Source organism: Mixophyes fleayi, chromosome 9, assembly GCF_038048845.1.
Source record: "Mixophyes fleayi isolate aMixFle1 chromosome 9, aMixFle1.hap1, whole genome shotgun sequence".
NCBI lineage: Eukaryota > Metazoa > Chordata > Amphibia > Anura > Limnodynastidae > Mixophyes > Mixophyes fleayi.
Window position 1 is genome coordinate 18,468,080 of NC_134410.1, and position 144,179 is coordinate 18,612,258.

The window sequence follows — 144,179 nt, forward strand, 5'->3', positions numbered from 1 at the left end:
TTGTGCACATGGGAAAAAACTTTATGGTAAACAAATTAATTTGGGATAATTCTAAAATAGTTCGGTTGCTCGGAAACAACTGACATTTTATGGATCGTTAGTAAAAATTCTACAAATGTGGACTCAGATTCTGTAGTTATTCGGCATTTAATAAAGGATTTTACTGTAAATTTCTTAAGTAAATGAGAATGGAATTTCACAGTGAAATAAACAAGAATAAAAATAGAGAAATAAATAATTACAATAAGAATAATAACTTTAGGCAAAAGGCGGATGGCACAGATTATACAGAATCCGAGAATTCTGAAGGTGATGATTCTTGCGGTGAATCAGAAGAGCCTTCCAAAATTGTTGAAGGTGACAATGGAGGGAAACCTTATGCTTGTTCATCGTGTCTTCTGTTCATACATTCATCAGAATTTATCGTTTCCATATCTTTGCTTCAAAAGACGTAAGTTTTGGATCAACAATCCCTTTTCAGAGTATATAATCTTTTGGTCTTGATATAAGGACGATAGTTTGTTCCTGTGGAAGGGAGTTCAAGAACAAGTCAAGAAAAAAAGGAATTTCTACATTTAGTTATAGAGAAAGAAGATCACACTTTACGTAGTAAACCCTTCATGAAGCCAGTAGACTGTAAACAATTATATTCCTGCCCACAGCAGCCACCAAAAGAGTTGGATCCGAAATATGCCTGGTGGGTATTTAAACATCATCTGAGAAAATGTGGGAAATATGGTATAAACCTAGTCCAGGAAGTACTGGACAAAGTATATAAAAACGGAATGTAAAGACCTTCTCACTATTAATAAAGCTTAACATTGGCATAGTCTAGCATTTATTTGCTAGTTTTTACAGTACATGACTTATTGGTTCAACAATTATTTCATTTTGTGTTTTTTATTATTTCGCTAATTAACGTGATACCTAATAAAGATTTAAGAATATAAACATTTTTATATGCTTTTTGCCCTCAGATTGCCCTAGTACTGTCACGAGCCGCGGCGGTACTCACAGCCGCCGCGGCTCGCTTCTGGCTCCCTCTGGCGTCCCGGCCGTCACCTTGACGACCGGGACGTCATTTCCTCCCTCTGCCCGGCCGTCGCCAAGGCAACGGCCAGACACTACCACACAAGCGCTGCGTCCCGGCGGTGCTGGTAGCCGGGCGCATGCGCAGAGCAGGCAGCCGGTGGGCAGATTTCATTAGCATTAACAGGCATTAGCCTGCAACTGTGTAGGTCAGGGGCAAGCCTTGATTGGCTCTGCTAGATACTAGGAAATTAACCTGCAGGAGTGTGTTCAACTGCTGATTGGTCTGTGTCTGTATTTAAGGCAATGAGGTCTGCTGCCTCATTGCCGGTTATAGCTTCTGTGCTCCAGTCTGCTGACCTGCTTGTTCCAGTTCCTGTATCTACGTTTTGACTTCCTGTGTATGACCCTTGGCTTCGTATTGGACTTCGCTTGTGTTTCCTGTGACCCTGATCCTTGGCTTGTTTACCCGTTCTGCTACTTTGCCTGTGACCTCTGACCTCAGCTTGTTCATTGTTACTGTTACCTGCTGCCGGCCTTTGACCTCTGCGTGGACCTGACTCTTCTTGCCTGGGTTCTCCCCAGCCGGTACACACTTCACGACCCTCTGTCAGTCTGCAGCCCAGTCTGTCCCCACCATCAGGGGCTCCACTGAACACCTGACTGGCAGAGTAGACTCCGGGTTGTGTTGTGCCGGCTGGAGTGGTTCCTAACAAGTACACATATTCTTTCTCTCTTTTTGTAAATATAGCAATTAATGTGTGGGTGCACCTATCCTAGTTCTAAGCAGTCTGCAACTATTTGATTTAATTAGTGTCTCATCGTTAGCACATGATATCGATGGAGATAATATGAAGTCATTTAATATTTCTTACTAGGATATAGGGCTTACCCAGTGCAGTACACTTACAGTTCAACATGTGATACATACGTTCGACAGTTACATGATCAACATTTAAATGGTGGACACCATAATATAGACAGTTGTAAAGTCGACAATGATGACATCGATAGTATTATTAGGTCAACAATTGAAATGTAGACAGTATTATTAAGTTGACAATTTGAATGTAGACAGTATTAGGTTGACAATTCGAATGTAGACCGAATTATTAGGTCGACAATAATTTCCCTAACTCTATAATACTGTCTACATTTGAATTGTGGTCCTAATAATACTCTCTACATTTGAATTGTCGACCATGTGAATTGTTGACCAAAAAATACTGTCGACATTTGAATTGTCTTTCTAATGTTGTCAACTTTCTGAATGTCAACCAAATGTATGTTTAGCTGTCGACCGCATTCCTTTGGAAATGCAAGGATGATTAGTAATGATGATGATTTAGACATAGAAATTGAGAATTCTACTTTGGAACTTGCTAATGTGTAGCAGGATGAGGGGGATAATGGTGGATCTGAAAATGTTACAATGTGTTGTACTTGAACAAAATAATGAGGAGAATGATGAACTTGTCCTAGTAAGTCAGTCACAAGCGGTTATCATGCTTGGGTAAAAGATCAAAAAATCCACCTCCTGCTGTGGAAATATTTTTATCCCAACCCAGACAACATTTGTCAAGGTGTCTATAGCCTTTGTGACGCCACAATAAGGAGATAGGCACAACCTCCCTTCATCATCTTCATTTATTTATATAGCGACAGCAAATAACGTATATATTTACAATTGGGAACAAACACAGTAATAAAACAATACTGGGTAATACAGACAGACAGAGAAGTAAGGCCCTGCTCGCAAGATTACAATCTACCTGTTAAACGTTATTTGCCGCACATTTATTCAAGTAGTTTATCAAAAAATGGAAAATCATGTATAGTAACAAGAAGTCCAGCTCTAGATACACTATATGGACAAAAGTATTTGGCCACACCTGTTGATTATTGATTTGAGGTGTCTCAATCACATCCGTCGCCAAAGGTGTATAAAATCAAGCACCTAGCCCTGCAATCTCCATTTGCAAGCATTTGTGATAGAAAATGGGTCGTTCGGAAGAGCTCATTGACTTCACGCGTGGTACTGTGATAGGACGCCTCCTTTACAATAAGACGGTTCGTGAAATTTCATCCCTGCTGGATAGTCCAAGGTCACCTGTAAGTGATATTATTAGAAAGTGGAAGCATTTAGAAACAACAGCAACTCAGCCACGAAGTGGAAGACCACGTAAAATTACAGAGCGTGGTCAACGACTGCATAATGTGCATGGTGCCTAAAAGTCACCAACACTCTTCTGATTCCATAGCTGAAGATTTCCAAACTTCCACTGGCATTAACAAAAGCACAAAAACTGTGCGGCGGGAGCTTAATGCAATGGGTTTCCATGGGTGAGCAGCTGCATGCAAGCCTCACATCACCAAGACCAATGCCAAGCATCGGATGGAGTGGTGTAAAGCACACTGACACTGGACTGTGGAGCAGTGGAAACGTGTTCTGTGGAGTGACGAATCACGCTTCTCTGTTTGGCAGTCAAATGGGCGAGTCTGAGTTTGGTGGATGCCGGGATAACGTTACCTGCCTGACTGCATTATGCCAACTGAGAAGTTTGGTGGAGGAGGGATAATGGTATGGGGCTGTTTTTCAGGGTTTGGTATTGGTCCCTTATCTCCAGTGAAGGACAACCTTAATGCTTCAGCATACCAAGTCATTTTGGACAATACTATGCTTACAACTTATGGAAACAGTTTGGGGAAGGCCCTTTTCTATTCCAACATGACTGTGCCCCAGTGCACAAAGCAAGGACTACAAAGACATGGTTTGATGAGTTTGGTGCGGAAGAATTTTATTGGACGGCACAGAGCCCTGACTTCAACCACATCGAACACCTTTGGGATGGACTGGAACGGAGATAGCGAGCCAGGTCTTCTTGCCCAACATCAGTGCCTGACCTCATAAATGCTTTACAGAATGAATGGGCAAAAATTCCCACAGAAACACTCCAACATCTTGTGGAAAACCTTCCAAGAAGAGTGGAATCTGTTATCGCTGCAAAAGGGGGACCGACTCCATATTAAAGTATATGTATTTGAATACAATGTTATTACAGTCCCTGTTGGTGTATGTCAGGTGCTGCCTTCGCACTGACACTTTGTGCAGGAGACGGACACCTGCACCTTCTCGTCAGTCGCGTCCCGTTGCCTAGCAGCAGGATGCTATCTCCGCTCACCTGTCAGTGGTCAGACCACCAAGTCTTCATCATCCAATCAGGATGCACCTTATGGTATATAGAGCACCCTCTGACACATGTTGGGTGCCAGAGTATTGGTTCACTCCTGCTCCAACGCTTCCTGAACTTCTGATCCAGTGTTCTTCTCGGACTGAACTTCCTGTTACTATTCTCCTGTTTCATTTTGGTACCTCGCTGCCCGGCTAGTTTGACTATTTGGCTTGACCTGACCTCTCTGGAACCTCCCTGTGTACCGCACTGCTCGTTTGGCTTTGACCTGGACTGCCTGACTACGTCTGTCTTTTACTGTCGCTACATCGGTGACTGTCTTGGAGAACTGTGACCTGCGTACACTCTGCAGTTAAGCCCAAAGTCCCTTGCGGGGGTCCCTGGTGAATACCGGGGGTATGTTAGACTCCGCGTCTCCCTGTTCAGTTGCGCTAATGCCAGTTAGCGGCCATCTCTGAAATTCCGTGACATTGTAATGGTCAAGCGTCCAAATTCGTTTGTCCATATAGTGTAGCAGCAGAATGAACAGACACCTCATGCAATCTTCACCGTCAACACCATCATCAACCTGCTCATTATTAGTACGTAGTCCAGCATCCAATTTTCAAAGGCAAACTGACTCCCTTAATGCAATCTGTGTTTCCCAAAAGGCATTCTTGCTCACTATGGCTGCTGCTGAGGTTGAAACTTTTATTCAGAAGGGGACGCAGAAGAGTAAGCATAGTTTTAAACAACCATTGTTTGTGAAGCAAGCATTTGCAAGAGGAACGAAATATGACAGCCAGCATCCTGTTTCAGAGCGGATCACTAACACCATGACAGCTAATTTAGCATTGGATGTACATCCAATTTCAGCCACCAATGCATCAGTTTGCAGCAGATAAGTTGAGATCATGTGTCCATGCTACCAAATTCCATCTTAAGTCCATTTCTCTTGAACAATTTCTCACCTGGACCAGGAAGTTAAACAAAAGGTAATTCAGTCCCTAGAAAATGTCATTGTACCGACTATACACTTAATTTTGCATATGTGGACAAGCGGTAGTGGTTAAACAAAAGACTACATGACTGTAACAGCCTAATGGGTAAGTGTATCGCCTCCCTATTCAGCAGCTACTGTAGCATCATCATCATCCTCCTCATCCCTTCAGCATAGTAGTGCTAGCACACAATGCCAGGTCACACATTCACAGCAGCCTGTCTTTTGGCCGCTTACAAGTACGGATGTGATACTGCCTCTCACACAATTGCCGTCACAGTTATACAGTTTATTTTAGAAGCAAGAAATATATATATATATATATATATAAATGTATAAGTTCATATGTATGGCCCAAATATATGGGACTCTCAGTTTAGAGTTAGCAAATGCGCCGTGGAGTGTCGGGTGGCTTTAACATACATTTGCAAATGTGTGCAACTAAAACTTTTGCATTTTTATCTGCAGTAGAAATGGCAGGTCTTTTGCTGGCTATAGCAGTGTGCTGGGGGAATTTTATGTATGATAGAAACGTGTCAACACACAGTGCATCCCAGCTTGCTGTGTATGAGGCTGTGTAGCCGCAGACCAGTCAGAGTGCCCATGCTGACCTGTATCCACCGCCAAAAACACCTAAAATGGGCATGCGAGCGCCAGAACTGGACCATGGAGCAATGGAAGAGTGTGACCTGGTTTGATGAATCACGTTTTTCATGTGTATGGCCTAATGCGTATTCGTCATTTACCTAGTAAAGAGATGGCACCAAGATGCACTATGGGAAGAATGCAAGCTGGCAGAGGCAGTGTGATGCTCTGGGCAATGTTCTGCTGGAAAACCTTGGGTCCTGGCATTCATGTTGATGTTACTTTGACACGTACCACCTACGAAAACATTGTTGCAGACCAAGAACACCCCTTCATGGCAACGGTATTTCCTGACGGCAGTGGTCTCTTTCAGCAGGATAATGTGCCCTGCCACACTGCAAAAATTATTCAGGAATGGTTTGAGGAACATGACAAAGCGTGCAAGGTGTTGACTTTGGCCTCCATGTTCCCCAGATCTCAATCTGATCGAGCATCTGCTGGGATGTGCTTGAAAAACAAGTCCGAGCCATGGAGGCTCCACCTCGCAATTTACAGGACTTAAAGGATCTGCTGCTACCGTCTTGGTGCCAGATACCACGGGACACCTTCAGAGGGCTTATGGAGTCCATGCCTCGAGGGGTCAGAGCTGATTTGGAGGCACGATAGGGACCTACACAATATTTGGCAGGTGGTTTTAGTGTTGTGGCTGATAGTATATATAATTTATATAGTAACTTTATAAAGTGTTTATAGTAATGTAATGAGTTTATCACAAAACTATTTCCACTCTCCTCCTTATCGATTTACTGATGTATCATCTATGAACCCCTGTATACAAACAGCTAATACCTAGATGTACAGACCCTATACTCCACTTCTCCAGCCTTCAGGGCTCTCTTTAATACAGAACTACAATTCCCAGCGTGCTCTACTGTGACTGAGAATGATAATCTCGGCGTTTTAGCTCTGCTGTTTGGGGGGGGGGGAGAAACTACAACTCCCAGGGTGCAGTGTGATCTTGTCCTGACATCTCCCCAGACTAGTCAGAAATTGTGGTTCAATAGGTTTATAAGAGCTGACTGTGTAGCTGGATAGAAAAGTGAGACATGCCTGAGTCCTGCCGCAGTACTCCTGCGGAGAGCAGAGCCCACACAACGGTGAATGGGATTCTGGGAGTTGTAGTTTCGTTTTTTAAGGTGTCGGTATAAATTACATAAATGACATTAGGACCAGGCTGAGGCCATGCATGGGTCTCCAAAATGAGCTGGGAAGCTACAGCATGCCTCAGGTCTGCATTAGATTATACAGACGACATGTAACCACGGTAACTTTACAGTACAGTCGCGTCGGCACCGACCAATCATCTCAGAGAAGCATGTAAAGTAACAAGCAGCAATGTGATTGGCTAATGGTGCCATTTCCTCTGGTTAATTCTGATTGGCCGAAGGAAGTTACTGTCTGCAAAGCAGCCAATCGGAGCGCAGGTATCTGTAACCATGACCTGATGCGACTCCTCTGTAAGTGTAGAGGCAGCAGAGGGCTGGTGAGTAATAATGGTCCTGGGACTGTTCTGCTGCATTTATATATTGGCCACAGGAGTGCACCATATCCAGGTGTGGGGGTTACATACTGGTTATAGGAGTGCACTGTACACAGCTGGTAGGACTCTATGCTGATCATGGGGCTTACATACATAGGATCACATACAACCAATGGGACACATTAAATGTTGATTATGATGCTGCACTATATATAGGTTTTTAGGGTAATGGGGATACATTACACACAGGTGTGTTGCTTATATACTGGTCACGGTGCTTCACTATATGCAGATTGTGGGGTTTATGTACTTTGTTTGGGCCATATATATATATATATATATATATATATATATATATATATATATATATATATATATATATATATATATATATATGCAGCACGGTGGCTTAGTGGTTAGCACTTCTGCTTTACAGCACTGGGGTCATGAGTTCAATTCCCGGCCATGGCCTTATCTGTGAGGAGTTTGTATGTTCTCCCCGTGTTTGCGTTGGTTTCCTCTGGGTGCTCCGGTTTCCTCCCACACTCCAAAAACATACTGGTAGGTTAATTGGCTGCTAACAAATTGACTCTAGTGTGTGTGTGTGTGTGTGTGTGTGTGTGTGTGTGTTAGGGAATTTAGAGTGTAGGCTCCAATGGGGCAGGGACTGATGTGAATGAGTTCTCTGTACAGCGCTGCAGAATTAGATGATGATGAGATATATATATGTATATATATATATTACACAGGCATAGTTGCCAACCATTTAATATCCAGGGAATATATGGAAAATTCCAAATCCTTCAACTGAGACGCTTATGCCTATAATAAAACAAAAAGTGAGACCTGGTCCAATAACAATTCCTGGTTAGCGAGCATACCGATATATTGAGGTAATTGGTTAACATCACAGCTACAAATTTGGGGATCCCGACACCCTAGCTATTTTTCATGTTTTTCAACAAGATAGCACATATTAAATACCACATATTAAGAACACCACATATTAAAGTTGTGGCTGTATCAAATCCCTCAAGGTTTTTGGAGACCTTGATGCCTTTGCACAGAAAATATAAGAAGGAAGGAGAGCTTACCATCTATGAGATGCTCCATGCTGAAAATCTAATTATTTATTCTTTTGTGCCTAACCCACAAAACTTAATTTGCTCTGCACCATAAACTTGCCACTCTCTTCTGCACCCAGCACCAGGCCTCTTCTTGGGCTAATGCTCACTGGACCACTGGCCTTAACTAGGATGAAAGCTCTGGCCATGTCACACGCCGGTCCCATAGTCAGGTAACGGCGCTGTTACCTTCCTCTTGTAAGCGGAAAGCTACTAACCTTCATTATTGAGACATCACTGGTAGTTTCTGTTGCGCATGTGCTACCTGTTACCTTTGCTTATGACCTCCCACCTGTTCCTATTGGTTCTGAGCACTTTTTAAACCTCCCATGGTTTCCATCCTTTACCTGTTCTTCGAGTTACCAACTGTTAGTAAGATTTGGCTTTCTCCGGTCTGTCTCACCTGTTGTCCGTTGAAACGTCTGGAGTCAGCTATTTTCCTCGCTGCTGCTGCTGCCGTCTATGAGCTGATCATTACACCTGGACCCAGCGCTCCTGTTCGGAATCATCACCTCCCGTCCAGCTATATCTAACGCCTCCATTACCTTGTCCTTGGGACCGCTGCTGTTTTACTCTGCTTGAATCAACATGCACGGACCAGCTAAGTTCTACTCCTCCGTTGCCTCCACACATTGAACCATTATTAACAAACTGCTTGTACACCTGTACGCATCGCTGCTGCTCAGAATTACCATCTGTGGATCAACAAGTTCAACGCCTTTGCTTTACATTGGAACTACCGCTATGCCAGTAACACACTTGCTATTTTGAATCACCATTCACGGATCAGCTAAGTTCTATTTCTTCGTTAACTGTTTCATTGAACTGCCGCTGTACCAGTAACTCATTTGTTGCTTTGAATCATCATCTTCGGATCAGCTAAGTTCCATGCTATTATTGCCATTGTTTGAACTGTCGCTGTGCCAATGATTCTATTGCTATGTCTGAGTTATTATCTACGGATCAGCCCAAGTTCTAATTTACCACTACCTCTGTCTGAACTATCTCTGTATCAGTGATTCATCTATTGTGATTTGAGTTACCATTTCCGGTCTAGGTAAAGTTCTAAGCTCCATTATTACCAGTGTTGAACTGTTGCTCTATATATTCCTTGCAGTCCCCATGAGTTACCAAGTGTGGAGTAGCGTGTTGTGATTCATCACTTCTATTTGATCAGTTGCCATGTTAGTATTGTCTGCCGTTGCCCTGAGTTACTTCTTTCATTCAACTGCATCAGTGTCTATTTGCAATTATCCTGACGCATTATCTATACTGCTGTGATTACATTTCTACATTGCTATTACTTGTGTTACAACTGAGCCAATAACTATTTGCTCCTGTATCCAGATTCTCTCTGACCATCTGTATCCATCTACTGTGTTTAAAGCGCCCTTATTGCTCTGCCAGCTCTCATTTGGGAGACCGCGACCTGCGGGATAGGAGCAGCGAAAACCATACCCTCTTGCGGAGGTCACTGGCGAAAACCTTCTATCCGTTAGACTCCTCACTCCTGAGTGAGCTCCATCGTGGCAGAGACCAGGCATCCACTAAAATATTATTCAGAGCCGTGACAGGCCATCAGCACATACGTGCTTTTTAGTAGAATGTGCACAACTACAAGCAGTAATTAAGACTTTTGGCCCAAGCCCACAGCTTGTAAAATATACTTCCCACATAACCAACACCTGTGTCTCCATCCTAGACTCTATTCTAGAGATCTGAGCACATATGTCTATGAAAACATGTCCTGCATGTAGCAATCCTTAATAACAGTTATTGAGTAGAGAAATGCAGATCACTTTAACGCTTTACTCCTACACTCCATTATATCACAGACAAAGTGCAAAATATAATTCAGTACCATGTTGATACCGAAATCCTGTTTCAAAGTTTTTCTGGGGCTGGATATTGTGTGAAAAAGTTTAAATTATTTACAATAACCTTTAATCATATGCCCCTTAATAAAGCTATTGTCCACTTCTGTGGCTCTAATTTTTAAAACCTCAATTCAAAACTTGCTACAGGTCTCATATTAATTGGAAATATTTTAGCAAATGGGTATAGGGCATCCCAACAAATGGAATTACATGGAAACAGTATGTTATTATATAAAACAAAATAGGACATCCTCTGATATCATAAAGCGTTACATCATTGTAGAAGGTGTAAGGGAGCTCACTTGTTGTGGGTGTTGGGACAGGCAACATTTACATCCCATCCTATATGGCAGTTACAATCCTGTTCTCTTAATTGATAATGTAGCTGTAAGAATTCTATCCAAATCTCCTTTAGATTGTAAGTTCTGATGAGTATGAGTCTTTTAACCCTTTCTGATCGGTTTGTTTTTAGTATCCGTTTATCTTACAAATTGCACAGTGCTACATAAATGTTTAGTTCTTATAAATATTGGATGATGACTATAATATACAATATATGTGTGCTTATATCCAGCAGACTCTGGCTTATTAAGAAAATAAAACAAAGAATCGATTTGATCATCCCATCAGATCACCGAAATCAAAAGTTCCTTTAACTGTTTTGTAAGACAGAAAATGCATAGAACCCACTAAATAAGCCTCATCTTGTAAACTACAAGAAAAATCTATTTATTCACCATACTCCCATGTTGACAGTGGTTGATGGACCGATAAGAAGCATTTGTCCAAGGTTTTCCATGAAATGGGATCTAACAGCAATGGAGATTTTGGAAGGACTGGAAAATTAGATAAAGACCATTTAGATTCTAGTTGGAGCGATGTCGAATGTAGTAATAGGGGATGTTCAAATACAGAAATTGATAGTGAGATCTATACAGAAGACCAATCATCAATATCCCCAAAGATTATCAGTATCACAGAGGAAGAGCAGGAGGAGAAAAAGGTGTTATGTAAACCAAGAAAGCACCAGATGACATCAAAAAGAGATTGTTGTGTAGGTGAGGAAAACGAAAAGCATTCAAATTGCACCGTAGAAACCCAAACCCAAAAGGCTAAAACTCATTCTTGTGTATGTGGGAAAAATTACACCAGCAGCTCACATCTATATAGACACCAGAAAACCCACATAGGTGAAAACCAGCCAATCATTGGGCACGGTGATGGGGTACCCTGGGAGGATAAGACGTCAAAGGTGAAATCTTATATCTGCGTCTGTGGGAAAAGCTACACCATCAGCTCCCATCTGTATAGACACCAGAAAACCTGCAGGAGATTGCTGGATGATAGTGGAGAGGGTTGCGTTACATATCTTGGTGTAGAAGAACAGGAAAGGAAATTAAAACCATATGTCTGCGCTTGTGGGAAGAGTTACACAAGTAGCTCTCATCTTTATAGACATCAGAGATCCCAGTTAGAAGCAAAGACTGAAAGTGAAAAGAGATATATATGTGACTGTGGAAAAGCGTACAGCAGTAGCTCACATCTGTACAGGCATCAGAGGACACATACAGAGGAGAAGTTTTTAGTAGAAGAACACGGAGATGATTCTGTGGAAGACACTGAGATATAGAATCGGGAAATCATCATTTATTTATATAGCGCCACTGATTCCGCAGCACTGTACAGAGAACTCATTCACATCAGTCCCTGCTCCATTGGGGCTTACAGTCTAAATTCCCTAATATATACACACACATACACACACAGACAGACTTGGGTCAATTTGATAGCAGCCAATTAACCTACCAGTATGTTTTTGGAGTGTAGGAGGAAACCAGAGCACCCGGAGAAAACCCACGCAAACACGGGGAGAACATACAAACTCCACACAGATAAGGCCATGGTCGGGAATTGAACTCATGACCCCAGTGCTGTGAGGCAGAAGTGCTAACCACTTGATAATACCAAATGTATGTGTGAGTGCTAAATGCTATGTTAGTACTCATTTTTATAGACATCAAAAAACTCACCAAGAAGAGAAGTTCTGTGACTGAGGTTGGGCTCTCAAACAATTACTCAAACATTATATTACAGTTTATTATTGTGCAGAGAGTATAAAATGTGAATGCCACATAGGATATATTTTTTGGGATTGGCCCTCCTTAAACCATTTAAAATTGACAGGGGCAGGCAATGGGATTGAGTAATGTGTTAGACTAGGGCAGTCAGATTGCTGCGGTGATGGCCGCTTTTCTATGGTAGAAATATCTTTGACGTACAGAACTGGAAAGACCTCTTGGTGTAATTGTGGTTAAAACTATTAGTGAGGCTTTGGTGTCTTATACATAATCCAGATATTTTTTCCATCTGTTTGGCATTTGTGGTCAGACAAAAATGGTCATTTATGAACAGCATAATTTGCGTACCAGCAGCGCTTGTGCACTTACCTGTCCGCCAAGCACATATCATTGCGCATGCCTTCTTCACAGTCTTGGGAAACACCCTCTTAAATTCAACATATGACTAATGTTGTGGGTTGGTGAATGGGAAAATGTTCTTGGTGGAATCAGTAAAAACATGGCCACTACCGCTCCATTCATTAAATTAAATATTTCCATTTTCTACCTAAAATACTGCCATTTAGCTTCATTTTATGTTGTTAAGTAATCATGAGTGAGAGGACATCGTGACTGTTTTTATTATTTATCATAATTTAGTGAGTTTGAAGCTTTTTTATTATATTGGTTGAAGAAATGTGGGTTTTCCCACAGAATTGCCACTGAAAAGTGCACAATGCATTCCACTATAAGTAAGGGGCGAGATCCGATTTCCAGGACTTCAGAGATGGTGCAGTATTCAGTTCCTTTTGCAGTGAGGTAAAGGCTGCGTGCCCTGCAACAAAACAAAAAAGGAAGCAGATCCGCAGAGTTAGGACTTATCTCATCCTTACAATTGTATCCATATTGTGGTTTAGGGTGATAGGGTGCTCTTCAAACTGATAATCAGAAGACCAAAGGACAAGCGTTAGTGCTATAGGAAGGCTAGAGTCCCATGCAGGAAGGAATTTTTTATTTATTAAAAAAGTTATCTTTATTATTTAAGAGAAAGCTCTATTTGGTGAAACGTACGTCGGGCAACAAGACGTAATCTGTGATGTCACAACCCAGAAGGGGGGCAGCGAGCAGCGGTGCCGTAAAGCTCCCAAATGCAATATTGGGTCATTCAACATCAAATCACAATTTTACAAAAAATTCTATCTTACCTTCTCTAACTGCAATTAAATTGCAATTAGAGAAGGGTGTATTGGGTGTACATAAACCCCCCCCCAAATCTTAGGCTGATATGTACACTGGTTTTGAAGTTATATGCCTTTAAATTTGCACTTTTTTTTAACAGAAACAACAACTTGCTTTTAACGTTATTTTAAATTGCATTTGTAGCTCACCTGATTGAGCTAGAGAGATGGGCAAGTTCTCATTTTAAACCACTTTTTATGGGCTTTCATGTGATATATATATAACACAGCACCATATTTCACTAAAACATTTTCAAAATCAAAGTTTTGATTTTCTCAAAAAGCCATATTTTTTAATTTTTGAAAAGCATCTCAAAAATTGTTTACACAAAGTTTTTGTTACATTTTTACTTTTTATTGAAACACGCTGCTGTGTTATATATCATATGAAAGCCCATAAAAAGAGGTTTGAAATGAGACCTTGCTCAACTCTCCAGCTCAATCAGGTGAGCTACAAATGCAGTTGAAACATATGTTAAAAGCAAGTTTTTCGTTAAAAAAGTGCAACTTTAAAGGCATATAGCTTCAAAACCAGTGTACATATCAGCCTAAGATTTGGTTTTTTTTCACACACATGACAGCATTTATTATACCAAATTTCATTACAATCTGAAACGGTCAGTTTAAAACCCTGTGTTGATTTGATGTGGAATGAACCTATTACAATATATTATTTATATACGGCTGCTGCAAATGACTCTAACCAATATGAAATAAGTAGCATTTGAACAGTTTTAGGATACATATTAATGGATTAAAGAACAATTATTGGGCAGATATTAACTATTGGATGATAAATTCTGTGAAGGATGCACTGGTATAAGATAATAGGAGAATCCGAGACAATCCCAGATAAATGTAAGAGAGATCTAATATCTTACATATATGGTCCTGTTGGTATTGTAAATATATACATATGTGTTTGAAATCTATAAATAAACATATAAGATGTGCGGTGAATAAAAAATACACACTAATATGAAATTATTTCAACACTTTATTAATACAATATTACTGTCATAAAAAGAAAATTAGTTAGTTAAACCCTATTCAGCTGGCTCCACCTAGGGGTTGAAGAGAAAATATTTTAATTCACACATTTCTATCTATTTTATTCACTTTCTTTATATTTTAATAATATTTCACCATTATGGATTAGGGTTATGTAAAATGGCCTAGGATAGTTGTCCAGATATTTTGTATTCTAACTGAGAAACAAGAATACGTTTTTAATAAATAAAAAAATCCTTCCTGCATGGGACTGGAGTACCTTCCTATAGTACTAACTCTTGTCTTTTGTTTTTTTGCCTGTAAATATGCCTTATCTACCCATTTACCGCCGCCTCTCCTCCACTCTTCTCACCTCTTCCCACTCCAGAATCCAAGATTTTTCCCGTGCAGCCGCCCTTCTCTGGAACGACCTCCCTCGTTCCATCCGTCTCTCTCCTACTCTGTGCTCCTTTAAACGTGCACTCAAAACTCACCTCTTCCTCAAAGCCTACCAACCATCTACTTAACCCCCATCTCCTCCCTTCGGCTCGTCCTTCCTTCTCTCCCCTTGCCTCAACTGGCTCCTCTTGTGCCTGGTCTGTTTACCCTCCCTTAGGATGTAAGCTCGCATGAGCAGGGCCCTCCTGTCTCCTCACCCATTCTTCTGCTCCGTTGTAGCCTGCCTGGAGTTTCTGAAGTATTGGTACTTTGTTCATTGTTCTGTATGGTTTCACCCTGTATAGTCTACTGTTCGTACTGTGTGTGGCGCTGCGGATACCTTGTGGCGCCTAACAAATAAATTATAATAATAATAATTTACCCAATTTAATTAATCCTGTCCCACAAAATTGAAACTTGTTTCCAAACTTCAGTGCAAAGTAGGCTTGGTCAATCTGCCCTACTTCTTCCATTGGTCAGTGCAGATTCGACCATCTTGGACGGCAAATCAATATACTTCTCTGTAAATCAAGGTGTAATCGTGCAAAAGCAGTGTGGCGCCACAAAAGAGCATTTGCAATGCAGGATTGTGCTTTCGGGTTTCATATGTGACCATTGATGTTACCACTCGTGTTTACCTACCATAAAATGTATTAAGTGCCTTATTACCATAAAGCTCAATCTGAATGTGTAGGGTTGTATGCCTTGTTTTTGTACTGTTTACTTACATAGTTTCATAATCCGTCAGGTAATTCAAGTTTGAGCTATGTTGATCCAGAGGAAGGCCATATAAAAACTCCAGTGAGGCAATTGACGATTTAACCTCACATTGGGGAAAGATCCATTATATGGTTATTGCCAGTGGCTCGTAAAGCGCCACAGTGCACTACTGTGACAGACGGAGAAAAAGTGCCATTTATTTTCTTAGATATTCAACTGAGGGCATAGTGACAGTTTTAAGGGGAGTTCCTTTTTGTTCATTTACCCATGTAGTCTAGGTGTGCCTTCCATAAATAGGATTTTGTCTTTTCTTGTACACATTCTCAGGAGAATTGCTTATACTCGCCTTGCACGCTTTCCTTATACAACCTATTGGATCCTCTTCAGTCAGGCTTTCGTTCTCAACACTCCACAGAGACTACGTTGACTAAGGTTGTCAAAGATTTGATCACTGCTAAAGGCCATTACTCTCTTCTAATTCACATGCATCTCTCTGCGCATTTTACACTGTTGACCACTCTCTTCGCATACAAACACTACAATCCCTGATCTTCAAGACACTGTCCTATCCTGGTTCTCATCCTACCTAATCACTTTTTTTAATGTTAATTTCTCTGGCTCCACCATTCATCATCATTATCATCAACATTTATTTATATAACGTCGGCAAAATCCGTAGCGCTTTACAATTGGGAACAAACATTAATAAAATAATACTGGGTAACACATACAGACAGAGGTAAGAGAACCCTGCTCGCAAGCTTACAATTTATAGGACAATGGGAGTTTGAAACACAAGGGCATGTGCTACATCATATTGCACACTGGACCAGCTAGAATGGAGAGGTAAAAGTATTGAGTGGGCTGTGTGTGTAGCAATGTTGGTCAGAGGGTTGTTGTCTTGTGTTAGCTGTGTAGAGGGTGGTAATAGGGTAACCTAGGGAGATTAAGATGATGGTTGAGGAATATCATAAGCTTGTCTGAAGAGGTGGGTTTTCAGAGAATGCTTGAAGGTTTGAAGACTAGAGGAAAGTCTTACTGTGCGAGAGAGGGAATTCCACAAAGTGGGTACAGCCCGAAAAAAGTCCTGTAATCGAGAATGGGAGGATGTAATGAGAGTGGAAGAGAGATGCAGATTTTGTGCAGAACGGAGGTGTCGAGTAGGGAGATATTTTGAGACAAGTGAGGACATGTATGTTGGTGCAATTTTGTTGACGGTCTTGTATGTTAGTAGAAGAATTTTAAATTGGATTCGTTGAAATACAGGCAACCAATGTAGAGACTGACAGAGTGGCTCAGCAGAGGAAGAACGGTTTGCAAGGAAAATCAATCTAGCCGCTGCATGCAAAATATATTGTAGGGGTTCAAGTCTGACTTTGGGAAAACCAGTAAGGAGGGAATTGTAATAGTCACCATTGCTCCGCTTCCTTTATCAGATGAGTACCACAAAGCTCAGTCCTTGGTTCTCTACTCTTCTCTATCTATTACACTTCTCTTGGAAAACTAATAAAACTCATTTGGATTTCAGTATCATCTGTATGTGGATGATTCCTACATTTATCTATCTTCTCCTGATCTCTCACCATCTGTGCTGGCTCGCATATCTGACTGTCTCTCTGCCATTTCATCTTGGATTTAATAATATTCCTACACGCAGAAGTTACCTACCTGACATTTCTATTTCTGCTAACAGCATGACAATAAATCCCACCCCGCAAGCTAGTCCCTGTGATCATCCTACAGATTCACATAAACAGCCCTACATTTAGTTCATATATGCAGAAATATGGTGATACTGTATCTACAGAGAAGAGTTGATGATCTTAATAGAGGTTTGATGTAACACTATTTGTGCCTTATTGCTTTACTTGCTAAGAGTTTTTCACTTTAATATTACATTTAGCAACCATCCCTCACCCCTTTTTCTGTATGTAGCAGTTTCCCTGCACTTACATAAAGTCAAGACCTCAGCCAAATGCCTTAAGGTGCTCCTCCAATCAGCAGTCATTTCAAGAGTGCTGCCTCTGATCTCTCCTGTTCTAGATTGGCCATGAACCAAAGCTGTCTTTTGACACTAATTACCTAGGATAGATTGTAATGCAGGGGCATTAAGTGATGTAGAGACCAGCAATGGACACCTCCATTGCTTTCAAACATCTCCAGGATAATCGCTGTCAATACCAGCAATTTGTGTCTACTGCACTGTGAGTGTGCAATCCCTATAAGGGGCATTGCCAGAAACATGGTAAAGTAGTTTCTGTCCTGTTAGTTTACCTTTTGCGTCACTTTGTAAATTTGTAATCTCTACAATTATATAGGACTGTGGGATGTGATTGTGGCTTTATAAATAAATGGTAATAATAAAGTAATAACAATCTTCACTAAGCATCATCAAGGTTGGACAAATTGTAGGCAACACATCCCATGCATGGTACTAATGTAGGATAATTGATTGTATACATATGTTCTCTTTGTAGAAAGTGCAAAAGAGGATTTTTTTACTTATATTAAATCCATTTTCTGATTCCATCTCAGGCACACAGCTACCATGGGGTATAGAGCTGGTTCACAGAAGCAGGGTACTTAGGGTTAACCAATTCAAAGTCTGAATCTCCTCCCCTCTATAACCCCTCCTCACCAGGTCTCCAGTTTATAGCAACACAAGGAGCAGTAGAAAACTACCATTCAGAAACTGAACCAATGAGCATAAAGGGTGGGAACACAGTGCCTCCCAGATGGCATCAAGGAAATGGATTTAACGTAAGTACAAAAACCCTCTTCTCTATATCCTATGTGGTGGACACTGCTACCCTGGGGTGCAAAGCTGCCCCTAGGGGAGGGTACGCTCAGATAAAGCAATGCCCAACACTTTTCATCCAAAGCTATCCTTTTTGGGCTACATAGCTAGTTGGCCTCATGCCGCAACGCTTTAGAAGCATTCGCTCATCTGGTAGCGTGAGCGGATATATTTTCTGGAACCAGCTTCCCAAAATTAGTATAAGTCTGGTGAATAGTAGCCCTGATCCACACAGTAATAGTCTGCTTAATTGGAGGCCAACCTCTCTAATGCGCATCATATAGAACCAATATATAATCTGTCTTCTGTAAATTTCAAGACCTGTCCAAGTAAATCCTTAGAGAACTGACCTCATCCAGCAAGAACAGCTGGTCCTGATCACCCAAAGATCCAGATTTCTTCAGGGATGGGATAATTATATCCTGGTTAAGGTGGAAACCAGACACCACTTTAGGTTATGCCCAGTCCTCATAAAATATTAACTGACCTACAGGAAAGTGCTCCCAACTCTGAGACCCATCTAGCTGAAGAGATAGCAAGTAGGAACACTATTTTCCACATTCAAATTTAAGCTTGATGGTTTCCAAGGGCTCAAATAATGGGAGTTGCAGCACTGAAAGGACCAGATTAAGGTCCCATGGAACTGTTGGAGGGACATATAGTGGTTGAACATGTGAAACTCCTTGAAAATGTAAATATACAGAAACAAAGTACATATAGGCAGTCTTCAAATATAGTCCAACTCCTTGGGCACTCATACCACTTTCACACTGCCCCCTCGGCAATATCCCGGGTATATGAAACCGGGATATTGCTGGGATACAGAGCCGCCAACCAGTCGACCGGGTTCACACTGAACCCGCAACTGCCTGGGTCTCCCTGGCAACATCACAAGAGGAGCTTTGATTGGCTTCTTTTGTGATGTAAGTTTTTTTTTTTTCTCTTTTCAATAGCTTTCAGTGAGACCCAGGTTGAAAAACCCAGGTTTCACTGTTCAGACTGAAGGCTACCCGGGTAGGACCCAGGAATAACCCTCCAAAAGACCTGGGTCTAATTCCGCCAATAATCCGAGTTTTTCAGGCAGTGTGAACGGGGTATTAGTGGAAACTGTAGACCTGGCAAGGAAGGGTTATAGAGGGGAGGAGCTTCAGACTTCGCATTGGTTAACCCCAAAGTACTCAGCTCCTGTGAACCTGCTCTATACCCGATAGTAGTCCCCCAGATAGGAAGAAAAATACTATTTTTCATGCATTGTCCCAAATCTTCGCCCTTAATTGTAAGTGATTAGGTATTTCTACCCAAAAAGTGTATATTTTACCATTTAGCCTATGAGGGGCAGCTGTGTAATATATAATTGCCAGCTGACAAACTCAAACTCATCTGTGGCATGTCCCATAATTCTATTTGCAGGAGTTATAGCTGCCACGAATAGTAACCATTGCTTCTGTCCACGACAGGATCACCACAGCAAAGAGGAATGGGAAGATTCCGACACAGCTGTTCCCGCCCATGCTGAATAATAGAATATACTTTTAGAGATACCTTTAATATCAGGCGGACCTTCAGGACCAGTAGTATTACCTGTATTTAGGAGAACACTCCTTTCTGAGTGGCGCTTCTCACGCAAAGGTTTTGAACAGGAGAGACTTTAAATGAGTGAAGATCTCCGATCATAGAAAATGCAAAATTCCTAATTCTTAAGTAGGAGAAAATGGTATGAGCCAAGTTATATTTGCAAAATAAATCTAAATGCAATTATAAATTAGGAGTACATAGGTGCAGAATATCTACAAAGCAAACAAATCAATTGTTTACTATGCATCAGGGAATGGTGAAAAGATTAGTATAATAGGCTTAAATGCAAATTATGTCATTTTTACTTAGAAGTAAGTGACGCAATGTTTCCAAATGGTATGTGTATATTTAACAGTAAGGTACTTCCATAAATAAGTTGCCTTCATACTGAGACCACAGTAAAAATTGAAGGTAGACTGGGGCTAGGAGGAGGTTCTTAATTTCTTTCCATGTTATTATAAGACCAGAGGGTAGTTGGTGATGGGATTTGGCGACGGTATGGACCATATTAATATGTAGCAATGCCCGTTGCAGCCATGCCTCCAAGAAGTAGTCATGCACTGTAAATCTCCATTTAAATTGGATAAATTGCATAAACCTAGATTATAACCTTTTAAGACATGCCAGTGGAATATCGAACATAAGGTTTCAAAACAATATATCAATTTAGGAAATGCTGAAATCATATTGCTTAATGAGATTTCATTCATTATTCATTTTACTAAAGGTGATATCTCAGGAAAACATAGAAAAGATATATCAATATGCTGTGGAAATATGGACATGCAAGATATTTCATATAGAGTTAAAATTCATCAATTTAAATTTAGGTGTTTTATAGCCTGATAATTACCATATATCACATGGCCTTATCTCTGTGGAGTTTGTATGTTCTCCCCGTGTTTGCGTGGGTTTCCTCCAGGTGCTCCGGTTTCCTTCCACACTCCAAAAACATACTGGTAGGTTAATTTGTTGCTATTAAATTGACCTAAGCCTCTCTCGATCTGTCTGTGTGTGTGTATATTAGGGAATTTAGACTGTAAGCTCCAATAGGGCAAGGACTGATGTCAGTGAGTTCTTTGTAGAGCGCTGCGCAATTAGTAGCGCTATATAAATAGATGATGATGATGATGATAGGTTAAGAAAATACATTAATTATATTTAAAAGCACGTTGTAAGGGCTAAAAACAAATGGTCAAGATAAAATCCAGTGTTTTGCTTAACTGGGGTACACCATACACCTGATCCGCTGGTGTCCTTTGGTCTTTAATAGTCCATCACTGCTCTGATACAACGTTCAAGTTTAAAATTCCCAAATTATTTTTTTTCAGATTAAGTACAAAAGTCTTACAGACCAAGATGTTCGTGTTTTCTGATTGGAGAAGCTGAGAAATCAGGACGTTCCTTAGTGTGGATTAGGCACCTGAATGTGGGCAGTTAAAAAATATTGAAGGCTCTTGTTTATGAGTGAGACAGAGATGTAGTGTAATTCTAATTATTGCCTGATTGAAATTACATTTTTTTCTCTTACATTGTTTTATTCTGTAATGTGTACTTTGTGTCTCCTGCTCCTTAATAAAATGTTGATGATGAAAAACAGACTTAGCAAGTTCTTTATTTCAAACAAGAACAGCAGAGAAGAGTTATTGAAAAACATAAATTGGGCAGTGCCCCATTTTTCATTTATAGAAAATCTTGCATATATATGACAATTACAAGACTATGTTCAGATTGAATTATCTGTTAGTTAAGGGGAATCGCATAATAGTTCTATAATCTCAGAACATGAACGTGATACAGGTTGTCATATGTTCACAAAAATCATTAGAATTTAGACTAGCAACATGGAGTAAATAGCACAAAGATGGAATGAAAACATCATTGATAGCCATGGGAGACCTTAGATATTACAGTAAATAGAACAAGAATGTGCATAGGACCAAAACAATCTGTATGTCTAAAGGAAAATACATATTCTGAAATGCATTATAACTCTGAATTAAAGTGCTCTATTCTGCATAAAGTTAGGTTAAAGTATTTTCTGCAACATTTTCAACCGAGTGTACCGACTGGTGTTTGACCAGTTGATACGTCTGGGCAAAACGTTCCCCGCACATCACACAAGAATATGGTTTCTCCCCGGTGTGAATTCTTTGATGTTTAATTATACCGGAATAATCTGAAAATCTGTTCCCACACTCCTTGCAAAAAAATGGCTTCTCCCCGGTGTGTGTTCTCTTGTGCGTGCTGAGGGAAGACATCCACGAAAAGCTTCTCCCGCATTCTGAGCAGGTGTAAGGTTTCTCACCAGTGTGTATTCTCCGGTGTCTCATGAGATAGGCGTTACACGAGAACAACTTTCCACACTCGGGACATGACACAACCTTTGATGACCTCCCACAGGACCGAGATCTCGCAGCACCTTGCAAAGTGCCATTCTGAAAGCGGCGTGCCGGTTTCTTGGCAAAATGCTGGTAACCTAAATGAGTAGATGGTTCATTTTTTATTTGAGTTAGCCGAGGAATGTCTGCATGAGGGTTTGGGGAGCAGTTTAAGGAGGGACTGTTCACCAGAGCTGGGGAATCTTTATGAAGACTTAGCATGGCATCATTGACCTCTACCATCATGTTTTGGTGATCTCCCTCGGTGTCAGAGCACTCGCTGTTGGTTAGTTCTTTTTTTATGCGAGTTTCTAGGAATATACCTGTAAAAGGATCATAATTTAAGGTGTGATTATTTAGCAAAGCTGTCACATCTTTATTATGACCCAACACGGTGTCCTTCGGTTCTATGGTCATACTTTCGGGGCTCTCTTCTACACCTGAGCACTCTCTGTTGGGTGTCAATGCTTTTCCCCCAGCTTCTGTTACAGCAGAGGTGATGTTCCAAGCCATGTCTTTATTCTTCTCCATATTTTCAAGCCCAGAGGGGCCTCCTAGGTATTTGTTTATGCTTTTTTGTCCTTGGTCTTGGTCGAACTTAGAGAACTGCGAATGATGGCCATCACGTAGATTACCCATGCAGGACCCATCTGCTGTAAATAAAGACATTGTTTTAAGTGGGTTGGGTACCTTTTAACGGTGATTGAAACCCCAACAGCAGTATGACCGACCAAAGTATAATTGCGACTGTTAAAACAAAAAATGTTGTTTCATAACAGCGACAGCATGGTGGCTAAGTGGTTAGCACTTCTGCCTCACAGCACTGGGGTCATGAGTTCAATTCCCAACCATGGCCTTATCTGTGTGGAGTTTGTATGTTCTCCCTGTGTTTGCGTGGGTTTCCTCCAGGTGCTCTGGTTTCCTCCCACACTCCAAAAACATACTGGTAGGTTAATTGGCTGCTATCAAAATTGACCCTAGTGTGTGTGTGTGTGTGTGTGTGTGTGTGTGTTAGGGAATTTAGACTGTAAGCTCCAATGGGGCAGGGACTGATGTGAATTAGTTCTCTGTACAACGCTGCAGAATCTGTGACACTATATAAATAAATGGTGATGACTATGCGAGATCCCGGTACTAGTAAATGATGTCACTGTAAAACGTGACACTACTATGACTGCTGTTAAGGGGGTATAGAAGAAAGCTCCGGCTGTACAATGTAGAAGTGTTTCTAAAAAAACATTGTACAGCGGACGCTTTTCTATACCCCCTTAACAGCAGTAACAGTACTGTCACGTTTTACAGTGAAGTCATTTACTAGTACCGGGATCTCGCACAGTCGCTGTTATGAAACGTCATTTTTTAAAACAGTCGCAATTATACTTCGGTCGGGCATACTACTGTCTGGGCTTCAATCATCGTGATAGTGATACCACAGATGTCATATAAATGCAAATACACAAAAAAAGTAGGATTTAATAATATACATAATGACATGTAGTCATCCTGTGGCGGTATTTTATGAAACAAAAGAGTGACAAACCATATTTAGACACTTATAAAAAAAAATAATTAAAAACCATTGGAAAGGTGGCGTGCCTTTAAAGGTATCAATGTGATTTAGCAGAACAGCCTTCTCTCAAATAGATAGATGCAAATAATCAGTGAAATAAGCAGAACATGTTTATATGTCTTACTGAACATTTAAATATAAAAAAAAAGAAAAGAAACCCTTTGTTGACCTTTAGAGTACCAAAATCTGATGGTCATGTTCTCTGGAAGCAGGGCTATTTTCTGTCTTCACGAAAAAAGACAGATTTTTTTTTTTTTAAAACCCCCCACCATGATTTTAAAGTCCCTACATAAAAGCTATCAGAGATTTATTCATCTCAATATCTATGTCACAAAATGTGGTATTATTAGTGTAATGCCCAGATAACTAGACGCATGATGAATTTTCCCATCCTATCATGGCACCAAATTGGTTATCACAGCTTAATGCAAAGGATCTATAGATGTATGATTTTAATTTGCTGTCAAGTGTATCTCTATATCCACCAGTATCCAGAGACTGCCGTTAAACATAGGTAAAAAAGTACTCACTGCTTATAGACTGGACTCTAACACTATTTTGGATGTATATATATCTTGTTAAGCTACTTACTTCTCTGATAGAAGCTTCAATCTGGCGAGTGGTATAAATCCAGTTAGTAAAGGCCTCCAGTACCATCTCTACGTTGCCCCAATATCAAAATCTACCCCTCCCTTCTCTCCCTTTGTCTGCTATCTCATGTGACCAACCGACTTTCTACAATTTCCACATCTTTACCTAAAACTCCACATGTCCAAATCAAAGTTCATCATCGTCCCTCAACCCCCCCCCGCACTTCTTCGACAACACCACAATTTTCTCAAGCCTGCTGCTTTGGTGTCACCTTGGACTCTGCAATGATCTACTCCTCATATCTCGTCTCTCCCGCAATCCTGGCGCCTTCTCCTTCAAAGCTCCGATAAAATATGCCACTTTCTTACCAACATGCACCAAGAACCGTTATGCCTTCCATCATTATCTCCTGTTCCGACTACTGCAACCTCCTCTTATGTGGCTTTCCCCTCACCCACCTGTCCTTGCTTCAATCTGACTGTGGCAATACTGATCTTCCTCTCTCGCTGCTGTTTTCCCTACTATCTGGTGTGGCCGAGCACCATGGGCCTTAAAAAAAAATAAAAATCAAGGCAAGAATAATAATAAGAACTCTTCATAATGATTTAAAAAGTACACTTACCTGCAAGTGTATGTTCCTCCTTCACACATGTTGTTACATCAGGGCTAGCGTTCAGCTGAGGTAGCTCAGGAGAAGGATTTGAAGAACAGATGTTTGTAGTAAATCTGTTCAGAACAAATTTATTAGTGTCTACATCACATTTGCTGAGACAACTCAACATCAGGTTGGTTGCATTGCTTTTGCCTATTGAGCAGAGATGTGTGTTTATTGTTCCTGGGGTCCTAACTTTTGTATCTGGATAGTTCTCGTCTCCATTCCAGTACTCTGTATGTCCTTGGTTTAGGCTATTTTGTGAGCAAACTGGGCCTTGAGCTCCATTTTGTGAGAAAAGTAAGGTTTGAGCTCCATATTGTGAGACAAATGGGTTTTGAGGACCATACTTTGAGCCGAGTGGGTTTTGAGGACGAACCTGTGAGCCGAGTGGGTTTTGAGGTCCAAACTGTGAGCAGAGTGGGTTTTGAGAACCAAACTGTGAGCCGAGTGGGTTTTGAGGACCATACTGTGAGCCGAGTGGGTTTTGAGGACCATACTGTGAGCCGAGTGGGTTTTGAGGACCATACTGTGAGCCGAGTGGGTTTTGAGGACCAAACTGTGAACCGAGTGGGTTTTGAGGACCAAACTGTGAACCGAGTGGGTTTTGAGGACCATACTGTGAGCCGAGTGGGTTTTGAGGACCATACTGTGAGCCGAGTGGGTTTTGAGGACCATACTGTGAGCCGAGTGGGTTTTGGGGAGCATACTGTGAGCCGAGTGGATTTTGAGGACCATACTGTGAGCCGAGTGAATTTTGAGGACCATACTGTGAGCTCAGTGGGATTTTAGGACCATACTGGGAGACTAGTGGGTTTTGAGGACCATACTGGGATCCGAATGGGGTTTGAGGACCATCCTGGGAGCCGAGTGGGGTTTGAGGACCATCCTGGGAGCCGAGTGGGGTTTGAGGACCATCCTGGGAGCCGAGTGAGGTTTGAGGACCATCCTGGGTGCCGAGTGGGGTTAGAGGACCACCCTGGGAGCCGAGTGGGGTTTGAGGACCATACCGTGACAAAATTGGTGTTTGACCTCCACTTTGTGAGTTGAGTGGACTTTGAGTTTCACCTTGTGAGCTGTGTGGGGTTTGAGCTCCATATTGTGATCCAAGTGGGTTTTGAGCTCCACCCTGTGAGTACAGTGGGGTTTGAGGTCCATATTGTGATCCAAGTAGGGATTGAGCTTCACCTTGTGACTTGAGTGGTGTTTGAGTTCCACCTTGTGGTCCGAGAGAAGTTTGAGCTTCATCTTGTGAGTTGAGTGGGGTTTTACCTTCACCTTGTGAACAGAGTGGAGTATAACTTCGATCTAAAATATGCGCGTTATGAAGTAGATTTGCTGGAATAAACAGTACACTCATTAGAATGCTTAACTGATATATGATGGAATCTTCTATTAACAATGCATTTTTGTGAGAATTTTTTTTTTTTTTTTAACATGAGTACTTTCTTATGTAAACTTTTCTAATTAAACTTGATTAGCTATGTTTGTAACATGCTGTCCACTATGGCTAACCCATTCACTGTAGATTTATTGCCTTCATGAAACAGTTCAGTGTGAGTCCCCATTGGGATTTCAACCATTACCAAAATCTTTGCCATTTAGAAGATAGAAAAGACACTGCAGGGCTGGAGGAATCTATGGTCAGAAGATGCAATTTGTTCTATGGATGACGTGTGAGTGAATGCAACCTTTGATTGGTTGGCTGTGGCATCTACATCTGCACTATTGTCCATAGAAGTTTAAATCCCCTCAGCGGTATAGCCTACTAAGTCTGTCTTCTCTCCTGCCGTGGAGATGATGAGATACGTCACCGATTCTTATGTAATGGTAAGTATGCAATAAATGAGACTTCCATCAAATTGCTAGATTGATAAGTGTGCAAATAAAGGACTCAGCAATTTTTACGGTTCATCAATGAGACTTAATGCCTGACAGAATTATTATATCAATATGCTTTATTTAATTATTGCAGATCCATCTTGGGGATTTTGTGCCCTGCTAGAGCAGAAAAGTGGCTAAAGGCAGAGAGCCACCCCCCCCCCCCATTCTGCTGTGTTAGTTTGAGTCCCATAGCAAAATTGGATATTGGACATTTAAATGCCCACAATTAGTATTATCAGTGATCAAGTGTAAGATTAAGATTTTAACACTGAGTAGTTAGTGAGCATTCACGCACCCAAAGATTACATCATTAATATTGCACTGGCCAACGTTGTCTGGAGAGAACTGATAGGTAAGCAGTTTAGCATTTTTATTATTACCATTTTATTTGTTTCATTTAGATTAATGAACAGGATTAGATTAAATTAGGGGACCATTACATGACTTTTACAAATAATTATTATTACTTGTTTTACTACATTGTGCTGTAAATACTGTACATACTGAAGCTGTTTTCATACGTCTGTTTGTCTGCATTAGAATCCAGCTGACCCTTAGTTTTTTTGGCTTTCCCATCCTCCCCACTTTCCTCTAGCTGTGACTCAGAGCACGGGGTGACAGCAGCTGACGTAACTACCAATACATTATTGATACAGCAAGTTTGCCACAGATGGAGATGTGGTCATTTTCAACCAAACTGGCCTGCTAAGTGATAGTTTTGTACAATCAGAACAAATATGGCTCTGAAGAACGGAAAGCTGGTTGGCCAATGATCCCCTCTGGCATCCATTCATGTTCGGCCACCAGGGAAGATGAATGGGATCTTTGTATTGGGGTAGTTTGGTCCAACTCCTGAACAATGGGATCTGTGCAATTTGCTATCCCACATATAGGACCAAATCGATCACAAATCCTGTCTTTCGGCAATCGGGCTAAACAACCAGATCTGCATATGTATGGTCAATCTTAGTGCTACAGAGAAGCTTGTGAAAAAAAACAACTATTATTGCAAAATGTGAGCTACAAATTGACAAAAAAAAAAAAAAAGTATTAATTACAAATATAATATAACAAATGTTATTTAGAAACTTTCTATACATTGTTTAGCTTGTTTGCATATTTTTTTTAAGGCTATAAAAAAAAATTATCCTTGTGCATTTTGTCAGATACTGGAGAATTTTTACTTCTCAACATATAATCCTATTTTATTTTATTTATTTTATTATTTTAAATGTGACTTACCCACAGAGCTATCTGAACCCACTGTGCTCTGAAGACCAACTGTGTCAGGTGTCAAGGCAATATCCAATATATTATTTCCATCAGAACTATCTGTTTAGATCAACAGAGGAAAAAAAAGACATTATTTTATAACCATGTCAATGACATATTTATTTCCACTGTTGTTTAATTGGGAAGTCTGCCTTCAAAAAATGTTATTGTCCAGGCAGATGTGTTTGTTTTCATTTCCTGTATAAGACAATGAATAAACTCAAGTCTGCACATTGGATACAGCTACATAGATCTGTTGTCGAATCTAAGATCAATAAAACTATCGCCTCGCCCCCCCCCCCCCCTCCCCCCTCCCCCTTCCCAGGCCTATAATCTGCCAGCCAGCTCCAGGCTTGTATCCTATCCCAGCACTGGCCTGTGGTATGGTCTGAATGCCAAATGAGTGAAACATTGACTGCAAAGGCCATCACTTAAAATGAATAGGTATACGTATGTTCTTCAGAAATAGAGCAGCTTATATGTGCAATCCTCACAAGGAAGTTGCTTAAATTTTAATATGTAAAATAACTTATTTTAAACCTAAAATAGTAACCAAAGAAAAACTATATAATTATCATCATCATCTATTTATGTAGCGCCACTAATTTTGCAGCGCTGTACAGAGGTCTCACTGACATAACTTCCTACTCCATTGGAGCTTACAGTCTAAATTCCCTAAGTCTCACAGAGAGAGAGAGAGAGAGAGAGAGAAAGAGAGAGAGAGAGAGAGAGAGACACACTAAGGTCAATTTTGATAGCAGCCAATTAACTTACTTGTATGTTTTTGGAGTATGGGAGGAAACCCACGCAAACACGGGGAGAACATACAAACTCCTCACAGATAAATCCATCGAACTCATGGCTTCGTGTAACAAGCTGTAACTAAAACATCACACCAAGTAACACAAAGAGAGTTAAATAAAGTGCAGGAGCTACTCATCTGAGCCAGTAATTGATGCTACGCTTGAAATAGCAACTTTGACATAATCTCCACTTTTTCAAACCTTCAGTTTAGTAAATATACCCCTTAGCGTTGAGCTGCGTACACTACCAATGTTATGTGAAAGAGAAGCAAAGTCTTGCAAAAATAAATCAAGATCTAACAGCTTGGGTTCAGATCACTACACTTACCATGAAGAGGCTGTTTATTTACGGTCGTGCCTTTAAATTGCTCTTTGTGTTTTTCTAAATAATCCCATTCCTCCACCGACAAATACATCGCAATATCATCACACTTTATCTGTACCTGGGACACAAATAATTAGAACATAGTGTTATACCATGGCTTTACACTGCAGCTTTGTTAAAAACGAAAGTTTAGTTAAGTGTTTTCTACCCCTACAGCCCTCATATTTTTTTTTTTTTTTTTTTAAACAATCGCCAAGAGGTTGCTGAAAGGCCCCTCTTCAGTTAGAAAACCAACCCCACTTATCTATCCCCAGTAATAAACTCACATGTCCACCTCCTGTAGACGACTGGAAGACTGAATCTAGAAACTTATTCTCCACATTTCTAGTAAGTCCGTGGTTGAGTTGGTTAGAAGGGTATGAGCCACTATTTCCTCGGAGATGAATTGGTGAATCGGTTGGAATCTCGACAATGGAATTCCTGGTCTGACACAAGTCTCCCGACACTTGAGGGATCAATTTATAGGGGACTGGTTTCTTCACAATCATATATTCCTATACAACATGGGGAGAGTTGCCACATAGCTGTTATCATATAGGTATGCTGGTAAAAATGGTAAAAACAGTGCCATAAAGTGTATTTAGTAGCAGGTATATAAACAAGGCTCAGAGTATTACAATGCACTCCTTGCCGTAATATTGGCTTAGGTAGTTCTCACCTCTCCAGTCATCAGGTAGATTATCTCCAGAATATGGTTGATGACCTTCTCAGTCTGCATAGTGCACCTACTCATCTCCCGCTCACCATGGCACGAAGAGCTTCACGGCTTGTGAACGAAAATTGCACTTGTCCTTGTGTGACCTTGAGCTGACCTGGATTAACCATGTATATGGTACTCTCAATATGATGGATCTTCATTTGACACCAAATTAAGCTGTCAAAGGGAATGTACTGCAGCTTAAACATATAGATATTACGAACATAATGTGCAATCACACTAGTCGTTCAAGAATGTCAGGGAAGGCCGGAGAACACGCGCCGTAAAACGGAAGCATAACAGCTTACATTAAGAATATGTCTGTGATCAATAGCACATACAAGTTAGGTATGGTTAGTCATTATTATTATAATTAACATTATTTATAAGACTACAAAAAAATCTGCAACGTAATGCAATTGGGAAAAAAGGAGCATGTGCAGTAAAAGAATATGTAACACAGAACTTGAAAAAAAGAAGGACATACTGGGTGAATAGCGACATAGGACAAACTAAAAGCTGTAGCATGGGCGCAAAGCACTGGGCATAAGGCGTATTAATAGGTGACATAGCGAACATGGACGCACAAGTGGACAAGATTAGACCAGGTAAGAATACAAGAAGTACTATGCTTGTGAGAGATTATAATCTAAAGGGGAGGGGCAGACACAAGAGAGGGTGACAGGGATGAAGGTGTAGGGAGGGCGGCCCATGGAGAGGAGTTAGGAGGTGGACTGGTAGGCTTTGATGAACAGGTGCGTTTTTAAGGAGCGTTTGAATGATTGGATGCTGTCAGATAGTCTGATTGGTTGTGGTAGTGAGTTTCATAGGTGTTGAGCAGCTTGCGAATGTGTTGGAGGAGATAGAGTGAGAAGGTTATTAGTGGGGAGCTGTAGCGACGGTCATTTGCAGAGCAGAGACAGTGTGGAGGGAGACGAGGCTGGAGATGCACAGGGGGAGGGGGAGAAGCTGAGAGTGATTAGTTTGAACTGGGCTCTAGAAGGGATGGGGAGTCAGTGCAGCGACTGGCAGAGGGGGGAGGCAAAAGCTTATGAAAAATGGGTTGCCAGCTGCCTCTGACAATCCAATGTTTTAAAGATTTGCCAGGGGTTTTTCACAATACAATTAATCTTTTTCTGTATGATAAATGCCATTCTTACCATCTGTCCTTATTCTCTGGAACTTATGAATTAAGACGTATTGAAGATCTGTACTAAAATAAAATAGTGCATTACAATCAAGTTCTGTGACAAGACATGATGGGAACTGTAGAGACATTACTGTGTGTGATATGCTTACATGTATGGGTTCTGCAGCAAAGTTTCCCTAAAAATGATTAGATAATGTTAACATGCTAGTGCCCTTTGTATTTTTGCCTAATATCTAGCACTCTATTTTTGCAGTTTTTCTGTGCAACTATTGCTGTAACCATTTTTGCAATAGTGTCAACTGCACTATTTAATTGCAACCATGACAGTCTGTGTATTCCCTGCATGGCCAGGGTTTAAATGGCTGCTCTGATCCTGCTTACAGCTCTCGAAGCTTACAAAGGTCACTTATGCCCAGTTCATTAACCATGATTGCAGTTCAATACTAATCCCCAACAACAACATTCTCAGCCCATACCTGCTCCACAGCGTTATCTCCTCTCGCAGCTCATTGGCTGCCGTCTGGCATCTGATTAGCCCAGAGCCTCGGGCGCTGCTGGGGGATGTAGTCCATCAATCGCATTGTCCTAACAGACACCGAGCAGCATAAAACTACATATCCCGGCATGCCTATAGAGTGTTTAACTGACAGCAGCCAATTAGAGCATTGAGGGCAGAGGGGGTTGTTGGGAATTGTAGTGCGTAGTTAAGCCGTGTCTATGAATGTTTACTTTAGAAGGACTACGTCTCCCATAATGCTTTAAGAGGCTTTCAAATGCGAGCCAATAGGAGCTCAGCGTTTACAGGCCCGCCCTCTCACATGGTCGGATCAGGTAGGATCTTTGTTTGGGCTCTAAGGGAAATATTTATATTTCTCTCTTCTGCACGTATGTTGCAGTGTATGTTATAGCGCAGACATGGGTGGTAAATCATGTGTGTGCCGTGTTTATACTGATGTTCTGTGCATTAACCACATCTTATAAGCTCGCACCCACTTGTATTATGCGCACGCAGGTTCATATTGGAAACCTCATATGTTTATAGTCCCTTTAAATGTCTTCAGTATGTGTTTTTATATTGTGTTATTTTTATTCTGCACTTTGGTTGATAGGGAAAATATAATATATATTTGGAGGAAATCCAATGCAGTGCATTTAAATCAGATGCTTGATGTGTGGATGAAGTTGATACAATGGGGACCTGCTGCCTGTATTTAAAACAAGTTTAAAGCCTGTGTGTTTCATGGGCATAGCTTTAAAGGGCAAATATGGAACATTACTGCTGTCTATTGTAATGCTTCTGCACAGGTTTCTGGTAAGTTAATTGGCTGCATTCTCATTAATATTGCTTGAGCACACAAAATGGCTGCCTCCACTGTGTGCTGGTGATAGGTACTATTTAAATATTTTTAGTGGTTTTATTATTATTTTAATATATTTTTTATTGAACTTTTTTCAGCAAAATTATCTAAAGGTTCAGAATGAAAAGCGGAGGATGGTTGGGTGGGGGTAAAGTTTACAGTTCAACAATACAGTACAATAAAATATATATTTTTAACAAGTGTTCAGTAAGCCAGCAAACTAGGTGCAGCATAAAATAAGGTTGAACTCATTAGAGAGAGTATTCAGCCCCCTTCGGAAGTGTTGGGAAAGTGGAAAGTGGGGTCAATTCTTCCATCTCATTTATCCCGTAATCCTCCAATCCAGTTAAGGATAAAGGTGGGATTCTATTAAATAATTTTATTTTGCAGTAATTGGAAGTAAACAGCCTCATGAGTTGAAATAGCATTAAAATTAATTTAAATTTCCAACTTGATTCAGTGAAACAGGAGCTTTTCTTAAATTGTACTTGTGGTTTGACTGTATGTTGGTCTGTTTGCTCATTTCTTCCCAACCTGATCAAGATTCTATCAGATTAAGTATGGCCACAAAAAATGGATTGATTAATGTATGCAACTGTGGGATTATTGTTATAAACCGGAAATGCAGGAACCTATGTTGGTATTCTCATCCAATTATTGAGTGTGACACCTCAACAACAATGTCACTAATTTGGCCAGCCATGTTTGTGATCAAATTGATCCCTGATCATCATCATCTATTTATTTATCTAGTGCCACTAATTCCGCAGCGCTGTACAGAGAATTCGCTCGCATCAGTCCCTGCCCCATTGGAGCTTACAGTCTAAATTTCCTAACATACACACCGACAAAGACTAAGGGCAATTTAATAGCAGCCAATTAACCTACCAGTATGTTTTTGGAGTGTGGGAGAAAACCGGAGCACCCGGAGGAAACACACGCAAACATGGGGAGAACATACAAACTCCACACACATAAGGCCATGGTCGGGAATCGAACTCATGACCCCAGTGCTGGGAGGCAGAAGTGCTAACCACTAAGCCACCGTGCTGCCCTGATTCAGGTATACAAACAATCAGATCATATGTGACTTTTATTATACACACATGGTATGTTTTCAAGAAGTTTTACAATCGTAATTATTTCTTTAAAAGAGGATATATTACCTACATATTTTTTTTAATTTTATTATAAAGTAAACTGTTACTTAAAAAAAAAAAAAAAAGAAAAAAAAAAGAATTGTCTTATCTTCCTCATTCACCCAGGAGTGAGTCCTAAGGTGACCAGAACCAGGATGCTAATTAGTACATTGGGAGCCTCTTGTGTTACCAGTGCTACTTTGCATAAGGCACTTTACCATTTGTGACAGGTAGAAGTATCATCCTAATTGTGGTGATTAGTTGTCTTCTGCTTGTTTCTAGGGTGGTGAACAAGTTTGGTAAAGGATCCACGCCTATTCCAAGAGAGGCTACCTTACTTTCCAACGATGGCCATGGAAAAGAAACAGATGGCAGAGGCCATATTAAATCATACCTTGGAGATCATCAGTTTGTTGACTGTAGAGGTGAGGCTTGATTCTCACATCTTCTTATCTAGATAAAACCTGTTTAAAGACCCCATAGGATGTGAGATACTTTGTAAACCATCTCCTGAGATTTGAATTACTCATCCAGTCAAGTCCTCAGTCGCTGACAGCCGCATTCTTTCCCTGTTTGACAGCTCTTAGCGGGTAATCCAAGTGGAGTGACCCCATAAATTGCCAATTAGGGAAGTCAGAAACTAGAAGGGGGTTTTCCCAAATTAGACAGTCGCTTTAAGTGAAAACTGATTCTTATAGAGGTGCAAGTATCTCCTCTTGATTAACTGGAGACGAATTGTAGCATTTTGTCACACGTGTTAAAGCGATGCAGGATGACAGTTTTTTCTGCAGTGTTTTTTCTGCAGCCCCTCTCCCATTATCTATGGAAAGCTAAGCCGGCTCATTAATCTATAAGTAGTAGGATATGTTGCCTATAATACTAACATACCTCATTCAGGTTGGACTAAAGTTGTTTGCTTGGCATTCTCTCTGCAGGACTATATGGTTGTGAAGAGACACACTGATGACAGCCAATGCACCTTTAGCATTACTGCCACAGGAACCCACGTCGTCCAGGGCTCTTCTATGAGGCATCCAAATATCTCATTTACACTCCTGGGAATGGAGGACAGGAACCAAAACAAGATCTTGGAGTTGGCCAACAAGATCATCCAGATATTGACTAGTGAGGTAGAAAATTAGATTGGATGTCAGTCATGTTTATACCTTGTATTTTGAGTCTACACATAAATACATTGCCTAGACTTGGAGAAAGGAAATTACGTGACCAATCGAGGCTGCTGACATTTGGAAAATAATTGTATATGGGTAAGAGGTTCCCGGGGTACTCCCTGGCTTTTCCCCACTGTGCCACAGAACATGAGTAAACTGTGACCTGCACTTATACATTGCATGCAGTTATAGTCACTTTATCAAAGTAGGGTGGTAGAGCAACAAGTATGACCTGATCACAAGTGTCTCTCTATTCACTACACGCCCAGCTGCTACTGTAACGTTTCTCTATTCTACCCATCTGTCCTCCTATTGTATGAAATACCTCCTATTGTTATTTCAGGTACCTGTGAAGTGTGAGGATGTTGCCGTCTACCTATCCATGGATGAATGGGAATATCTAGAGGGACATAAAGAACAGTATAACCATAACGAGATCAGCAGGCCAAATGGTAATAAAATGTACATATTTATTCAGCAGTGCTATAGAGACGTTTTTTCTTATTTGGCCCACTGACGGCGGCCACAGCTTACCGATGGGATTAAGCGCTACGGAATTTGCTGTCGCTATTATAAATAAATGATGATGAAGTCTGAGACTTAGGAGGCAGATCACTTTCAGAAAGAAAGTTCTGACTCCTTCCCTTCTACTTAACTCCCATTTGGTATAATTTTTCATCTCATATCCATATTTCTTAGGCCTACTGGATTTTTTCTTTGGTTGGACATTGTAGTCTGATACTCTTGTCTCAAGGTGCAGAGATACCAATTGTTTTCAGATTGTTCACAATTTTATGTTTGTGGCCTGGTCTGTATGTGCCGGGATCGTGCATCTTTTGCTGCATCTATTTTTCTTGACAGTCTCGAGAGAGCAAAATATTCATAGCCATTGTGGACCGGTTACAGATTGTCTTGCATGATTCATGCAATAGTGACCTATGGTTTCATTATGGTCATGTCAGGATAGATCCTTTTATAAGTAAAACGTGTGACAACTGAAAGACACTACATGGCCAAAAGTATGTGTGGTTATTTTAGCCACAACCCTTGTTAACAGGTGTATACAATCAAGCATACAGCCATGCAATGTCCATAGTCAGACATTAGCAGTAGAATGGGTCATACCGAAGAGCTCAGTGACTTTCAACATGGCACTGTTACAGGATGCCACCTTTCCAACCAGTCAGTTTTTAATTTTATGCCATGGTCAACTGTAAATACTGTTATTGTGAAGCGGAGACGTCTAGGAGCAACAACAGCTCAGCTTCACGGACTGGGTTTCCAAGGCTGATCAACGGCACACAAGCCTCAGATCACCATGTGCAATGCCAAACGTCGACTGGAGTGCTGTACATAATGCATACCGCCATTGGACTCTGGAGCAATGGAAACGTGTGCTCTGGTGTGACCAATCACACGTCACCATCCGGCAGCCTGACCAACGAGTCTGGGTTTGGTGGAGGCCACGAGAACGCTTCTTACCCGAATGTAAAGTTTGGTGGAGGAGGAATAATGGGCTGCAGCTGGTTTTCATGGATTGCCCTGGGCCCCTTCGTTTCAGTGAAGAAGAAATCTTAATGCTTCAGCATACAAAGGCGTTCTAGAGATTTATGTGCTGGATGCCATGTTCCAAAATCTAGTGAAAAGCCTTCCCGGAAGAGGGGAGCCTATTATAGCAGCAAAGGGGACCTAACTCCATATTAATGCCCATGAATGAGATGTTCAGCAAGATCAAATGAATGTGATGATCGGGTTTTCACATACTTTTGGCCATGTAGTGTATATCCAACATCTATGTGTATATCTATATGTGAGATCGTGGCTGTGAGGCTGAATTACTATCCTTACTAAGTCACTCGGAGTCCTGATATAACAGAGGCAAATTCTTTACCCTAAAATGCTCATTTTTATTTTTTACATTTGTAAACTCGCAAATATATTCATGAATTAAATGCTGTCTTCTAAAATTTACAGTGGTATTTACACAAACTAAACTAAATTATTATTTTTTATTTATTTTTACTCGAATCCTCCAGCCATCCACCTCTCTTCCTCCTCAAGTTACAGGTACCAATGAGTACAACCTAAACTATTTTCAAGCTCATGAGCGGTACCTTTCCAGTTGTGATATCTCTCCCTGACTGACGCTTCATCCCTGATGTCAGGAGATTCAAACTGCCGCACACCGGCAGCAAAAATATAGATTCACGCTGACATGCGGACAGTGGAGGGGAGAAGCTCATATACCAGACTTCGAGAAAGAGAACTACAAGAGTTGTTGGTTTTCTGTAACAACCAAGCAGACAATTTAAATAAATTTACGGCTACCTGTTATCTGTTACTTGAGGAATTAGCTGAGGTGGGATTGGGGGTCTTCCGTTTCAATTGGGAAAGTTGTTGGGTTGGAGGGGGGTAGTATATAAGTATAGTAACAGTGTATACCAAAAGTTCGAGATGAATGGAATTCTTTGGTTTACCACAGAACCACCTGTGATTTCGAGCCACGAGAGCACAGAGCCCATTAGCTATATCCAGCGCCGTATTAAAGAGGAGCCAGACAGTGGAGAGTACACTGGTATGGGTAAGTACTAAACAAATGATCAGTTTAGAGAGAATGGAGATACACAATAAGTATTAGTGTGTGTCCATGTAACCCCTGTCTATGCTGTAAATGAAAACTGAACATTACTCATTCACGTATTTATTAGATGAGACTCTTAACTGGCCTTCATCAGATGACAACACTGAAAATCTACAAACAAAACCTCACCCACTGGCCTCGGATCTTCATTCACCTTCGTCAGAAGCTCAGCTTGCAATGAATTTTGGCTGCATTTCCCCATGTTATGTTAAGTTGGAGCCCATAGGAGATTATGATGAGAACACCATGGATAATATCAGTGCAGGTAAGTAAAGATTTGCCCAACTTAGTTGCAAACAGTTAGGGAAACCTTTACTCTATTCCCTCGGGACAATATCACATCAAGATGTTCCTATTCAGTAGAATGTACTTCTGGGTAATGTCATTTACATGGGTAGTTCTTTGAGTCAATGCATTACCCACTTATACACAGCCTGTTTGGTCCATATCAGTGCAGGGTATCATTTTCTGATTAGCATGTAATGGGCTATAGAGGTGGCCTTTGATACTACGGTTTGTAGTATGGGTATATTTTATCTACTCAATGGAGTTAGTATGCAAATAGGATGCTCCGATTCAAGACCGTAGACTACAAATTTATCATGCTCTTAACAACTTGGTGGGTAAAGCGTTAACTCGGGTAAAGCGTTAACTCGGCTGCCTAGCTAATGGTAATCCTCAGAAATCTTTTCTCTTGTGTAGGAATAGCTTATTATAAGCAGATACTTAAGATAGAACTATACACAAAACAATTAAATGTATATTTTATTTCTCTGTGCAGAGGAATATATTTGTGTGGGTAAAGTGATAGCCGTGTATACTTCCCACTGTTTCATATTTTTCCAGCTAGCTAGGCAGTACCACAGTGCTGGTCTGTTTTCTTCTATAATACAGAACGCAATGGCATGTACGAGAACAGACATACTTATCTTATTACATTTTTTTTAAAGTGTGACATGTTAAGAGGTAAAGACATCTACATTACTATTGAGTTGCATTCATCTCTAACATTACTATTAATCCAACTTATACAGATATATGGCAGCATCCGTTAAGCAATATCTGAATGCTTTTCTGATCTGATGGTGTTCTGACATTTAGGGAAAGGCAAGACGGGTCAGACCACCCTCATCTACCATGTATCACATTTGTTCATGTTCCAATGTGACTTATCTACCAAGTATTTATAGACCGTGCACCTGCTAAATTAGTATTTATCCATCTGCCTGAAATCCTACGTGAGATGTATAGAACATTTTTTATTAAGCTCCGTTGACTATTGGTTCTCAAAGCTGCCATCAGGTGTCGCCAATAATCAGTGTCTCCAAAAAGCTGATCTATTTGCCTGTGCTCCAGAATGGTCATTTGTTGCTAAGCATGCACTGTTGGTGAAACCACACTGCCTTAGACTAATGACTACTAATGAAAGCCAACATTCTAAAGGGTTACAATACATGCACCATGTTGTTAATGGAAAACTAAATCTGGATAAAATATTTTGATACGTTGTACGGAGGTAATCTATGAAATGCATCGGATGATGTTCACTGCGTGCCGATGAGTGCTGACGTTTTTCTGTGGCATTCTGTCTCGCATCCTCAGGGGTAAATGTATCGAGCTGTGAGCTTCCGGCGGGATTGGAGGAGATATTGCCTATAGCAACCAATCAGATTCTAGCTGTCACATTGTAGAATGTACTAAATAAATTTTAACTAGTACAGGCAACATCTCCACTTTTCAAATCCGCCAGAAAATCCCAGCTTGATACATTTACTCTATAGTCTCAATGAATGGACAGCGCTGCTGAAAAGCCATTGCTTGGGGAAACTCCTCACTCCAGAAGTGTACTCACCACTGTTCTTACCTCATTCTTCCCTATTATTATTAATGTTCGGTACCAGAACAATAGAAAATCATTTCCTCTCTGGCATTAAATCAATTAACCCAAGCAGCAGCAATTGGAGACTGCGAAACTCACAATGAAACCAAAATAAAAAAAAATGGATAGAACAGCCAATTATACAAGTATTTAATCATAAAAAAATAAACACACAATGTTAAAAACAACAGCTGGTTTCACAATATATAAGGTAAAACGTCAATGTTACAATAACGCTGTTCACTTCAACTACAGGGCTTTTATATAGTGTCTTCTCCAAGTGCACTGAGGTTGGTACATTTCCCTCCTTAGTCGGTATCCCCCCATTGGCTTTAGAGAAAAGAATTTATAGTTAGTGGAAAAGCATTTGCTCAGTAACGTATGTATTGTGTGTATATTTCTCCAGGGTCTTCTCAGTTTCTTCCTTCTGATACCGAACATGTTTACGATATGAGTAGGCATATTAAGGAAGAACCCGATGAAAGCAACGATTCCCAAGACTCTGCATTGGATGAACATATTGTTACAGGTAAGAAATAATCCCTTTTGATGGCAAAGTTAAATTCGCAACCTTTTCTGTTTAGTTTAAAAAATATATACATACGGTATATCGTTAGTGATTTATTTTCAATTGAATTTCATGCCTAAAATCTGCTTGAATATATTTATTATCTACCCCTCTTTTGCCTCATATTGTATATCTCACTTTCATACTCATCATAATCACCATTTATTTATATAGCGCCACTAATTCCGCAGCGCTGTACAGAGAACTCACTTACACAGTCCTTGCCTCATTGGAGCTTGCAGTCTAAATTCCCTAACACACACACACACACACACACATTTTGTTAGCATTCAATTAACTTACCAGTATGTTTTTGGGATGTGGGAGGAAACCGGAGCACCCGGAGGAAACCCACGCAAACACGGGGAGAACGTACAAACTTCTCACAGATAAGGCCATGGTTGGGAATTGAACTCATGACCCCAGTGCTGTAAGGCAGAAGTACTAGCTACTACGCCACTGTTAACTGTTAGTTTACTTTTTATTTTCCCCTTTCTGGCATTTTACACTTTCTGGATAAAAGTCCTCCATCCCACTACCTGTATTCTGTATATTTTCATTGAGGAGCTGTTTCAGTTTAAGTGCTCAAGTACTGCTTTAAATTTGTGACAATCGAACCTGTACCTTTTTATATAGATATTTAAAACAAAATTGCAAAAAATAAATAAATTGAAGTATATATTCACTTTCCAGTCTGTTTAATGGGTCTGTGCATAGCTGTACACGATATAAAGCTATTCTGTTATTCCTTTTCACCTTGTTACTACAACATCTGGAAAGGCAAAATAATCTGTAACATTCTAAAAACTTTGCAGTCCAGGGGGTAAATGTATCAAGCTGAGCGTTTTCCGGCAGGTTTGAAAAGTGGAGATGTTGCCTATAGCAACCAATAAGATTCTGTCATTTTGTAGAATGCACTAAATAAATGATAGCTAGAATCTGATTGGTTTTTCAAACCCGCCGGAAAACTCTCAGCTTGATACATTTACCCCCAGATGAGGAAAGCAACATTTCGCCATAATCTGTAATTAAGTAGTTTCATGGATTGTTTAAATTGAGAGAAATTAAGTAGACTGTACTTACATAGGGAGATTAAGCGTGTGCCTTGTTATAGGGAAAATGTGCAGAAATTTTAATTGTGATGTTTTGGTGTTTAAAGTAGGCCATGGACTCATGAATGGGGACGAGGAGGTGAAGGCGGAAATTGTCTACAAATTGACTGGTAGCAGTAAGAGACGTCGAAAGTCAGAATCGGGAGAACGGTCGAGTCCCTGCGACATGTGTGGGAAAAAATTCGGCAGCAAGTCGTCTCTCGCCAGACATGTGAAAACCCATACGGGAGACAGACCGTTCCCTTGTCCAGTGTGCGGTAAACGGTTTTCTTGTAAGAATCATGTGGCGACCCATGAGAGGATCCACACCGGGGAAAGACCGTTCACCTGCGATGTGTGTGGTCGAAAATTCATCAACAACTCTCACCTCGTTCTCCATCAGGTGGTCCACACCAGAGAAAAACCTTTCTCGTGTCCTGATTGTGGCAAAGGCTTCACTCGGCAATCGAGCGTGAACAAGCACTCTGGCATTCATGCAGAAAAGAAGCCGCATGTGTGCAAAGAGTGCGGCAAGAGCTACTGCCAGTATGCCAACCTGGTGGTTCACCAGCGGTTGCACTCTGGGGAGAAACCTTATTCCTGCAGGCACTGTGGGAGAGGCTTTATATGTAAAGCAACTATGCAGAGACATGAAATGACTCACACCAAGGAGAGGCCGTTTGCCTGCCCCGATTGCAGTAAATGTTTCAGGGACAACTCCACTCTCATGAAGCATAAACGTAAAGCTCATGACAAGGACTGACGGTAGAAATGAGTAGACCATCTACTATGTTCCTCCAAGGGATATCTGGCTTTAACAGAAGAATGTCCTCGTCATGGAGGTATATTAAAATAGATGTCCTGTTTCAGATTCTGGAAGACCAAAACTAGTAGCTTCTTGTTTGGGGAATGAACTTAGAAAACCTACAGGTGATGACTTTTTGGTAGACTAGACTAGATTATTACGTCTGGATACAAAGAACACTAATGCTTTATCCACAAATATAGAAACCTTGATTTTTGTATCTTTTCCGCAAAGGAGAACTTCTACAGTAGTGGTGGGTAACGGGCACTAGAATGTAGTCTTTGAAGAGGGCACATGTGACCCTCCTAATTTCTCCAGTTTGGATCTCTCGTGGTTCTGTGAGTGGACACATTCTATCTAGCAGATTTGAATGTTACTGGATGATGGTCTCTTCTCACCAGATCTACTTTAACCACCTCAGCTTGTGCTCTGGTCTCATCATGTGATCCGAAAACTGTGATCCAAGGACCACATGTGAAGCCGTAGATAAAATAACCAGTTGCTCACCACTGCTTTACAGTGTTCTGTTTCTAGCCTTACATATTGATGCTGTTAAAAATGTATCAAATAAAGCTTGTTATAGATGTTAATGTTTTATATTATGGTAAATTATGAATAATTTAGATCCGGATTTTATTTGCTTCTATTTGCAAACCTAATCCATTTGCAGAACTAATCCAACCTTTTTAACAACCAAAACGGTTTTATGGGAGGAGGGCTGTGCAACATTTTTCTGGTTTTGTTTTTTTACCGAAGCTTTTGAGCGATGCTGTTTTTTGTACATGCACATTTGTGTACCAAGCTTGTTTGATACCAATGTATCAAATATTAATGTTTAGAACATACAAGATGGAAAGCTGTTACAGTCTCAGGGAATCATCCAAACCCTTCACTGAATCTGGAAAGTGTCTGGTCTCTTCCATAATCTTTTCCTGGTTTCCCATATTTGTGAATACTATATGGGAATAAACTGGTCTCTGTTCTAGTACCAAATCAATAAGGGGGAATGGCTGACAGTCCTCAAAAAGTTATAGTCCATAATTAATACGTCCTAACGTGTTTTGTTGCCTATACTTGGCAACATATTTAGAGAAATTACCTTGATCCACACTTCTGGTTCGAGGTAGACAATCATTGTGGCCAAAAGTCCCACATCTGATAGTGGTTTGTACCGGTGAATCCCTTGGATAAGGGGAGTTCTGTATCAATCTCTGTGATAATTGGGCCTGGCTGATCATAGTTCTCTTAAGGATATAAGGAGCTAAAAAACAATAAATATTTGTCATGTGTTGCATTATAAGAATACCTAGGGCTAGTATCACTGGAAATTTTTGTACAAGGCAGAAATATGTACTGTCTGTGTGTTTACTGGCAGACCCTTATCTAAACCATCTTGTAGAAACTCTAGAATGTGACTGATAGTTGGTGGTGTTTCTCAGGACACGCCATTTACTGAACGTTTCCCAAATAGTATAATACTTAATAGAAGTAGACTTTTTTGTGACTTTCAATAAAGTTGAAAAACCTTGATGTCGCAGCAGTCTTATTTCAGTGGCCATTTAATCCGTTTCCAGGATTCTGCTCTCTGATGCCATATTTGTTTTTGATGTACAATAGAAGATTTGGGTGTACAGGAAGATACCATGGCTGTGTTATTGCTAAGTAAATCACTTCTGAAACCATGACCAAAAGGGGTAAGGACTGCCTTTACCTTTACTCTGTATTTTCTTTTATCATTCTTAGGAATCTGGGAAAGATGGTTGTTGGAGGGAAAAACATGCCAGATTGATCTTCCATCTTATTAAGCATTTACTGGTTTTGCTCTCTTGTCCACATACTGTGAATAAAAACTGTATACTGTGGACGTCTTTGCTATTGCCATGAGGTCTGTTTGTGGATTGCCCCATTTATTCACAATTTCCTTGAAAATTATTTTGTTTACAGTCCATTCTCCTGGGTGCAGCGGGAGAGAAAATCTGCTCTATAGTGTTTAAGCCGGCTCTGTCATTTCCAGATAGATCCCCTGTGATGCTTTCTGCCCTCATTATAAATTGGCTTTGTCTTACCTTGATAACTGATCTGTGCCACTACTGCTCGGAATTCATTTGGATATGACAACCTGCAATGGTTTCCTGAATGTGGAGGAAGGCTTTGAATACTGCCAACATTTCTCTGACGTTTGATGGCAGCCTAGCGTTGTCCCACAGTCCTTAAACTGACATACGACCATAGTTGTCAACCTATCCAATCTTCATCATCATCATCATCTATTTATATAGCGCCACTGATTCCGCAGCGCTGTACAGAGAACTCATTCACATCAGTCCCTGCCCCATTGGGGCTTAGTCTAAATTCCCTAACACATACATACACAGACAGACAGAGAGAGGGAGACTAGGGTCAATTTTTGATAGGAGCCAATTAACCTACCAGTATGTTTTTTGAAGTGTGGGAGGAAACCGGAGCACCCGGAGGAAACCCACGCAAACACGGGGAGAACATACAAACTCCACACAGATAAGGCCATGGTCGGGAATTGAACTCATGACCCCAGTGCTGTGAGGCAGAAGTGCTAACCACTAAGCCACCGTACTGCCCCAATCTTGCTTACATTTGTAGTAATCATTACCCATTTCTGGTCTGCAAAATATTTTCCTAAAGTTATTGTGCTGTCCTTTGACCATCAGGGCAGATCCTGTCTTGCTTCTCTTAACAACATAATTAGTTCATACAAATTCCAACATCTCTGTTCCAGGTTGCAATAAAACAGTTTTGCAGACCTTACATATGAAATCTTGCTGTCAGGCGCCGCTCGGCGGCCGCCCGCCCATCCATACAAGAACGTCTGGTTGCCTAGCAACCAGACGCGTCATTTCCCCTTCCTCCCGGCCGGCCAGCCCAGACCCAGAAGCGTCTCCGTTGCTAGGCAACGGGACGCTGCAGACAGAGAGCGCTACGGCGCTGCCCTATGACTAGCGCTACAGCTATTACAGCACCACTAGTGCTGAGGGCATTGGTTAGCAGCCCTATTTAAGTGCCTCTGACCTCACCTCCTGTGCCAGAGTTTCAGGTCCTTTCCTGTCCTCCAGCGTTCCAGTGTCTATCTGTTTCCTGACCCTTGCCTTCCTCCAGTTTATTGCCGTTTGCCTGTCACCATTGTGACCCGGATTGCCTTGACTACCCCTTTGGATCTCCCTTTGTACCTCGCTGTCAGAACGTTATCGACCCGGCTTGACTCACACCCCGTTTGAATCCTCCTTGTGTACCTGCATTACCCGCATCATTGCTGAACCCGCCTGTCTGATATCCCTCTCGTGCTTCGCTATCTGACTCGTGGAAGGACCGCGACCTGCGTGTTTCCTGCAGCCAAGTCCATACCTCCTTGCGGGGGTCCCTGGTGAACACCAGGGGCGCGTTAGACTCCGCGCCTTCCTCCGAGTAGTGCCAACGATAGCAGGTACGCTATACTAGTCGTGACACTTGCTCAGTTAACCCTTTCCATGGCTGTAGCCATAGACATGGTAGCTGTGTGCTCACAAAGTAACAATCTGAATCAACTTCTGCAGTGGCAAAAAGGCTTTCCTTTGTTACATGTCTAAACAAATTCCTAGAAATGTATCTTCTGGGATGGACGTCATTGACTCTCTTCCTTGTTGATAATACAACCATGTTGTTCTGATACTTGTAAGACCCTTGAAGTAGCTTGGGCAGAGTTTTGTCTGGGTCTTGCCATTATTAGAATATTGTCTAGAAAAGAACATGGCAAAATCCCTTCCTGTCTTAAATTAATTATTGTGACTACTCCCACCAGGAACTTTGTGAATGAATTGATAATCAGGAACCAGAGGCATTTTTCATCATAATCATGTATTTATATAGCGCCACTAATTTTGCAGCACTGTACAGAGAATATTTGTCACTTCCCTAGTATACACACACACACACACACACACACACACACACACGTCAATCTGATAGCAGCCAATTAACCTACTAGTATGTTTTTGAAGTGTGGGAGGAAACCGGTGCGCCCAGAGGAAACCCACGCAAACACGGGGAGAACATACAAACTCCTCACAGATAAATTTATGGTGAAGAATCCAACTCGTGACCCAGTGCGGAGAAGCAGAAGTGCTAACCACTAAGCCACCGTGCTGCCCATTGAAGGTATGCATCTTTGAGGTTGACTGAAGTGATAAAATCTCCCACTAATGATGGATCACAGGGATCCGATCTTGGATTATATATATATATATATATATATATATATCTATATATAATTTTGTTGAGTTGTTAGTCCCATTGTGTTTTCCTACAATGTATTGTAGTAAAAACTTTTTCTTTGATTAGGGACAATAATTATCTGGTATAATATAAGGCTGTCCTACATAGTCTAGCTTTCTCCTTGAATCCTTGGAGGTGTGCATCTCTCAAAAATGTTACCTGGTGGATGTTTCATGAATTGCAAAATATACCCTCTGCTGATGGTTATCAAGACCTATGTGACTGTAGCTAACGTCCATTCTCTTGAAAAGTTGGTCTGTCTGCTTTCCACCTGGCTAGCGACACATGTTGGCTGTCTATTGACTTCAGGGCCATCTTTTACATTGGGCACGATGGGCAGATGCCCGGGGGCCCCACGGACAAGGGGGCCCCATAGGCAGGGCTCTTAATTAGAATAAATAATCCTGGAAAAAAAAAACCTGCAAAAAAAACCTTTCAGGGGTCACTGAGCAAGTACATCTATCTATCTATACCTCTATATATCTATATCTGTATCATATATATATATATATATATATATATATATATATATGGGCCCCGGTGCACTGCTTTGCCCGGGGGCCCATAATGTTGTTAAGATGGCCCTGATTGACTTAGCTGTACAATGCTGGGTGAGTGTCATTGCTGCACTCAAAAGTGAAGCCAATGAATGGAATAACATCACAGCCGAATGTTTAAGCAATTGTATGAGTACATACAATTTCGGAGCTTCACTTACGATGCTTTCAGACGTGCCGCCTCTTTTGTCTAAATTGTGTAAAGTTTGACAAAGGCAAGATGTTAGTTTAGAAGAAATAGATCCGATCTTAGAAGCCACAGAACTAGGCCTTATAGAATTGAAATACATCCCTGCAAATCATGTTTAAAAACTCCCATCTACATTTTGCAGCTGAATGGTCAGACCTTCATATTGTTCAGATGCTGCTATCCCCTTTTAAGACAATAATCTATGATAAATACGTTGACACAGTTATTAACCACCTAGAAGCAAGATTTCCAGATATGTCAATCATTTTCTGTTTTCAGTCCAGAGAGCAATGATCAAGATAAACCTTGTGGAATTCTTCTGGAGCATTATTCTAAAACTTGAAGTCCTGCAAAGTTAAACTATGAAAATGGTAAACTAGAATGTAATATTGTTTAAAATGCAGTCCTGCAAAAATCTATATTCATCACAGATAGTGCTTTAATTTTCAACAACATCTGAGCTCAAAGACTCTTTTCCAAATTTAGCTGCTATTGGGCTGGGCTGACTATATCTGCAAGCACAACTGAATGTGGAAGAGGAAATTAAGCTAAAATTAATTAAAACCTGTTTAAGGAATCGCCTGACGCAGAGCACACTAAGAAATCTGAAGCTGATTACACTAGAGGGATCAGATTCAACCGATTTTCATTATCAAAGAGTTGCAGACAACTGGAACTCTAAAGAAGACAAGAATTAATATGTAAAATGTTAATCTCAAGTTTAAATCACTATATAGATTACATTTTTCACTATAATGTGAACTATTACATTGCCCTCCACGACTACTTCTTAGTGCCACCCGGCTGGCAACATTTCCTGAGAGTTGTGAATGGGGTCTTTTGGCCAGCTCCTTCCACTTATATAGCCATTGGGCGGCTGTGTCACAAATGCTCCCTATGTGATGAAATAGCATAAGGTTGGTGGAAGTGTGGAGTGTGACATGACTGGGTAAATGTAGTGTTGACAAAGGTAATGTATTATATGGGTGAATTCCCCACATGAGCCCTTTACTACCAGTGGTAGAGCAATACAGTCATTGACCAGCCTCATCAGAACCTTTAATGTCTATATAAGCACTTGTCAGATGTCCTTGTGTGATCTTTCATTGCTGAAGAGACTTTGTATAATTACTCTCAACCTTCATCATAATCAGCTATTTATATAGTACTACTAATTCTGCAGCGCTGTACAGAGAACACACTCACGATAGTCCCTGCCCCATTGGAGCTTACAGTCTAAATTCCCTAACATATACAGACAGAGAGACTAGGGTCAATTTGATAGCAGCCAATTAACCTACCAGTATGTTTTTTTTGGAGTGTGGGAGGAAACCGGAGCACCCGGAGGAAACCCACGCAAACACGGAGAGAACATCCAAACGCCACACAGATAAGACCATGGTCGGGAATCGAACTCATGACCCCAGTGATGTGAGGCAGAAGTGCTAACCATTAAGCCACCGTGCTGACCTTGTGTGTGTATTCAGTTCCTCTGATTTAATACCAAGTCAGAAGGGTGAGACCTAAAAATCTACAACCGTTGACTGTGTGACACAGTGTACTATATTTTAAACAGCAATAAATGGAAATCCTACGTTCACCAAATTATGGCCATGATTTGCCAGCTTGTGGCTATAGTATTACACAGCCTATGAAAATTGCTATTTCAAAGAGATATGACCACAAACTGTACAAAGCAGCCCCATCCGACCAGTATACAATACAGAGCGTCATCGTTACCAGCAGTTGGTTATACATTCTTCTGCCTCTGCTTGTATGTCAATTAAAAGTAACCAACATTTTAATTTAAGTCTAACTTTTTCCAAGTCCAGTAGCCAATCATAGCTCCTTGAAGTTGTGTGAACTTGGATTTACAGCAAATAACAAAGCTAGTTTATTCCCTTCTCCTCTACACAATTATTAGCAGATCAAGGTCTTTTCTTCTCCCGCAGTTGGAAGACGACAGCTATTGTGTGTACACATGAATCGGCACGCTGATCGGTACTTTTTTATTATCCATTGGTAAAATCGCTAAAGATATCATCGCATCTGGAGAAATTTTCTGTCGCGTGTACCCAGCAAGTGTTCACCCCTGCACCTATTTCCTGAATGCTCCACCCGGCTGTATTTACTTACCACCCGGCTCTTGGAATCCAAGAGTCCTATTGTAATAGAATCGACTTCTGCTCCACGGGAGGTTTCTGTCCTCCCTGAGCTCGCCTTAGGACACCTGCGTTACGGTTTGACAGGTGTACCGCCCCAGTCAAACTCCTACAGACAGTATGGGAGCACTATAGCCAGCAGTGTGTATCAGACTGCTGACCACCAGTCTGACCAGTCCTGGCAGGTGTGGGCAACTTCCAACATTATTGCAAGTTTATAAAATGAAACTGTAATCAGACCCTCCTCAGCCTTCTAGAGCTGATGAAAGAACAATAGCACAAATGACGATGCCATATGTTGTGTTACATTGCACTGCGCATGCCCTGAAATGGACTATAAGCCCGTGAACACAAGAGTATGCAATTCATCTACGAGCAGAAAAGGACACTTACGACAGGTGCCGATTTCATGGGCGGAAGGGGCAGATGCACAGTCAATGTACAGTAAGAGCATACCAAGATCTAGTGCACGTAGCAGCATCTAATTCAAGCTTTGTGTATCGCTCAGGTTTGTGTTTTTCAGTTGTAGCACTTACACCAGCTACAGGTCAGGTGTAAGTGCAGAGTGATAGTGATGACGGCCTTGTGTGCATGCTACAACATGTGTTTGCAATCAGAATTGTATTTTATGTACAGTAGACATTAATAACATCATGGTAAATGTATTTAATTGGGAAAAAAATGTTTTGTCCATTAATTAAAGTTTCTTCCGATCTGTTTCTAGTTGAATACAGATGTGCACATGCCCGAATTGTGTTTGGTTTTTTTTTTAAACCGCTTACTATACACGTTTTGCGTGCCTTAATGAATCAGGCCCACAATGGGAAATATCTCCAGCTCTGACACAGTATGCGAACCTTTACCTAATTCTGTGAATATTATAAGTAGCTCTTTTATATCAGACAAGTTATACTTGAAACACCATTAACCTTAAGACACAATCGTATATTATAGTACGAAAAACACATTTTTTTTTTCTTTAAACAAGTTTTTTATACATTTACAAAAACCGATGTTAAGTTGGCCACAGTACCACATTCTTAACATTTTCTTCAAACATTAACTATTAAAATAAAAAATTTCAATTAACCAATCTTTCTTCCACCTCCCCATTGGTGCAATGATACAATAAAATGAAATAAATCAGTTTCTCTCCCAAAAAACCTATTGAGGCGTTAATGTACAAAACACAACACTGGTCTAAACAAACAAACACCTGTTATTTAATATAACTGGCAAATAACGAGTTGAAAGATTAAAGAAAATAATACATCCTACTGTAATTGTGTACCTCTGCTCATACAATTTAACCTGTTGTTATAGGTGTATATTCCTACAAATTTCTCTCATGTGTATTGGGGACACTAACATCCCATTTACAAGAAAAGGTTTAGTTAATAACTTGGAAGCATTAACAGCCCTAACAATGGCCAATATATGCCTGGATAGACAAGCTAGTGAAATTGGATCACTATCCAATCACAGACTACTGCATACACTTTGTGAATGCACTGTGCTCACATTGATCAAAAGTGCAAGTAACAGAACCTATAAGGACCACACGTACCTTGTGCCCCCCCAGCTGTTAGTTGCTGAATACTCATCTATGGAAACATCTGGGATTGACTGCTGTAGCTTACAGCGAATGTATGCCTATTTCACTGTGTTATTAAATAAACCTGCTGCCCTCTACACTGCCATTGTAGAAGGACGTTACTCAGATAGGAAAATCAAATGACTACACGGGTTACGGATGAGCAAAAACAAGTACAGGTAGACTATACAACCCAGCAAGAACCCAGCCATTAAATACAGGAATGGCTAAAAATGTGCCATTCTCATTAAAAACAAATAATACCACACAGCTTCAATGTGTGAAGTATAGGACACCAATGTAGTTATCCATTATAAACACAGTAACAAATATTAAACTCTTTCCAGTACCAACATAAAAAACTGCGGTATCTTTGTTCAGTGGTCGGATTCCTCCAAATTGGACCCCATGTTTAAAAAAGCTCCGTTCTGCTCCCAACCACAACTAAAGCACTACTCTCAACGCACCCAGTAAAACGAATGATGACGATAGCTCACTATTTAACAACGGGACCCTCATTCGGTTTAATCGTTTATAATAGAGCTTGTTCTTAAAACGGTTTAATGTCACAAGTAGGGGGGTCCTGATTGTTTAGTACATTAAATGAATCAGAAGGATCATGCAATACAATATTTGTTTGATCATCCCAACAACGCCTGAGGTTTTTGCTGGGGTTGCACTTGTGCACAACAAATTTGAATTTAGTGGAAAATCTCCTGCCACACTCATTGCACTGGTGAGGTTTTACCCCATGTATTACAGTGTAATGTCTTGTTGCACTGGATTTGTACTTAAACAGCTGTCCGCACGCAATGCACCGGAACGGCTTTTCTTCTATCGGTGTCGGGTTCAGAGCTGGAAATGAAGATTGCTGGGAATATAATCCGCCTCCTGGAGGTTTCATGGCTGGGCGACTGTAGGATCGGTTGCTGCTGCCACACACAATCCTCTCGCTTATGCTCCAGATGTTTTGATCCCATCGGTAAAGTGGGGAGCTGACTTTACCCAATATGGATGTATTGTTGGTGAGGCCTCCTAGCATATGGTCTTCTGGTATCTCGTCTGGTATCTCGACCTTTATTGCCCCGTGCAATAAAGGGGTTGCAGTGTGACGCTCCCCCATTGTGTTCAACTTTGTAGTTTCAGCTGCAGACATAGCTAGCAAGGAAGTAACCAATATTAAAAAATGTGGGGTCAAAAGGAGAGAATAAGATGCAAGCATCAGTCAATGAATGCAATAATTATACACATAAAACTGAACTGACATTTTTAAAAGATAATTCAACTTTTTAAAAATGACCCACTATCTGTACCTCAATAGCAGGAGTTTTGTCTGGGAACCCCCCCTCCTCTCTGTCCCAGGGACCCCTAATGGAATGAGTAAAGCAGAAATAGAGCTTGCTGTAGCTTTCCAATGTTATTACGTCAGCTGAGTGAACCAGTAGCACAACATAGGCTCTGCCTGATCCTCCTATGTAGAGGCCCAATTTAAATCAGGATCTATGGGGGCAGGGGTTCCAGAGTAGGCATCCCCACTACTACCTGACTCCTCCGCTCCTACTCAGTTTACTACTAATCCGGCAAGGAGGCAAGAACAATAGGAGTAGGGAACACAATCTGAACACTCCTGCTAGCCTGTGAGAAAAGGATTTAACCAGAAGTACAAAAATAAATATTCTTTCTCCTTTAGAAGAGGAAGGAGACAGTGTAATGTCCCAAGGCAGCACTGTGGCTTAGTGGTTAGCACTTCTGCCTCACAGCACTGGGGTATTGAGTTCAATTCCTGCCCATGGCCTTATCTGTGTGGAGCTTGTATGTTCTCCCCGTGTTTGCGTGGATTTCCTCCAGTTTCCTCCCACACTCCAAAAAATATATGGGTAGAATTGGTTGCTATTCAAATTGCCCTTAGTCTCTCTTGGTCTGTGTGTGTGTTAGCGGATTTAGATTCTAAGCTCCAATGTGGAAGGGACTGATGTGAGCGAGTTGTCTGTGCAGCGCTGCGGAATTAGTGGCGCTATATAAATAGATGATGATGAAGGCCTCCCTGAATAGGAGAGAGGAAGGCCCAAGAATGAATTAACATCCAGGGATCTTCCTCCTAAAGCGGACCTCCGCAGATGTGGCAACGTCCACCTTGTAGAACTTGGAAACAGTCTGTAGGGAAAGACCAAGTGGACAGAGCAAGCAGTACTCTTGTTGCAGAATAGGCTCTCCGAATTGCCAATGAAAATCCATCAGGGGATGGAAGAAGAGGAGACGTCTTATTCCTTCTTATGAAGAAAAATAAGACAACAAAGACATCACCTCCTCTGATTAAATGGAGAAGAACATCGGTAGGCAGCGCACCACATCCAAATGTAAAGTGCCTTTATGAAAAACTAAATACAGGTATGGATGAGAAAGAGCGCTGACTGCTTGGCGACATGCCTAGGACATGCCTAGCATAGGTGATAGCCAAGTAGGGAAGCTGAACCAAGGGGCTCAAAGGGAACAGCTAGAATGAGCCTTCAGAACGAGGTTAAGGTTCTTGGGAGAAAGGGTGACCAGACATGGCCTCCTCTGAAGAGAAGAATAAGCACCAATTGGTGCTGGAAGAAAACAGAGAGCAGACACATGGATAATCTTAAGAATTTAGGGACAAACACTCTTCCAGGTCCCCCAAAAGAAGTAGACAGGAAATAAAGATCTGTGGTTCTCACACGCGTTCCTCACGCCAGATTTAGATGCCCAGTCTCTGTGATAGATGCGAGAGGAAGAAGCTTTTCATGTCCGGAATATAGTATCAATCACAGAGTCTGTGAGACTCTTCTGCTTAAGAATCATGGCCAAAACAACCTGGGCAAAAAGACCGGCTCCATCAGCTCTGAATAAAAAAAAGGAGCCCTAACAAATAAGAATTGGCAACAAAGGAAGACCCTGAGGCTAGTATACCAGGACTGTGTAGAGCGCCTGAAATTCCACAGAATGGCTGACCACAAGTGTAGAGATGGAATACTGTGATGTACAGTTACACACCCTATATAATATGTATTTAAAACTTATGTGAAGGAGAAATTTATATTGTTTTAGGAAATATGCCAATTCTGTTTATGTGCTGAATTTTAATTTTTATTGAGAAGTGGTGTGTCATGCATGTTACACCATTAAGGTGGCTGAATTAGCATTCTGTGTAAAGTTCAATAATAGCCAAACTGTACAATTGCTAGTTTTAGATAAGAGAGAACGTTGGGAAGAACAGACCAACTTTATACATCATTGTAAGCCTGTATTCTGCTCTATATGCCATGCTGTCACTGTCTATTTCTGCTCACAAAAGTCTGCAGAATGACGTGTCACTGTGTTATTCAGTCACTACGTTGGAGGTCGTAAAAAAAGGCCTAGTGTTGCATCACTATTTTCCCCATTCTTGCAAAACCTGGATTACCGACTGAAGATAATCTATCTTGAACCAATCTGATGGAAGGAACTTGTCGAGGCCTTGTTAAGGTACAGTATGGAACAAAAGGAATTGCCCCTTTTGGGCACCAGAAATAAAGGCCTTCCTGCACTCTGGGACCATGGGGAACCTGTTCATGGGGTGCTCAGAGAAGGAAATCTGGTATCACCCCCACGGTGAGCTCAGCAGGTAGTCGGGCAGACTTTCCCTGTCTGAGGACTTTACGCATGTCCTCTTTAAAGAGTAGAAGAACTTTTGCATTGAGATCCCTGAAGCGCCCATGTGAAATTTTGCAAGCTGTTCCTGGATGGTTTACCACCCGAGGGACAAAAGCTGCACTTGTGTTAAAAATTGGTTGGCTTAGCCCTATTCTGTGGAAAGAACTGTTCCCTTGTATTTCATGATCCTTTCCCAATAAAGATCTATCCATAAAAGGGAATGGAAGACAAGTACTTTGTGATGGGTTGTAAGCTGACCAGGATGTTAGCAAGAGGATTCTGCGTACCACCATAGCATTGACTGTTCTGACAGAATCCAGGGTTGTGTCCTCTGAGTAGGAAGATGCATTCAGAGTGTGTGGCCATATGTATCATTTCTGCTCTAGCTGTGCAATTTTGCAACACCTCGATGAGTTGCTCTGCTCACCAATACATTACCTCTACCACCCAAGTGGCAAGAAAAGCCAGAGACAGATTGGATTGAGGCATGTTCCAAGATGGAAATGGAGATGTACAAAGCGAACCAAGGACTGCTCTGAGGTCCAGGCCCGTTTGAACTTGCTTAGTTCTCATTGCCCATGAAACTGCAGTCTCTGGCACTGGAGAACCAGTGAAGGTACAAGGGTCACAGCAATAAAGATCCAACGATCCAGGGTCCAAATCACAATGTTTGGGTGATGGAGGAGCAAGGCAACAGGAGAGTTATAATGCAGAGTACGGGTTTTCATAGGGCACCATTGCACCCCTATCTTTGTTCTCCTATTGCTCAAGGAAGAAGTAGAATTAGTCTTCAAAGTTAACACACAGTGGAGGCAGCAATTTATTATAATTATTGTTTATTATAATTTGTGTAACAAAAACATGACACATGGGCAGTTTTATTGATATTAATTAATGGTGCCTGGTGCACTTTTAAGATCTTCCCAGTGGAAGATTTTAGGCATCCTAATCATACTTCTTTAGGTGAATTCTCCTAGTGTGTCACACATTATATCTCTATACTAATAACTAAGACATTACTAGTTGCCAATTATTACTAATTATGACATTTATGCATGCTACCGACAATTATTATGTTATTTACCTGCAGAGGTCTCCAGGTTATTGTCTTTCAGTTCATGTTTGTCTTTTCCCATCTCGTATTGTAATTTACCATCAATGGACACACAATCTAAATCTTGATTATGGAGGTCTGGTAATTCTGAAGGAGAGTTAAAGGGATATTATATTGAAACATTACTTCTATTAAAAAGCATGTATGTTGTCTAGACTGTGTCTTATTAACTACAATAGTATTTCTCTCATTTTATAGATTTTTGTATTGCATAAAAAGGGCCAAGCAAGTATGCAAACATTTCCCTTGGTCATCTGCCCACTAAGGGTGCATTGAACTCTTTTTAGTGGATTTAAAATTTCAGCTGGGTCAAGAAAGTACAATGGCAGAGTCTGCTCAAGTTAATGAATGCAAATATGCAGAGTAATTGGGTTAATATTCATCTATATGTGTCACTGAATGATATATGAAAAATAAATTACTACTAATTATTTATATGTTCTCTCTAGAGTAATGCTGCCTATGCACAGTGTAGGTAATTTAGGAATGCACCCATTTTGCACTGGCGAGTCTAGATCCGTAATGGGCAACATGACCGACCTAGAGGGCCGCTCAAGCGTTCAAATGGGCCACAAGGAGTAAAGGAAGGAGGGAGTGCACAGTGACTCCCTCCTCCTCCGGGAAGGCCGCATGACCTCACTGCACTTTGCAGAGGAGGCCACGTGACGCGAAGGTCGGATGCCCCTGCTCTAATCAGATCGGGAGCAGCCGGCTGGGGGGCTGCCTGTTGGTGGTCTAGATCAGAGGTGTCCCAAGTTCAATCCTAAAGGGCATTAACTGTTCATAGCTCTCGAGGACTAAACTTGGACACCTCTGGTCTAGATGGTCCCCCCCCAGCCCACTTCAAGGTGCATGGCTATACTCTGCCCTTTGTATTCGCCACCCCATACTTCACCTAGGTTTGTGGGTCATCTGCACAGCCATACAAATAGCAGAGTCACGAATAAAAATATGCCACAAAATTAGCAGGTTCACAGTTTAAGGTGCATCTTGGTCATACGCCACAGTACAAGCACTCACTATTCATTTGTGTTTACAATGGCTAGCCCCCAGTACACTTATACACCAGAGCAGACATGCACATGTTGAAAACGTTTAATTTCCATTTTAAGGGGGGGTTGCAGTTATTTATTTGGAGACTGTTGTCTTTATTTTAGTACATGTGTAAATGTGTAAAAGCGTTGTAAAACATTGGATCTGGTTCAAATTGATTTCACAAACCTACGTTAAAACCTTTGCGTTTCTTCACTTTATTAAATTAACCATACAAGACAATAAGAAAAAAATAGTGGTAAACGCCCATAAGCTAAAATATAGCTCAACCTGTGTTAGAAAGAAGCAAAATGGGTCCAACACTGCAAATTTTATTTTACAATAAATATGTACAAGACTGTTGACGTATCAACATTTTTTAGAGATGACAACAGTTATTTTGGGTACGAAATTGCAGTTCAATAACCATTTACAAATATATAAGTTACATTTTGTTAAGTCATGTTCACATAGTAAAGAGTCTTATGTTGCTGTGGCTATGTTAACAAAACTATTTCTTAATATGTCTTGACATTTATCATATTTACACACTGGTTTTAACGTTACAAATATATAGCATCTATTACATATGCTGCTTCATATTACGGAACGTGCGTCATTGGTTCATGAATTCAAACTCTCAGCATAATGTATATTACATTTCTGTACGTTTTTTCCCCTCTGGATGAATGTAGATCAATACCAAATTAATAAATATACCGTATATACTCGAGTATAAGCCGAGTTTTTCAGCACATTTTTTGTGCTGAAAAAGCCCCCCCTCGGCTTATACTCGAGTGATGCTCCAGGACTCCCAGCACCGGTTACCGCGCATGCGCGGGTTGCAGCAGCAGGACATCCGGCAACAGAGCCAGACACGGAGCGCACAGCGCTTACACAGGGGAATACCACCACATGATCAGGATTTACAGCAGCCACACAGTGGTCCCGAGCACATCCATAGCTGCCCTAAACATCGCGTTAACCGTCGACACGCTCCACCATGTCACTGCCAACAGAGGACAAAGGTGCGCATAAGGACACTGAAACCAGATCTGGGAGCTGCAGCATTCTCGATTATGGCAGTTAAAGCTCATTAACTACCATACCAAGGTAATTGCACAATATCGCTGTACCCATACAGAGGACAACAAGAGCAGCATCCATAATCATATTTCCTTCTGACATCCACCAGTGACTGCTTTGTGTATTAAGACATTACAGCTAACTGTCTGCCTACATACAGACTATTGATGATCTATACTGCTATAGATGACACTATAGATGACTATTGATGACACTATACTGCTCTATCTGCCTATCATTATTGCTATTACTGTGATTGTTTTTGTCGCATGTACTTTGAAATTTACCAGTAGCTGCTGCATTTCCCACCCCAGGCTTATACTCGAGTCAATACGTTTTCCCAGATTTTTGTGGTAAAATTAGGTGCCTCGGCTTATATTCGGGTCGACTTATACTCGAGTATATACGGTATGTTTATTATGTTGGAAATACAAAATTAATTATACCATTTATTTATTAAAAATGTAAAAATAAATTTAGCAAATAAGATATATAACATACCTGAGACGCAGGGGTCTCACAGCTACAACTTGATCCCCCTCCTTCTCATAAGGCAATCTTTTCACTGATGGCTGCAGGTCCCTGGGCAATTTCAGTCCCTTGCCCCCTTGTGGTAGCAAAGCAGAATACAACCAAAGTAGATAATCCGGCACACATTCACAGGGCTGTACTTTAATGCACCCCCTGTCTTGTCCAAACATTGCCAGCGTTGTTTTGAGTGCAGCAAATGTACCTTATCATATTGCGGGTGTCTGTGTGCTCTTTGTTGTAGCAAACTTCTGCCCTATCCCTGGCCCTACAAAATGGGGTCAAAGCCGTGGCTTCATCGGATATCCTGTGTCGCCTGAACAGTTTCACAAAAAATAAAAAACCCTCACAAACAAACATTATTATTTTACTCCAACATAAAAAGATCAAACTGCACATTTTGTTACATTCATCCAGGTTAGCATTTTTTTGTAACACTTACCAAGCAACAATCCATCACCAAATATCTCCTTAAACCGCTCATACCATCCCTACAGGCGCAATATACACAAGGTCAAGCACAAAGTCTGGAAACTTAGCAAGAACATTCAGGTTGTACATTTTCACGTCAGAGACCACCTAAAAACAGATTCCTCCAATTAAAAAGGTGCACACTTCTAATAAGTACAACCTAAATATCTAAATGACAATAGGAAAAACAAAACCAACACTAACTATAAACAGTATAACATATTAAAAAACACACAAAAAAAAACCATTGCAATAACGACACATTACATTAAAAATGCATTCACGCACTGAGTATTTACATATGTAATCAACAACACTACTGCGTACAAACAAAGGATGTACAAACGTCACCACGGGCAGGTGACGTGTTTAATATTGTGCACCTCATGATACAACAAATAACACGTTGTTTCCAAAATGTAAACATACAACTCACACTGGACCACAATGCAAGAATAACAACGCTTTTATTTTTATTCCCCCCACACCCCAAAAAAAAAATAAAAAAAAAAATACACTTACACTCTACGTTTTATATACCTGACCATGGAATTTTGCAAAATACATACTTGAACATATATGGAGGCAAACACATTTGATTTTGTGCAGGATACAGTTTACATGGTGGTATGATCTCATGCAACAACATTATGAGGAAAACCATTATTTTCATTACATTAGAGTCCTCTATCTGTGCTATGTTGGCCAGGATTCCTAGAGTGTGGACGCCCAGCTGATCGGAGTAGGTTCAAGTTCCACACGCGTTTCGCACATCAAGTGCTTCAAATGCATAAAATAAGTTATACTTGACTAAAATGATTATCTACATATGTTTTTATTGTAGATTTCATTGTTTAGAACATAGACAGGCTTCTCAGTACTGGACTCAGAGTCCAAGTCAGCTTCCCCTCCATGTATTAGTGGTTCAGCTCTTCCTCATCTTTGCCTTCTCTGGAAGGAGACCTATTGCAAGGTCTGAAGAGATGGAGCCTGCATCCATCCAGGCTCTAGACTTTCATCAGCAGCATCAACTTCAAGATCCGCAGCAGGCAACACAGAAGTAGCAGCAGATTGGACACCAAGCTGGCAACCGGAAGGCACGCCAACATTAAATCCAGCTGCTGGTAGCTCATCAGCAGAAATAGGAGTTACCTTCTCCAGTGGTCCTCGTTGCCACCATCAAATATCATGAAAACTCTGACCCTTATAACGCAGTTGCACCTCATAACCATAACAACAGGTGATTTATCATGAAGGCAGATGCGCTTCAATAACTAATATAGATTATACCCAGTTTTGAATAGGTGTACATGTGTCTGAACTAAAACACACCTGTTGTTAATGGTTAAAGTCATAAACTACTAAGTAGATGCACATGCATTTATTCTTTTACAATGTATTTCGATTTAAAAAAAATGTGATGTAATTAATGTGATTGCTTCTGACATTGTATTCATAGGTACATGACCTGTATATGAATAAAGATGTCCCTATGTACGTAAGAAGTGACAGCTTTGTCCTGACGGCCCATTACCTATGTAAGCTGGGCTATGACGAGATGAGCCAAGCCGATCCCACTCAAGCATTGCTTGAAAAGCATCAATTTAGACCCAGGGCTAATGCCTGAGCTTGTGCAGGGGTGCAGGTAACGGAAAGAGGGCTGGTTTTAAATTGTGTTATTTAGTAGTGTATGTGTCATAGGTGAAAAGTGGAATAAAGCAAACAAGGTTGACACAATAAGGTATATGTTGCCTATAGCAACCAATCAGATTCTAGTCATTTTGTAGAATGTACTAAACCCGCAGTTTAGTAAATATACAACAATGTGTTAGCTCCATGAGTAATCCTGTGTTTTATGGAAGTGTGGCCAATGTGTATAGAAGTGCAGTGGTGAGACCCATGAAGACAACAAATATAATATATACATAACATTATACAAGGGGCATGCAGCGTTATCCTTATCCTCCTCATCAGCATTTATTTATATTGCGCCACCAAATTCCATGGCGCTGTACAACTGGGGATATGTGATAAAGAATATTTGATAAACTACACAAAAGTCACACCACACAATCTGTGCCTAGTTCTACCAGCAGCACATGGTGGAAAGCTTGTAAACGTCACATCAATGTCCAAGCACATTAGAATTATACCTTTCATAAAATTATACTTTTCAAGTGTTCTCCGAAATTACCACTCAGTTTAGCCCAGGGTTTCCCAAACCCAGTCCTCAGGGCTCCCCAACAGTGCAGGTTTTCTGGATCACATGTGACATAATTAGGACCACCTGTGGATCTGTTACAATGTGTCAGTCAGTAATGAATGCACCTGTGCTCCAGCAAGGAGATATGGAAAACATGTACTGTTGGGGAGCCCTGAGGACTGGGTTTTGGAAACCCTGGTTTAGCCTAACACTGATTTTATTACATGTGTCACTTTTGTGGGTGCAAAGATTTTTATTACCATGCACCTAGAAATGGACTAATGTGCAACAAGAAATTTAGTTGCACAATGCATCCAAACATTTTATGGACTGACTGAATAATGCAGCCTGTACATTAGGCACTGTATTATAATTTATTTTTAAAGTTCATGAAAGGACTGCAAAACATTAAAGAAACAAAAATGAAAAAGTTAAAATAAAAGTGAGCTTTTATATGGTGTAATGAGCGACCAAAGGGTAAATGTATTAAGTAACGGTTTCTGCAAGTCGCCGGATATTGATGACTTTGCAGAGGAAATTTAAAACGACAATCGTTTTCAAGGCCATTCCTGCTTTAAATGTCTCCTGAAAAGTTACCGATATCTGGCGACTTGCAGAAACCGCTACTTAATACATTTACCCCTTGGTCTCTCGTTAACCCCGATCCATTCCCTCTGCACTGTTCTATACTGGAAATATAGTGGTGAAGAGGTGTGCCTGAGGTAGCCAGCAGTGTCATTGACACATGTCTGTTCCTTGTTCTGCTCTGAACTCTGTCAGACTCCAGTGCAGGATATGAAACCAGAAGTCCAGTCTCCCAGCATGTATTCCTGTTCTCTTCTTCGCCTCTCCATAAAGTAAGTGGAAGTCCCAAGGGTGAGCTGAATACACTACATAGAGAAGCAGCTGATCCTTTAACTTTTCAAGTTTTGAAGACAGTACTATCTCCCAATTACAGCAGGTGCACATATAAAACAAAAATATTACAAAGAAAATAAAATATACATTATGTAGCAGGAGAGTGGGGAGACGGGAAAGCTCTCAGCTTTGTGTGCTAATGTCACTGCATAGTCACTGGGAGCTTCACATAGTGGGACAGTCAGTTAGTAGAGAGGGGAGGTGCCCCCGTAGAATCTATGTGGTGAGGCACATCAAGGGTTAAGAGTGTGAGCCAAGTACAATACATGTGCTGTAACCCATAGCAACCAGATATTAGCTTTCATTAGATACAGTGACGTTTGATTTGTCAACCTTCAACACGCCAGTGCTCCTTGCATTATGTCATTAAATAGATCTCATTATGATTCATCTAACAATGTGGCGTGTATTGCTGTGATCCATTAAACAGGCCAAGCAGACGTGACCTTACTAGTGTATCTTGCACTACATGGATCAAAAGTAGCGTCTACTGCTAATGCATTACGTTAAGTCAGATTGTTTTTGTAAAGTAACTTTTTAAATATATATTTTTTAAAAAATAAATTCTTGAAATGTTCTTATTTGCTGCTGTGACTGCCAAAAGTCAACTTCTAAGAACAAAGAAAACAATCAGATGTTTGTTTTCTTGCTGTGAACTGTAGTAATAAAATTACAGGTAGAATCTGATCGGCTACTACGGGCAACGCCATCTTTCTACAGTGTCACTTGTAGAACAGTTTTCACAAGCATCCTCCAGCATATTACCTAGGTCTAAATGTTTGCTTATCTCCATGGTGTTGCTGACAGAGTCCGTCTCCATGATCACATCCTGGTATTGTTGCTTGTGTCCTTTAATATAGTCCCACTCTTCCATAGAGAAATACACAGCAATGTCGTCGCATTTTACAGGTACCTAGAAAACAATACGGATTATGTGACAGCATAGTATTAAAATGAAGTCTTGAAATGCCAAGAAGACACAGGGACATTAATGAAAGCTGGTGTACGGGGAATAAGGTGCTGTCACCTGTCCCAACCAATCAGAATCTAATTTTCATTTTTCTAGTACAGTTTACAAAATAAAATAAAAAAAAGTCTGGTTCCTCAAGTTTATAGCAAATTCTTCTGATCACACACCAAAAAATGAAAAAAATAAATAAATAAAATGAAAATTTGCTGTGCAATCTATATAAAAAGAAAATTCATGCTCACCGCTCCAGATTGTGTATGACTACAGCAGTGTGGAGATTTCTTCTTGACAATGACATATTTCTACAAGAAAGGAATGTACAAAGTCAGGATTTGTAGAGGGGGGTTTCCACACCACGCCGTCAGTGGGCGTGACCAGCATGCATGGGGGCGTGGCTATAATTTTAGACAGTGCTTGGCTGCTCTCCAACTCTTCCTATCCGAATAATATACATGGGCAATGCTGCCTGCACTACTGTTAGGTGCACGCAGCTCTCCCTTTTCAAGCAGAGCCGTGTGAAGCGGGAGTAGGGTCCAGCCACCTCAATTATACAGTGCCCCAGGCTTGGAGGGGGGTTTCCAGGCTCTAGGAAACCCCTCCTCGGTTTGCCTATGAAAGTGGTAATTGGAGTACAGAAGGAACTGTTACATCAATAGGCATTATGTTGGAATATGGGGGCGGTGTAGAAGTCCGTGCCAAGTCTGCACACGGTAGAGAGATTTTTGAGGCAGGAAAAAAAGAACATTTACCATACACTAGCATCAGAGGCCCTTGTACCTGTATAGCTCTGTTAGGCTAGAGATGCACCAAATACATTTTTTTGCTTGAATACTGAAACATTTAAAAAATATTCTGCTGAATGCCAAATGGAATGTAGACCTAAATCTGCATTTTAAAATCAAGCTCCAAATGTCTAAACGATTTTGCTGAATCCTGAAATTAATCCGCGTGGCTGTTAGGATTTGAGATTGTATCTTTGCAATACAGTTCAAGTAGTAACTAACACACTATTCAAGCAGGATGCTTGGGGAAACAGACAGGAGGTTCCAACCCCATCCCTGCTAGAAGTGACAGGGTTAACATGCCTGGGATGTAAAATTATAAAATTAATCATTTACTACTTGTAGGAATGTCATACAAAGCCACTAAAAGCAACTGTGCAGTATAAATAACTATCCTAAAGGGCGGCCTCTCATATCCGCTCTCACCTCTCCTGTCAGCAGGTAGATGATCTCCAGGGCGTGATTCAGGATCTTCTCAGATATCTGTTCCTTTGTGTTACTCATCTTCATTACAGAGGAAGCAATATGCTCCAGCATTACCACCTAAGAGATCAATCAAGAGAATAGAACATTGTGAAAGTTCTGTTAGTAAAGCCTTCTGTGCAGGTTAATATGACTAAGACATCATGGCTTATGGCTTGCAGTCTGCAGAGAAAAAAGGCCGAGACTGGTTACTAGTGGATTATGTCTCAGTAATAAACCACCAGTGACACAGTGCCACCTTCAGTAAATAAAAAGATACTGCAAGCCATAAAGTAAAACGTGTTAAAGAATAATGAAATCTTTGATTAATTAATTTGTTCCTGCCAAAGACACGAGGATCCATCTACATTGTTCAAGAAAAACATTACTATAACGTTTACATTTCTTATGCTGGTAATATTTTGTAGCATTGAGTGTTGTTTACAAACTTAGTTGAGGGAATTTTTTTAAATAGGGAATTTTTTTAAATAGGGGCAGCACAGTGGCCTAGTGGTTAGCACTTCTGCCTCACAGCACTGGGGTCATGAGTTCGATTCCCAACCATGGCCTTATCTGTGTGGAGTTTGTATGTTCTCCCTGTGTTTGCGTGGGTTTCCTCCGGGTGCTCCGGTTTCCTCCCACACTCCAAAAACATACTGATAGGTTAATTGGCTGCAATCAAAAATTGACCCTAGTGTCTCCCTGTCTGTCTTTGTGTGAGTGTGTCTATATTAGGGAATTTAGACTGTAAGCTCCAATGGGGCAGGGACTGATGTGAATGAGTTCTCTGTACAGCGCTGCGGAATTAGTGGCGCTATATAAATAAATGATGATGATGATGATGATGATGAAATAGTGAATCTCTGGCTCCCTCTCTGCACCCAAAAATGTGATCCTTCGGGGAAAGTAGCAACAATTGGACTTTAAAAATGTAGATTCTGAGAATAACATCACATACACAAGGTAAAGGTTCCCCAAAGAGGCCAATCCTGCCAGTTTACCCAAGAGTCAGGATCGTATTTAAATGTATACACATATGTTGAGGACTAAACCAGACCAAAGAGCCGTCTGTTAGGTCAAAGCCTGGATCACTTCCGACTCCCTTGAGAAGAGTTAGTACAGTCTGAGGATGACTGCTCAGGCTGACAGTCGTCCTCTTTACACCACATTTCCGATTTATTTTTTTAATGCGCAGTGAAGTTATGCAATAAGCTATCAGGGAATGTGGTTAAGTTTATTACACCAGATACTGTAGGTTTAAAATAGGTCTTTCTGGGAGCTTTTATTTTTAGCAAATAAAATATATTTGTGGCTGATTCAATGGAATTGATTACTGTTCAATGCATTTTTCCCCCCCTTCTTTTATTGACATTATTGGGAATGCAAAAGCATGATATAAATGAACATATATTGTATTCCAGCTTAATGGCATTTGGGGACATGTAAGTATTGTAAAATGTACTGTGCAGTTGTACAGTAATAACAATAGAGACATAAAAGCTCATTTAATAGCACTTACACATATCAGAGCATAAAGGAAATTCATATCTGCATCAGCCAATCAGCAATTAGCTTTTATCCTTCTATTGCAATTTAGGCAATGAAAGCAAGTGTCTGATTGGCTGCTGTTGTGTTGCACCTAAATGCAATGTTATAGAAACAGAGCCCAAATGCCAGAGACAGACCTTTAAATCCTGAGGCCTCCTCGGATATTAGGACCAGATGGTAATTTATACATGATTAGATACTGAGCAATTTCCCTATATGCCCATTAATTAAGATAAATGCGCAGGTACTGGCCAATCACAAGCACCACAGACAGTAAAGGAATCATTACATCAAAGCTCAGCTTCTGCAGTTATGGATTTACAAGTCCTGACAGGGCATGCTGGGTCTTGTAGTCCTACAACAGCTGGAGAGTGACCTGCTTCATACAGTGCATTGCTCAGTGCACTCTGTGTTATTTCTGGAGGTTGTCATTTTATTTCAGAGTCTTACAGACAAAAACACATAAATAACCAGACTCTTACCTTGGCTTAGAAACGGTCTCTGCACTGATTGGCTGCTGTCTCGTCACGTGACCTTAGAGGCAAGGGCTGCTGGCAGTTGTAGTAGGTAGAGGGATTGAAGTGACGTTCCAGGCATATTATCCAATCAGCGCACAGAGCGGCTCAATCCAATAGGATCTTCAGCTCCTGTGTTGATACCCATAAGTCCGGCCCTTTAGAGCACGTTCCAATCAGCGCTGCGGGTTCTGAGTCTCTCTTCATTCATTAAGTGACGTAGCTAAGTAAACCTCCCCCCCCCCCTGTTTTCTCTGACCAATCAGCGCCGAGGTTCCCCGCACTGAGTGACAGGAGCCGCTGAGCAGCGCTCTGGCGGTTGGAGCCGGGTTTAGCGCGAGTTTTGAACTGCGGATGTCAGAGGGGATCACCCAGGACCGGGCGCATCCCGGCGTCCTCCCCCTTCCCTCTCACCCCTCGCCGAGCTGCCGCAAGTCCTCCCGAGGCAACATGGGGACGGCCAGTACCGGGAAGAGTACTAGACAGGTCAGGGCTGGCAAGTCTGCATATAGGGCTCATGTATTGGGGTGCAGATGAAGAAGGGGCGGAGAGTAAAAGGCTAAGGTATTGGGGTGGCTTGAAAATTTTTAGGACACAAAGGAAAAAAGTTACTTTGGGGGGAGAATGGGTGACAATGCAGTATGGGCTCAGCCACCCCTTATCAGGGCCATCTTTTCCATTGGGCACGATGGGCAGGTGCCCGGGGGGCCCCACGGCACATAGGCAGGGCTCTTAATTAGAATAAATAATCGTGCAAAAGAAAAAACCTGCAAAAAAACCCTTCAAGGGTCACTGAGCAAGTACATCTCTCTCTCTCTCTCTCTCTCTCTCTCTCTCTCTCTCTCTCTCTCTCTCTCTCTCTCTCTCTCTCTCGGGGCCCCGGTGCACTGCTGTGCCCGGGGGCCCATAATGTTGTTAAGATTGCCCTGCCCCTTATTGTCCATTTGCCATACATGCATTTATTTCCATTAAAATAGTCTGCTGAATCGAATCTTGCCAGCCCTCCCCTGTGCGGAAGCCACCCACAGCACGCAGAGTGGGCTCATATGATTTGGGGTACAATGTGGTGGGGAGGGTGATAACTCAGGAGGGCAGCGGATCCCAAACTTTCTCAGTTTGAGTAACTCACAGGGTCCCCATATTTTTTTTCAAGTTACCCCCTAAGCCAAAATAATTGCCAAGTAGTCCTCCCCCACCTTCCTTACCACCCACCCTGGCCACGGCACTCTTGTGAGATCGCTGGTGCACAGTTTGGGAACAGCTGCATTAGGGTGTAGTGGAACAGAAGACCTGACATTGGGAAAGAGAGTAACAGTAGTGTGGGGGAGGTGCAAATTAAAATTGGAGTACTCATGCTTGTGCATGGGCTAATGCAGAAGATTAACTATGCAGGGAAGAATAAAATGAGATTGAAAGGTTGAAAAGGATTGAGGAACTTATATTTGCGGTGTGGTTAAAGGTTGGGAGATTAGTACATTGAGGTTCAATTTATAATGGGTATTGTTTTGATCTGTCTGCAGCAGATTTACCTGAAACTTCCCAAAGTCCTTCTTATTGAATTGTAAAACTAGAAGTAATTTGGGTAATAGCAGCCAAGAAATTGAAGTGTGAATCTGCATTAAGCTAGAGCATATATACTGATATGCTATACCACATAACATTTAAAAAAAGTCATAAAATAAAATGACTATACTACTTTAAAAAAATTATCTTTCTTTGCAGGTGGAGTTGGAGAAAATTTTGGGAATAACCGTATCCAATAACAGCAGTTTAACATGTGACCCAAACACTGGACTGATTGCTTATCCAGCAGGGTAACAATGTACCCAGTTTACACTACAATGTCTCATCTTTCTTTATACAGTGTAAAATATATGCATAGTGGCAACGGGAAAAATTATTTAATTTTTACTACCTATGTGATCTGTCTTACTAAGCTTCTTTACCCAAGCTGGAGCACTGGGAGCTGCACCTGTTTCCTCTGGCTTTATAGATTTGCAATAATTCCTGCTTGTATAAGGCCTAAGGAAAAAAAAAAAGCAAATTGATTAATGTTTTTCTAAAATTGAAAGGTACCATAGAACAGAATCAAATTAAATGATCTCCTGTTCTGCTCTTCTAATCAGCTTTTTTGTATTTTGTAAACATGTCCCATCACTTGAATCATTTTTAAATCCTCCCAATGATAATTGTCATACTGAAGCATTAACTATGAAACAGTTGTCTAGAAATTGTCTACGGACCCTTCTGTCTCAGACAGAGAGAGATTAAGGACTTTGTAATTGATTTTTCTTATTCCCCCCCCTCCCAGATGTGTCATTGTTCTTTTATGTCCAAGAAACAACAAACAAGCTCACATATTTAATACATCCTGGTGAGTTATGTAAAATGCTAATTTTATTTATGTGAAAATGTTTTAATATTCCAGACCTCTGATATAAATAAAACAAATGTTTCTGGAATAACAGGCTTATGTCCGTAAGACGTCCATGACCAGTCCCCTACTTCCTAGTGCTAATTTTGTGTTCTCTCTAGCAAACAGCTGAGTGCTCTGTCGTTCTCCCCTGATGGGAAATATATTGTCGCTGGAGAAGTAAGCGGAATTTATTATTATTTAGTCCATTTTTCTAATGTAATTTTTTTTTTCCCATGGTGGTTACACCACTGTTGCTTACATGAATAATTGTCTGCTTTCAGAGTGGGCACAAACCGGCTGTACGGATCTGGGATGTGGCTGAGAAAGTCCAGGTTATGGAGATGCTTGGCCACAAATATGGTGTATCCTGTGTGTGCTTCTCCCCCAACATGAAGTATGTTGTGTCTGTGGGCTATCAACATGACATGGTGGTCAATGTGTGGGACTGGAAGGTAAAGAGTTTGTTGAACACTTGGGTGGACATCTATGATGGTCTCTGGTCAAGACTGTGCATGGAGCAGAGGCAATTTAAATGTGACTGACTCTTAAATTGTTATGACCGCTCTCCTGAACCTCCATAAGTTGGTCTAAGAGGAGTTTTATATAGGGGGGGATTGTTTTAGGTGAAGTTCTCATTTCACACCATGCATGATCCTCACATAGGCTTCTTTTAGAACTAATGGGGTTTCCACATGTCATTTTGATGTCTTCACAGAACAATAACATAGTAGCGACGAACAAAGTCTCTAGTAAGGTCAGTGCGGTGTCGTTTTCTGAGGACAGCAGCTACTTTGTGACCACTGGCCAGCGTCATGTCAAGTTTTGGTATCTGGAGAGTTCTAAAAAATCTCAGGTACATCTCCATGGGGGAGGCAGGGAGTGCACTGCGGGAGCACAAGAGAAATAATTATTTTGACTGGTTTAAATTTGAAATGCTTGTTTCTACCAGACTTTGTATTAGTGTGTGTGTAAAGGCTAACATGCAAATGTGTGGTCTATAAACTGTATTAACACATTAAGGCAATCTCTTCTCTCTAGATGAATGGGACAGTTCCTCTGGTGGGCCGGTCTGGACTACTAGGTGACCTTCAGAATAACACATTTTGTGGAGTAGCATGTGGCAAGGGCAGGAATGCTGGAAGTGTGTTTTGTGTATCTTATTCTGGTGTCCTTTGTAAGTTTAACGAAAAGAGATTTTTGGAAAAATGGCTAAAATTAAAGGTGAGACGTATGTTCCTTTTCAGCAGTCTTTTGGTGTATCATTATGAAAGGGCCACACTTCTGAAATTCACAGAAGCCTCACTTTTTGTTTGTCTGTGTGGCTCATTTATTTTTAGTGCTATTGGGTACATACATGGGTACAATCTTTGGCAGTTCAAATGCTTGTGGCGTGTTACATGTCGCTGTGTTCACGAGAGGTGAACGTAACAGCAGTATTTGCCAAAATAGAAATCAATAGATCACTGTGATCAGGTGTGGCAAAACAATGTAGAGTTCAGGAGCCAGTTCATGAATACTGGGAAGATTTGCATCAACAGACATCGGCATAGTTGAGTTCCAAAAGGTAGGCGTCAGTAATAATATTTTAGGCATATGGGGAAAATTCAGTTAGCTGCAAAGTGTCTCCGGAAAGTACGTGAGACACTTCGGCAAAGATTTCTATGAATTCTAGGCTCATTTTTCCTTGAACCCCATAGAGGGAGATTTTTACCATAATTGCCTGCAATGTCCGCTCACCACATGGTCGGCAATTGAATTCCTCCCCATGGACTTCCTGGCACCTAGGATTTGTCCAGCCTGACTACAAGCGCGGTTACTACACTCATGTTAGGTTTATCCGCCGCTGGATGGACCATTTACGTAGCATACTGCTTCCATAATCTGTCTGCCATTAAAACTGCTCTGTATTTAAGTAAGGCCTTATGTACAAATAAATCCTTATTTTAAGTGTTGATACAAGGTCTTGTTTACTAACATTGAATTTAGGTTAAAATTTGAACTAAACAACTAATTAGACACTTGATTTAATTGTCTCACTTGCACTTCTCAGATAAGAGCTATTTGCTGATTGGTTGTTATGGTTCAGTGCAAATTTTACACCTTAATGCAATGTTAGTAATTGAGCCCTACTGAGTTCACCTTCTGATGCATGCAGTGCAGGGCAATGTACTACAGGGGGATATTATAATACCTGTGAACATGTTCCCATTGTGTCCTGTTCTGCAGTGTAGTGTTTTACTGAGACTGGTGTTGGCTGGTTTTATGTGTTAAACGCTGTTTGTGCTCTGTATATTTCATTCAGGTATCCTCTTCATACGGTCTGTGTGTCACAGAGGACTTTGTGTTTTGTGGCTGCGAGGATGGAGTAATTAGGATGTTTAACGCCCAAAACCTCCAGTATGTGACTGATTTACCCAAACCTCACCACTTGGGTGTAGATGTCGCTCTGGGACTAGATCCAAGGTAATCACTCTTGAGGATCTTGACTAATGTCTGTATTGTCAGTGTGGTCTAACAGGGATGAAAATTCCGTTATCTGATGGTACAGATTGGCTCCAGACCTGTGGGACTGAATAGGAGTCCTGAGTAGATAAAGCTATATAAACATATATATAAAAAAAAAAAGAAACAAACTAGGAGTGGAACCACAATTGTATAAATAAAATATAACCTTTTGGGACACCAAATAGTCAATCAACTTGTTAAATCCAGTAGGCACATCGGGAATCCTGTAACAGGTATCAATTCAAATATAGCACTATTTTATTGTGGTTCATAGGTGGGAAATCAATTCCACGTATAATGAAGAATGACCTGTGAAGGCACTCCGGCAATGTGTCTTCCACAGGTTTTCCTCACCCCATAGAGGTGCACAGGAAAATCAGTTATGTTGAGAGTACTGTTGTAGTACACAGAAATAAGGGCATCAATGCATTGTTTGAGGTTCCTAGGGAATTCCCCAGCCCCCATAGAGTCCAGAAAGTTGGATTTCTGAATCCGGCCCTTAGAATGGTTAGAACAGAAAAGTTAGAGCCAACTGCACAAAGAGGATTTTCACTCACTGTAAAATCCGTTTCTATGACTCAATTGGGGGGCACTGAGAAATTGGGGTATAGTATGGCAGAGTCGGAGTAGAGGCATTTTAAGCATAGCTCTTTGAGAGTACACTCTTCCCCTTACTATGCCTCTAACTGGAAGCAACCTCAGTTTTTGTATAACCAAGCATAGAAGAGGGGGCCAACAAGGCGCAAAAAGAAACCTCTTAACCGTTAACAGCAACATGAAACTTTTTTTTCTCTTTCTTGCCATTGGTGGATACTGAGACATAGTGGCAGCTTTGGTATGTCCCCAAATGGAGCGATTGCTCTGGAACAGTTGCGCGAAACACCTTGTGCCCAAAGCTAGCATCCTGAGTTCCAAGCCCCTGCAACTTGTAGAATTTTGAGAAAGTGTGGCAGATGACCATGTCGCAGCCCGGCACAACTGCTTAGTTGAAGCCCTGTGACACGCAGCCCATGAAGCAACAGCAGCCCTGGTGCAATGAGCCTTCAACCCCACCGGCACAGGCTGAGCCGTCTGGGCATAAGCCAAGGGAATGGTGGACGTAATCCAGTGAGCAATTGATTGCTTAGATGCATGCCAACCGCGCTTGTGAGCATAGCACCGAAGGGCCCGGACCACATCCAAAAGAGGCAAAGGGCTAGATTTACTAAACTGCGGGTTTGAAGAAGTGGAGATGTTGCCTATAGCAACCAATCAGATTCTAGCTGTCATTTTGTAGAGTGCACTAAATAAATGACAGCTAGAATCTGATTGCTATAGGCAACATCTCCACTTTTTCAAACCCGCAGTTTAGTATATCTAGTCCCTAGTCCCTTGTCCAAACCCACCTGCAGGAAGGGAAGCAGACAGGAAAGACTGAAACTGGAAGTGCGAAAAGGATGTAGGTCTTCCATATGCAATAATAATTTGCAGAGGAAGAAGTCTTCCTCTTATTAATGATTGTCCTCACCACTGCACATGAAACCCCAGGCCTGAAGAAATAGGGTGTCCATATCCACACTTTCAAAGCCAGAGGATCTAAAGAGTGGCAGCGACGAGGACCTTGAATCAGAAGGTCTGGACAAAGAGGCAACCGGAACAATGGATTTATCGCCATCTTAATGGACCTACTGCCATCCCTATAACGTCCGAGTTCCACGGTCTGAAGCCACCAGAATGGTGGGAACCGGTACTCTTGAGTCTTTTGAGCACCCACAGGTACATGGGAAATGGAGGGAACAGTTATAACAGACAAAACTGCCATGGAATGCTCATTGCATCCGTGTACCCTGCTTTAGGATACCTGGACTTCAAGCAGAATGGAGGAACCCTAAAATTCAGATGTGGCGCCATGAGGTCGCTCTCTGGCTGATCCCAACGCTAAACCAGAAGGACAAAAACTTTCTCGTGAAGGGACTATTCCCTGGGGTGGATCCTGTTTTGGCTAAGGTAATTGACCTCCCAGTTTTCCATCCCTGGGATGAAGATGACCAAAATCACCAGACCATGATGTTCACCCCAGGTCATGATCCTCGCCATCTCTCGCATTTCCATGGCACTTTGCGTTTCCCCCTGATGGTACAGGTAGGTTACTTCCGTCGCATTGCCGGATTGAACCTTCAGTCGCCTTCTGGCCAGAAACTCTTGACCATGAAGCAATGCTTTGCTGAGTTCCAGCACATTGATGTAAGGTGACTAGAAGCCCTGGAATCAGAGAAGACTGATTACCACGTCCCACCTGGACAAACTGGCGTCTGTGGTAACCAATGTCCAAGCCAAGTGCTGGAAGGGCTGGCTTTTTTCCAGATTTGTTCTAGTTAACCATCACGAGAGGGATAGACGCGTGGTCTTGGACAGCGCAATGATCTACTTGTCTCAATGCAGAGGGGACCTGGACCATTTCCAGAGAAGCTCTCTCAGAAGTGGTCAAGAGTGAAACTGCGAAGTGCACAGCCTCGAAAACCGAAACCATGGATCCCAGCAGTGTCATGCAGTGGAGAAAAGACACTTTTTCTGTTTCGCAGAAGAGACCTGGGGGTATATTTACTAAACTACGGGTTTGAAAAAGTGGAGATGTTGCCTATAGCAACCAATCAGATTCCAGCTGTAATTTTGTAGAATGTACTAAATAAATGAAAGCTAGAATCTGATTGGTTGCTATAGGCAACATCTCCACTTTTCCAAACCCGCAGTTTAGTAAATCTAGCCCTTGGTCTTGTGAAGAAGAGAGAGAACCTTGTTTTCCTGGAGGTGCACCTTCTGCTCCACCGTAATGAAATGGAGGCCCAGAAAATGAATCTGGGCCGGAATCAAGGAGGCCTGGTAAGTTCAGCACCCAGCTCCCAGAAACTGAATCGTTCACTGAGTGTGCTTCAGAAGAAGTAATTCGGACGGTGCCTTCAACAGATAGGGCACAATAGTAACTCTGAGTACTTGGGAGCCCTGCCATGCAGGCCATTACCTTGGTGAATGCCCGCGGAGCGAAAGCAAAACCAAAGGGCAAGGCTCTGAACTAAAAATGATCGTGACTAACTGCAAAGCGGAGACATTGAAGCCCCTCCCATATGGGAACATGTAGGTAGGCATCCTTTGTCGATTGATGCCAGGAATTCCCTGTGTTCCATGCCTGCAATCACAGAACGCAACGATTCCACCCGTCTCTCTTGTGAGTTTTGAGATTAAAGATCAACGGAACTATCCATCTGGTTTTTTGGCCTAGAAAGAGGTTAAAGTAAAACCACAAACCTTGTTCTGACAGTGGGATTGGGACAAACGCGCTGGAAATGTGAAGCTTCAGGTTAGCCTCCTGGAGCGCCAAACTCCTGAGAGCATCCACAGGCAGACGTGGTGAAGAACCTGTATGGAGGGAATTTTACCAGGTCGATCAGATAGCAATGTGCCACAGTCCCCAGCACCTAGTACCTAACTTTGAGGCCCCCTTTGAAGAAAAGGACTGTCCACTGTAGGGAACTCCCCTTGACCTTTCAAAGTGATGAAGGGACCGAAACCTCGGCCGCTTTGGTTTAGCAGAGCTGACGGGCAGAAAACAGCTCTTGCTGCCAGTGGCTACCTGAATGATCTGATCTTTTCCAGCTCTGAACCAACAGAGTAACCCCATCAAATGTCAGTGATTCTAGGGTACACTTGGAGTCCGCATCAGATAACCTGTCCCCACAATAAGAGAGGGTGATATCCAGGAAATTCACTCCGTGATAATCAAATGTATGTGTAAACTTGAGATTATAAGTGTTTTGATTAAAAAAAAGAAGCAAATTCAAGTGCCAAATTATTGCCCCCATTCCAAGTAATAAAAAGATTGTCAATAAAGCGGCCATAGAGGACCAGGTTCGCGCCGAAGGGGCCATTCCAGATATATTGTCCTCAAATTCCCCCATATACAAGTTTGCAAATCTTGGCGCGAACCTGGTCCCCTTCGCTGTTCCCAAAATCTGTAAATAAAGAGAGGAGGAAGTCTGTGCCAGACCCTGCTAGAGATTCCTGCAAACCTGTCTTAGCTTGGGAGGCCCCACTAACTGGAGGTATCGACTGTGAGGGCAGAATGTGTGGTGCATATAAAGAATAAGAAGGTTCACCTACCACTGTGGACTGAGACATCACCCTAGCGAGTTCGGCTATGGCTGTCACCAGTGACCTAGCCCAAGCCGGTTCCTCCAGGGGCATGCGCTGATCACGGAACTATGCCTCGCACGTTGCACACAGGGCGTCCGGGTCAGACTGTCCACAAGATCATTTGAGATTACATTTGGCACAGGTATAATGTTGCACATACTTTCCTGCAGGTCCTTAAGCCTTTCTTAGACATAATTCTGCAAATTTTTATTTATTATTTACTGCCTACAGTAATGGCCAACTCTGATTCACAGCTAACAGCCTACTATGTCCCCACTGCAGACCGATGCCTTAGAGGTGCACAGTAAGGTCCGTAGCCCCAGGAACCACAGTGATGTTCACTCTTGGTGGAGTACTTTCACATGGCTGTTCCGTACTACTTGTATCCAGGGAGGTGTGTGTATATATACAGACTGGCAAACAAGATTGGTGGGAAAGAAATGATGAATAAAAGGTTGTATGGGCTCATGCATATACAAGATAGGAGTAGTCTACTCGTAAAGAGTTATGTTTAAAAGTGCCTATACTCCTAGTCTGCCTACTATACCCCAATGTCTCGCAGTGTCTTTCAATGGCAGGAAAGAGGAGAAAACTGCTGCAAAATATATCCAAGAAACAAGGTTTATACATGTAGCTTCTTGTGGGTTTTGTTTTTTTATTTTTTTCTATTTATCAAGATCATGGCTCACTTACTTTTAGTCTTTTTGATTTTTAGATTTTTTTTTTTTTTTGTAAATCTCTTTTTTATTGAAAGATTGAACAGCTTTTACAAACATATCTATTTTGCATAGAACAATGCATTAAGGATATTCAAAAATATTACGTAAAGACACATATACATGAACACGATTCAACAGTAGTTCAGCATAAAAATAAAGTACCATTTAGTATTCAATAATACATCATGTAGGGATGGGGGAAAGACAAAGAGGGATAGAGAGAGGGAGAGAAAGGTAGAGCGGGAGGGGGGGGAGAGAGTAAGGGGGGTTCATTTATTCCACTGAGAATAAAGTGGTGAATCCTTGAATTCGAGCCACTCAAACCATATGTAATGATATTCCCTGTATTTGTCCTTTGAGGAATAGAGTATGTCGTCCATTATTCTATAGGATTCTATTCGGGCAAACCACTCTCTAATGGTAGGGATATTCGGGGATCTCCAATGTACTGGAATCACGGCCTTTGCCGCGTTGCTAAGGTTTTTAATTGTTGATTTTTTGTATTTAGAGATTGTCATTTTATTATAATTCAATAACCAGTATTTGGGGCAATTAGGTGGCTCAACGCCCGTAATTTCTTTAGTAATTAGAAGGACTGCATCCCAAAAAGTTCTAAGAGCTATGCATTCCCACCATACATGTAACGGAGTGCCCGGCGCCGACATACATCGCCAGCACACGTTCGACATCCCAGGAACCATCCTAGCCAGCAAGCTAGGACATCTATACCATCTAGTCATCACCTTATACTGTGTTTCCACCACCCGTATACTGACCGAGCTCGACTGGGTGCGTAAGAAGATATCTTTCCAATCTTGTTCAGATATCGAGCAAGTCAGCTCCCTCTCCCAGTGTCGTATGAAGGTGGGTTGTTTATTAAAGGTGTATTCAATGAGATTACTATAGATGAGAGATAGAGTATGTCTAGGATATAGCGGAGAGGTACATAAAGATTCAAACTGTGTAAGCGGCCGCCCCACAGACTCCCGTACCTCCAAGGATCCGAGAAAATGGCGGAGCTGTATGTATCTCCAAATCTCCGCATTCGGAAGTTTCCATTTAGATTGGAGATCGGTGAAAGGTAAGACCCCAGACGCGTCCACCAGCTGGCCAACCCTGCGGAGCCCCGCCCCAATCCAATGTCTGAACGTCTGTCTAGCAAGTCCTGGGGGAAACCCCGGGTTGTCAAATATCGGGGTCAAAGGCGAGTGTCGTGAGGAAATGTGGGGAACCGAGCGCAATCTGGCCCATCTAGCCAGAGTTGGTGTAACAGTCGGGTGAATGACTTTAGGGAGTGGGTGCAGCCATGTTGAAAATTGAAGTGCCTTGCCTGCAACGTAGCTCTCGATCCAGACCGACTGTTTGTCCAGTCTCTGTCTCGTCCAGTCCATCACCCTATTTAACATAGCCGCATCGTAATATAATGCAAAGTTGGGGAGTTGTAGTCCCCCAGCGTGCTTGCGCATATAAAGTGTATCATGTTTAAACCGGGGGCGTCTACCCTTCCACACAAAATCCCTGACTGCTTTATGTAGCGTCTTAAACCAATAAGTGGGGAGGTGTATGGGGAGCGTTTGAAGCAAGTAGAGGATCCGTGGTAATACATTCATTTTAACCACATTGACTCTGCCTATCAGGGAAAAGCCTTTTGGGCACCAGTTTCTCAAGTCCCTACAAATTGAGCTTGTGATAGGAGTAAAATTGTCTTCAAAAATCTTTGTGTTGTCTTTGTTGATAAACACCCCCAAATATTTGAGTCGTGATGGATGACACGTGAATGAGAATGCTGGCTTCAGGCCTTCAACTACTGCCTCGGGCGCAGAGATGTTGAGAGCTACCGATTTTGAGTAGTTAATTTTAAAGCCAGATAGCTCACCATATTGCTGAAATTCTGATAGTAAATTAGGGATCGAAACCACAGGGTTAGTGAGGATTGCCAGGAGGTCATCCGCGAAGAGGGCCAATTTAAAGCTTTTGTCCTCCATCTGTAGACCAGAGATATCAGGGTTTGCCCGGATAGAGCGGGCCAAAGCTTCCATACACAAGATAAAGATCAGAGGAGACAGAGGGCATCCCTGTCTGGTACCGTTAGATATGATAATGGGTTCTGATAGTTCCCCATTTACTCTGACCCTTGCAGTTGGCTGCGTATACAAGGCGGCAATTCGAGCCATACTCCGAGGGCCTAAGCCCATGTGACTAAGTACCCCTTTCATAAATTCCCAATCTACTCTGTCAAATGCCTTTTCGGCATCTGTGGATAGTAGAACTGTTGGGATATTGGCAGTATGCGCATATTGTACTAAATTGATTATCTTAGTGGTGTTGTCCCTCGCCTCCCTCCCTGGAACAAACCCCACCTGGTCAGAGTGGATGATTTGGGTCAAATATGGTTTTAATCTATTTGCTATCAGCTTAGCGTAAAGCTTAATGTCCCCATTAAGTAGGGAGATGGGCCTATAACTAGCACATGAAGCTGGATCTTTCCCTTCTTTTGGCAATACGGTAATCTGAGCAGCTAGCGTTTGAGGGGAAAAGTGTTTCTGGGTAGAAATAGAGTTAAAGGCCTGTAGCAAGAGAGGGGCTAGCTGTGCTTTGAAAGTTTTGTAGTAAAGAATGGTGAAACCATCCGGCCCCGGGCTTTTCCCTGATGGTGTCGTCTTGATCGCCTCTTCCAGTTCCTCGATCTTAAAGGGTTCTTCTAATAATTGTACGGCATCCTCATCTAATGTGGGAAAATCTATGCGCTTAAGGTATTCTGCTATGCGAGCCTGTTTGGTCGGGTGGTTAGCTGTGTTCAGCGTGTCGAACAAATTGTAAAGCTTAGTGTAATAGGTCTGGAATGCCCCAGCAATATCAGTGGTGTGAACTAGTGTGGACCCTGCGTCTGTCTTAATCTGAGGAATATATAGTTGGGCTCTCTGTTTGCGCAGAGCACGAGCCAGAAGCTTCCCTGGTTTATCTCCCCACTGATAAAACTGGTTCTGACATCTACGTAGGTCATGTTTGATTTTATCTGACATTAATTGGTTCAGAGTCTTCCTGGTTTCTGTCAATTCTGTCATAACAGAGGGATCTAAGAAAGATTTGTGTCGCATTTCTAGTGTCTTGATTTTTTCTAGGAGTGAGTCCCTATATGCTATTCTTTCTCGCTTTCTGATCGCACCCATTTGGATAAGTTTACCTCGTATAACGCATTTATGAGCTTCCCATAAAGATATCTTCGAAATGTCAGGGGTGTCATTAGTCTGGACATAGTCCGTAATGGCCTCTTCTATCACTGTCTTGTTATGCGCTTCCTGGATTAAGAGCTCGTTTAGTCTCCAGGTGAAAGGTCTACTACCTGTTCTGATTTTTAGATTTTAATTATAATTTCTCTCTTGTAGTTCCCTGTTTACGAAACAGAGTGACTCCAGCTATCCGGACACCTGCGCTCTGGTATATGACAGGTGTAACCAGTGGCTCTGCTGTGTGTACAATGACCATAGTGTGTACGTATGGGATGTTCGTAACACCAGGAAGGTTGGGAAGGTGTATTCAGCTCTGTACCACAGCTCCTACGTGTGGAATATAGAGGTAAGTGCTTTAACTTTAATAAAGGTCTATTAACTGATCAGAGGAAGCTACAAAAACGTACCCTCCTCGATAGCTCTCAAAATATAGCTATATTGTTGTAATCATCTTTAACCACAGTCTGCAAATCCTAACATCACACTTTTATGGTTAGGAAAACGTAAATGATTATTGTATACGGCGTTTTTTTTCACAGTAATACGGCCAATTGAATTGCCCCCTTTCAATTCCTTTTGCCCACCCAAACCCCATCTTACCATCCACCCCAACCAAAATCATGTTTTGCCATCTTCCTTCTCTCAATTTGCATGGGAATTCTGACTAATGTCCACACTGTTCTCCTGCCTCGATAAATGAGTATTGGCGTTTTGGTACTGGCTGACTAATTGGTTTCACACATCGAATGTTGAGTGTCTGGTCGTTCATTTGGATTGTCCACCACATGGAAGGGCTCCTACTCCTTGGGAGAACATTGATTACAACGCAGGGTGTCCAAGTGAAGCTCTTGGTGGTGGAACGAAAGGGCAGATGTTTTGGGATAACTGGGTCTGTTCTACAAATTTAAAGTTTGTCTTCATGGTTTGGATCTGTGATCATTAGAGTACTCCTGGTTTTTCAAATTTTGTTACAGTAACACCTCGTTTTGTCGCTTAGGTACCTCTGGAAGTTGAACAGAAGCCGTGTTTAACCCATGGCTCATTTTTCACATGTTCTTCCGACAACACCATCCGTTTATGGAATCTGGAGAGGAGCTCAAACAATGGCCTGAAGAAGAATATCTACAGCAATGTAATAACCTGTACTTACATAAGATATTTGTTTCTTAAAGGGACATTCCCCCCCCCCCCCACACTTTATAAATTCTGTTGATATGTAATGTAACATTTATTGTACATAGTATGTAGTGTACTGGACTACTCCCCTTATTTCTCGCCTGTGCAGAATCCGAATAGTTGTTGTTGTTGTTATTATATTTTTTTTAAACCTGTATATATTATAACCTGTAGGGCAAAGGATGAGTTTGCATGAGGGACGTAATGGTGACATTACTTTGTCACTATGCTCCCCTCCTATCGCTCAGATATCAATGGGCTCGGCATAGAAAACCTGGTTAAGTGAATCTATTGAAAGTGCAGATGATTTGTTTTCTGCTCCATAATTACAGGTTTCTGCAAAACGAAATTACATTCTTTGCAGGATTCGGTGACTGTATAACACAAAGCACCTCTGCGGATAGGAAATGCTATATCTATAAGTCTTCCCCTGCTGCTCAATATTATATGCTTCTCCTCGGCTCCCTTGTCTGCACTTCAGTCCAGAGTGAAGTACTCTGCTGGTCTATTATGCGAGACAAATACAAGGGGAGCAATTAATTTATGGGACCCACGATGCTCACCGCGTCTGGAATAAGGCCTAATTACGCAAATTTTTGCTGGTTCCTGCAGGAGATATGAGTAAAAATTAGCGTAACCAAGCCCTATTTCCAGGCATGATGAGCATTGCGGGTCCTGGAATTTAATTGGTCCCCCGGCATCCAGAGCGTATAATTGGTGAGAGAGGCGCTTCTCTCAGAATTGTGAATTCCACCCCTAGGAGTGTTTCTGTGTGTTTCTAATATAGTCCTTAGTTTAGCGGTCATGTTCCTTTAACTTAGTTTAAAAAGCAAAAAAATATATATTTATGTGTTGCTGTAATACTTATTTGACAGTTAATTCTTTTTTGTTTTTCAAGGATCTACATAAAGTGATTTATGTCGATGACAATATGTTACATCTAAAGGACACCTCGGGCACCGTTGAAAAGCCTGAGTCCAAAGACTCAAAAAGTGGAATACGCGTAGTGAAAATTCGACATGATGGTCGTCAGCTAGCGTCCGGAGACCGAACAGGAAACATACGGTAGTTATGTATATTATATCTAATAGGAAATACACTTTTCTGTACATGTTTTAAAAGTGGAATTTTACAAAGAGCCCATTGGATGTCTTGAAATGTGTAATGTTGCTTTTTGTTTTTATTTATTTAAATCTGTGAATAGTTTATATGCTAATAAAGAGAAAATAAGTCAGGGACTCTATGCCAACAGAATATATTTACAATTACAGCATCTTATACAGAGCTCTTGATAAGTATGGTAAAGTATATCACAGCTGGAGGGGTTTGAAATACCATCACTCTAAAGAGATACAAATAAGCCCTAATGAGAGATATAATTGGGCAGGGAACCAATAAAGATCTTGATATGTTTGCTATTCAAATAGTATGGGCTATTTCTTCTTCTCTGTGATGACTCTATTTGGATTGGTGAAGCATGTCCAGCGACTATTAATAAAAATGTGTTGTACTTCTGTTGGTATAAAAAGGGCATATTCTCTGCTCTTTGGTTCTGAAATCTCCTTTCATCCCCTTTAGAATATACGATCTGGAGAATTTTGAGGAGCTGCTGACAATAGAAGCCCATGACGGAGAGGTTTTATGTCTTGAATACTCCAGACCCTTGACTGGTATGTTTGGCCGAGCTGTCCGATCAGGGGATACAGCAGTTACATCTATCTTCTGGCGTACGAAAGACGTCAGATTAATCTTTCAGGCACAAAATTGATGCAAGAGGGCAGCCTGTACCCCTCTATTTAGTGGCCAAATTCACATAATTAATGTTGTGTTCTTACAGTTTATTTTTTGTTGCCATTCCTCAGGCTGTATACGTACGTACGTTCCTTCTGCTGTAGCCATTCTCTCCATGGAGGAGATCTGCTGTGGTGTGTTCCCTGCTCGAGCAGTGCTCAAAATATGAAAAGCTGCTCTTTGCTAATGGGGGACTAATTAAGCTCCTCTGTCACTGAAGTACAGCAGCTTGATTTAGAGGCATGGTGAAATGCCTGAAAAATATTTAGATACATACATACGTGTGTGTGTGTGTATATGTGTGTGTGTGTGTGTGTGTGTATATATATATATATATATATATATATATATATATATATATATATATATATATATATATATATATATATATATATATATATATATATATATATATATATATATATTATAGAGAGAGAGATTTTTATATTTAATACAGGACTATTGACCCTAAAGAAAAAAACGTCCTACTAAGGGCACTTAGCTAAAACTGAGGCTGGCTCGGTTTGGTGCAGCGTAGTAGGGAAGGAGCTTTCTTTTAACAGATTTAATGTGCCCCTCATCAGCCTCATCAACATTTATTTCTATCGAGCCATCAAATTCCGTAGCGCTTTACAATTGTGGCTCCAAGTCCACTCACCATACTCCATTGGCATAGTGTCCCCCAATGAACTGTGAGAAATGGGTTTAAAATCTTTGTCATTTTTGAGAACCTCACACTTGGACTTCTTCTCTCCTGCAGGTGTGACTCTATTGGCCTCTGCAAGCAGAGATCGTTTAATACACATTCTCAATGTAAACCGTGATTACAGCTTGCTGCAGACACTGGATGATCACTCCTCTTCTATAACAGCGGTGAAGTTTGCAGGTATAGTATATTGTCCGGTGTTATCTCCTCACTGTTAGAGAGCAAGTAAACACACTATTGGCCATTGACTGAAGGTTGCAGCATGTTTGATAAAGTGAGAAATACTTCACCACATCTTATATCAATGAAAGCAGCAGAGAAAGTCACTTTTTGAGTTGAGTTAAGATAAGTCTGAAACATGGCTGCTATCAGATTTGTACTTTTTACAGTACCATATCATGGTTCCTCACCATCACTCGGCTTAACATTTGTTTAAGGTCTCTGAGTTCAATTGATACTTTTTTTTTTTTTTCTTTTTTTTTTTGCACGTGTACATTCGAGCGTGCCTTTACTTGGATCAAAGTTTTGCATTGTTACATCCATTTTTTTGCAATTTGGGTAAACTGTGATATAGTTGCTAAAAAATCCAAATATATATATATATATATATATATATATATATATATATATATATATATATATATATATATATATATATATATATAATATAGGTTTCTTTATATAATTCTGAACCCAGAGTGTAATTTTCGACCACTCTTTCTTTAAGGTGACGGACACCAAATGCACATGATTAGCTGTGGAGCAGATAAAAGCCTATATTTCCGTCCAGCCCAGTTGGTAAGAATTTTCTCCATTATTTAACGTGTATCGGTCACCAGCTATTCACAATGTCAGACATGTTTTAGCGCAACATAAAGGGGTAGATTTGCTAAAACTTCTAAAAAGGAAAATTGGAGGTGTTGCTCATAGCAACCATTCAGATTCTAGCTATCGTTTATCTAGTACGTTATAGGAAATGTCTAGACTGGTTGCTATGGGCAACACCTCCGCGTTCTAATAAATCTACCCTCATGTGTTGCCTGTGTGTGGGATGTCTGCTATGTAAATCAAGGGATCCTTCAGGGTCCACCCACCTGTGCATGTTGCTGCTGAACAGGGAGAGGGTGGAAGTGAGTCACTGTACAGTACTGTGATACTGATAGGATACAGCTTTATCATACAGGTAGAGAGAAGAACATTCAGAGCCAGCTCCCAACAGACACAGGATAAATGTATTTGGCAAAGACGTACTTACTGTTATGGTAATATACTATGTGGAGGTGTCACAGGCTGTGGGGAACGGCTATCTGTATTACTCATACAGTTCTTTCAGCTGCTTACTATATTTTTTTAGTAACTTTATAAACTGTACAACTGCTCAGTAACTTGGCATTGTCAAAAGTTGAAGCCCCTCAAGAACCAATTTTTGTATTTCTTGTTTTTTTTTGTTTGGAAATGTACTTAAAAAACATTTGCACAGCTTACGGTGATATTTGTTCTGTTTTCGTATGTAGCTTCCAGATGGGATTCATTTTGTTCGTTTGCACCATGTTGTGGAGAAAACCACCTTGTATGACCTGGATGTTGATGTGACCCAGAGGACTGCGGCTGTCGCCTGCCAAGATAAAACGGTTAGGTAAATACCTGCATCTATTGGACTGCACTGACTTTGTCAGGCCGGCTCAGAAACAGTGTGGTACAAAACTCTGTTGTTACCTGCTTCCACCTTGAGTTGTCTGTCGTATAAACCTGATGATCAAATACTAAATGAACACTATAGTAAGTTTTTTTTTTTCCTTTTACAGGTTGTACAGTGTTTTATCTGGGAAACAAGAGAAGGCTCTTAAGAGTTCCCCAAGTGGAGGAGCATTGTTGAAGGTATGTGGATATACCAGTAGGATGTTACTGCTTGTATTTCTTGTCCCTTTTTCACGTATGTAGCTACTCCCATATGGTGTTCTTCCAATAAATTGTGCATGCTTAATCTGTCTATGATGTTTATTTAATGTATCCAAGAAAAAGCCTAGTCCACGGTCATGAGATCTCTCGCTGAATGGTGTTCTACAGTGGGAAGTACAGTCAAAATCATTAAGGTTAAATACACCAAACTATGAGAAGCTTCTTATAAAATAAAATAAATAAATTTGTTCATAAATTATCTGCTTGGAACAAGGTTTCTGTTGTCATGGAAACCACCTTTCTCTCACAATACTTTATTGGTACTTTATAAAGCTATAATAGACCATTGGTGCATGTGCAGACTGATGAGGTCATTGCACAGCTCTGTTCAGGTGAAATCCACTCTATTCACTTTAGTATAATAGAAATATAATTACGTCTTTCAATATTGGCAAGCTGCTAATGTTTCTGGAATCTTCATTGACAGGTGCAGATGGATCCATCTGGGAGATTCTTGGCAACAAGCTGCTCTAATAAAAATATCTCCCTCTTCGACTTGCAAACTGGGGATTGTGTAGCCGTGATGTATGGACACAGTGGTTAGTTTCACGAACACTACACTTATTTTTATATCATTATTGTAGCCAATATAGTGTGTAGTGATGTGTCATATTCTGTAACCTTTAAAAGAGCAATCCCCACCATTGGGAGGTATAAGTCCCATAGAATTACCCTAGGCAAGTTGTATTTATGTAAAGGCTGTTGTCCTGGTAAGTCCAGTTCTACAACACTTGCCTCTATATGGCCCTTGCAGTTTATACACCCCAACAGGGCAGCCCTCCTTCTGTGTCCAAGTTTGGGCTCTAGCCCTGGTTTAGTCTCTTATCGCCATGTTTTCCCTTGTAAGTTTTGCAGACAGACCCCTTGAGGTTCATGGTCACCACTTTCTAATTCTGTATACACATCAGTTGACTCTGGGGGGGGGGGTGAGAAATGTCCATCCACCTGACTAGCAACTCCCATACCTTTGGAAACTGTCATTGGGGATGTGACACGGGAGAAGACCCTTCAGAAGTGCATATGGAATTGACCTAAGTAGCCCACTTCCATGGTAGCCACCATCAATCCAGTTGGGCATAACAATGTGTAGTTGGTGAAGAGTTCTCTAATAGGAAGGAGACAAGGGTCTGTAGCCCCTGAATCTTCTCTTGGGGGAGGAACACTCAGTGCAGAGAGGTGTCAATCTGGAGTCTGATTCGGGCTGTGTGTATGTGGTTTATCAGAGATAACTTTGTGACGTTTGATATCTAGCAGTGGTGCTTGAATATAACAATGTGGCCCGCTCTAGGGCTTCTCAGACACTCTTACACACAACACTGCGGGTTCAAAACCTGTTTCCACTGCATGCGAGACACATATATTTGGTGATGTGTTTACCACCACTTCCCAAATGTCACCTTCCATCTACCTGGGTTACAGGGAAGGCTTTTACTCGGGCTGTACTAGTAGTTTTTCTCTTCTTTTGTTTTCAAAATAGCATGACAAATACACTTTAAAAAATTCTATTACCATACGTATTAAAATATATATAATAATATACTACTTGTTCCCCAGATATTGTAACAGACATGAAGTTTACGCATGACTGCAAGAGATTGATCACTGTCTCCGGAGACAGGTTTGTTGCTTCGAGTTTGCCTGTTACAATGTTAATTTTAACCTTATCATTTTTTTTCTTTTATATACTTTTAGTAAAAATTGATGTTAAATCATAATTCTTTTGTGGGGTTGTGATTATTTTTTTTTGACAAAAATAAGTTTATTTAACAGAGGAGCTTTCTGAACAAGAGTAACAGAAGTTGAAATACTGTACTTTTTGAAGTTTTATATTTGGACTGGAATTGTTTAGAGTATGGTTAGTGACTGATGATGTTGTATGTCATGCTTCTTATCAAATGTATATGCTTATAAAGTGAAAATATCTCCCCTAACTGATTTATGCTCTATTGAGATAATTGTTTGGCATTGTTCAGATGTATCGCCTTTTGATTGTTGCATGACAAATCTACATTGAATTGTTAAAAAACACTGCAAGTGTCTGTAGATATTATGCATTTAACGTATTGTAATGTTTTCTTTAGTTGTATATTCATCTGGCAGCTGAACCCGCTTATGACCACTTATATGAAGCAGCACCTGGATGAGATGTCTCTAGCCGACAAACCCAACATAATACAGGATGCAAAGTCTCCTGTTACTACCAGGTAACAAATGAATCTATCCCATCACCTTCAGTTGAAATCCCCATAGCTGATAAAGTAGGAGGACGGTGCCTTCTCCTAGATTTTCCCCTTAATAAAGGTTGCTCCACAGGTTCTAGGGGAATCCATTAGAGCTGTCTCGATTATTCCTGAGTTGTAAACTCCCCACATTCATTCTCCAGCCCCACTTTTACTCCTCTGCAGCTTGTAACCACTCAATTTGACTAAAGAGTAAATGATAATTTCCTATAAGAATTGTTTAGATGGGATGCTAGCAGTGTTCATAGCACCTATGCTGGTTACCCTATGCTTGTTGGCCTTTACAACATGAGCCAAATTGTCACTGTTGGCGCACCCACCTCTTGCAAGTGTCCTTTATTTAAATAGAGTTGTATAAAACTGCTTCTGTGGAGACTACTAAATTGAAATACAAATAAATAGAAGTTCACAATCATAAGTGAAAAAAGGGTAATTGGAGAAAATACATTTAAAAATTACATTATAGGATTATAATGTTCAATTTGTAGGACAGTTTTAACAGTTTTAACAAACAGGCCAAATATAAAACGTGTGTAATGGAAAATTGATGAAAAACAAAGTAAAAAAATATTTATTATAATCCATTATTATTGACTTCTACTTTAGGTGGAAACTGTTGCATGTAACGAATCACTATGCTTACAACTGTTTAAGTGCTTTTTATATTATGTTACTCATGAGTGTTCTTCAACAATAAATATTTCTAGGAGAGAAACATTCATAGTTGACATCCTGGACGAGAGTTCCCACGATGACCTGTTCTTTGATAAAAGTAGCGATGTTGATGAGCCCTCGACAAACACCCCTTCCAAAGATTGCCCCGAACCAGGTATACGGCGCGTTTTGTAGATTCTCTTGGAGTGGTACCTGATGGAAGAGTCGGCAAGCATAGAGTGCAGGGTGGCTTGAGGTCACGGGCTTGATTCTAGATGTTGGTGAGGCAGATGTGCGTTACTCAGTTTCCCCCCAATACTGGACTCGTCTCTACAGCTGTGTGAATGTGTGAGCTGCCTTCCCCCAAAAACTTATTTGTGTGTAAAGAGCTTTGTCAAAGCCTATTAAATGTGCTTTGTAACTGTTAGTCCAAAACAATGCAAGCTGAGTGGACCTATAAACACACACTGTTTGACCAGGGTTTGCTTTGCCTTACTCTGGGTCACGTCGTTTTCACCATTGCCTGCAGCATTCCGAAGCAATAATTTGCTATAGAAATACAACTGAATACTATAGGAACACTTCTTTAAGTATGCAGTACACTATGCTGCAGGGAAGCGTTAAGGCGTGTTTTTCAGTACTAATGCACAAGCCTTTGGTATAAGGTAAATGTTTGTTTTGTTATAGAGTACCCAAACCTGCAGACTAATGGGAGAATGCCGCTATGGGTGAAGAAACTGGTAAGCCCAAAATGTTTTTCTTTCATCATTTGGCCTCTACTGTATATCCTTTTATGTACTGTGATAGATTATAATATAATAAGTGTATATCAGCCAGAAGTAGTGGGTATCTACAGTCATTCTAAGCTCCTTTTCTCATTTAGCAGTAGGGGGACACAGATGGTGGGATGAGGTTTTCCTATAGTAGTCTGGGGACTGCAAAACAAGAACTTCCTTCTCCCTATAACCCCCCCCCCCTCTTGTTTTGTTTTCTTGCTCCTTTATTGGTTAATTTTCCAGGGCCTGACCAAAGTACTTGCCCTTATTTGTTAGACCCTCAAAATTCTGGGGCAGAGCTTTGTACCAATTGGATTTTGAGGAATTCAGGATTTGGCAAAATTGGTTACTGAAGCTATTGGCACAATATCCCAGACTGACTGTATGGCCTATAACTTAATAAATGTACTGGTGTCCAAACTTCAGCGGCAATGTCTAACCCATTGATGATTGTATATCCCATTCTTATACATGACAAGTAACAGACATGGCACATTATGTAAATACTCTTATCCTAATTTTTAGGCTTTTTAGCTTTGCAACTATTTCAGAATGTCCCTTTCTGCTTTCCCCCCATTTAACAGGACAGAGACAAGAATGAACCTCTGGTTGTCCTTTCTCAAAATCATTACAGGCCACAAGGGCGCTGGGCCAAACCCAAAAGCCCTTTTATGATTCAGAATTTTTTGGATGGCAAAGATCTAAGTTACTGCGGCACCCCAAATCTTGACCAAGTCCAGGGTTCTTTTCTAGATGAGACCACAGAGATTGAATGTATTGAGCCAAAGAATCTACAACAGCTGTTAGAGGTGAGTGACACAGGACAGCTGGTATTACAGTGATGATAATACTGAAGCAAAGAATAAAAGTGAAAAAAAAACACAATCAGACCCGTTGAGATATATAGTATGTACATTTTGCTGTCTTTCATTGATGAGCAGCAAGTTGCCATCGTTACAATAATGTGCTGCGTGAATTGGTAGAGTGACAGCATCAGTGATGTCACAGCAGCTCAAATGACTGCTTTCTCTGCTTTTGACCTACATAAACATGTGGGAGGAGTTTCAGCTCTGTGTAAAGGAGCACGGAGGTAATACTTACAGATTCAGTAGAACCAAGTGGTATGTTAGGTTTTTCTTCTTGCCTCCAATAATGACCATAATAATAGGTTATAATAATATAATACAAATGTAAGTGAAATACAACTGTATCTGATATGCAACCTCTTAATATAAAGACAGCACTAGTAAGGCTTTGTAGATAAAGAGAACTGGTGGGAAGCCGGGCAATGTTGAAAACTAAGATCTGCTCTTACTTGAGGTTGTAGTATCCAATAAGTTGTGTTTTTGTTTTTTACAGTACCTGAAAACACTACATTTTAGCTGTATATAATAGTGTATTATTTGTTTGACCCATCCCATTTTTAAACTCTCAGCAGTTGGAGCAAGGAAATGATGACTATCTTGTCAATGGGACATTGATCACTGAGATGTCTACAGCTTTAGAAGATACAGATATGAAGTCCCAGTCATTAGAATCATATGGTATATTTTATCCTTCGTCTCTGCAAATGTCCCAGCAGGAGGAAAGGTAATCTAACTTGTCCCCTGAAATCCCTGGTTAACCTAACCAAAAGCATTCTAGTAAAATCGTGGCAATGCATTCAGTGTGGAACAGACCTTATATGGTATATAGCCACTATTCTCCTTCCTGAATGCAGAAGATAAATTTAGAGCAACACAGTCTCCAAATATTGGGCCTGATTCCTGGACAAAACCATGTTGGATGCAAAATAGAAAACTAATTTACACCCCTTGCATTGTAACATGGTTTGGTTTTGTCCAGACTATTCACTCAATTTTTTTTACTTGACTTTCCATCTCAAACTTTCTCTTCTTTCAAAGTGACTTTACCATTGAAGAACGCATTTTTGACAAGGGCCATGACCCACTCGCCAATGGCCTGTTATCCAGCTGTGACCCAGGTAACCATCCATGCCGTTCCCATCATTACACTGTCATTGATGCCTTCTCATCTGTCAATGGATTTAACAATTATCGAGTCTAGCATTGTACGCTTGTTTTGAGATCTCAAAAGGAAGACAGAGATCGTCTTTTTGACATTTACATGGGTTCCAGAGTTTTTCTATTTTTTCCACTTTTCTTAGAAAGTATGGAGTGGAAGATGATCTTTATTAGTGTTTGTTATTCAGAATATAAAATAACGATAATGAAATTAAGCTAGACTAGAACTCCAATCTGTAGCAATCCGAGCATTAGAACATTAACGGGGTTGGACCAACCCTATAGCCAATTACAACCTTAGAACGCTCAGAGTTAGATCAAGTCATAGCAGCAGAATGTTTGCAACGCAAACTTTATCAGCTCCGACTACAATAGAAGCAGCACTAAAATATGTTTTAATCCCACCTTTATATGAAGGATACATACACACACTGACTTTTCCACATGTGAGATTTGCATTTGCTTTTTTTTTTTTCCTGGGGGAAGGGGAGGTTATTTTGCCCAAAAAATAACCATTATTCTACATGCTAATAATCCAATAGAAACTGATCGCTTCACTATTGGGCATGTTGGTAGATGATGGCTGATCATAACTATCGGACTGTTTTCTGACCGCACTAGCAGACCCCAGCCATGCTGGAAGTGATAAGGCCAGAGGTACTGGCTGGTTTGATCTCGTGCAGTTTGGCCAGTATGCTCATGCCAAGTTGCAGGGCTGGTCCGTGTGTTTCTAGCTTAAGTCGGCACCAATTACACCTAAAGTTGTTGTTCTCCTTTATTCCTAAAGCCCTAACATATTATGTAGCACCGTACATTGAGGTGATCATGATACAAATCAATAACTCTCAAAAACCTGAAACAAGATAAACAGGTCCGTGCCAAAACAGCTTACATCTGAGAGTTGTGCTGTATGTGAAGAAGATAGCTTTGTCATAGTCTATTATAACCCGAGATATGGATAAGATTTCAGTTCTGAGCCATCCTAAAAAATCTGTCTGTAAATACCTTGTGTGTTGTTGTTTTTATTTTGTTTTTTTCCCCTCCAATCTTTATTGGCAGATGAAGATTCATTGACGTCCGACATCTGTTCTGAAGCCGACTTGGATGATGATGTAGAGCATAACTGTCGCTCAGAAACTCCCGAGCAGGAGAAGTTCTTGAGAAAACATTTTGACACCTTATCAGATATATTTGCTGAAGGTGATTATGTGCCAAATTCTTGCATGTGAAACCACCTGATGAACGGAGGAGGGTAGATGGTTTCGTTTCTTGGCTCCCTTGTAACCAAGCCTCTAAAGGTGTGCTGTCTTAATGTGAAGGCACATAGATATGCAGCACTTTATGATTTTGTATCTTTCTCATCCTCTTGCCAGGGACAATATTAGATTTTACGGTGTAATTGCTGCATTATAAGGCATTTCATCTTTAAATTGTTCTCCTTAATTGCAAGTGGAATTGGCTTTTCTTCTGAGCCTGGCAGCAACACCCCCCTAGTAACAGCTGAAAAGATTAATACATCCACCCTTAGTATGGAGTAACAAGGCTAATGCATTAGAGTTTGGTTATTGTATGTTACTTCCAGCACTGTGGTCGGGAGAATACTGCTTACTGCACATCTCTATGTCCTCATATGACCATTCTCTGTTCATGCCAAGCCCTGAGAACTGCACAACAATAATGTAATGGAATAATACAGTTCTGTTTTTATTCACACAGAGAAATTTGACAACTCATTGAAAGATCTGAAGCCTGACGAGGATGACAATGATTTCATTCTAAACCAACGGCTGAGCTTCTCTTCTAGATTTTTATGTCTGAGCCACAGGAGCAACCGGTAAAGTATCATTTTATAGTTGGTTTCTGCCATTTAATGTTTTCCGCAGCCAGAAAATTCAGAGTTAAAATGCCATGTATAACAACTAGCACTTTGCATATAGTGGTCATTGAAATTTATAAAAGTGCAGTCCTTCCAGGCACTCGGCTGACTTTCCACCCTGTGTTGCTGTGGCATGAACAGGGGCTTCTCTTTGCCTAATTGCCCACAAATTTGAGACTAAGCTAGCCCCAGGGGTGTGATAAAGAGGTAGGTATCACAGATATATTGACCTCCACAAAAAGAATGTTGTATGCTTCTCCAACATCCTACCTGGAGGACACTGCAACCTTTGGAATTGTGGCGAGGGTGCAGGAGCTGGGCACTAATATTGAAGCTGACGCTCCTCTCCTTTCCCAACCCCACTCATCATCAGTTTAATATTGGTGCTCAGTTTGACAGATTTTTCATTGGTTGCCAACAGAAGCCTGATTTTATAGTTGCAATTATTTATTTTACTAGGCCACAAGTGCAGTTTACTAGCACATACTCCCATGTGGGGCATGCTGAGTTAGGTGAAGGAGGTGTTGCAGTTCTTGTGTTACAGCTTTCTCCTGTCCCTACCATGGGTATCAAGCTGCAGGGGGAAGGATATTCCTTGCTGCAGTGGTAGTTATGCACCAGCAAGGACCCAGTCAGCTGTAAAGCACCAGCGTTTCCAAGATTCACACCGGAGCCGGCACATACAGTCAATCCTCCAATCTCAGGGGCGTTCAGGGGGGTGTTTGGTGTGGCGTAAGTCCTATACTTTTTTTTGGATTTACATTTTCACACATCACTCAGGTCACGACAGCTTCCGCGGCTGTGGCTCAGGATGAACCAGCATGGGCCAAGACTTTGGAAGGATCAGTTTCTGGATTGGCATGAGTGTCTACTTCAGTGGACAGACTCCTTAAAGTTCACAATGTTCGCAGACTGCGTAAATGTCAGAAGTTACTCAGGCTCTCCTAGGTGTGAAAATTCGGATTTTCCACAGAAAGTGGAGCTTCTGGGGCACTCACCCAGAAGACCCAGTTGGTTACGAGGGCGAAACCATTTGGAAGCCAGGGCATTGACAAAATGGTTATGGCAGTGAATCAGGTGTGGATTTGTTAGAAATGGATGATTCTCCTGCTGCTGACATTCAAGAGGGCCCTTCATGTTCAGTTTTCAGCCCTTTCTGTATACTTTCAGAAGAAGTTGGCCCTGATTGCAGAGGTTAAGAACTTCTTGCAGTGTTTTTTTTCAAATCCGGCTTATGTCCCTCCAATGGCATCATGGGATCTTAACTTGGTTGTTCCTGCTCTGCATCTTCCTCCATTTGAACCTTTTGGAGTTAAAATATTTGCATGAAGTTGATAGGGAGGATGGTCTCCACCACTGCAATATACCAGGTTCCACTCTCGGACCGATTGTTGCACCTTCGCTTGCAGGATCATGGCGGTACCAGGGAACGTCAGGGTGGTCTATCTCTTCCTGCCAATTCCGATGCTCATCATGTCCTCAAGAGGGAGGGAGATCCAGTAATTCTCATGGCTCCGGATTGACCACCAAAAGATTGGTGCGCCGAGATTCTAATGATGTCGGGCCCACACTGAATACTTTCTCTGTGGGACAATCTTCCTTCACCAGGACCTTCGTCATCTGGCTTTAAGGGCATATTGAAGCCAGGATTTTGAGAGCCAAAGGTTTGTCCGAGAAAGTGATGCAGACTATACTGAAGGCCCCGTGTCTGCACACTATTATCGTAGGGTTTGGAAGACTTTCACATTTTCTTTCGTCCATCTTGGGAACACCATGTTCCCTCCTTTTGCGGATCTGTGTGTTGTTTGGACTGTGTGTTTAGCTACTTTCTTGTTACCCTTTAAACTGAAGAGCATTTGGAGATGAGCAAAGCGTCAGTTCATTTTACAAAGTTAACCCATAAGCGCACACAACCCCAACGAAACAGTGTCCCCCATATGGATTTGGAGAAATGGATTTAACGTCAAGTACAAAAATCCTCTTTTCTTTCCAAATGATTTAATACCTCAGTGAGTTAGTCTGCATTCTTACAAATATTAGTTGTTACAAAATGGCTGATTCCATTACCTGTCAACAATGGATTCATAGAGTTTTGCTTGTCTCCATTACTCCAGCGTAATCAGTGTGTGTTCTGCTAAAATAGTGTCTCGGACTATTAATACAGTTGTCAAAGAATACATGTGTGTAGCCCCATGCCATATTTTTTTCTGTTCATATATATTCACCTTTTCTCCAGGCTAGGAATTGTCTTATTGCCTCGTGACCAGCAGATGGTGACTGCTACGAATACTGAGCTGAAAGTGGAATCTGATCGACCAAAATCTTCCAGGAGAGTTTCTGATGTAAGAGAACTAATACAGTCTAGGATCTTCTCTGTTTCTTATTCATCCAGTCTGGGCAACACTTCTAACATGGGGTTGTATGAGGGGACTCAGGAGTTGAAACGTAAATAGTTAACTAATTGTTTAAATGTAACTGTTGACAGAACCCCTCCCCTCTGCTAGACCAGTAGCTCCTCTGTGTTTTTTTTAAGTGCCCAAGGAGTTGGGCTTATTTTTGTTGTTTGATTTAATTTTTTTTTATTTTGTTGATTTCTTTACTTTTAGGTTTTATATGTGCTGCTTTGCTCTCCTTTAATAGACAGGTCTGTTGTGGGAGTTTGCTCCCAGTAAGAGATCCCGGTGTATGAAATGTGAGAGCTCTATGTACAGCTCTACTGTTCATCTCTAGATTAATTTGATTGTTCAATTCATTTGTCTGCTTATCTGTTCTCATGCAGATGTTAGGTTATAGTAGACAGAATATATTGAAGTGCTTGAGTGAATGCAGATTTATGTTAATCTGCTGTCAAGTTAGCTTTGCTGTGTATTAAACTTGGATATTGATCGGTCCTCTATATAGCATGGAAAATAAAATGAGAATAAAAATTGGATTTTCAATCGAGAACTCTGATTATAGGTGAACAGTAAAATTCAATAGGGAAAACTTTCTGGGAAACAAATTATGATATTTTCTCACTTGTTTCATTGTGGGACACAACACCATGAAGTAAAGATATGATCTAAGCTAAATCCGCTTACCATATTGTCTAGGAGGTAAAGTGGGAGTATATTTTTCTCTTTTGTTTTGTCTTTATCCTATGGTAGGCCAGTGGAAGATGCTGGTAGTAGACAGAAGTAATGAAATGGGCTTCGAAAAGATCCCGGCAGTCTGTATGGGCATAGTGGTGGGAAGAGCTTGGACCTCTATACATAGTGTCCACCATGGATGGAAAAAGCAAATTACTGAAATGGTTCAATGGTCTAAGCGATTTTGTAATATAGAAAGCACCATTTATATCTGTGTAAAATGATTATACATAATACCATTATTGCCACAGTCTTTGGTCACTGGCCTACCATAGAAAAAATGATTCCTTCACCCAGAAGACTTCCAGCAGATACTGGACAGGTGGGGTCGCCAACATGTTGACTTGATGGAATCTCTTTTGAACTACAAGGTTTAGTGCGTCTGCTCTAGGTTAAGGGATCCAAAGGCGTTATTGGTAGATGCCATGTTGGTACCTTGGGACTTCCATCTGATTTACCTGTTCCCCTGTAGTACTTGCGGAAGCATTACTACACAGATGGTAAATAAAGAGGGCTTGAGGTGATTCTGGTGGCATTGGACTGGCCAAGAAGGTTTTTGTACGCAGACATTCTCAGCATGGCGAAGGGCCTTTCGTGGTGTCTGCCTCTAAGACCAGACCTACTAAGTCATGGACCATTGCATCATCAAAGTTTGCCTTGGCTGGCTTTAACAGCTTGGATGTTGAAGCTTTGGGCTTCCAGGACAGCATTATTCAGGCAATGTTCAAGCTCGGATAGCCGGTTTCTGGCATTGCTAGGTGTATTGCTTCGATAGACTCATGTTGGGACACAGGGCAACCTGTTCCCGAAAATGTGAAGGCACATTCTACCAGATCGGTGGGTGCCTTTTAGGTGATGTTGCTCAAGGCTTCGGCTGAGCATTTGTTCCTGGTGGTCCCCTGGTCTCCATCACATACATTCAAAATTGTACAGAGTCAACATTTAACCAAAGTATTTTTAAATCACATTTTAGTAATGTAATTATATTTTACTTTTATTTAAACTTGTTTCTGTAATTACAACATTTTATTGGTTTACATCTTTTAACATCCTCCGTAACGGATTAATTACTGTTTATTTTTTTCTTATTGAAGAAACAAGCAGAAAAGGCAGCGGATGTACAAGAAAGGAGGTTATCTGAGAAGAATGCAGGTAAATTATTCACTATATAAATTATGGAATTTCAAAAGAAAATTTGTTTTGAATGAAAGGTTAATAGCAGTTATGATTCTTTGCTGAAAAAGTTTGTCTCCTTAAGGAATTATACCATGTTTTTCTTCTCAATGGAGAAGATTAGTTATATAATAAAACAATTTATTAAGAATATATTTTAAAGAGCTCTACAAACGTTTGAAGTAACTCATATCTGCTTGAGTGAGCATCTAATTATTCGGCGACTTATTTTGGATTAGAGGACCTTTATCTGTCATATTCATTAAGAGGATATCTTCCTTTAAAACACTTTAATAGATATGTATGTATATAGGTACATTTTCCCCATGCCTCATAGGGTTAGGTGAGTAACTATAAAAATGGACAACGTTAATTTATATTTTCGAAAGTGATAAAAACAAATCTAAAGCATTTAAATATTTCATTTAAACACTTAAACGTTCAATTTTGTGCACTTTATTTTGCATTACTCATTTGCATACCTTAAATATTTTTTGCACAGATTTCTCATTCCCAGTGCCCAGTTTGCAGAAAGTTGAGGTCAACGAGACGGCAGCATCTCGATCCTCTTACCCTGGATACAACCCAAAAAAGACAAAGTGCAACAAAGGGCGATCTTACATGGAAGCAACGTCTAGCTCCAAGGCAAAAATATTCCGTAGCGTTTCCATGGGAGACGGCATTAATGTCTCCCAAGCTGAAGACCAGAGAAGACTATCTGATACGCCTCGACCCCTTTCCAGCATGGAGTTGTTCTCCATAGAACAAAATAAGTGTCATCTTGCAGAGGACAAGTCCTGTAAACCACTTTCATCCTCCACATCCTATGAGCACATGTCTTCTGGACAACACGAGAGGACAAAATCTGTAGTCAACTCCTCAAACAACACATTATCTGATGATATGTTAATGCCGCCTCCTGCAACATGTGGAGTTATTCAACGTTCAAGGAAAAAAGCTAAATCCGTTAATAACCTCTCCAAGCTGAAGCCAAAGGAGGAACTAAATGACACTATTGTGAAGCCCAAGGATGAAGGAGATGCTCTGAAGAACAGAGTTGCAATCGATACACAGAATAAGAGAACATCTTCATCTGTCAAAACTAAAACACAAGATGTCCACGACTTCTTCCCCAGAAGAGCATCTATAGCAGAGATTCCAACTTATACAGCTCCAATTATCCATCCAAACAACAATCCTGTTGAAGGAAGTATTGTCTCACGTGTTACCGGCATTAGCCTGTCTACTTCATCATCACCTTTCTCTAGCAGTTTTGGAGAACCCAGTAAGTAACTGTATACCTGACTTAGGCGATGTTTTTCACTGTCTCCGAAAGGTCATGCTGGAATCGGAGAGTAGATTTCATGTACAATGTACAATGCTGTGGGGCTAATTCTGTACTCACAGGGACCTGATCTGCTGACAGAATGCATTGCCATGCATTTAATGTACATACACTGGAAAAAAGCCCAGTGAGTTCTGTGCATTCCTCCTAGGGATCTAGTTGGAAGTCTTTTTGAGATTCCACTGGGAATGCAGAAAAGGCTAAATATCAGGGGCTTATGTTAAACAGCCTGTGAGTAAATGCCTCAATTTAGAATGTGGCCAATTATGCCAATATAATCATTAATCGTTTCAAGCACTTTATGAAACAAGGGATCCATTACTGTGATTAGAACTTCTCCCGTTTCATGCCATTCCTTGTATACCCACTCCCAACCCTTAGAACCAAATGCAACTTGGTCAGTCTAGTGTAAGTTTAAATTAATGAAAACTAATGTGATTGACTGCTTTAGGTTACAGACCATTTGTACTACAGTATTTGACCCAAATTATTAAACACATTTTTATTTAGTATCCTACGGCAGTGTCACTACTTTTAATTTAATGGTACAATCCAGTCCTGTGTCCCATTTCTTGGAGGTTTGGATTTATCACTGTCTGTCTTCTCCAGATGTGAAAGGTCTATTGCATAGATGTGAGAATGTGATTGAAGAACTTCACAGCACCTTTCAAAAGACACTGGAGACCTATAAAGAGGTAAATTATGTTTAAGATTTACAGTATAAAATAAGTGCTTCAAACTAATTAGAGGTCTATGTCCAATGAGGTATATGAGAGGGCCATGGACAGAAAGAAGAGGACTTCAAAGATTTGCCGCACAGGTTCCTTATTTGTTTTGTTTGATTTCTCAAGACGTGGATGGCCAGCCTCTAAGCAATCTATTGCTAGATGGCTTACTTTGACTATTACGCAGGCTTATATCAGTGCTAACAGCCCTGTGCCAGATCGTATTGTTGCCCATTCTACTCGTTCTGTTGGGGTGTCTTGGGCTGCACGAAATTGGGCTTCAGCGGATCGGTTATGCAGAGCACCTGGTCCTCGGTCCATACGTTTACAACATTTTACCAATTCAATGTCTTTGCGTCGGCAGACGCCAGCTTTGGTCGTAGTGCTCTACGTGCCGAGTTATCAGAGCGGTCCCTCCCTTCAAGGGGGCTGGTTTAGAAAGTCCCCATGGTAGCATTGTCTCCCAGATGGATGAAAGAGAAAAAAAGAATTTATATACTTATGATAAATCTGTTTCTCTGATTCCTTCTGGGGGACACTGCGTTCCCTCCCTTCTGCTCTTCTTCTGTGTGTGTGCTTGGTTAATAGGCCTATCTTCTTTGGGGCTTTATAATTAAACTGAGGACTCAGGGTTGGCAGAGGGAGGGGTCTGTTGGGAGCTAAAAGTTAGCTAGTTATGTGCCAACTTTAACTCCCCCTCACTTAACCCCATGGTAGCAGTGTCCCCCAGAAGCAATCGGAGAAACAGATTTATCGTAAGTATATAAATCCTTTTTTTTTTGTTAATGTACCAAAGCCAATGAAAGGCATAAACATCACAAGATTGAAAATTAAACTCCACCAACTTTAAAGAATAAACATCATCCACCACTAACCTCAAATTAGGAGATACCAGTAGCACCATTCCCACACCTCTTAACACACTTAGCTGTTATGGAAAAGTTGCAACATGAGTGAGTATATTGCAGGAGGGGGAGGGCTCCTCTGTGTAGCAGCCATCAGAAAATTGTCAATTCTTATTCTTCCCTGAGTCACCTGCTTTATCTTGGAGCCCAGGAGAAGTCAGACCCACCTTTTAAACTCTGGGTGGAATTCAATTAGCCACAATGTTCTTCAGAACATGGCAGCTGCACATTCTTGCCGTTACTACAGTAAAATATCTGCTCCTTTTTCCTCGCACCTCTGTGGGGCGCAAGAAAAGAACAGCAGAGATTTTTGAGGAACATTGCGGCTAATTGAATCTGGCCCCCTAAGGCAAATACCATCTACTATATAAATGCCTAGTGGCGTGTGTGAAAAAAAAAAAAACCAAGCTGCAGCGCCACCTGCTGGGCAGAGTTATACACTGACCTATATATTTCTTGAAGGAGAATTGACAGTTGGGAGTGGTTGGTGGTTCCCGGGGGGGACAGTGGGGAGTTTTTAACACCTTAAGTAGCTTGATGAAGGATGTGGCGATGAAGATGAAGGATGAGGTGATGGAGAAAAATGATGAGGTGGTGACATGTGGACAAAACCACGTTAAAAAAGGGCGCTTGCGTCGGGAAGTAACGCTCTTCCCCTGAGGAGGCCTGGGCTAGGCCCAAATGCATGACAAGAACCTTTTTAACACCTTAAGTAGCTTGATTTGACTAGAATGCATGAGTATCATGCACGGGTTAACTTGTTTATTAATATGAAAGTAGGCAGCAAAGCCATGATAATATGCTACATGGCTATTTTAAATCTAAGAGTCCTTCAAAATATTATTGGCACTTATTGTATACTTTTGCCATTGTGTTAAAATTTCTGTACGTAAACTATAATGCTCCTTTCCTATTGTTATCATTACCTTTGTTTTAATAAATATGTGGAATAATGCAGCCCTACTGAGAAATCTTAGGATATTGGTAGTTTCCATGGAGTTCAGTGACAATTTAAAAACTCTTCTATACGTCACAGAAGTCCTAATTCCTTATCTTTCACAATAGGGTGTGCAATGTTTCGGATAATATAACCGCATTTTCCTTCAGCTTCACCTTTCCGCTTGCTCCCTACACACCACACCACAATCACACACACGAAGCAAGAAAACAATCACTTCTGCCTTAGATAATGCAGTTTCACCACATACAGTCTCTGATTATCAATACCTCAACCATGAAACACCAACCAGACCCGCCACCTTCAAAAGTGCTTCTGCACTGCTGGGCACCACTGGAGTTATTAGCTCCAAAGAAGACTTTCTCCACTATAAATTCATCCTTTCATCTTACAACACTGCCTATTCTCTTGCCATGTACTTCACTTCTCTAATGTTCACCCATCCTTGTAACCTCAGATGCCTCTTTGACATGTTCAACTTGGTTCTCTGACCACCTGCACCTCCTTCCCTTCCTCCCTCACAGCCCATAATTTTGCCACCTGCTTCCAAGACCAAATCTGTCCCCTTAACTGCTTTCCCTCCCATCTTTTCCACTCCCTCTCACCCAGTGCATGCTCACATCTTCAACCTTTCTCGCTTCACTACCTATGTGTCCTAAAATGGGCCAAAATAATTTTTGACTTGTGATGTCAGAGCTTTACAAAAATAGGTGCATCTCTTACAACCTATGCATGTGTTCACACCACTCATGTATTATTATTTTGAAATCATGCATTTTCTAAAATGTTTGCCCAAAAGCATCTTCCATGGCATCTGCACAGACTAACTAATTTAACCGCCTTATTTTAATTTTTATTTACAAAGATTGAAAGCTGCCGTGGTTCTCACGAAGAGAAGACTCATTTAAGTGCTTTGTTTCTTGAGACCTTTGATCATATTCAGAGTGAGATGGAGTTGGTGGGAAGAAGACAGAAAGCTACTGCAGAAGAGCCATCAACCAGTGAGGGCAACACAAAGAGCCCAACTCTCAATTTATTAGAACATTATTCAGAAATGATGTTGCAGATAATGAGGGAGAAGATTGGTATCATGTGAATTAGGATAGCACTTTTTGATACTTTTTTCCCCCTTGATATTAAACACCATAGGTGATCCAGTAGACCACCTAATGCTCTTCATATAACCATGTCATCGGTGATCCAGTAGACCACCTAATGCTCTTCATATAACCATGTCTGGATTAGATGTACCTTACAGTAGCCACCAGCCTCCTGTTCATGTGGCTCAGTGGTTTGATGTCTGTTTTATTAATTACATTGCACTTCTGTTTTCTAATGAACTTACTGTCTTAGTAGTTGAGTGTAAAGCTAACATGAGAGATGATCAGGATGTATCATCCTTACAAAATGGCATCTCAAGATAGGATGGTGTAGAAAACTAGTAAAGCATTGTGGTTGTAGAGGGGAATTGTGAACATAGAAAGACCTTGTTTTTGTTGTGCGATTGTAGAGTACGGACATATTAAAGTCTCGCTACACCTAGAATACAAAAAGAAGATATCATGTAATGTTCCTAAATACGTACATAGGCATTTCCACATCCTGATACAGCTTAAAGTAGCTCACATTTAATACACACTTGTGATTTTGCTGCTGTTATTTGTTACCAGTTATTTTACACATTGTGCGGTTCCTTATAGTGACATCTTATACAGTCTAAACAAACAGACTGGAGTGCCCAGCAAAACTCTTCCTTTATAAATGTTCCATTGCTTCACCTGTTCAGTTCCAAATGGTGTGTGAATAATATTTTGAATATGACGATTAGCTCTGTAAATGTATATTTAAACTTTTAAATGAGGTTAAAGAAAAAAACGTGTGTGTTTGTGTGTGTATATATGTTTCCTTTCCGTCCATTGTTATGTAGAACAATCCTTTGTACAGTCCTATATAGCCAAGAGGTAAAAAAGGGGTCCGAGTGTTAGTGTGAAAGTTCAGCTAATCAGTCATGTTACTATACTGTATGCTTCGGAGCGATATTAAAATTTAGTTCAAAAATGTTTTTTATTTTATTTAATACTGCCTTATTAGTGCACATGCTGTATTGCAAAAATAATTACTTAATGCATACATTTTATGTATGTGTCATGAACGCCCAGCCTGTCCCAGATACAGCGATCTAAACAGCTGGCTGTGAGTGACGTCACCTTAGTCACTTAGCAATAAATACACCTTTTCTGCCACTACGAAGATTTTATTATGGTGTCTTTATGTTCACCAAGACCACTTATTAAGGTTTCACACTTAATTCACATACACATGTAGCATGAGCCTCCCTGGGCTTTGTAAGTTCACAAAGAATCACGGAGAATGCGCTAGATTAAATTTATTTAATCTGGAGAATGTTTCCAAGGCTTATTTACAAAAATACCCCCCACCTTAGGAATTTAATTTTCACCTAAGTTAGATCGATGTCCAAAATGACACAGAGCTTTCAAAGTAAATTATGGATGTCCTGAGACCTGGCATTATCACAGGACCTGAGTAATCACTTATGCTTGTTCGGCCTGGCTAAGTCCAACTCCTCTGCATTCACAAACTACACAGATTTTATCTGTCTCTGGGCCTGGCTACTTTCACAAGACCATTGACACTTGCCTAAGTCAGACTCAGGTCAGTTAACAAAATACACTTTGAAAAGTTAAATAAAATATACATAAATTCAACAGAAAATAACAATCGGTCATTAGATATTTTACATTTCGTAAAACCGTATGTATAGATCCTCCTGTAATGGTGGAACACTGGATGTTAATGGAGGGAAAGGGAATCTCAGGCAAACAATGTTACTATTTAATAATTGGAAGGTAAGATTAGTTTGAGGACACAGCAGCTTACATGCTCTAACTTGAGATGATTTAATAAAATGGTTGTGGACCTTTTGGTTCTGTTAACATAGACCCATATTTTTGGCAGTGATCTGTGGTAGAGATTCAAAGAGATGAGGGGTTGTTCATTGCCATAGGAAGATTAGTGGTGTGGGCTGTTTTCATCCTCTTTTCAAAGGTCCCCCGCCATCCCGTTAAAAGCAGAGATCGACTTTAACAGAGAGAGTGTTTAACCCTTTTAATGAGCTAGACCTAATGCATATGCTGAAAATCTATGTGTATATGTTAGCTCTAGAATTTATAGGCAATACATGAAGGTTAAGGTACAGTATTGTGGCTTATGGAACAGCAAAATCATCACTTAACAATTGTACCACTAACAAAAAAATGATGTACAGTTTAAGAGAATCAGAAGTGAAATATGCACGGCTAGCCCTATATCTCTGAAATGTGGGCACTCAACTAACTGCCTTAACGTACATTATAACAAGGCAAAGTGCGAAGCTACATTTGGGTGTTGAGAGCTTCATCGGCTGCAGCAGGGAGACCGCTGCCCTGGGGTCTGGCCACCAAATCTGAAGAGGATTTTGGCCTGGAGGTGTTGGTAGCCATTAGAGCAGAGATACAGGAAGTTAGGCTGGACAGGACATCTGGCCATCGCATGCTATGTCAAAATAGGAGCACGGACTATGCTGCTTCACCTGATATAATGGAATCAACTTGGGCTGATTAAAAAGCAGGAGGCTAGGTTACCGCCCCCCCCCCCCCCCCCCCCCTGCCAATGTGTGTGTAAAATACCCCCAAATAAACATTTCTTAAAAGCTGTAACTGAGCAAATAAACATCACTATTACTAAAGGTACTATTTTCCAGTAAGACACTTCCACCTGTTTTATCTCTGTGACCTACAGCTAAGAGCTAGCACTCTAATCCATGCCCGGCTGTCCTGAGTCGATGCTCTGCCCACTATCCAGCTGTCCTGATCAAAAGTAAGCGGTCAGGAGGATCCAGTCACTATAATCAGCAAAGATGCTACAGCAGTGACACACAACCTAGAAGCAAGTGGTTCCAGGGGCAGGTGAGAGAGCAACTGTCTCCCTACACCTGGGAGCAGTATGTTCGTGCGCACTTGAAACTTACTCGTGAATATATGGTGGCCAAGCAGCACCAGTAGGAGTCGTCCGTAATGGCAGGTTACTGACAGTTTAAGGTTTGCTTACAGTCTCTAAAAATTCCCCTGGACAGGGGCGTAAGGTAAGCCCAAACTGTCGCAGTCCCAGAACAATTACACATTATGACTGGGCTAGCGGAGACACCACTGCTAGAGATTAAAGTTCGATTAGCTAGATGCAGGACTTCATACTTTTATATTTTTGATTTTAATGTAATTGGATTGCTTAGACATGCCTAAATTGCATGTTGGGTACAATTATATCATGGACAGAGAAGATTACTTTGTGTAAAATCTAGCTTACTGTAGGTCATAAACTAGGCCGTTTGATATCCGTACACTTGCATTTCCTTCTATCTCTCCCAGTGGTAGTCATTACATCGAAGACGTAAATGCTCTCCCACTGTGTTCCCTTGCTCTCCTATCACTAAATTGTGAGAAAAGAGAATCTTTGTTTATTCTAAACACTAAAAAAAACACTTTTTTATGCATAACTAGCCTGTATAAACTACAGGTAAGGAGGAAATAGAACTATTAAGTCATAGTGCTCTCAATGTTCCGTCTTGTTTTAAATACATGATATAAAGCATTTTTCACATCTTTGTTTTTTAAACTATAAATAATGGGATTTAGCATAGGTACTCCAGTTGTATAGACAAGGGATAACAGTTTATCAGAGTGCAAGGTGATCATGGAGGCAGGCTTGAGGTACACGCATGACAATGTGCCATAATAGAGAAAGACAACTGTGAGATGTGATGAGCATGTATAAAAGGCCTTTCGCCTCCCAGTGGCAGAACTGATCTTCAGAATGGCATCAATAATGTTGATGTAAGAGGTTAGGATTAGTAGAAAAGGAGTGATACCACCCATTGCTGATAAAATGAGGATCGTCTCCTGCAGGAGTGAGGTGTTGCTGCATGAAAGTTTCATGAGGGCTAAAAGGTCACAGAAGAAATGGTTGATGATGTTGGATGTGTAACATGAAAACCCATTTACAATATAAGTAAAAGGACTCGTTTCCAGAAATCCTGAAACCCAGCAGGCGGTGGACAGCATAATACAGACCTTCCGACTCATGACAATTCGGTATCTCAAGGGATTGCAGATGGCCACATAGCGGTCATAACTCATGGCAGTTAAGATCAAGAGCTCAATTCCAGCTAAAGAAGTGAAGAAATGCATATCCAGGAGACACTCTAAGAATACAATGCTCTTGTCTCCTGACACGAATGTGAACAGGATCCTGTGCAGTGTTGTGCTGGTATAGATAATGTCCAAACAAGACAGATTGCTCAGGAAAAAGTACATCGGCGTGTGCAGGACATGATCCAGGAAGATCAGGGTCATAATGGTGACATTTCCCCCAAGAGTTATAACATATATCATCAAGACAAATAGAAAGACAGCTACCTGAACTTCCAGAATGTCTGAAATACCAGCGAGTACAAAGTATGTGATCTTGGTGCCATTGCTCTGGTCTGTTGTGTGTGTCATATCTGCTGACTCAATTTAAAACAATCCTGTTTAAGTGGCACTTTTGGAGTCTCTTTCTAGTTAATTTTTCAGAAAAAAGGAGGTAGAGCACCAGTTATCTTAATTTGCTACACTGGTCTAATCAGGACTTGATCCTAATCGTGTATAGTTGTTAATATTTGTGTGCGAGGTAGAGTTAGGGAGACTCACAACTGTTGAGCAACACGCATACAAAATAAGACAAACCGGACACAAATGAGAATAGTCAATTGGCAAGCCGGGTCAGAGGACAGGAGCGGTACACAGTCAATAAACAGGCAGAGAGTTCAAGGGCAAGCAGAGATCCAAAACCAGGGTCAAACACATTGAATCCAGCAGCAGAAGAATATCCCAATCTATATAGGATAAAGATAAAGGACCCAGCCTAGGTCAACCTAACACCAGCAAGGCAATGAGTGTATTTATGTATGGCCTGACCAGTCGGCTGTTTGGTTGAAATCATGTGAGCAGAAAGAGTTGACTGCTCAGCTGCTAGGTAGTGAGCAGTGATTAGCAAAAGCTGATAACTCAGCTGCAATGTGGAATCCTCAGCAGCTCGGGAAGCAGGGTGAGTCTGGTTGCTCAACAACAGAAACACAACAACTCTGACATTTAGCAAAATCAGGAATGATTTTCTGAAACAACAGAGCAGCAAAAAAAATAACAAGAGCCAGGACTGGAGTTGGGAAACACTGTGCGAAACGTAATTTACAAACACCTGTCAATTTTCGCCAGCATGGATGATCAGGATTATTTTGTTGTTGTTACCCTCACACCTAATTGGATGGATTGAAGACTACTTCAGATCTTCCAGGCTGGAAAATATATGGGCTTTAATAAATCCACAGTGTCCACTTATAGACCTAAACCTGGACATCTGCTAAGCATAGGAAGAAAAAAAATCTTCCCTCACTTTTAAAAAATTTGGTTATAAATTGACCTTTAAATGTTTGTAGGTTTATAGGTTAATTTTAACCTTTGGCAATAAAACTGTAATCTCCATAAATTTTGTCAATGTAACCTGGTACCTAGAATAAATCGAATTTATAAACAATGTGATTTTTATTATTTTTAAATTTTATTTGTATTTTCTTCTGTTTTAGAATGTACCTATGTCATAGCTGCGTCCACCCCTATTGGTCATTGTTTTTGCCTGATATTAAATTGGATATCCTAATTTTAAAATTGAAACACAAACATAATTATGGATGTTTTTTTATTCTGTGTATATAAAATGTATCTAACGTTAGGATTTTTTTTTCAATCTTTAAGAACTTTTCTAACAATTGATTACATAATGATATGACAGGTTTCCCCACAGATTAAAGATCCTTTTTCTTTTTAACTCCTGAAAATGTGAATTTTCACACTTGGTTAATATGAGGCAATAATAAAACAAACATATTAGTGTAATTCTTATCTTTTAATGTAAAATATGCTCACACTGTGGCTGCATCGTCTTTTCATCTTTGAACTGTAAGTTTCTCAGCTGTTGACTTAGATGGCTGAGCTGATATTATTACAGTACAAGGGGACTTGTCTAATAACTTGGTGCATAGAGAAATATAATCCTTAGCATCCAGTGTTTGCTAGTTTGGCCAGACTAGACTGCTAAAAAGCTGTTATCTGATTGGATGCAATAGGTTCCAAAACATCATTGCTCTTTACACCCTGTTATTAAGTAATCCTCTTTATATCTGCAGGTGAGATCCTTCTTAATTGTATATGCTGCTGTTCCAGTGCTCAAATTAACATGTAAAGTAACATCAAATACCCATCTTCATATTATCAATTGCCTTATCTGAGGTTCATATTACTGGATCCAATTTCAGATGTATAGAACATTACCATACGTAAAATGATTACATATTCTGCATAGTGTAGGAATCCTCCCAGACACTAACATGTATAAGGACCGGACATAGAACTATTTGTTACGGTACTTTATGTTCTCCATTTAAGACTGTTTAATTTACAGGTATTTATAATATATTACTTTAATCATCTCTGTAAACAGTGAGTTCCGGTGTCATCAGTTCAGTGTTCATATTAATAAGAATGTACCCCTTACTGAAAATCTGTAATAATTTTAGACGTCAACTTAGATTTCTGTGACCTGTATAAAAGCAATCGGCCTTCTCTGTGGTTTTTAATGTCTATATAATTTACAGTAGCGTGTTTTTTATTCCATATATTGTTACCAGAGTAACTAAGTACTTGCTGATTTTCTACATTTGATTTATACTATTTTTCTTTTGTTTTCTTGTTTTGCTTTTTAAACAGGTGTTATATTCAGTTCACCAGTATAGACTGGTGCAGTGTTGGCTAATCTGTGGCACTCCAGGTGTTGTAAAACTACAAGTCCCAGCATACCCTTCCAGCAATAAGCTGCTATATATTGGTAAAGCATGCTGGGACTTGTAGTTTCACAACACCTGGAGTGTCGCAGGTTAGCCAACACTGGACTAGTGCTTGTGGGTGTGTTAATGTACCCATGCCGTGTTCTGTTTGTGTCTTCTGCTACACTGCAGGGAGATGCAGACACACCAGTGATGATTGAGCTGTATGTGCGGCTTCTGCACAAAACATTGACTCAGAAATCGAACTTGTCCTATATTTCTGCATCAACCCGGACTTGTGGTATGGACTCGAGCTAAGCCACAGTGAGCATTGATCCTTACTGTGCCTGCATCTCTCTGCTGTAACGCAGTTGGGATGCAGCATGGACATATAACACTTTTTTATACTCACAGCTTGGTACTCACAATGATTTAAAGAGACATTAATACAGAAAAAAAGACTTTTAACAGTATGTATGTGACCTGCAAATAAACTATTGCATTGTCTTTAAGAAACATTCTACATAAAAAGCAAGGTATTGATTACAATATGAAGCTTGATCAGAATAGAAGTAACATAGTCACATAGGGCCCGTTTCATTAGGAAACTCAGTAAAGAATTTCAGTAAGTTTTCTTACTTAAGTTTTCTGGACAAAACCATGTTACAATGCAAGGGGTGTAAATTAGTTTATTATTTTGCACATAAGTTAAATACTGTCTGTTTTTTCATGTAGCACACAAATACTTGATAGCTTTATTTATACACTGACATTTAAAGTTGATATTTGTGTGCTACGTGAAAAAACAAACAGTATTTAACTTATGTGCAAAATAATAAACTAATATGCACCCCCATTGTAACATGGTTTTGTTCTGGAGAAAACTTAAGTAAAAAAAATGAGTACTTTCCTTAATAAATCAGCCCTATGTACTGTAAGCTTGTTAATGTAGCACATGCTGGGAATACAAGTTGAACATTGAATATTAGAGCAATGATAATGATACGTACAATCCAGGTGCACTTACCTTTTTTCAGGTCCGTTCTAAAATGTGAATCTGTGCGTTCACCATTTTATTGTTTGGAGACAGCATTGGGATATTGTCTCCGGGGTTTATGAAACAGAACTGAATGCATCATTATACTTATTTAATTGACCTGATGAAAATCTAAACAATAATGTATTAAGCTAGTGTATTATGTAATGTATTGATTGCTATATAAAGTTTATTCTGCTTTTAACTTCTCAACTGTTAGTGTATTGCTAATTCCCATCATGTCCTGTCTACCAGCTACCACTGTGTTACTTTGTCCAGGGTGGTAAACCTTGTGGTTAGCAGTGCCGAATCAGCGCCCCAAGCTTCACCTTGCTACTAGCTTGCCTGAACTTCTTTCGTGTAAAAGATAACCACACATAACAAAAAATGTAGTTTTAATTTAAGAATTTAAGTTAAAAAATAAATGCTACCTAATGTGGATGTTCTGTTCACAATGTATGCCTGGTTCCACAATGTATGCCTGGTTCCACAATGGCTGTAACGGCTCCATTATTATTGCTGTCTATTATTTATAAAGTGCTAAAATCATATATAGTGCTGGATATAGAGGGGATCTTGACACAAACAATTATTATTAACATTTATTTATATAGCGCCACTAATTCCGTAGCGCTGTACAGAGAACTCACTCACATCAGTCTCTGCCCCATTGGGGCTTACAGTCTAAACACACACACACACACACACACACACACACACACACACACACGTTTTAGGAGTGTGGAAGGAAACCAGAGGACCCGGAGGAAACCCACGCAAACACGGGGAGAACATACAAACTCCACACAGATAAGGCCATGGTCGGAAATTGAACTCATGACCCCAGTGCTGTAAGACAGAAGTGCTAATCGCTTAGCCACCGTGCTGCCCATACATAGAATGCCATTAAACAGAAGATAAAGATGGCCTGACCAACTGAGCTTACATTCCAAGATTTGTGGGGAACACTTGATACATAAGGTAGCGGAATAATAGTGTAATTGCTGGTGGGGAAAGTGCTGGTGGATATTCTTAGGCAACAGCATTATCAGCCTCTGATGATAAAGGAACCATTGTCCACTTTCATTTCTGTGCAGCTCCTGGTGGTTTGATATGGTTGGAATGAGGAGCGATAACAAAAGGCAGAGAATCAAAACATTACCCAGTCACAGTAGAGATCTTAAAACAGCTGCTGACGATCCTTCACTGTTTATCTTGGGTTATTTTTCGCATCTGTTTTTTTGTATTTGTTATATGATCACCACAGAGTTTGGAAACACGGTGACCAATACATTCAGATCTTTAACAAACAGTGATAACCCGAAATATCTAAATATTATATTAGCGATGAATCCAGTTATATCTTCATTATATGAATAGGCATTAGAATGTGCAAATTGCATCCAATCCCATTTTAATATTGGTAATCATTGTAAACATATGGACAATTTAAAATGGACTTGAGCGTATTAATTGTGGTCAGGAGTTAATAATTTGTTATATATGCTGCACGAGTGGAACATATATCTGAAATCTAAGCACTAGAGTTATATGTATCCAGATGTACATGTATTAAAGGGAAAATATCTTTAAGATCCCTAAGTAAATATACCTCAAAATCAATGTAAGTGACACAGGTTATACAGGGTGTTTCAAAAATATAGACCCAATTTCAAAGCAATATATTTCACGATGGCAATATGTTACAGATATACAAAAAGTTACAAACGGTTTAATGAGTTATCAAATTTTGCAGCCATTTTATAAATACACTATGTGCCCTCCACCTGCTGTACGGACAACATCGAGACGATATTTGAATTCGTCCCAAATGCCTCTCAAGGGGGAATTCAATTGCGCACTATTATCATTATTATGGCAATACTGTGTATAAATACCGTAATTACGGTAGTTTTAACGCCGTTTTTTTGCTCGCAGCTCCCCGAGCTGTGAGCAGAAAGCCGGGTTAAACTTACCATAATAGCTTTAACGTGGCGGTACTTCGGGGGGAATTGAATTCCCCCCTCAGAGTGTCTTCTTCCACTGAATTCATTCTGATATAGATAGGAAATAAACATATATTAGTATAAGGACTGGTGAGAGAGGGTGTCAAATTGAAGACATACGTAGCTGACAAGATAACCAGGAGAAAGATTACCTTCCAATTGAAGAAGCACAGAGGAACTGAAGAGATTGCCCTATAGCCCCATAGTGAAACTGGAGAGCAAAAGAGAGACTAAATGGGGCCCTCTGCTTGCAGACAAATTTTAACATATGGAAGCAACACCATGGCAGTCAACAACACTAGGGATGTCTTTGGTCATGGAATTACAAATGTTGAAAGCCAAATTCCTTGGGGTCCATGATCTTGAAGGTGATCTCAATGGCAGGTCAATGGGGATGGATAATTGGAGGAAGCTGTGATAATTTTGTCATATGGAGATATGATAGATAGTTACGGGATTCAACTATGCACTAAGTCTTTGTGAAGTGTGGTGTGTGTGTGTGTGTACTACAAACACTAGTCCTCCACCTAGTAAAATTAGTAAAAATATAAAACTTATCTTGCTACTGTCATTGTGTATGTGGATTCACAGATTTTGCTGGATGTGGTTGATACAGGTCTTATTTTTCTGTTTGCTGGGTTGGTAGGATAGATTTCCTGACTAGATTGCTCCAACATAATGGTGTCAGAAGATAATAAGTGAAATATGAGAAGAGAAAGTTTGAGATATAACCATGGAATGAAACTCGGTCTCATGTGAGGAGAGAATTTGGTGCGTGCAGATGTGATAATTATGGGATAATGAATGCTAAATAAAGTAAAGATGTGTTTATTGTGAGCTAAAGAAGATGTGAATACTGTGAGATAATGGATGATGTCACTAGTTATCAGTGGGCTCTCCTGAGTTCCTGACACCCTGCTACCAATGTGCTAGACTGAGTTCCTGATACCCTGCTACCAATGTGCTCTCCTGAGTTCCTGACACCTTGATGCCAGTGTGCTCTCCCGAGTACCTGACATCCTGATACCAGTGTGCTCTCCTGAGTCCCTGACACCCTGCTACCAATGTTCTAGCCTGAGTTCCTGACACCCTGATACCATTGTGCTAGCCTGAGTTCCTAACACCCTGCTACCAGTGTGCTCTCCTGAGTTCCTGACCCCCTGCTACCAGTGAGCTATCCAATGTTCCTGACATCCTGCTGTCAGTGTGCTCTCTCGAGTTTCCCAGACACTTAAGTGGCCAGGAAGGAGGAAGCTTGCACTTTGGGGAGTGTGAGGCCTGAAACTTTTGGGATGCATGAAAATCAACCCAAAGACACTGCTAGGGTCTGGCCGACTCAGGCTCTGGGGAGGGTAATTTCAAATTCTTTGGAGCCAACAGAGGGGGCACAGTTGTTCTGCAGGTAATTTAGTCTGGCATTTCACACAAACATAACTTTGCACTAAATTCTCATCACCTTTCGTCTTAAACATTTACTTCAGTGAGTCAGACATTCCACACTGAAGCAGAAACCCAGGCAGGAGGATTGGGATCTGACCACTGATCTGTTGGTCTCTATAAAGGAGGACATGTTTGAAAACTGGTGCTAAACTCATTCAGGATGGAATTAAGGCTTTCCAGAAATCCCTGCTGATTACCCAGCACTAGAAACATGTGCACTGGCTCTTTTGGTACTGCAGTTTTCTTGTGAGAGGCACCACCGGTTGTCCCCTGGTTATGTAATCATAGTTCACACTTTCTTGGATAGACATGTTACCCCATCTTCAAGATTGCAGTTCAGCTGCTTTTAGGGAAATTATACATACTTTCCCCCTGCAGGTACTATGGTTGCCAGAATGGTTTCCAGTGTATCCGGCAGTGGGTGGACATACGAATGCTCGTCATTGCTCTTGTCAGCAACAGCTTTGGCTGTCCCTCTAAAGAAGTGTCATGGATGTACCACAGGGACAGCTACTACTGTCTGTCCAGGTTGTGTCAGCTGATGGTGGCCATCCTAGTTGGTGCCAACTTATATTGTCCATCTTAGTTTATTGCCCATAGCTCACTACAGGCATAGGTGTGTGGCTTCCAGGCCCTGTACCCACCTTCTATTTAGGGTACTGAAAATGAAAATAATGATGGGAGCAAAATAAGGTTTCTTTTATTTTATGGGGGGTTGAATACACCACTCACTACTAACTGTGTATTTACACTGTTCACTGTACTTGAGAAGCTTACTTCAAGAACTATGCTTGAGAAGAGGCATGACTGGCCACTTTTATCAAGGCAAGAACAAAGTTGTCTATTTTCACAGAAAATTGGTTAGCTATGAACATTTAGAAAGTCTCTGACCATATAAGCAGGAACTCATGCACATAGACAGCCCGACACATTCTTATGTGGCGAATATACATCCTACACTTATAGAGAGCCCACTTAAAAACATGCTGAATGGGCCACTAACCTCAAAATGTTTTTCTTAATTTGTGTTGGGTGCAGGAAAGTAAATGGGAAAACCATTGTCTGTTTTTATGTCTTATCTTTAAATAAATACAATTGTGTGACATTGTTTTTCTTACACAGAGGGAATAGCCATGAAATGTTCTTGGACATCCACCCTTCTCTATATCTATCTTAACAATGGAGATATTTCAATTTGCAGAACTTTAGATCATATGGGAAAGCTTTAAAAGAAATGGGGCTAGTGTGTATTTAATAAGTGTGGTATGTGATACTTCACCCTCCTTGCAGCAAATATAGTTATTCCTAGGCTGTAAAAGAAACAAACAAGCAATAATAATATAAACCTCCAACCTGGATTCTTTTTCTTTAGAGCTATGACATTCAATATCATTAGCAGTGGTTTTTGTGTGCAGTATTTTTATTTGTATGCCTTTTAGTTACCTTTTTACTGTAACCCAGTAATGTGCCAATAAAAGTACCAGACAAAACACTCTATTTAACCTTTTGGATATGTTCCAAAGGCAGAATAGTGGCAATTCTCATAGTAGAATATTCGTGTTCACACTACGCCTTTTTACTACTTTGTGTTGTTTCAATACACCTTGAAATGCGCGTTTCACATCCTTATTTTTTAAACTATAAATGAGAGGGTTCAACATAGGCACGACAGCTGTATAGACAAGGGACAATAGTTTATCGGAGTCCAAGGTGAACATGGAGGCAGGCCGGAGGTACAAGCATGACAGTGTAGCATAGAAGAGAAGGACGACCGTGAGGTGTGATGAGCATGTGTAGAATGCTTTGCGCCTCCCAGTGGCAGAACCAATCTTCAGAATGGCACCTATGATGCTAATGTAAGAGATTAGAGTGAGCAAGAAGGGGGTGAGACCAGAGAATATTGCTTCGATGAGAATCGTCTTCTCCAGGAGAGAGGTGTCACTACAAGAAAGTTTCATAAGGGCTAGGAGGTCACAGAAGAAATGGTTGATGATGTTGGAGGTGTAGCAGGAAAACCTATAAACAATGTAAGTAAAAGGGATTGTGTCCAAGAATCCCAAGATCCAACATGTGGTGGACAGAACAATGCAGACCTTTTGGCTCATCACCATATGATAACGCAAAGGGTTGCAGATGGCGACATAGCGGTCATAACTCATAGCTGTCAATATCAACAGCTCAATTCCGACTAAAGACATAAAGAAATGCAGCTGCAGGAGACATTCTGACAACAATATCCTGTTGTCTCCTGATATGAATGTGAACATGATCCTATGCAAGGTGATTGTGGTGTACATAATGTCCAAACAAGACAGGTTACACAGTAAAAAGTACATGGGAGTGTGCAGGGCGGGGTCCAAGAAGATCAGGAAGACAATGGTCACATTCCCTCCAATAGTCACCAGGTAGATGATCAAAACAAAGAGAAAAACAGCAGCCTGAACATCCAGTAAGTCTGAAATACCGGCAAACACAAAGTATGTGATACCGGAGATGTTTCTGTAGTTTGTTGTCTGCACCATATTTGCTAGTAAAATAGGAATATAAAATAGTTTCACTTATCAGAATTTTAAATAGCAATGTAAAATTGTTCCCTCTATCAATTAAACATCTAGGAGTAAATTTATCAAGCTGCTGGTTTAAAAGAAGTGGAGATGTTGCCTGTAGCAACCAATCAGATTCTAGTTATTATTTTGTAGAATGTACTAAATAAATGATAGCTAGAATCTGATTGGTTGCTATAGGCAACATCTCCACTTTTCTAAACCTGCACTTTGATAAACTTACCCCCTGGTGTCTAAATTATAGACCACAATCTCAAAATCAAGAAAATCTTAGTTGAGAATTAACTTACCACTTTATGATTCTTAGGGCTAGATTTCCTAAACTGCGGGTTTTAAAAAGTGGAGATGTTGCCTATAGCAAGCAATCAGATTCTAGTTATCCTTTTTTTTAGTACATTCTACCAAATGACAGCTAGAATCTGATTGGTTGCTACAGGCAACATCTCCACTTTTTCAAACCCTCAGCTCGATAAATTTACCTCTAAGTGTCATATAAAAGTCTAACCTCCAGCCACTTTAGAACCAGCCCTGATGTAAAGTTACATTACCTGTTTTAGATGTGGAACGTTTGTGAGTATGAAAACTGATTTATTTTTAATTTGGCAAAGTGGGATCAGAAATGTGTTTTTCTGCCGAAGTGCAAATGAAAGGTTCACAATTGGAACTCTCTCAAACCTTTAGAAACCGTGCTATAATGTTAGTATTGACCATGGAATTGCTGAATGCTGACTGCAATCATGCTCTTTATGACAATGTTTCATGCTTGTTCTATAGCGGTGCTCTTGTTTATGTAAGATGATATTGAATGATTATATTCTTACTTCAACGCTTACTTTATAATGTAACACAATGCTTTAATTTAAAATAAAATTATAGGGCAAACCCTCGCCTCTTCCAGAATAAGATTAGTGCACAATTCAAGTCTTTTTGTTCAGTAAAAACTACAAATGTTGGCTTTATATAAATAAAAGATAGTAATAAAAGCTGTATATAGTTGGCTGTAGAATGACCGCCATTAATTAATGTAATTTATGCTGCATATATTTTAACTGTATCCTCCAAAACAAGGCTGATAACTTGGTTAATGTAAGGATTGGTTTTATAAGAATAATTGTGACAAATCATTCAAAGCATCAAATCTGTCATATCACATCTATGCCAACTTCCTCCACTAACCATTCACCTAAGAAATAAACATACTTCACTTCTCTAATAATAATAATTGTCATCCTTCAGTGCACCTGCAGGTTCTGAGACACACACACACACATGCACTTTTACCCATAGAATTACACTTCACATAAATATGCAGAATAAGTTTTTTATCTCTTACCTGAAACAGTTTTACAGCTATTGAGTAACACAGTCGCCCATTATTAATATTAAAATGACATATCTGCAAATGGTTCCAGATTGTGCTAAATTAATTGCATATAGCTAATTATCATTGTTGTGCAGTATTTATATAGCTCATATTACGCACGGTTTTGCAAAAAGAGACATCCGACATGATGCAGTATCCGTCCATTAACATGCTATGAATCATATTCTGAGAGGACCCTGCTCACAGCATCTTACAATATATTTGGATATTGGAGATTGTTTCAATAGTCTTTCAAATTTTTACAAAATTAACATGATGATCAGGAATAAAGTTCAACCATTCATTTGAACAGAACCTGCAATTTATTAAATTTAACATTTGAAAGATGTTTCTGTTCAAATGCAATCATCTGTGGTTTAAACATAACAGTAAGATAGAAACATTGCAGTATAATAAAAACATAACAGTAAGCTAGAAACATTGCTGTGTAATAGAAACATTGTAGTATAATAAAAACACAACAGTAAGATAGAAACATTGCAGTATAATAAAAACATAAGAATAAGCTAGAAACATTGCAGTATAATAGAAACATTGCAGTATAATAAAAACATAACAGTAAGATAGAAACAGCAGTGTAATAGAAAGTACCTCAGGCATCTCAGTTTGAGGACTGGAACAACAGCTGATTTGTGACTGATAGAAATGTGTGTTGGCTCTAATATGTGGTTATTCCATTGTGTATGTGCTGCTAAATTAGATTAACTGCACTGCTCAAATCGATTTTTACTGTACTTTGGCAAAACTATAAGTTAAAATTCATTACATTGAACACGTTAATAAACTCCTAAAGATGTCTTCTACCATCCAAGATGTACACTATATACTATACAAATCCATAAACCATAGTAAATTTTTTACTTGATGCCTCACTCTCTGAGTCTGAGTTTAATTTAAAGAGCCAAAAATACAAACAAAGCCATTTACAGATACAGGGTCTCTTGCCTAGATATATGTTATCCAGAAAGCTACGGAAAAACAGAATGAATAAAAGGGGAATATGATTTACTTATAATGTCAAACACACAGACATGATTGTCAAGTGAGTCATTCAGTCACTGTGAGGAGCACTGTTAAACAATTTATTTAGGAGGTGAATGGGCAGCACAGTAGCCTAGTGGTTAGCACTTGTGCTTCACAGCACTGGGGTCATGAGTTTGATTCCCGACCATGGCCTTATCTGTGTGGAGTTTGTATGTTCTCCCTGTGTTTGCGTGGGTTTCCTCTGGGTGCTCCGGTTTCCTCCCACACTCCAAAAACATACTGATAGGTTAATTGGCTGCTATCAAAAATTGACCCTAGTCTCTACCTGTCTGTATGTATATGTGTGCGAGTGTGTGTGTCTATATTAGGGAATTTAGACTGTAAGCTCCAATGGGGCAGGGACTGATGTGAATGAGTTCTCTGTACAGCGCTGCGGAATTAGTGGCGCTATATAAATAACTGATGATGATGATGATGATGAATGCCAGAGGCAGTATGGAGAACAATAGTATTTTCTGAATAAGTCATAAACACTCAAGATAATTGGTCCATTACATGTGTTTGTATATACCTGACCATCAAATAAAAATGTAACTGCACCAGTAAAATGCTCTACATTAAAACAAAAATACATTATCTCCACAAATAAATGCAATATGGCACTGTGCCTCTATCACAACAACAGAGATGCATAGCAGAATGTCCATCCAGCTAGCGTAGTATATGTGTAAATACAGTACATTACAAGAATACATGAAACATACAGTCCGGGTGCCTGTATATACCTAGTTTCAGGTCTGTTCCTCAATGTGAATCTGTGAGCTAGATACTTATGGATTGGAGATAGACTTGGGATATTGTCTCTGGAGTTTATGAAATTGATCTGAATGCATCATTAAATTAGTTATGTTTAATCTTAGCAATAATTAGTAATAATTACTATAATAATAAATAGCTAGTTATAACTTTTAGTACGCATTGTTTTATTAATTTCTATGTAAGTTTGCATCAGCCTTTAACTTATGATTTGCTGTTGGATTTCTACTAACATCACACTTTGTCAACCAGCCTTCACTGCATATTTTGTCCAGGGCCATCCAAGTACTGACCCAAAGGCAGTGCCGTAACTAGACATTTTAGTGCCCTGGGCGAGACAAGGCACCGGTGCCCCCCATCTAAGTGGGAGTGGCATTTGACAAGTGGGTGTGGCCAACCTAATGTGGGGGTGTGGCTAGCACCTTACTGAAATAATTCTGTTACACATATTTGCAAATGCATGAGATATATATACATATACAGGGCTTTTTTCCCATTGAACGCTGGGAACGGCGTTCCGGCACCTTTTTTTATTTTATTTTATTTTTTACTTTTTTTTTTTTCTCTGCGGTGCTGCTACAGTGCAGCACCGCATCTGTGTGTGTGTGTGTGTGTGTGTGTGTGTGTTTGTGTGTGTCCTGCTTCCGTCGGCCGGAAGCAGGGCAGCGGGAGGAGCAGCGATCGAACTAAGAAGAATGAAAAGAAGTATGCAAAGAAGGTAAGTAATACTGACTACAGAAAGCGGGAAGGGGCGAAAGTAGAAGAGGGCTACAGAAAAAGAAAGGGCGAGCAGAAAGAAGGCAACAGAATAGAGGGGGAGCAGAAAGAAGGCTACAGAATAAAGGGCGAGCAGAAAGAAGGCTACAGAATAAAGGGGAGCAGAAAGAAGGCTACAGAATAGAGGGGGAGCAGAAAGAAGGCTACAGAATAGAGGGGGAGCAGAAAGAAGGCTACAGAATAGAGGGGGAGCAGAAAGAAGGCTACAGAATAGAGGGGGAGCAGAAAGAGGGCTACAGAATAGAGGGGGAGCAGAAAGAGGGCTACAGAATAGAGGGGGAGCAGAAAGAAGGCTACAGAATAGAGGGGGAGCAGAAAGAGGGCTACAGAATAGAGGGGGAGCAGAAAGAAGGCTACAGAATAGAGGGGGAGCAGAAAGAGGGCTACAGAATAGAGGGGGAGCAGAAAGAAGGCTACAGAATAGAGGGGGAGCAGAAAGAAGGCTACAGAATAGAGGGGGAGCAGAAAGAGGGCTACAGAATAGAGGGGGAGCAGAAAGAGGGCTACAGAATAGAGGGGGAGCAGAAAGAGGGCTACAGAATAGAGGGGGAGCAAAAAGAAGGCTACAGAATAGAGGGGGAGCAGAAAGAAGGCTAAAGAATAAAAGGGGAACAGAAAGAAGACTACAGAATAGAGGGGGAGCAGAAAGAAGGCTACAGAATAAATATATATATATATATATATATATATATAATTTTTTATTTTTTTTCATAAAAGATTAATAAGACGTGAGTTCCGGCACCTTTTTTTTTTACAAAAAAAGCACTGTATATATATATATATATATATATATATATATATACACCAATGGGACACCATAGTCCCCATTGAGTATTATGGGGACTGCTGGATTGTGCGATAATTTGCTTAATGAGGAAGATATCTCCGATATCTCCTGTTAGACTTTTGTTAAATGGCCACATTACTTAAAAATGTCTAAGCCATTCAGAAAAATCCATTTCGCATAGTTTAGGGCTCTGTGATTGTACAATTCATTATCCTTTATTGGATATTAATTACATATTACTTCAAAAGTTTGGTTAAATTCAACTTACATAATGTACAATTCTGTCCAGAAAAAAAACATACATAAAACACAATTGTATACATTTATAAGTCTCTGTAATATTATGCACCACATGAAATGAAAGTTATTTCTTATCAGTGTTCAGCACTGAGGCAAACATGTGAAATGGTTAAAAGATGACAACCAGTTAAAATTCACAAAGCTTCTATTTATAAACAATGTCCTGAATGAACATTCCTCCTAATGTTTGTAAATCCTGAATATTGGCATAGGTGTCCAGGAAGAGTGGAAACGTTCACTTACAGTTAGTGGCAGTATATCCCTTTCCGTGTCCGGTTTCTATCTGCAGAGCTTGTTACCTCTCCTATATAAATTGGAGGGTGATTAACTCCTGGATCTGGCGTGACTGCAGCATTCCATCCAGCTTCTGAAAGGGACTAATACACACGGACGTCATGAGAGAGAGAGAGATTAACTTTCCGACAGGAAGGTCGGCATTTGGAACGCAAAGCGAATATAGCCTTGGTACTATACAATAAATCTGGAGTATTGTTATTACAAATATGGTTCTCATAAAAACCTTAATAAAAACCTTAATGGAACATGATAATTGTGTGATGTTATTAATTCATAAAGGTTATGAAAGGGTTCATTCCTTTACAGAGCATTTCTCTACCTTTTGCTCTTAGCAGATCATAAATGTATACCCCCAGTTATCCTATGTGCATACAGGTTATCATTTATAATGATCTTGATACAGACACACTGCGATTATTAGATTGATAGGTTTGGGTGAGCCTCCAAGTAAGTAGGCTGTATACATAATGCCAGTTATAATGGTCTTAATGCATGCACAGTCTAGTTTCCCATATAATAAGGTGAATGACATGTTCCCTTGTTGGGTTACAAAAAGGTGGTTATTTCTTTACTTTTTGGGAACTGAAAGAATCTCCCTATCAGGTTGGAACATCCCTGTGGGGATAGGTCATTTGAGTTGTGGTAATAAATATATGTTGGCTCTAAAAGTACTTTCCTGTTAGTATCCCTGATTTCTTCATAAGCTATTATAACAACCCCCCTGTCATATTTGCCTCTCTGCAAAGAGTCCTCTTAGGCTTGTTTATCGGTTTATCTAGAGTTAGATTGGTGCAATTGCGTCTGACTCTAGTGAACTGTTCTTTGGGGATATTATTGCACCATTTTTAAGGTGGTTGCTGGAGGTCAGAATAAAGGAATTTAAATCAGCAATGTTTTGGTCTGTATTTGGCCCTCGGTTATGGAAATGTCCAGATCTAAAAATTATAATCTTTCTTTACTGGTGTGGGCAGCGAATCAAAGGTTTAAGTCATTGATATGGATGTCTTGGAATTTATTCAGTTGTTCTTTAGTTCTGGTCCATAGTCACAACACATCATCTATGTATCTAAACCACCCTAGAATGTGGGACGAATAAGGGTTGATATTCCAAATGGTATTGCTTTCCTATTTGGCCATGAACAGGTTTGGGTAACTGGGCTCAAATTTCGCACACATTGCGGTTCCGCGAACCTGTTTACTGTTCTTCCCATTGAACCAGAAGTAATTATGGTTTAAGATGAACCAAATTCCTTCCATAATGAAGTTGATTTATTCATTGGGAATGTCTGTCTCGGCAGTAAAGATATGTTTGACATGTTTGTATCCTGCTCTGTAGTCAATCACGGTGTATAGTGAGGTAACATCACATGTTATAAGTGTGTACCCTGTGTGCCAAGTGATATTGTCCAATATCTGTAATACGTGGCTGGTGTACCTTAGCTGGCTTCACTGTTTCATGACAGTGAGTTGAAGTAAGGTATCTACATAACAGGAGAGGTTGGTTGTCAAAGAGTTGATACCTGATACTATTGGTCTACCTTGTGGATTAATGATTGTTTTATGTATTTTAGGTAAGCAATATATAATGGGAAGTCTTGGGTTCTTGATGTGTAATTATTGACATTCTGCTTTGGTCAGAATGTCCTTCTCTAATGCTCCAATGAGGAGTTTTCCTAACTCACCATTATAGGTTCTCTAGGGTCATTTGGGAATGATTTGTATGTGGATCTATCCTCTAATTGCCTTTCCAATTCCTGCAAGTAGTTTGTTTTATCCAGCATCATAAACCCACCCCCTTTGTCAGCTGGTTTATGACTATGTCCTTCTTTTGTTCCAAACTTTTCAATGTTTGTCTCTCTAATTTAGTGTTGTTGCTCCTGGTATTTTTGTTCTTGGATCTAGTAGGCATTGCTTTAAGGTTATTTTTTACAAGTTTTTTAAAGATCTTTTTGAAAGGTCTTAGACATTTTGAGAGGTCTAAGAATGAACCTTTTTGATAAAATGTAGATTTATTCCTCAAAATGGTATGTATATATTGTGGACTCTCAATAGCCTTACTCGGTTCTGATCTAGGTGCCAATTTAGTATTTAAAAAGAACATTTTCAGAATAGTCTTACTAATAAATTTCTGGAGATCGATGTATGATTTAAATTTATTGAGTGACTTTGTTGGAGCAAATGTTAGGCCTCTATTGAGTAGCTCTGTTTGGTCGTTTGTCAGTTCTAGGCTAGTTAAGTTGAAAATTCCTTTGGGATGAGTTTGGCGATTCATTTTTTTTTGTTTTTTTTGGGAGTCTTGTCCCTAATTCTCTTAATTCCCTTCCCCTTCCTTGCTTCCCTCTTGGGATTCTGGCCTTCCTTTTTATTTTGTCAAGCTCAGGGAATTTGGTTTGTTTACTTCCAGTGGAATTTGTGTGGTTTCTTGGGCTAACTCTAAAAAATGGTCTATATAGCTGTCTGCATCGGATTCTTCAATTCTGTCCCTTGTGGGGTATTTTTCAACCCGTTTGAGTTTGTTCAAGAGACTAGATTGTCCTTGTGTCAGTTTGTAGTACGTATTTCTTGCTCCTTTTTGGTAACTTTGTTTTAGGTTTAAGTTATAGGTTTATTCAGTGTCCCCAAATCTCTGGGGTCTAGCAGTTTATAGATTCTTTTCCTCTTATTAAACACTAGTGTTTTTTTTATATTAAGGGAGATCATAATTGCCTGTATCTGAATTCAGATGTGTCAGATGTAATAGATTTGTAAATTTCCCAATTCCTATTTTGTTTTGGCTTATGTATGTATGGGCCTGTAGGATTTTTTAAAGTAATGTTGTGGTAGCCTAAATTGACATCCTTTAGGTCTCTTATGAATTTCCTTTCCTTAATTTTTGATTACTTCTTCTTCAGTACCCTTGATTTTATTGAGGGTTAATTTCTCCAGATTTGTAAAATCTTCTAGATTCTCAATAGGTTTGAGTCTATCCTGTATTAGTTTTAATTTGTAATCTATCTTAGATAGAGAAGTTTCCCTATTTTCAGTAATTAATGTCATAAGTGAAAATAAACAAGTGTCCAATGTTTTGTTCCATTTTTCTATGAAATCTTTCTCTTCAGAGATAAACGTGGGGTCTTTTTTTTTATCCTTAAGCCCCATAGGAGTGGTTTTATTTTTCATATATTTACTTAGGGTTGTAGACTTCCATCATTTTTTTTAACTTTTAGGTTAAGTTTTTTTATACCTCAGAAAGTTTGAGCAAAGGTATCCTTATTTACTTGTGGGTCTGTTACTCTCCCTTCTTTTCTAGAGAAAATGTTCCACACTCTAGCTAATCTTTTACTCCTAATATTCTGTATCATTCCTGGATTTATGTAATCAGCATGTTGCTGATTTACCCTTGGGACCTAGAGATTTAATGATAATTGATATATATTAGGGCTATCTGCGCTTCTTGGGAAAGTAGTTGTGCTCCCACTAAATGGAACCTTTTGGATTATAGAGGGAGTTCCCTACCCTCTAAAAGTTATGCGATACCACTGCACATTCAGTGCAAACAGGAAGGGGGGAAGAGAGACGCTGACGCCGCGATCATGTGAGTATTTGTATACTCACATGATTGCGGCACCGGAGCCCCCCCCCGCTGCGCCACGATCATGTGAGTATACAAATGTACAAATACTCACATGATCGCTGCGCAGGGTACTGGACCGGCCCATACAGCCATCAGCCCTTCCGACAAATGCCAGGAGTGCCAGATGACCAGTCCGGCCCTGTCTACTAGCAAATCTGCATTTGATGGTGCACTGTGGCGTCTCTCATTCTGCTGAGTTGATCCGTCAGTTGTTGGGTTGTTTATAGAATTTAATTATCCTCCTGGTTTTATGCTACTTTCCTCACATTCTTGTAGTCCATTCACTATACTAAATGTTTCATTTTTAATCGTTATTTTCATAAATATGTAGCGTCCTTCTTGATCACATCAGGTGTTGTATATTGTATACCGAATGTGTTTTCTATATAAGATTATAACTCCTTATGGTTGTACAAGGCTGAATTGTATTCTTTTATTCATGTGTCCCTCATAACATATTAAATATTAAAAACATTTAAAAACAGATGGCCAAACTTTATGATTAGCTTTCTGCAATATCACCATTAAACAATTAAACATTTAGGGGCATATTCAATTAGCTTTTGGATTCGCGGCAACGCGCGTTGCCGCGAAAAGTGCGCGTTCTTGCGGGTATTACGGTACCGCATTAACGCGGATTTTCGTTCGCAACCCTATGGGCTGCGAAAGAAAATCCACGTTATTGCGGTACCGTGTATTACGTTTCGCGGCTGTTCCGGCGCGTTACCGCGAATCCAAAAGCTAATTGAATATGCCCCTTAGATCTTTAAGAGATTCATTAAGAAACTTTGGTTTGTATTAAATATGTCTTAGTAATAAAGATAATGACTGTATACCATGTTATTGATAAGACTGATTGGTCTATATACTAAGCGGTTATTAAAACTACTTGTTTCCAGACTCTTCTGATCGCTGTTGGCGTGGGTGCTCCCATGAGGGTAACTTTATCCATATATGGTGGACTTGTCCCAAATTAACAAACTTTTGGGCCGAGATTAAACACCTGATCCAATCGATTCTCCAGATAGCAATACCATTAGAGCCTAAATTTTTTCTCTTGCCCTTGGGATCGCCAGCGGCGACTCAACACCAAAACAAGTTAGCTAGGCACATCCTGACGGCAGCTACCTGCCAAATTGCAGCAGACTGGAGGCAGCAATCTCCACCTTCGCTTCAGGCCGTTATTAACAGAGTTTGGCAGGTTCAGCGCCTGGAATACATGACCAGCATCATCAATAGGACATCAAGATCGTTCACTCCCCTTTCACTTGACTCTACACCTACATATATCCGTCCTCTTTTCGAGAATCCCTTTCTTCCTTTCCTTTTCTGCTCTGTTCTAGTCTCTCTTCTCCTCTCTCCCTGCATTATGCCCTCCTCTTTCGCGGCATTTCGCTCTCTCCCTTACATCTTTTAAAAAAAATAAAAAAATTCTGGTCATTCTTTATACACGTAATTTGACCTCTTTGCACTGATTTTTTATGATATTCTGTTGATTTTATATCATGTTTTACGTGATGTGGTTTTTTTTTTCTTGCTGACACTGCATATCGGTTTTGTTTGTTATTTGACCTTCCAAAAATAAAAATTAAAAAAATAAAAAAATACTTGTGTAACAAAAGCTTTTTAGACCAAAATAAAAAGTATAATTTGAAATCACAGGTTGGAGTACCTGGCAGGAAATCAGCAAACAATTAAGAATAATATTGTTGAATATCACTCCATATATTTTTAAATGTTTTAAATATCCCCTTTAAAACATATGATTTTATGGGCATGCAATACAAAACTGATTTTTTTAAACATTCAAGTTTGTCCAGGTTGGTTATGATGTTATAGGAGTAGAGTCAGTGATGAATGGAACACCCTTAATTTTTACTACCCTAGGAGTGCCGCTTACAAACAGTATTTTTTTTTCTTAGCTTGGGCTCTTTAACTTCCATTGTCCAATCAAGTTAGGCGAAAAACACTAGATCATTTTTAACATTTCCTGCTAATTTATTTCGATGGAATTGAAGGCAGACAGATTAAGCTGAGTAAAACTCTTTTTAATTTAAATTTTACACTCACCAATACACAGATAAAGGAGGCATTATTATTTCTAGTTATAGGTGATAATTTAGCTAGCTTTAGTTTACAGAATTGTAAAAATACAGCTAGAAAATAACAGGGCATAAAAAAACTATATACGATGTAGCCTATTGCAAAAACTGTATGCTACACAAGTTACACTTAAATACTTATAATTGTATCTAAAATAATTAAAAAATGTAAATGATAATTTTCATTAATAGAAGGAGTTACCAAATTCGCAATTTACCTTTTCAGGAAATTAAATTCTAAATCTTAGTAGAGTAGAGTAGAAGAAGTAGAGGCTATTGTAATGGTTAAAATCCCCGGGTGAGTATTTAATTTTGTTGTTGCACTCACTCATGTCTTCTTGTAAATGTGCATTGAGCTAACTTCATTGATATCTAAATCAAATATTTCCTGTAATATTTTCAATAAATTTATAGTTTTATTTGGAAGACTGTAAAACACATTTGGTTACAGACTGATGAACATCATATATTGTACATTACTCTATATAGAATGTCTCTCTGATGGCACAGATATAGAAGCTATATGGGATATATCTGTTAACTGTTGTCTTACCTATGATATATCACCTTGAGCCCAATTATTTAAGAGAATTATTTTCCTTTTGACCAAAAATGTCATTGTGACCTAAAAAACAGAGCTCAAATTTGATCACTATATAGACCCGTTGATTCTGTATTGGCATTTTAGTTTGTTTTTACTGTAAAGTATTATTTTAAATTAGCATGGACATACGTCTTTCCTGTAGAGACGTATTTATTGCCACTTGGCAGACTAACATGTTTTTATTTAGAAGTTAAGGCTATAAGTATTGTAACCTTTAGTAGTAAGTAGTATTAGAAAATCTCAATAAACATATTTGATAAGTAAACTGTTAGAAACGTTGCTAGTTTAGTTTTACTTATAGCAATTTATTGACTACATGATTGACTCTTACAGGTTTTTCAGACTCAAACATTGATATGGATGGAAATGAAAATGAAGGTTGGAATATAGATGTTTATTACAACATTTACTAGAAAGAAAATTCTTTGACAATTACTGTAACTGGATTGTTATGATTTACACCCCTTTATGAAATGTAAGAATAATGTGAAGTTCTGCTGCAAAACAATAAAATTTGGTATCTATGAATCTATACCCATAGGGTCTGAGTCATTAAGGAGAGCAACCAAAAAAATGGAGTAAACGTTCTCCGGGACAAACCATGTTACAATGCAAGGGGTGCAAATTAGTTCATTATTTTACACATAAGTTAAATACTGGCTTTTTTTCATCTAGCACACAAAAACTTGATAGCTTTATATTTACACTGAAATTTAAAGTTGATCTAGGACATACCCAGTCCCAACTATAAATCTGTCCCCCACATTTTAAATTTAGCTCCCCCTCCAATGCAACATGGTTTTACCCAGGTGTAAAGTTACTCAATATTTATGCTTTGTTCTCTTTAATGACTCAGGCCCATAAACTCTGGCTCTTAAAAATAATTTTTTTTTGCTTCTTTCTTTATAATAACTAGTTGCAAATATGCATAATAAGTCAGAGCAACCAATTTGGCACTTGCTTTCGTACTTACACTATCATAGTTACTGTAGTTGCTCTTTGGTTGCTATGGGTTACTGCAATATTTACATTTCTCAGTAAATGCCCCCTCCTTTTTTTATTATTCTTTACTAGAAATATCTAAGCTTAATATTTCTGTATCTTCAAAAATGAGTGATAAATACAATAAAATTGTTTCCATTGATATTTATCGGTTCATTACAAGTTCAACAGTTGACCTGGGATTAGCTGAGGATGCAGATGTCTTTTTTTGTGGCCTCCAGTTTTCCTGAGAAGTCTAAGGGGTATATTTACTAAACTGCAGTTTGAAAAAGTGGAGATGTTGCCTATAGCAACCAATCAGAATCTAGCTATCATTTTGTAGAATGTACTAAATAAATAACTAGAATCTGATTGGTTGCTATAGGCAACACCTCCACTTTTTCAAACCCGCAGTTTAGTAAATATACCCCTATAAGTTCTTATTGAATAACAGGGTACAGCAATACATCATATATCATAACTTCTCTTTTCTTTAGACAGAAATTATTTATATGGCAACTTGACACTTCAATCTCCTTCTTAAGGCTGACTTCACATGTTTATTTTTCAAACTGTAAATCACTGGGTTTAACATGGGAACAGCTGCTGTGTTAAAAAGAGAAAACATTTTATTAGAGTCCAAATTATCTTGTGAGGTTGGTATCAAGTACTGGCAGCCAAGTGTCACATATAGAAGAATCACAACTGTAAGGTGTGAGGAACATGTGTAGAAGGCTTTACGTCTGCCGGAATTAGACTTGATCTTCAGCACGGAGAGAATAATGAAGACATACGAGAAGAATGTTAGGAGAAACGGGAAGGTAGACATAAAAATTCCATTGATAAAAATGAAAAGTTCTAAGGACGACGTGTCGTTGCAGGATAGTCTCATTAGTGGCACGATGTCACAGAAAAAATGATTGATGTTACTCGATTTATAAATTGTGAAGCTTGCGAGAAAAACAAGTATAGGAAGAATTTGTGAAAAACCTAGGGCCCAGCAGACTATGGCCAACAAGATGCATACTTTAGGACTCATGACTGTTGAGTAGCGTAAAGGATTACAGATGGCCACATAGCGGTCATAACTCATTGCTGTAAGAATAAATAAGCTATCACAGGAAAAGGATGAAAACACGAACATTTGGGCCATGCAGGCAATGAAAGAAACAATTTTGTCATGAGATACAAAAATAACGAGAACTTTATGAAGCGTAATTGTTGTTGAAGACATGTCCAAGGCTGACAAGTTGCCCAGAAAGAAGTACATGGGAGTGTGGAGATGACTATCCAGGCAGACCAGTAGAAGAATGGTCATGTTACCACCAAAGCTGATGAGATACATTGATAAGACCAGAAGGAAGATAGGAACCTGCAGCTCGGGGACATCTGAAATACCATTTATAGTAAAATATTTCAAAGTTGTGACATTTGAAGAACACATTGATTTTTGCCGAGGTGCTGAAGAAAATATAAAAGGAAAGGTGTTATAATCATTTTTTAGTTTAAATATTCAATAGCAATCAACTTATTATAGTGATATCAATGGAGTGTGCCAGATTTCTCACTCATAGGATCAAAAGACATGGGCAGCACGGTGGCTTAGTGGTTAGCACTTCTGTTTCACAGCGCTGGGGTCATGAGTTCAATTCCCGACCATGGCCTTAGCTGTGGGGAGTTTGTATGTTCTCCCCGTGTTTACGTGGGTTTCCTCCGGGTGCTCCGGTTTCCTCCCACACTCCAAAAACATACTAGTAGGTTAATTGGCTGCTATCAAAATTGACCCTAGTCTCTCTCTCTCACTGTCTGTCTGTGTGTGTATGATAGGGAATTAGATTGTAAGCTCCAATGGGGCAGGGACTGATGTGAATGACTTCTCTGTACGGCGCTGCGGAATCAGTGGCGCTATATAAATAAATGGTGATGATGATGGGATTAATTTAGTGATTATATTATTTCAGCAAATCTTACAATATTTAAGGATAAGTATATATATTTTTAAAGTGAGCAGAGGACAGGTGTGACACAACATTATAAAGGTGAAATCCACTGGTATATTTTCATCTGTAATATAATATATGAGTATCAAACCTTGGCTTTCCATTTTTAAAATGTTTTATAATGCTATAGTGCTTGCTCCCACTGGTATCCCACATTCATCTTCTTTCAATTTATGTCAGTCCAAATGGCATGAATTAGATTGCTTAATGTGTAATTTCAGAAAAAGAACAATGGATCAAAGTGCTATAAATCAGGTTTGAACAACACGTGGTCCTCCAAGTGTTGTGATATTACACGCCCAGCATGTTTTGCTAGCTGATAGCCAGCCAATAGATGGCAGGGTATGATGGGACTTGTAGTTCCACAACACATGGAGAGCAACTGGCTGTCTAGAGCTGCTAGAGAGGACAGAATGATGGATGTTAGAAGGAGGGCAAAACATTCTGTTAAAGAAACAGACTACTGATATCTCTCTTCTTTCTCTTTGTGAAATGAGAGATTATCTGAGGTTCAGTTCATGGAAGGGTTCCAATATGATTCAATAGTTTGATTTTCAGCAAATTGATTCATTAATCTTATTGATTCAAACAAAAACTATAATTTAAACATAAATAAATAAAGTATGAATATAGTTCATAATATAAATCTATTTCCATTTTTATAACTTTAATATAAAATGTATTTCTCATAATTGCATTTTAAAGGATACATTTTTTATATTGTTTTAGCTCGATTTCTTGTATTGCTCCCACAATAACTGAAGGCTTCTATATTTGAAAATATAAATTTTAAAGCTTTTTAAGGCTTTGAAGGCTTCTAAATTACTATTTTAGTACTAGCTGATATTAAAGAGAGACTGTTATAAAACTTTCACTTAAGCATGATGGGCCTGAGTCATTAAGGGGAGCAAAGCATAAAAAGGAGTAACTTTGCATATAGGCAAAACCATGTTGCATTGGAGGGGGAGGTAAATTTAAAATGTGGGGGCAGGTTTATAGTTGGGATAGGGCATGTCCTAGATTAACTTTAAATATCAGTGTAAAAATAAAGCTATCAAGTATTTTTGTGCTACATTAAAAAGTAGCCAGTATTTAACTTATGTGCAAAATAATAAACTAATTTGCACCCCTTGCATTATAACATGGTTTGTCCCGGAGAACATTTACTCCTTTTTTTGCCCTTACTTTCCTTAATAACTCAGGCCCATGTATACATACATTTAGCATGTCAAGTATATTATCTGTAGCTCTGATTTGCAACCTTACAAATACATTCTTACAAGAGCTGTGTTTGTATTATTTTAGTGATACTAGAAGAATTTACAAACATCGAAATATATATTTTTCTGCTTTTTTTTGTTTAAACAATGGCACGTGAACTTTAGCTTTCTGTAGCATTAAGAGTTAACTGATTTGTAGAATACAACAATATTGATGCAAAATACAATTAAATTAGTAATTGTTGCTGCCCTCCAATGTGGGTTTCCTCTGGGTGCTCCGGTTTCCTCCCACAAAACATACTGGTAGGTTAATTGGCTGCTAACAAATTGACCCTAGTCTGTCTGTCTCTGTGTTACGGAATTTAGACTGTAAGCCCCAATGAAGCAGGGACTGATGTGAGCGAGTTCTCTGAACAGCGCTGCGGAATTAGTGGCGCTATATAAATAAATGGTAATAATAATAATAATAAATAGACATGATGCTCCAAAATTGGAGAATTGTATCACAAAAATAAAACGACACAAACCGTGGAATTTAAAATTGATCAAACTATATGTTCAAATAATTTGTTGTAGTTTTGTTTAAATGAAATATCATGATTCACAGTTACAAATTAAGATGAATTACTTGCATACTGACATCCACATTTACCTTTCAAGATTAAGGCACAAGAAGATCTCAAACAAACTCTAAAATGTTGGTTGGTATAAACACTTCCTAACACTTAATATCCAGTTAACTGTAGTTATTTATATTTTCTGGTGCTCCTAAGTTATGATGACTTCATGGAAATCTATCTCAGAGATTTCTAGTAATCTTCTCCAAAATATATAAGAAGGTTTCCAGGAGAAAAAAATGAAAGCAAAATTTGTTAGTTGGTCTCTCTAGTATTCAGATTGACACATAATCATTATAGCAAATATATTACTTTGTAATATACTTTACTGATTTCTATATAGAAATATTGCTTGTTAGCAGCTCCACATAAGGCATTTAGGAAATATTAGCTGTAGTTTTGATTATTGTAGTAAAACATCTTAACTGAACAATTTAAATTTCAGATTCATGCGATAATGACTTTCTGTGTGTCCCCAATAGTAGATATAAAAACTGCAATACTAATTTGATTCTTGTTAATCAGTGATTTTATATTGGATTGTTGGCTGTTTTTACACCTCAACGCGGTGTATTAAATTAATCTCAAGACTCCCCGACTCCTCTCTGGAGAGATCATTTTAGTCTCATGCTCACTAAGCAGACTAATGGCTTTATTAATTAGACTTAAAGCTAAAACCAATTTATGTATTGTAAAATAGACAATATCTGTAATTTCCACAAAAATGTTTGCAAAATGGTTATGTCATGTGCAAGCTAATGTTTAGGCATAAATCTGCAAATATATGTTTGTGTATTACTTCCTAGAAATAGTGTGACCTGGTGCTCTTAGAAGCTGTTAGATCAATGGGTTTTGTGGATGTTAAACCACCCAGGGGGGCTGGTATATAAGGATAGCACCTTATACCATTTATGGCAGGATGGCAAATGTGAATGCCTTTGAGGAGATCTCTTGCAAGACAATGAAATCTCACACATGTTTGGGAGGCCCCAGACAGGCCGACTGCAGAGACTGGGTTGTATGTTAATGACAGATTCAAGCTGAATAAGGGCACAGGAAAAGATCATATCATTTTCTCCAATATCATACATACCAGAGGCATGTGTGGTATGCAGATGAAGGGAAACTTAGGACCTGTTGTGTGAAGGTAAAATCATGTTCGTAAACCATACTGTTGAAAAGTTAGGACGGTGTAAAGAAAACTTGACTTAGAGGTATTCAAACAGCAAAGTCATAAGACCCTAATTTGCATTCTCCCCTCCTGTTGGTTCTGACCTCACAGGGAAGGGGGCTGGGGGGCCCTGTAGCTTGACTTTAAAACTGTATTGAAAATGTAACCCTGGGTTCTTCTTCTGAGGGAGTTTAATTGAAGAGGTTCCATTTTTTCCTGCTCCTCCCGGCACCACAAACTTGATTCTAAGTGAGGTATCAATTCTGTGTTTTATCCTTTTTATTTTATAAGAAACAATTGCACTCTATTTGTATGTCATTTTATTATCTTTTTATCTTAAGCATTGTGGATGTATTTTCCATATTAAATTACACTTAATAAGTTCTAGTCTCTGTGTTCTTATGAATTCACGCGACAGTTTGGTCCAGACGCTACCTAATTGAAACTGTGCAAACCTTGTGGTTTAAGTGAACTCTGATTAAAGTAAAGTGTGTTGGATTAATGCTAGGGAGAACCGAAGGCTTCCTAAATAAGAGTGTCAGCTCTTATCCGAAACAACCTTGGTGGTGGTAATTAGTATCGCAAAGCTAGTGTGTGGCATAGATAGGGAAGGATTTAATCATTTTAGACAGACCAGGTGGTTGTCTTTGTGGTTGACCCTGTGTCACATATGCGTCACGCAGACTCAGGTGAGTGCTGTTCGTGACAAATTGGTGGCAAGCTTGTGGGATATATTTTTAATTTTTTAAAAACTTAAGTGAATTAGGGTGTGTGATCCCTGAGAGAGGAAATACAGACTAATTCACCAGAGACTGAACTCAATGCTTAAAACATTATAAGACATACAGCAATTGTTTCTTTCCCTCCCCTTCTCTTTTTTTTCTTATCTTTTTTTATTTGGCATTAAACTGAGGAAATGGCTGCTGCATATAAACGTTTGACAAAGGAGGCGCTGATTTCAGATTGTGAGGATGCAGGAATTCCCACCAGTGGCAAAAGTAAGGAGCAATTGATTGAAGCTCTTGTACAGAGGGATGAACATCAACTCACAGTTGTGTCTGAGGAAGAGCATAGCCAGGACTCAGGAGCGGACCTGACTGTGGATATTCCTCAAAACCAGGGACGGTTAATTTCGGATGATTCTAATGGTGCATGTGTGGACACTGCTATGGACGTTTATATGCAAACCGCCCTGAAATATTTGGGCCCAGCGGACATTACAACTAAAATGCAACTCATACAGCAGTTCCAGGAGAAGGAAGCTGCTGACTGTCAGGAGAGAGAGAGACACGCTGCTATGGAGGCAGCAGAGAGGCGCGCTGCTATGGAGGCAGCAGAGAGGCACGCTGCTATGGAGGCAGCAGAGAGGCACGCTGCTATGGAGGCAGCAGAGAGGCGCGCTGCTATGGAGGCAGCGGAGCGCCAAGCAGAAAGAGAATCTGCCGAGCGAGAGGCAGATAGGAGATATGAGCTGGAGCTTGCCAAGCTCAAACGCCAGTCAGAAGCGAAAGACACTGGTATTAGCAGACCCCGTCCTGAGAATTTCCCTGTATTGGAAAAAGACGGGGATGTAGATGCTTTTTTGCGAGGATTTGAAAAGACTTGCCGACAGTATGGACTGGCCAAAGATCAGTGGGCACAATATTTAACCCCTGGTTTGCGAGGTAAAGCATTAGAGGCCTTTGCAGATCTTCCACCTGAGATGGACGGAAATTATGAGGCAATCAAAAGTGCCCTGTTGCAACGTTTTAACATCACCCCAGAGGCGCATAGGCAGAAATTCAGAGATTTAAAACGCAGTGCCTCTGACACATATTCAGGACTTGTGGCCCAGCTGTGTGCTTCATTCAAACAGTGGGTTGGAGGGCTACAGATCACCACCTTTGATGCTTTGCAAGATTTGATGATCCAGGAGCAGTTTCTGACTTTGTGCCCGGCTGATGTGAAGGAATGGGTAGTGGATCGGGACCCTACATCATCTGCGGAAGCAGCTAGACTGGCTGACAAGTACACTGTCACCCGGGCACCTGCAGCTAAAAGAGGAACTTTTGTGCCAGGGCAGTCGGCCTGGAAAGGGGGCCGGCCAGGAGGATCAACGCCACCCCCCTCACCGCCATCACCCACTGTTTCTTCATCTTTTGGGAGAGTTGGGGCAAAGCCTGCTGTGGGAGACACCCGCAGGTGTTTTGTGTGCAACCAGGTGGGGCACATTAGTACCGCTTGTCCAGAGAAGAAGACCAGTTCACCCTCCGCTGGGGGGGTACCTTCCCTGCAATCTTCACCAGCTGTCCTCTGTGTTGCGGGACCAGAAGGGGGCCGGAAGGACAACCTACAAACAGTCACTGTGGGTGGCAAGGTAACTGTGGGGTTAAGAGACACTGGTGCGGATGTTACCTTAGTTCATTCAGAACTGGTAGGGTTAGAGGACTTCATTCCAGGAAAATGTATTTCTGTGAAAGGGGTTGGTGGAATTCACCTAACTGTACCTGTAGCCAAAGTTTACCTTGATTGGGGTGCTGGAAGAGGTATAAGGGATGTCGGGGTCTCAGATAATATGCCTATAGATGTGTTACTGGGGACAGATTTAGGAAGAATGTTGTCTCAGTATGTCTGTAATGACGATGTCCATGCCACCCCTGTTACTGTGTCAGAATCAACTGAAAGTACCAAAGTTTGTTCCCAGGTAGCAGGAGGTGACAAGGAAAAGGTCTGTTCAATTGCACCTGAAATGTGTAAACCAGGATGTGACAGGGACAGGGAATGTCTTATTATATCTGATGTAGGTAATGATGCTAATGTCACTGTGTTAGAATCAGCTGAGAATACCAACGTTTGTTCCCAGGCAGCAGGATGTGACAGGGAACGGAAATGCCATATTATACCTGAAGTGTGTAATGATTTTAGTGCCGCCCATGTTACAGTACCAGAACCTGCTGAGAGTAACCACGTTTTTTCCCAGGCACCAGGAGGTGACAAGGAAAGAGAATGTATTATTGTACCTAATGCGAATAATGAGGATAATGCCAATAACAGTATTGTGTTAGAATCTAAACCTGTTTTTACACTGACATCTTGTCATGGGATGGGGACAGCGGATACTGTGATTGCAGATATGGGCATTAATACTGGTATAGATAATGTGCTTTCTAGAAAAGGGACAGATGACCATGTGATTAATTCTGTTGTGCTAGAGAAAGACAATGTTTCTACCCAGGTAATATGCTCAGAAGATGTTGTACAAGGTAACTGGCAGGGAGGGCAGAGGGAAGATGTATATTCTGTGCCTGAATCAGCTGCACACAGAGCGGGTGAGCATGTGGGGGAGACACATAGTCCTGACCAACGGGAAGTAGCGAGGGACAGCAATCCTTACATTGCTGCTGGGACCTGTAGTTCGAATGTTCACCACTTAGATCTACATCTGAGTTCTGACCATTCCTCTGAGTTGCCTATAGAGACAGGGGAGTCAGTTGCTAGCCCACACTCACTTATCCAGCTATCTAATGGCTTAGAGGAAATAGATGAGGGACCCAAACTCCCTGTTACACTACACCCCCAGATAGATGAGTCTAAGGGGGAGCGGAGTGTCCTGTTCCTTAGACCCTCAGATCAGAATCACATAGTGTATCCCACAGACGGGGAATTGTGTAACGGGGAAGCAGGGCAGAGTGGACGTAGGTATTCCGCTGTGCCAGGATTGAAGGGTTCCCATTTACAGGAGTTCTTGTGGGAGGGAGATGTTCTCTCAAGCAGCACCCACAAAGACACACAGTCAGTGAAAGGTGCAGAGAGCGTAGGTAAGAATGCAGAGGTTTGCCCACAGCTATTGCAGGACCAGAAGTTCCAGCTGTCTGAGATAGTTAAGCCCTTCTTAACCCCTCCCCCCAGAGAACCTATTGAGGCCCAGCTATCAGCTATTCCATTTGAACCTGGTGGGATCTGTGGGAGATGGCTTGGGCTATGACCTGTCAGTCAATTCCCATGCCATCTCTTAAAAAGGGAAGTTGTCATGTGCAAGCTAATGTTTAGGCATAAATCTGCAAATATATGTTTGTGTATTACTTCCTAGAAATAGTGTGACCTGGTGCTCTTAGAAGCTGTTAGATCAATGGGTTTTGTGGATGTTAAACCACCCAGGGGGGCTGGTATATAAGGATAGCACCTTATACCATTTATGGCAGGATGGCAAATGTGAATGCCTTTGAGGAGATCTCTTGCAAGACAATGAAATCTCACACATGTTTGGGAGGCCCCAGACAGGCCGACTGCAGAGACTGGGTTGTATGTTAATGACAGATTCAAGCTGAATAAGGGCACAGGAAAAGATCATATCATTTTCTCCAATATCATACATACCAGAGGCATGTGTGGTATGCAGATGAAGGGAAACTTAGGACCTGTTGTGTGAAGGTAAAATCATGTTCGTAAACCATACTGTTGAAAAGTTAGGACGGTGTAAAGAAAACTTGACTTAGAGGTATTCAAACAGCAAAGTCATAAGACCCTAATTTGCATTCTCCCCTCCTGTTGGTTCTGACCTCACAGGGAAGGGGGCTGGGGGGCCCTGTAGCTTGACTTTAAAACTGTATTGAAAATGTAACCCTGGGTTCTTCTTCTGAGGGAGTTTAATTGAAGAGGTTCCATTTTTTCCTGCTCCTCCCGGCACCACAAACTTGATTCTAAGTGAGGTATCAATTCTGTGTTTTATCCTTTTTATTTTATAAGAAACAATTGCACTCTATTTGTATGTCATTTTATTATCTTTTTATCTTAAGCATTGTGGATGTATTTTCCATATTAAATTACACTTAATAAGTTCTAGTCTCTGTGTTCTTATGAATTCACGCGACAGTTTGGTCCAGACGCTACCTAATTGAAACTGTGCAAACCTTGTGGTTTAAGTGAACTCTGATTAAAGTAAAGTGTGTTGGATTAATGCTAGGGAGAACCGAAGGCTTCCTAAATAAGAGTGTCAGCTCTTATCCGAAACAACCTTGGTGGTGGTAATTAGTATCGCAAAGCTAGTGTGTGGCATAGATAGGGAAGGATTTAATCATTTTAGACAGACCAGGTGGTTGTCTTTGTGGTTGACCCTGTGTCACATATGCGTCACGCAGACTCAGGTGAGTGCTGTTCGTGACAGGTTACATAAAACTCTTCTAGTATAATTGAATTTCTTTATGTAATTTTGTGGGACCACTACATTAAAGGATAAGGTCACCCAAAACTAAAAATTTAGTTTTTGGAAAAGCTGAAGGAGTTGCTATAGAAAATAGAAGCATACTTACTTTTGGGTGTAGGAACCATCCCCGATAGTCCCACACTGCAGTCCTATCTATCTACAGGTTAGTCTGTTATGAGCTGAACTGTTTCACTATGATGACCATAGGGTGATTAGTGTCTATGCTATTATCAGTTGAGGTAGCCAATACACTCTGACGCTGCCTGCGTTGTTTAAAATAAGATCTTTTACACAGATAAAAAAAGGAACCATCGGCAAAGGCTACACAGAAACATGTTCAAGAGTGCCCTGTATTATTTTTAATAATAATTTATTGACAGTTTATCAAAAGTTATAGGACATTTAATATTGTTGCAATACACACTTATTTCCCTTCAACCCTCCTTTGGACATCAGTTGTCCATTGGTGTAGGGCCTAAATACAGCCCTGGCCACACATGTCCAAATCTGGTCATTTTCATCCAGATTGACCAGACATTATAATGTGTACGATCAGATAAATAATGGTTCTGAACTATTAAAACTAGACTACGTAATATTTGATTAAGTAGGATATAAAATTGATATAGCCTATGACCCCAGTCACTGCCAGTCAGGAAATATAAATCTGGTAGGACACTTTATGATCTGGTTGTTCAGCCCAGCTCCTCAGTGAGGTACCTCCATGAGTATGGTTACATAGGCCATAGATCCAGCTGTTAGCCAATCGTAATGAATGGACTGAATATGCGCCCTGTGAGTCGGAAGAGAATCTCACTATGCAGATGTAAGTACGCGTCCTTACAGTCAAATACAATTTTTATGTGTACAGTCCAGGTTTTTTTTGAAAATGAGAAACTTGGCCAGGATTTGTACTCTGCTTGTATCTTCCCATGCCTGATTCTGATCCACTGAAATGTGAACAATAGTTGCAAGCTTCAGATACAATTTCTCATCATTGAAGACCTACACAGACGGCCTTGAACAAAAAAACAATATCTCCACATTTCTCGAAACCTGCGATCAACAACATTCCTATCTATTTAGTCCCTCAAAGAACATCTGTAGGACTTAGAAAACAATGAAGACAGTCTGCATTGCTATCCTCATTTATGCTCGGAACCATGATAAATATAATTACATCCATCTCAGATTCCCAGTGAAGATATATGATATTGGCAGGTAAACTCAGTAACATCCCTATCACAATAGGGTAGACACTCTCATTGTGGGACAGAGTGCTTTCTTATTGTTTTTTCCAACCACTCTCACAGGGCCAAAACATAATCAGTGGTGACTTCCATACCATTATAGATCCCAAAAATATACTGAAGCCAATCGGCTTAATTATATATATGACAAAATCAAAAGCAATTGAGAACGGAAAAATATACCGGTCTTTTGGATGACTTGTATAGTGAAGCAGCAGCACGAGGATTTTTCTCCCCAGAAAATCTGAATCCTTCCTTCGTCATTCAAGGAAACAAAAGAAATATGACGGAAAACGACCAAGATGTAATGGCCATTATTCGCAAGTATGGACGGTCAGATTATTTGATCACAATGACACATAATCCCAAATGGCCTGAAAATAACGGATAACTTGGCATATATTTACCTGATCCTGTTTTTAGTCTCGGTCAACTTTATGTGGCAATATCCAGAGTACAGCGATCTGCCGACTTGAAAATGAAAATTATTGGTGGCATGGAACAGGGGAAATCTATAAAAGACTCTGAGGAGATTTACACACAAAATGTGGAATATAAAGAAATATTTGTGAAATAGGAAAATTTTGGTCTTATAAATTATTGTTCAATTTAAGATTTTTTTTGTTAATTGGTGATTATTATAGTATCTGTAGATTATAAAATTGCAAGCAGAGCCCTTTCACTTCTCTCTATCTGTATGTATTACCCAGTATTGTTTTATTAATGCATTTGTTCCCAATTGTAAAGCGCTACGAAATTTGCTGGTGCTATATAAATAAATGTTGATGATACTTATTCAGAAGATGTCTTAAATATAAATTAATTTCCCTTACTAAACTCATCGATTCTCATGTTTTTGTTTAATCAATGCATTTATATGTTATGAATTGTGCTAATAATTAAATTATAATTTAATTTGTGATTTTGGATTTGATCATTCTACATTGTATGGATATGATCATTTCTATTGTATTATCAACTTCATGGTAATTGTCTTTACATTATGTTGATCCATTTATTGACAAGTGTGCACTACATAAAATTCCAATATATTTTTGAGGCTCTGCTCCTTAACAAGCAAATTGGCAATATTGCAGAACGCATAGCAATGTTTCATAGACTGGTTATGGAGGCGCAATAGGACACTAGACACCGAAGTGTGTGACCTTCTGTTGCGGAGTGAAGTTTGGCATCTCTGAAGCTGATGGCTGATGTGAATGGGAAACCAAATCTGCCAGTACCATTATGTGAGTGTCACTATTCTCATTTGTGCTTCCTTATTATCTACATTTATGCACTATGTAGTTATATTATTTGTTAACTAAATAATTTTTTTTATTGTTCTAGATATGCTCGGTGTGAGTTTATGTAACATCTCTGATCACTAAACACAAGTCTGTGTCTAAGTTCTCATGAGATCAGTTTGTAATATCTGTCTCTGTTTGAACCATGAGGGACTTTTTATCTTAATGGTTTAGACTTCCTGTTTGTGCTGGATTCAAAGGTGGAACTAGTGAGCTGTTGGCCCTGGTGTAGTAAGGAGGGAACCTGGGCCCGACCTTCTGCATCTGCCATGCAGGGTGCCCCATTATCGCCATGGGCCCCGGTGCAAGGCACCTTCTGCACTAATGATAGTTCCGCCACTGGTTGGATTGCTTTCTTACTAAGTTTAATAGTTATAGCCTAGAGCACAATCTTTATGTATTGGGAACAAGCCTAAGATCAGCATCTACTTCGAAGATATGAGTAGTTGACAAGTGCCCCCCATGTTTTGCACTTGCCCAAGAGGTCAGTAGGCCATACAAGCATGTTGAAAGTGTTTTCCCATCTGATGGAGACCTCCTCCATTTTCAAGATGTGTGATAGTAATTTATTCTTAACCTGAAGCAAGTAAGTAACATGTTCTGGCCTTTGCAAGGTCAATTAAGGTCAGAGCAGATTTTGCAGCAAAATTCTTTACACATAAGAAGCGGTGTATTATGGGAAATGGGAGAATTTGTCTTTCGACCTTGGAAATGTGAACTGAGCTAAAAATTGCATACTAACTGGTACATTATTAGTATCGTTATCATCATCAACATTCACATTTTTAATCTGTCTTTATCCAAATATAAATGAACGCCATCTGTCTTTTCTTGCACTGCCTCCCCTGTAACATCATCATCATAGTCTTGATATAAGAATATTGCATTAGCTCTTCAGAATTTCTGTTGCCAATACTGTAAACTTGCTCTTATTTATTGAGTAATGCAGTGTGCCTACTCTAACAGAAGCAGTATGTAAATGTCTTGCTTCTAGACTAAATTCTGCTTTTAGTATTATATATATCTGATTTTCAGGTGATTATTATCATTTATTTGTTAGGTGCCACAAGGTTTCCGCAGCGCCTTACATAGTACAAACAGTAGACCATACAGGGTGAAACATTACAGAACAATAAACACAAAGTACCAATGCTTCAGAAACTCCGGGCAAACATAAGGAGTGAGGGCGGAGCAGAAGAGTAGGTATGGAGACAGGAGGGGAGAGGGGCCCTGCTCATGCGAGCTTACATCCTAAGGGGAGGTGGACAAAACAGGCACGAAAGGGAGGCACTGATGCGAGGGAGAAGAAGGACCAGCGGAGAGAGGGGAGAACAAGCAGAGTAGATGAGGGATTAAGTGGATGATTGAAAGGCTTTCAGGAACAGGTGAGTTTTGAGTGCCTGTTTGAAGAAGCACAGATTGGGAGTGAGACAGATGGAGCGAGGGAGGTCATTCCAGTGCAGGGGGGCAGCTCGGGAGAAGTCTTGGATTCTGGAGTGGGAAGAGGTAATTAGAGTGGAGGAGAGGCGACGGTCATTATTAGCCGAGCGCAGGGAGCGGGCAGGAGGGTGAATGGTGAGGAGGTTAGAGATGCAGGGGCAGTAGACTGGAGAGAGCTTTGTAAGTGGTAGTAAGGAGTTTAAAGAGGATTCTGTAGGGGAAAGGGAGCCAATGCAAGGTTTGGTAGAGAGGGGAGGCAGAGGTAAAGCTCTTCAATCTCTAATCCCCACTGATTAATCGTCTTGTTCCACTGAATTTGTGTGGCTTATTTCAGCACAATTGTTTCCTCCCCATTTAAATCATCAAGATAGACAGATTTCTGCTCTGTCCGCTCAAAATACAACTACAGTTGCTGCAACCTTTTAACTTTGCTTAAATTTTAATTAATGACTTCTCTCAACAGTTATATTATTGGTCTATGTTGTTGCTGTGCTCTTATTCAGCAAGGTTAATAATATTAATATTATTAGAGCGAACAAAAGGATGATGCTAAAATAGAGCACAATGACTGACTAACATTACACAATTAATAATACAAAATGGTGATAAATGTATAATAATCGATCTTGTACACAAGATCAAGATCAAATTGTATTCCTTTTAGCTGTTGTTCTAAAGCTCTACCTATGCTGTCCTTAACTGACAGTACTAAAACACAGTAGGCTGTGCACACAGTTTGTGTAAGAAATTATTTAATTCAACAGGGCAGTGTCACTCTTAGGTATCAATAGATGGGTTAGCCATGAGCCAGTGGGCAAAAAATCCCCAAAAACTGTGATAGTACTATTAATTCTGGTGCACAAATGAAGATCATTTGCATAAATTCCAGCAGCTGTTTTTATATTTCTTGTAATGCTTTGCTCTCAAAAAAAACTGTCAAAGTATGTGTGCAGATACCGGGTATATTTGGCCTAGTTGTGCCCACTTTGCGCTGGCTGTCCTCCCGGGGGTACTGTTCTCCAATAGGGTGTTTCCGTGGCGCCACGGAAACACTCCATTGAAGAACAGTACCCGCAGGCTCGGAACGCCTGTAAAACCGTAAAGCCAGCAACCACCAGACCAACACAATACAAGAGCAGACGTCCAAGGTAATCCCCTCAAAGGGAATCCCACCACTCCTACTGCCACCCAGGGGTGCCTTACTATATCAGTGACGCACACCCAATACCTTCTAGGGGTTGAACAATAACTTGAGCAAAGCAGTTATAAAGTACAACAGTAATTTTATTATTATACAATGCACCAGAATAAAAATATGCTTTAAACAAATGCAAGGCAGTTTTAACATTTTTATACTGGTGCCCTTTACCCTTCCAGCTCAGAGAACTGCAGTCACCTTTTCTCCTGGTCCCCGAGTCCCAGCCACTTGGCCTAATATTCTTCCCCTGTTTCAGACCCTATGCTGTAGCAGGCCCGCCAAGCTATCAGACTCATAGTGTGATTCGCTGGGGAAACACGAGCAAGCACTAATCCATCAGAGGCCAAAAACTCTATCCGTTAGAGGGGTAAAACTGGGAGTGTCACTTAATTATCCTGGCCCAGCCCCTTTATTACGTATGTCCCCATTGTCTCAGGTTGTGACCAGCTAACAACTTGGAGTCAAATCGGCAG

At 40.3% G+C, this 144,179-nt stretch overlaps 7 protein-coding genes and 1 long non-coding RNA gene across 19 annotated transcripts in view; 4 read left to right on the forward strand and 4 right to left on the reverse strand.

Annotated features, from left to right (window-relative positions):
• Positions 1–860, forward strand: part of LOC142102117 (uncharacterized) — an 11,561-nt gene extending 10,701 nt beyond the window's left edge. Inside the window, exon 3 of the transcript XR_012679209.1 lies at positions 1–860. This exon is cut by the window's left edge and continues 338 nt beyond it. The gene's annotated coding sequence lies outside the window, so the exon portion shown is untranslated.
• Positions 861–7,272: 6,412 nt separating this feature from the next.
• Positions 7,273–12,956, forward strand: LOC142102120 (uncharacterized). The gene is made up of 2 exons (XR_012679212.1): positions 7,273–7,327; positions 10,900–12,956. It is a non-coding gene; the product is annotated as an uncharacterized LOC142102120 (long non-coding RNA).
• Positions 12,957–21,739: 8,783 nt separating this feature from the next.
• Positions 21,740–32,067, reverse strand: LOC142102112 (uncharacterized). Of its 8 annotated transcripts, none has more exons than XM_075186745.1 (8): positions 32,002–32,051; positions 31,536–31,588; positions 30,337–30,490; positions 29,945–30,172; positions 29,622–29,736; positions 28,461–28,550; positions 25,305–26,672; positions 21,740–23,174 (listed from the first exon to the last, which is right to left on the reverse strand). In XM_075186745.1, exons 3-8 carry the CDS (start codon positions 30,409–30,411, stop codon positions 22,165–22,167), a joined length of 2,886 nt encoding a protein of 961 aa, XP_075042846.1. In that variant the 5' UTR covers positions 30,412–30,490; positions 31,536–31,588; positions 32,002–32,051; the 3' UTR covers positions 21,740–22,164. The 8 variants fall into 8 exon arrangements, with proteins under 8 accessions (XP_075042846.1, XP_075042849.1, XP_075042841.1 ...); XM_075186748.1 differs by having other exon boundaries at positions 21,740–23,171; positions 30,337–30,552; XM_075186740.1 differs by having other exon boundaries at positions 30,337–30,552.
• A 233-nt stretch (positions 32,068–32,300) lies between these two features.
• LOC142102113 (uncharacterized) lies at positions 32,301–42,768 on the forward strand. Of its 3 annotated transcripts, none has more exons than XM_075186749.1 (8): positions 32,301–32,356; positions 34,305–34,447; positions 34,958–35,152; positions 35,538–35,646; positions 37,677–37,775; positions 37,903–38,100; positions 40,121–40,243; positions 41,442–42,768. In XM_075186749.1, exons 2-8 carry the CDS (start codon positions 34,370–34,372, stop codon positions 42,134–42,136), a joined length of 1,497 nt encoding a protein of 498 aa, XP_075042850.1. In that variant the 5' UTR covers positions 32,301–32,356; positions 34,305–34,369; the 3' UTR covers positions 42,137–42,768. The 3 variants fall into 3 exon arrangements, with proteins under 3 accessions (XP_075042850.1, XP_075042852.1, XP_075042851.1); XM_075186751.1 differs by lacking the exon at positions 32,301–32,356 and adding an exon at positions 32,402–32,456; XM_075186750.1 differs by lacking the exon at positions 32,301–32,356 and adding an exon at positions 32,471–33,946.
• A 7,527-nt stretch (positions 42,769–50,295) lies between these two features.
• Positions 50,296–66,312, reverse strand: LOC142102122 (oocyte zinc finger protein XlCOF7.1-like). Of its 2 annotated transcripts, none has more exons than XM_075186761.1 (6): positions 66,216–66,312; positions 64,150–64,266; positions 63,184–63,243; positions 62,737–62,884; positions 55,704–55,820; positions 50,296–52,123 (listed from the first exon to the last, which is right to left on the reverse strand). In XM_075186761.1, exons 2-6 carry the CDS (start codon positions 64,258–64,260, stop codon positions 51,516–51,518), a joined length of 1,044 nt encoding a protein of 347 aa, XP_075042862.1. In that variant the 5' UTR covers positions 64,261–64,266; positions 66,216–66,312; the 3' UTR covers positions 50,296–51,515. The 2 variants fall into 2 exon arrangements, with proteins under 2 accessions (XP_075042862.1, XP_075042863.1); XM_075186762.1 differs by lacking the exon at positions 66,216–66,312 and adding an exon at positions 65,871–65,999.
• Positions 66,313–66,510: 198 nt separating this feature from the next.
• LOC142102121 (WD repeat-containing protein 62-like) lies at positions 66,511–101,906 on the forward strand. Of its 2 annotated transcripts, none has more exons than XM_075186759.1 (31): positions 66,511–66,734; positions 67,971–68,062; positions 68,560–68,622; positions 68,784–68,841; positions 68,946–69,116; positions 69,380–69,517; positions 69,703–69,885; positions 70,967–71,127; positions 79,442–79,631; positions 80,283–80,417; positions 81,360–81,526; positions 82,040–82,131; positions 83,013–83,138; positions 83,686–83,756; positions 84,473–84,594; positions 84,764–84,836; positions 85,345–85,456; positions 86,472–86,535; positions 86,999–87,121; positions 87,865–87,986; positions 88,499–88,551; positions 89,172–89,396; positions 90,023–90,177; positions 90,492–90,571; positions 91,671–91,811; positions 92,328–92,445; positions 94,724–94,829; positions 96,710–96,767; positions 97,291–98,073; positions 98,743–98,828; positions 101,587–101,906. In XM_075186759.1, the coding sequence occupies exons 1-31, from the start codon at positions 66,603–66,605 to the stop codon at positions 101,815–101,817; spliced, it is 4,431 nt and encodes a 1,476-aa protein (XP_075042860.1). In that variant the 5' UTR covers positions 66,511–66,602; the 3' UTR covers positions 101,818–101,906. The 2 variants fall into 2 exon arrangements, with proteins under 2 accessions (XP_075042860.1, XP_075042861.1); XM_075186760.1 differs by having other exon boundaries at positions 90,026–90,177.
• Positions 101,907–105,313: 3,407 nt separating this feature from the next.
• LOC142101491 (olfactory receptor 5V1-like) lies at positions 105,314–106,276 on the reverse strand. Its single transcript, XM_075185943.1, has one exon. It carries the CDS (start codon positions 106,274–106,276, stop codon positions 105,314–105,316), a length of 963 nt encoding a protein of 320 aa, XP_075042044.1.
• A 22,556-nt stretch (positions 106,277–128,832) lies between these two features.
• Positions 128,833–129,768, reverse strand: LOC142101493 (olfactory receptor 8G17-like). The gene has a single exon (XM_075185948.1). The coding sequence runs from the start codon at positions 129,766–129,768 to the stop codon at positions 128,833–128,835; it is 936 nt and encodes a 311-aa protein (XP_075042049.1).
• Positions 129,769–144,179: the final 14,411 nt, after the last annotated feature.

Excerpts from the sequence above, each read along its gene's own strand:
- LOC142102121 (XM_075186759.1), top strand. The coding sequence starts at position 66,603 with ATGTCAGAGGGGATCACCCAGGACCGGGCGCATCCCGGCGTCCTCCCC. Across the intron at positions 81,527-82,039 it reads GACCGAACAGGAAACATACG|AATATACGATCTGGAGAATT; the intron begins GTAGTTATGTAT and ends CATCCCCTTTAG. Across the intron at positions 87,122-87,864 it reads AAGTCTCCTGTTACTACCAG|GAGAGAAACATTCATAGTTG; the intron begins GTAACAAATGAA and ends AAATATTTCTAG.
- LOC142102122 (XM_075186761.1), bottom strand. The coding sequence starts at position 64,260 with ATGCTGGAGCATATTGCTTCCTCTGTAATGAAGATGAGTAACACAAAG. Across the intron at positions 63,244-64,149 it reads TCTACCTGCTGACAGGAGAG|AAATATGTCATTGTCAAGAA; the intron begins GTGAGAGCGGAT and ends CCTTTCTTGTAG. Across the intron at positions 52,124-55,703 it reads TAACCTGGAGACCTCTGCAG|CTATGTCTGCAGCTGAAACT; the intron begins GTAAATAACATA and ends CTTCCTTGCTAG.
- LOC142101491 (XM_075185943.1), bottom strand. The coding sequence starts at position 106,276 with ATGACACACACAACAGACCAGAGCAATGGCACCAAGATCACATACTTT.
- LOC142102113 (XM_075186749.1), top strand. The coding sequence starts at position 34,370 with ATGGCCATGGAAAAGAAACAGATGGCAGAGGCCATATTAAATCATACC. Across the intron at positions 35,153-35,537 it reads TCCAGATATTGACTAGTGAG|GTACCTGTGAAGTGTGAGGA; the intron begins GTAGAAAATTAG and ends TTGTTATTTCAG. Across the intron at positions 40,244-41,441 it reads GGATGAACATATTGTTACAG|TAGGCCATGGACTCATGAAT; the intron begins GTAAGAAATAAT and ends TGGTGTTTAAAG.
- LOC142102112 (XM_075186744.1), bottom strand. The coding sequence starts at position 30,411 with ATGAGTAGGTGCACTATGCAGACTGAGAAGGTCATCAACCATATTCTG. Across the intron at positions 29,737-29,944 it reads CGTCTACAGGAGGTGGACAT|GTACAGATAAAGTGTGATGA; the intron begins GTGAGTTTATTA and ends TTTGTGTCCCAG. Across the intron at positions 23,175-25,304 it reads GGAGGAACATACACTTGCAG|CAGATGGGTCCTGCATGGGT; the intron begins GTAAGTGTACTT and ends CTTTATTTACAG.
- LOC142101493 (XM_075185948.1), bottom strand. The coding sequence starts at position 129,768 with ATGTGTTCTTCAAATGTCACAACTTTGAAATATTTTACTATAAATGGT.